Here is a 144,179-nt window from a genome sequence, read left to right on the forward strand (position 1 = left end):
ATTAAAGCACTAGGAGGTTGCGTTGACTGTCGAGGCTGCTGGCGTGTTTTTTGACAAAGCCTGTCTATAGCCTTTTAATCTATTTTTTGAACTTAATTACTGTGGATTCTGTACAAATATCATAATGTGGAAAATTACCAGTTGTTTAACCTTAAAATTAATTATTTGTCTTCTAATAATGGCTGGGATAGAGCCCAATCCTGGTCCTTTCCCCTTTCTCCTCAAGAAGTGTGCCGTTCCGATATGCAAAAGAACGGACGATGCCGACCTCGTAAAGAAAGTGCTAAAGAATTAAACACAGAATACCCAGAGGAAGAAATATTGAGTGAGGAATTTTTACAGCTGGAGGAGGATTCTACTGGATATAACTTAGGATCTTTCAAACCTTCGAAAATCTCTGAATACTTTGAACCTTCATCTGCTGATGAACGCCAGATACAAACAGACTCACAATATTCCTTAAAATCAATTTATGAATTGATACAAAACAATTTCTCTCAGTTAAGCCACGATATCTAAGGCATTAAGAATGAACTACAACACATGAAAGAAGAGAATAAAAGATATCAAGAAGTAATGCAGAAATTATTTCAAGAAATTAAAAAGCTAGATGCACTAGTTAAGCACAATAGTCACCTAAAAGATACGTTAGAGTTTGAATTAGATAAATTAATCAATGAAAAAACAAAAAAACAATATTATTGTTATAAATTATCCTTTCTCTACTACGGATTATACAAGTGAAATTAATCAATTCATTAGAGAGATATTAAAAATAGAAAACTGCCCCTTAGAAAGCCTGGTTAATGTTACCTGTGGTTCCAAAATGGCGGTTCGTCTCTGATTCCAGCAAATAGAAGAAAGGAAACAGTGAGGACGCACGTTCTAACCTAATCTAACCTATTCTAATAATTTTGTTGGTAATAATTATGGTAATTTATAAGAATATGTTGGGTTAGGTTAGAACATGTGTCCCCACTGTTTCCTTTCTTCTATTTGCTGGAATCAAAAACGAGCCGCCATTTTGGAACCATAGGTAACATTAACCGAAAGCCGAATTAGATTAAATGACAAAAGTACTAATTCTATGGTCAAAATAACAGTAGATTCCGAATACAGTAGAAATCTAATTCTAAAAAAATTTTGGAAATCAAGAGCTAATTTTGACAATGAAGGATATAGGAAAGTGATTTTTACTACCGATATATGTAAGATATCTAGAATCAGACGAAAAAAATTACTGCCTAAAATCAAACAGGAAAGAATAAAATGGAATAAAATAGTCATCAGAGACGATTATTACATTTACGATAAGAAAATATTCACCTATGACAATGTTTCCCAAACTTTTGACATCTGTGTACCCTTTGTATAATTTTCTTAATGCTGAGTACCCCTCGTCAAAAAAATTGCATATACAGTAGAGACTCGTAAATCGGAACCCCGGTAATTGGAATCGCCGGTAATCGGCACGATTTTCAGTCGGACTGTGTCGTGCTGAATCGAACGTTTTTGATACTAAATTTACTTCTAAAGTATAATTTTCATGTTTTTATATTCTTCAATATATTTATTTTGTTTGTACAAAATGCAGAAATAATTTTTAACGATACGATAGCCTCGATTATTATTATAAAAATTTTCGTTAGGCTTAAAATCGATGAAAATTCAACAGGAAGCGACACGCAACGGAGAAAAATTTGAACATCGGACAGGTTAATATATTTTTTCGTACATAAACCGTAATCGGAACAAATCCCTAATCTGAACAACCCCAGTCCCCAATTGATTCTGATTTTCGGTTCACTACTGTACTTTAAATCAAAAACCAAAAATAACGAGGATATTCCATTTCTATATGCTACTGCAAATGAAAAATCGAAAAAGCCAAAATAGCAGACTATGTGGAAAATATTGTTCCTAGATATAGCGATATGGACTTTAGGTCTCATTTTCGTCTTTCTAGAAGCACTGTCAAAGTAAGTCTCTGCTAAGAATTGTTAGTTGTAGTAACTAGCTACAGAAAAATTTGTTTATTCGGCATTTTTAGCTTTTTATTAATACTAAAGCACATAACAAACCTTTCCTGTTAGAAAAATCGCACAAAAGCTAAAAATACACACGCGCACATTGTAACAATTCAATGTGTAGATACTGGAGGTTTTTGTGTGACACTGTTGTCTTGGCCATAGAGTGGAGGAATACACAGAATCACAGCACCCGGCGAAACCGCTAAAAAGTAACGAAGTTTTTTATTATTTTTCTATGTTTGTAATCGAAAAAAGGTAAACTGCTTGTTGACCAGGAACAGCCGAAGCACGGTGCAGCGTGTACCCCCACTAAACTCTTCCCGTACCCCTGGGGGTACGCGTACCACACTTTGGGAAACACTGACCTATGATATCAACCTAGATTCAGTTATTCAATTGTACAATTTTTTAGGATAAACTTGAATAAATCCTTGGAATTAAACAAGATAAATACAGAAAAAACTTTATTCAATTCCAATACTGTCAAAATGCCATTTAATAATGAGGTAAATATTAATACAGATACACAGGTTGAGTCTGATAAATCCATTAATTGCTATTCCTATACCAAGGCAAATACTAATGATAATTATAATCTATTATTTGGTTTCTGGAATATTCAAGGATTACACGGAAAACTTCAAAACGCAGATATAAGAAAATATATAAAACATTATTCTATTGTAGGGTGTACAGAAACCTGGATCAATGAGTTGTGTGAAGACGATAAGAAATACCTTGAACAAGACCATACAATATTAGTAAAGCCCCAAGATATAGCAAATTCGGACGTCCTTCTGGCGGCTTCATATTATTGGTAAAGAAAATATTTGGCAAGATATTCACATGTCATATAACCAATGCTTTTATATTTCTGTTAATAGATATTAATCAGAATCTTCAATTATTGTGGGGAGAGTCACGAATTGGCCTAATATCTGTATATTTTTCTCCTTCAGCTGATAAACGATAAACTAACAAGATTTGCAAAAAGCTATCAATCCATGGACTAATATTATAAACTATTGGATATTTGGTGGTGATTTAACATTCGCATTGGAGAAACCATGGATCTAAAATATAAAGGCAATAGTGACACTATTAAAAATATAAGACTATCGAAAGATAAATCCGTAACTACAGATGCTTATATGCTGCTAAACTTTGCACAAGAAAATGATTTAATCTTACTGAATGGTAGAATCAAAGGTGATTATCCGGCTGAATTTACCTTCATTTCTCATATGGGAAAATCTATTATCGATTTTATTATATGTTCTCAATCTATGACAGACCAATGTTTGTCCATGGAAGTTCTAAATATGGATATGTCTGATCACTTTCCTATAAATCTAGTATTAAGAGGGAATAAGGATACAACCAACTTAACAAAACAGTCTGATGTCCCTTCAAAATCTTTGAATAGATCGAGAGCAAAGTTTAATATTCAAAGAATTCTAAGAAAATTGGCTTTCAAATCCGACGAATTGTTATCACAAGAAAAGATTAATAATCCGTATAAGAACTATGAATATCTAATGAAGTTATTACAGTAATTTCTTTTTAAAAATAGTAAGAATGAAACGTTTAACAAATTTAAACAGAGTTGGTTCGATAAAAATTGTTATTACTACAAAATTAAAAGTCTACAGAAATACCGGAAAACTAATTTGACCTATCATTTAACTCAATATCTGTTAAACAAAAAATATATATATAGAAATATAATTAAAGCCAAAAAGAAAAAAATATTTTTCTTTAATAAGCGACTCCTTAATCGGTCAGAAGGACACCAAAATTTTTGGAAACTTATAAACAGTTTTCGTAAATATCTAAAATCAGCTAGCAATCTAACAATTCCTCTGAATAATTGGTACAGTTATTTTAAGAATTCTTCAATATGTTATTTAACTTACAACAGAATGAGTATAACTTATCATGATCAACAAAATATTCAACCATATGAAGAACTATTTAATATAGAAATCTTATATTCCTATATTAACAAATTAAAAAAAAAACTGCCCCGGGATACGATGCAATACTAAATCTGGCAATAAAGAAATTACCGAGGCCAATGTTTGATATTTTAGTCAGGATATTTAATTATTTATATAACAGATGTATAATGCCTAATGAATGGAATAAAATTATTTTATATATGATTTTCCAAAAAGGTGATAGAACACAACCAGCAAACTATAGACCGATCGCTTTATTATCTGGATTTCGAAAGTTATATACATCTATATAAATGACAAAATTTAACGAATGGACTGCAACAAATAACTATAGAAATAATACCCAATATGCTTTCATCAAAGATGGTGACACTCTGATAGCGCTATTTGTACTCCTGGCATTAATACAACGTCAAAGAAAAAGACATAAAGTATTCGCATTTTCTTTTTGGACTTAGAGAAGGCCTGTGATTCAGTTCTGATATCTACAAAATAAAATGTCTAAATGTCGAGCGGATGCTAAAATGATTAGAGCTGTAGGTTTGCTTTTTGGTCAGTACGATATCATTATAAAACAAAATAATAGTGTATGGTCAGCTTTTGAAATAAATCGTGGATTTTTACAGGGTGACTCGTGGTCTCCCTATTTATTCAACTTTTATACATATGACTTGATTGACTGCTTTAAAAAATAAAAACGATGATTTTTCCTTTGAAGATCAAATAATTCATTCCATTTCATATGCTGTTGATATAGTAGTTTTAGTTCCGAGCATATATTGTGAAGAATTAAAATTGAAAATTAATCCAAAAAAATCCTTTATTATGATTTTCCAAAACGGTTCTAGATTGCTAAGAAATACATGTCCTTCTATCTCAACCAAGAAAAGCTTTTAATAGTCCCAGAGATAAAATTCTTGGGTGTGTGCTTACTCCGTCTTTGTTTTTTGAGAAGCATTTCAAGAAAGTTAAGACAAAGTCCACTACTTTGATAAACAATTTAGTTAAATTATTTGCTAAACTAAAAACACGTAATATCAGAGTCCAATTTAGATTGTTTTGCTCCATTATCCTAAATGCTTTGGGTATGCTGCTTTCATTTGGAGCCTATTTGATTTTAATAACCTAGAGATAATTCAAAACAAATTTGTACGCAAAGTTTTTTTCTCTGGATCATAATGTTTCTGGTGCGGCGCTTGAATTGAACAGATTTAGATTGGGTCCGTTTTTTATTAAAGGATACATTAAATTCCTTAGTCGATTGAGAGATAATGAGGTTCCTCCAGCCTTACTGTTGAGAATACTACATAAAAAAATCTTTCGTCGATAAGTCAAGAAAAAATTGGATTTGTCAATTGTCATCTTCGTTTAATATGTTCGGTGTCTCGATAGATCCGTTTATACATAAATCCGATTTATGTGAAATATATAGTACTCAACTCCTTCAAAATATCTCTAACTCATGACATTTATGATGTAAGGAATCGTATTAATTCTGCTTGTTATAATATAATTTTAGATTATCCAAACATTAACGACTATATGGGCACGGATCTATCCTTCAATGTTAAAAAATTCTTTATTCAATTGAGATTGAATAGAGAAATTATTATTAATTAATAATAATATTTACCAATTTTCTAAATTGTTCTGTATAAGTTGTGACGTACCCATGTCTAAAATTCATTTATTTTGTACTTGTAACAAAGCACAAGAGTTACGTAAACGTTATAACCTCGAAGCATTGGGCTCCATGAATAATGAAAATTCCATGTATCTTTTCTTCATTAGAGCTAAAAGTAATACTATATATAATCTATATAACTACGCACAAAAATATTTTGCCTCTAGTCAACCAATTATGATATCTTTGTAATTGTCTCTTTGTTAAATACAAACAAAACTATGTATATATTTATGTTGATGCTTCTTTTACGAAAATTGTAAGAGATAGTCCTTTTGGACGATTTGTCTCAAATTGTTTCTATGTTACCCCTTTTTCAAATAATTTGTTATAATAATACCACCCTCTTGTAACAGGTATAAGCCTATTATAAATAAAGTTTATTTATTTATGATGAACTATTAAAGCACTATTATTTTAGCGGTTATATTTTTTATCTATTTTCCTCTCTAAATTTGAAGCTAAACGAAAAAAAAATTAATTTTTCTTTAAAAAGAAGACACTTGAAAGGCTTAAGAAAGAACATTTTTATGTCAAACTGAATTTTCTTTTATTTCATAATGGAATTTAAGTCTATAGAGTGTTAAATTGTTAATAATCCAGTAAGGATTATTAACAATTTAAGCTTTTTATTTTCTATGGCTTTTCTTTGAGGTGTCCTACAGTAAGTAGGACACTTCAAAGAAAAGCCATAGAAAATAAAAAGCTTAAGTTAACTGTTTTCAGTGTACACTTAAAAGAGGATTTGTCATTTATTATATAAATAAATAGTGTATAATAGTAAACAACATTTTTATCTTTCTGGTGATTTAGTAACTTCGATACCATTTCTTAATTTTAGAAAAAAAAAAAAAAGAAAGATATAATCGAAAATGAATTATTTAATGGCAAAATGTTAAACATAAACAATAAATAAACATTTCGTATGTCACAAAAGTGATTTTTCTCTACAGTTGATAGATATATATATATATATATATATAAGTTTTCCTTCACAGATACGGAGTTTTGTCGCTACTATAAAGATATAGGCTAAATTATTTTATCTGAAAGGAATTTAAAGACGTTTTTGAAATTTTATTTTTTTAATTGTAAAATATATTTAAAATTAATTTTAATACATTTTTATTTTATCTAAATGAGAATTTTATTAGCTGATATGAGAATATCTATGAAAATATATACAGGTATATTTCTATCAGGGTTGTTAAGAGAGAGGAGCTGGGAATTTTCTCTCCAGTCCGAAGAAAACATAAAGCTTAGGTTGTTCCAATTACTTATATATTAATGTTATTTTTTACTAGAAAATAAAATATTTAAGACCGCTTTTTATTAATAAAACATTATGTCATACGAATTTCATTCGTTCAAAAAAAAAAAAAAAGGACAAAATAAACTCGCTCTTTTTCCATAAAAGTTCTCTTGGTTTCTATTATAAATCTCAATAATTATGATTTACTTTTATATAAATTTCATTATAAATTTATATAAAATTGTATAAAGTTTGATTTTCATGTAAATGTTTTACAAATTATAAAGGTATTTAAAAAATTCATCAACGAGTTGCACAACTTTCCCGTCAAAAAAAAAACATTTAAAACTGTGGCGCCATCTGTTATGATATTTTTATTTTAAAAACTTTTTGTATTATTAATTATTATAGAATGACAGAAAGATTAATTTTGAAGGTAAGATGAATTTTATTTTAAAAAATTGTACATGCTAATAACGAGTAAAATCATTAAATACATCCCTTCTCGAGATACGACACACGACCTCTTTTATATCCCCACCCTGTCGACCTTAAACCACCAAAATTTAATAGCATCAATGTCTCTAATATAGCCTACAAACCTGATAGCAAAATTTCGGAAAATTCGACAAAAGATTAAGCTTCAAAGTGGATGAACAAAATCGTGCTTTCTCCACACACACACACACACACACACACACACTAACACACACACACTAACACACACACACTAACACACACACACTAACACTTTTCCTCTTCATATACAACAGCCGGGGAGTAAAAATTCAAATGTAGAATAACAGATTTATAAACTAGAATTATTTATCTCTGTAAATAGGAAAAAAGAATATTCGAAAATCTCGAAAGATAAATCTTATCTTCAGCTAAGAGTATATCATCGAGCCCCAAGTCTTTCTTCAACTATTAGACTCGATGCTTGGAAGGTAAAAATCTATTTTCCACTTTTCCATTTGACTTATTCTTACATCTTTCAATATTTTTGCAATTTCTCAATTCTGGATTAAACTTCTATCGTGTAATTGAAAAATACAGATTTACACACGCAGGATAAGTTGAACGAGAGAAAAATATAACCTTTTAAATAGAAACTTATAAGATAGAGATTTAAGAAGCTTTAGTTTAATAGAAATCGCAAAAAAATGTTTCATATTCTTTGAAAAAAATGAATGGAAACAAAAAAATAAAAGTTCGATTTTATAAAATAATAATAAAATTATTGATGATTTTTAAAATGGGATTTATATGATCAAAATATTTTATTATATTCTAAACATGTTTATACAGTATTTATATAAATGAAATATGTTACGTATTTATAGTGATCATTTTATAAACAATTCTAAATTTTAGCACTTTATTTTGCAATTTATATTAATATATAATATGAACTCTCATTAAATTCAATTTCCAGAAATTGAATTTTTCAATGCTATCCAATTAAAAATCAAATTAATAAGAATTTTCCTCAAATAACAGTTCATTTACGAATATTCAATTGATGAAATCATGATAAAGAATTGTAGTATTACTATATATTGCGAGTAAACTACAATAAATTATGCTGTAATAATTTATGTACTGTGTATTATGATAGTTAAATTACTAGAATAATAAACAAACAAATTACGGTTTCCTCTGTTAAATCGTTGATATAAATTTTATGCTAGATTGGCAGTTTTCATCGAGAAATGCTTCTGTAAATGTTAATAAATTGTCTCGAGAAATAATCATAAATTTATTATATGTAATAATAATCCAATAATTCACTTAGGATGATTTATTCTATACATTTTTTTCGTTTATTGTTTTATAGCAAATGTATCTTAAACATAATTGTTAGCAAGCACTTATAGATACAATCAGATTAAGAAAAAAATCGGTAGTTTACTTGTCAAATTCAATTAAGTGATACATGACGATCTCTTCTTTCATTCTATACAATGATCTATAAATAGAATTATCTTTATCTCTTCCTAATCGATATTTTCACATTCATGTTAACACGATTTGAAAATGAAAAATAAATATATAGGATTTCAATTTTGCTAATTTAAAATATATTTTTAATAAATTATGATAAATTACTTCTTATCTGTATTTTCAAAATAATGTAATCGTAACTGTTCGTAATCTCTCTATATAATCGATATTCATTTTTCTATTAGTAGAAAGAATGTCAGCTTTATATAATTATTGTGATTTAGAAGATGATTAAAAATATATAAATAAAATACGAGTAATTATTTATTGAGACATCGTCATAATGTTCTCAATTTTTTAAGTAATGTCTTGCCCCTGTACATCATACTTTTCCTGTTAGCAATAAGAGTCATGCTGGTCATCTAACTGCTCAGAAAAAATTTTTGAACTGAAATAACATATAATCTGGCTAAGTTTTCCATATTCTCGACTATTTAACTAGATTAAGGAAGGACAGACAACAGACGACAGTGGGAATTTATGTCTACAATTTTTTTCAAATTGCTGCCCAGTGAAAATTAGATACATACAAATGGCCTCGTATCAAAATTGTGAGAAAATTACGTAAAGAATGATTATTTTCAACTTAATTCCTTCAAATTCCGCAAACTTGCGTTAAAATTAATCTTTTAAATGATTGTCTAAATTGATTTAGTAAAATCACATTCATTTGCAGCTTTCATTCAATTTTCTTTTACATTATCCTATAACATCAATTTGATTATCTCTTGTCTGAAACCTAATAAAAATAATGATGTAAAAGTAACATTCAAGATTAGATCTTAATATATAAGCTTTATCTCCATTTATAAAATATGATAACTTGGGAGATTCATGTCCAAAAATATCTTATTCTAATTTACGTTGTATTCCATACGTGACGAATCAATTTTAAATTTATATTTTGCTTCCTCCTTTCTATTCGTATAAATGGAAAACGGTCGTATAATGGCAGAAAAGTTTGATCTTTAGAAATTAGTAGTTTAATCCTTGTAATTTACATATATAAAAAATGTATGATAAATACATTAAAAGGAGTACAAAAACTAAAGACATTATTCTTCTTTAATATAGTTCAATCAAAAATAAATGGATTTTCTTCAACTGTTCTTGATCTCACTATTGGCATTTAAATAATAGTAATTTATATATTATGCAAATATTTGAGCCGAAAATTTATCATTATATTATACTTGTATCTGACATAATTTGTAGTTACAAAGAAAACGATCCTGTGATAATCCCAATCTTTCTTCCTCGTCAATCTTTTTGATACCAGTCGCCGAAGTAAATAAAACCACTGCACATTGGTAATTAGTCGCAAGTTCGGGCCTCACTACTCACGATTCTGTGGAACTAAAGTGTACAATCGCTTTCCTTTATCACGAAAAATTTAACCTTTTAATCGTCTCATAACCTGTTACGTGATTACTGATCGGCAGCGAAAGTCTACCTCAGAAAAATGATGCCAATATTATTTTTAATTATATTTAATATAAAACTATTTCATGTGTTATATTTTAATATTTACACAAAGCATAAAAGTTTATTTATTTTTACAATAGAAATATTTATTTAAAATTTAAATTTATTGTATGCAGAATCTTAAACAGGATAGAAAACTGATTATAATTACATTTAATATATTCAAATTTGACAAAATCATCAGAACAACTGCATAAATTAATTATTTGAACATTAATTTTGAATAAATTTTACATAACTAAACTGATTGGTAATATTAGAAAAAAACAACCGATAGACAAAACTACGGATTTCGAATTAGAGAAACTGAAACCAGGTTTGTTCTGTGAAACAAATCTCATTAGAAGCCATTCTTCCGTATCTACAACACACCTCGCCCTTTACTTTAGATGAAATTCAAGTTTAAATCGATATAAATGGTTTGTAGCCAAGTAATAGGATTTTGTATTATTTTCAAAATGGCGTAATGCGGTTTAATTAATAATCACTTTAATTTCTTTTTTAATCGACCTTTACATTTACTTTCACTTGTATTGAATAAAGTTGATTCATCCAGTGGTCACTAGCATAATTTTAAGAAATTGTCAAACATCTGTAATAAAGGACTGAGGAGGGGGAAGAAGGCCAGGAATGCATTTCCTGGTATAATAAAGTTGGAATTGTCAATTACTGATGTGTTCCTCGTATGATTAGTTCTCTTCCGCAAAATTTATGCTTATCACTAAAGGATCTATCGAGAGAACGAGTAGCAATTGGACAGCAAAAGTAGTTTTGTGTAGCTCTTAATTGCTGGAACTGAAGAACTTATAGGGTAAATATCATCAAGAGAAAATTAAAATTTTGAGCACTTAAAATAGTGTATTTAATTAATACATTTGCCAGTTAAATCTCTAACAAAGAAATAAAACGCAGCTGTTTTTAGGTATTAGTTTAATGCCACAAAGAAAACATACAATGTCAGTGTCAATTGATTTGATAGTGGCAAAATACCATCCAATTATTGTTTGTTTTAATTTATGGCATCATTTATTTCGTCACGTCCAATAAACCACATCTTATTATTAATTAATATTGCATATTATACAGTAATCTTTATAAAATAACTTCTAACAAAACATCAGCAGTTACCTAGACGAATTGGGCTAAGTAAAATTATCACTAATACAATGTAAATCCACTTATTTTTAAGATACAGTCCGAAAGTTGTAAAATGTATTTAAAAGTACGAAAAATGTCAAAAATACGTTTACTTTTATAATATAACTAGCAATTAAGCCCAGCGTTGACCCTAGCAAAAAATAAAAACACACGTTAAGATTATTTTGTACTTCTAACCTTTATTATATTATAGTGTTTGATTTATACTTACAAAAGTTATATTACCTAAGAGTTTATCACATCGAATGCTCACTCTAACACGTTTTAAAAATTCTTAAAATTGTGTACAGTAGAGGAATAAAGAATTATTAAAATGTGTTAGATGGGACAATCGGTGTATAAACCCTTACGTAAGATAACCATTGTAGCAGATACTATGATAGGCTATATCAAACATTAAAACGAAAATCATATAAAGAGTTCGGTTATTCCAGCCTACCAATATTACGTTTATGGATATACTCGGATGGCGCAATTTCATTTGGTCAAGTAGACACCAATTGAAAATATATTTTAAACTTTTCAAGATATCATATTTTTTCGCAGCAATTCAGAGAATATAATATATATGTATATATACATTTATATTATATATATATATATATTTTTCTAAGAATTATATTTATTTAATCATTTTGTTAACTTTTTTGCCAATAGATAGAACTAGGTGTAACTCAGAAAATCGACTGTAAATAAAAATTAATTTCATTTATAAAAATGCCATCGATATTTTGGGGTGGGATGTACGACATGATCTAAGTTAGAAGTATTTGAACCTAACTGTCGAGTTTCGTAGCAATTGATGGAACGGCCTAGGAGTGTATAGAGAACAAACAAACAAACATCCTCATTTATATATATATAGATAATCTAATAATTAAAACTCTGGCTTTTACACCGAAACCGGAATCGAAACCGAAACTAAAACTATAATTAAAATATAATCAATATTAATTAATAAATTAAAATTAAATCAAATCAATTGAAACAATATTTTCGAAAACTACTTGTTCGTTTGATTGATTTGGTTATATTTCATACAGGCAGTCACAGTTGAGTCTTTGTAAAAGGTTTGTTACGGTTTCAGCGGTGACAGAACATTTTGATTTTTAATATATATATATATATATACTGTAGAAAGAGATATATAGATACAGATAAATTAAATATAGTAGTATTAAACTACTTATCAATATATCGACATATACACTGTATTTTGCAAAAACAATAGAGTACCATACTAAAAGGTCTTTTATTATTATTTTTTTTATCCTTAGTTCACTAAAGAGTTTTTAATAAATATTACGTCGAGGACGAATAAATTTAACACTATTTAAATTGAAAATAAATTTATTTTCCACGTTATTTTTTAAATTTTTATTTAAATATTAATAGTGCGCCTTTCGCATACCCATTCTTGGTCCAGATTGGAATGGATTAAGAATTATAATGGCTCGCACTTCTACTTCAATGACTTAAAAAAAATACTCGTCTGAACTTTTCAAAGACTATCATCTTGCTCGGCGACATATTTTCCCAATCGGAAAACTTTGAAAATAAAAGTTTATTCAAATCCATTTTTATGTTTTCAATAAGAAATCTACCAAATTTTGTGACAATCTGGTCATTCCACGTGGTTTCATAAAGCATTCAATCGGCACGTTCAATTCTGGATACTCTGTACATATTCGTAATTGTTATTGGTACAACCGGTTAAACCAAGTAAAACACAAAACCTAAGTAAAATACACCGGTTATTTTACTGTAATATAATGAAGGGAAGACATGATAAAATTGACAAGTAATCTTGAGGTACAGAGATACCAGCATGTACCGTTTATTGAGTGTGGCCTTCAAGCTGTAGCAATTTCATCTTAGTATTTTTTCTTTTTTTGTTTATAATATTTTCAACATTTACACCAGAAGATCCAAGAAATTTTCGAGAAATGTTTAATTTAAAAAAATTTAAACTCAACCAAAGGAAAAAAAACAATCGAATTTAGTCAAGTGAAAAAACCCGAAACATATACCATCAGAGTTATCTCATATTTTATCGTTCTATTCTTCTATTGTTTATATCTACGTATACTTTAAAGCCAAGTATATTTTTATATTGTTTGCAAACATAACCCTTTACATTTTTCTTGTACTTCATGAACTGACGTTGCATATTTCAGCTTATTTACAATAAAACTAAGATATTATAATATTAAATGATATAAAATTTTCGGAAATGTTTATCCAAATTATTAAATTTTTCATATAAATGCAGAGGTATATAGTTGTTATCATGGAGAACACAAGTAAAACAAAACATTTATTTTATGCACAAATTACATCAGAAATAGAAACACCAAACAAATAATAAAAAAATAATAACGAGAAACACCAAATATCCGTATTATACAAATGTACGCCTACTTTTGCACCATATTTAAAATATTTAAAGACTATAATTTCGGACTTGAGTCTGAACTGATCTAAAATAAACATTTAATTATCCGATTTTGTCAGATAAAAAGCGAACCTATTGTTAAAATGCTATCACTTCCAGCATTTAAACGTTGTTTTTCTTTTCACTGTTACGTATTTCTACATGTAATTGTAAGTGAAACAGAATATGAAATAGCATCACAACCTCCTAAACCTCGTGTAATACATTAAGAATTCCATCCGAACGTCAAACTTTTTATAGGACATATCGATATATTACTGATTTCCTTCTACTATTAGTACAGTATATTTTATATTAATTTTAGCTTGTGTCTATTTTGCGATAGAGTCAACACATTTAATGCTGTGTCTTTCTGCGTGATTTTTAAGAAAGTGACAAAACACCGCTTCACAAAACCTGCATGAAAATACTTGTGGAATTTCTGTCGGGTGTTCTTAGTCGGTGGAAAATATTATGTTTAGAACTTCGATAAAATTTTCACACGTTAAGCCACAAAGCCACGTCAAGGCGACACCCATTTTGTGGTAGTTTTTTGTTTTCCAGAAACCGACCCCGATTGTTCGACAGAATAACAATCGGGGAATAAAACTGGACATTCGTTGCTATTCGATTAATTCGGTAACCTAAAATCGATGACAAAACACCCAACTTTTAAATCAAATATTTCTATTAAGTAAAAGGCATTTTCAACTCAGATTTGTCAATTCAAAATAAAAACAGCAACGAATAAAATAATTAAGAATATATTGTATATTAAAATACATAATTGAAAATATATATTAGAAAATTATCATTATTTTAAATAACTAAATATTAATAAATAGAATATGTGTATTATATTAATTAAATGTGAAATAATTTAATTGTAGGCTATATATGAGGTCATTCAAATGAAACCCGACCAATGAGTTTATTTAGTAAGTACAGTATAGTACATTAAAAGTAATCCATCTGATGAGTAAGGCACTAGTCGCACTGTGACTCCAGTCGTTGGATTCCTTGCTGACAGAACTCAGTAGGTTGATGTCTGCACCATTGTCGAACTGCGTCTTTCACCTCAGCGCCCGATTGAAACTTATGTGTCCTTTCAGGTGTTTCTTACGCTCCTCAAAAAACATGGAAATCACAGAGATAAGTATGCAGGATATTGGAGTGTTTCCCACTTGAATTTTACAAGGGATTCCTGCACGATGCGCGCGGTGTGAGGACGGACGTTGTGATGAAGGACGACGACCCTTGAGAAAGCAGACCATGCGGATTGGACTTGATGAAAGTTCGTAGAGAATTTAAAGTTTCACGTACCGAGAAGCATTTATGGTGGTTCCACAGGCGGTAAACTCCATCGGCTCAATTGTTGATGCATCCATGCTTGAAAGTTGGGCGGGGTATCAGTCTGACTTGCTAAACGAATGCAGCTTGTTTGTAGGTTCACGTGACAGCAGCGTCACATGACACTGCAGCGTGAGCCTACAGTGTATTTCCACCCACATTTCAAATAAACACATTCCGCGCTTTGATATATCCATTGGTCGGTTTCATTTGAATGACCTTCATATAATATAATATATAATCATATATATAAAATATTGATATTTAATTCTAATTAATTTCAATTTTTATTTCTAATTCTAATTTAATTAGCAATTATATTTATATTTGATAGTAATACTTTATATTTAAATATTTACATTTACTTAATATATATATTCCTATATACATATTACATACATACGAATAAACTATTAAAAGTCCATTGTTCTTTGTTTGAATGTTCTGTTCTTATACTAAAAACCGTTTCTTTCATCGTTCTGCAAATTCGCGGCTTTTTCTTACGTTATTTCTTCGAAAATTGCCAAGAATATGAAAATGGCGTCTTCAATCAAACAAAGAACAATAGAATTTGAATTGTTGACTCGTTAACAATTACCGATAAAGCTTGTTGTTGCATAATTGTTGTCGAGAATGACGTCACGTTCTCGAGTGACGTTTCGAGGGCAAAAGTGTTAAATGATTAATATAAAGTAATTTGGCAAAGGCAAATAAGGCAAACTATTTTATATTAGTCATTTAACTAGCCATATTGTAGCCCGATATTTAGGCGATCGTTTGGTGATTTATATACTGATCGGGCTTAGGATGTTGTTATTTAAAGAATAATGCCAAAATATTGTGTGAGGTTAGCCGATTGGGTGGAAAAATGTCACGACAGTCGAGCGGTCAACACTGTCGTGTGGGAGTGGATAGACTCACTGAGGAAGGTTTTCTATCTTAAACCGTTTAATAAAATAAAAAGTCCTTACAACTATTCTTATAACAAAGCGTAATGCCTATCCAAAGGTGTGAAACCAGTTTGTACAAAAAGTTCAGATATTCCGACGATCGTTTCTCTTCTGGCGGAGTGATGTGGAGAGCGAGAGCGACGGCCCTTGGGCGCACAACACAACTTGAAGAGATCATTTCCGGCGACGGGGTGTACCTGGGCGAAACTTGCCGGGACGGGATGGCGAAGATAAATCCCGAAACGTCGAACAAGCTTTCGTTGTTGAATGGCAGCAGCAAATATCCAGGAGAAGAGCACTCTGAATCAAGAACGTCACCACCTTGATTCGCGCGTTTTTATAAGTTTTTCCCCTAAAGCCGCCTTTTCATTGTTCTCCACTCATCACCTGGTGACAATTCGAAACCGACCGGAGGGCGCGGGAGAGGTCAGTTTCGCGACTAAATACGACTCCTCTCCAGCCACGTTTTCCTCGACTTTAGTCTTTTCTATCGTTTTAATAAAAACTTTCATTGTTCAATCGGGACATTTAATTCCTCCTATTCGTGTCTGAAAAGGAGATCTTTAATTTCTCGATTGATAGCTCACATTCGGACCTCCAAGTCGACCCCCGTTCGGATCCTCACAATTGTGCAATTACATACAAACTGAAAATTACATTTTTAGCCAGTGATTCGACTTCGGGTCAAGAAAAGGATCAAATGTTGAAGTTTGGCTTATTTTGAATAATTTGTAATGATTTGAATCGTGTATACAAAACTTCCAAATTATTAATTAATTAATAAAATAAACGGTATTAGATAATAAATGTTCATTTTTCTAATGTAGGTTACGTATGAAATCGTCCTAAGAAGATTATTAAAAATAATTATTATCTACTAAGAAGATTATTTAAAAATAATCTTCTTTAGTATTTTAGTTTTATCTTATTTAAATTCTACTAAGAAGATTATTTAAAAATAATTATTATTTACAATGAAAACTCAGAAACAAAACTAGAAACTAAAGATCCTCTTGATCCGATCAACACACTTTTATCTAGAACAACACAAGATCTTGCAAAAATATGTGTTAGAATTAATTATTGAATGATTTTACTTAAGATGTGTTTGTATCTTCAAGTTAATAACACTACATCTTCTACTAGATTTAGTCAGAATAACGAGCATGAGAATATAAGAATTACCTTCATTAATCAAATCAAATGAAATTCAACAACCACTCGAATTATGGCCGCTATGGTTATTCTCAATTGGAAAAGTCGCCTGTTAAATAGGCTGAAGAGAACTGTTATAATTTTAACTGTTAATTGTAATAAATTACTTCCTGTAAAATTAATGTCTGTTATAATAATTCTGTTTTGAGATTAACGGTGGCCGTCTTCGTAACGATTTATTGGTTAATTGTTTTAAAAAACTAAAAAATGGAAAAATCGATTTTGAGTGTGAGAAATTTACAAAAACTGACTAAAATATGGTTTCAACGTAATGTTTTTGAGCGAATTGAGATCTCGAGATCAGGAAGTAGATTTTGTAGATATTTTAAACAAAATAATAATTATAAAATACTATAGATCTATCATATTGAGTTAAACTATCTATTAATAATAGCACTAAAGTGATTTCAATCAATCAAACAAAATATTTGCTAATGTATCTTGTATTATATGTACAATGCGATATGTCCATTATCAATCGAATTGTCTGATAGTGATAGAACGACAAAAAATTCAGCTCACTCATAGGAAGAAGTGGTGACCAGGTCAACATTTTCAGTTTGCTGACGACTTGACTTTTTCCTATTGGTTAAACCACAACTGAAAAGCTAACCAGAAACGAAAAAGTTGAGATATTTTTAACTTTGTTTTCAGGCGAGAGTCTGTTGAACGGAAATTGCGTCATTTCCATTTCAATTGTATTTTCGGGTAATATGCATCATCATCCAGGCATTCGACTTGATTAACAAAAAATTTTACATCTAATATCAAATTTCATCTGCTTTACATATATGTTTTATTCTGTTTTGTTTATTGTATAGGCCTACTTATATTTTTAGAAGTAATTTCTAGTTTTAAACATAGAGTGTAGTTCAAATAATTTGCAAACAAGTTAGATTTTAATACAGTATGTGTTTGTTTTTAATTTTATTTTTGTAATGAAATAGAATTATCTTCTTTTAAAACTTGTATTCAATCATAGTTACCACAATGTTCATAAAAAGAATATTGTACAGTACAGTACATGATAATTCTTAATTTTATTTACTATTTTCCTGAGATTTTGTAGCAAATATTCAATTTATAATCTTCCAGCATTTATATATATTTCCAGTGGCTGCTTGCTGCTGAAACTTATTAATTTTAACATAATAATCTTGAATATGGTTTTAAGCATTTAAGTTATTTGCATACAGTTTGCATTTAAAACAAATTTCAAATGGTTTCATGGCAAAACAATTTTATTAATTTAGGAAAATTATATTTGTATTTATTTAATTGCCTGTATCTAATTACTTATGAATTGTCAATCTATGATTCCAGAATATTGTTGCATTATATTTAATATTAAGAACCTCTCTTTTGTAATTGATTTATATTACTAATACAAAGTTCTTTAATAAGTATTTAATAAGGATTTATTCTTTAATGAGGATGTTTATAAAAAATTCAGTCTTCTAAGAAAAGAAATTATGTCCCAATATATTTATATCATAATTATATTATATTATTTATTTATTATATTATATTATATCTGTAAATATAATATATAATCTTTATTTAAAATAAGTTTGAAATATGTAAAATGTTTTTGTATTAGTAAATAAATAAGTGTTATAGCTTTTGTGAATAGGTTTATAACCAAAACTGTCAAAACAAAAACAAACGATGTTTTTTAGTGCTTTAATAATGCTTTTAAATAATTGCTTGTAAAAAATACACTGATATTCGATTTATGTACTTGTAATATAAGTATTTGTAACTAATATATTTGTAAATGATGTTACAAGTAACAATACATATGACACCTAACTACGTAAGTCTCGCCATCTATCGTTGTAAATTTATACTACTGAGGGGCACTTATTTCAATATCATTTATTTTTAATTTATCAACAAGAATAGTTTTAATAAAAATATATTATAATAAATATCTCACTAATTTTTTTTATTTTAAAATTATATTCCTAATTTATTTTTAATTTTATCCTTCAAACAGTCAAATTCAATACATACGAATAGTATTTTTTCAGGCGAATCGATACTTACTTCATTGTTTTTGCTGTCAGTTTTCAACAAATATTAATTTAATAATAATTTATTAAATTTATATTTTATTTTTCAAAAATAAAATAAATTTCCGGAAAAAATAATAATTCTAGTCATTTAACGTTTTTATTTCATATTCAAAAATATTTCATGCCATTAAAAATAACAATATATGCAGTATATTAATATGATTTATATATTAATATAATGTGAACTTACCAAACAGAATGCATATAAATATTAGTATTTTGAAAACATTATAGCATTTAAAACACTTTAAAGTATTTTAAGTATTCTGGAATATTTAGTAGCTTACTTTATTACATATTTAAAATATCTTAAAAGTATTTAAATATTTTTCAAATATTATACACCAATGTTTAGCATTTTAAATACAAATATTCTGAACTTCCTAGTGAAAGATTTTCAAATAAAATGTCAATTATTTCCATAGTATTTGCAATAAAAATAAAGTAATTTTATTTGATAAATGTTTAAATTGATTTCTAACTTCGTATTGTCTCTGACAATTTGTGCATTTGTGTAATATATTCAGTAAGATGATAATCGTTTCAGTAATTTTAATTAATAAAACTAAAATTTAACTGACATTTCAATGTTACCCACGATGACTTTTTAACGCAACGACAATTCTGCAACATTTTCAAGAAAAATATTAGATACAAATTCATTAGAATAACACACGTTCTGCATTTGAAAATGTTATTGTTTTATAATCATATATATTTTTTAAATCTCTTAATCTTATTCTTCAATGTATTTTTTTCATTACATATTTGTGATTTTAATATTTGCAATCTATTAATCTACTCTATGAACATGGAGCTTTTACTATAAAATGGATGTAATGATTTACAATGTCAAAGCTTAAAACACATCTCGATTGAATGCAATGCATTCGGTGTATCAAAAGAGCTAGATCTGGCAATATTGGCTTAATTAAGACAATATTGCAGAAAATAGTTTCTATTCTTGGCTTCTTGAAAACTGTGAATAAGACATTGTATTAATTTAATTGTTTGCATGACACTTATCTGTTTCTATTGTTTTCACGCTTACAGATATTTTATTGTTTTGTTTTTTGAGTTTATTATTTGTGCATGTTTATAATCTACCTAAGTGGCTATTTTTTGCATTTATTTGCCTGTTACATATTGCATACATGATTTTTATTATTTACAGTTCTTTTTATACAGTATATACTGTATACATTAGGCTCAAGGAGTCAAGAAGACAATTTGCTGTTAATTATTTTGTTTATGAATCTTTGATATCTAAAAATGTATTTTAGATTTAAGCCAAACAAAGAAATTTATTTGTAAGTCACTTTTTTAATTGATTGCAAATTTGCTTTAAATAATGACACTCCCACAAAAAAGACTAACTCCAACCAAATTTTTATATTAATATTCATAAAAAGTAGCGAGCAATTATTTATTGTGATAGCGTCACAATGCCAGGCTACAATTTTTAATAATTTTCTAATTTAAAATATATGCTCTCCACCTCAAATTAGCAGTGTCTTGCCTCCGTACTTTCCTGATACCAACACAATCATGCCGATCATTTATGTAATTTCGTTTGGGAACAATTTTGAATTAGCCTTTTCAGTCTTTCAACCTAACATAATGCGTTACATGCATTGTGTCATATCAACTAGTTTTAATTTATAAATATTAATTTTGATTATTTTTTACCTACACTTGACTCAATATACCCTTTATGACTTCTGTGTCAAAAACTTCGACTTTTTTAAAATCAGGAACTCAAAAATATTTTATCGTACTGTTGTATGTTAGAAAATTGTTTAATAACTCTAAAGTATCTTTCGGTTCCTTTTGTTTGCATATTCTCTAACGGAGAGATATGGGACACAATTTGTAAAAGAATATTAACATCTTTATGGAAAAAAACTGATAATATTAAGAAGAATTTGAAGAAATGTCTTTATCAAATAGTATTTTGTTTATTTTTGTTTAAAAGAACATGGCTGTTGTATTATTTCTAAATTGTTTCATTTTTATTTTATAAAATTTAATTTAGAATTTTTATTTTTGTTTTAAAAGTCAAAAACATGCCAGTAGATGGCAACACAAATGCTAGTTTTAAGGGTAATAATTTTAACATATAGTATTACAGAAGCGCTTAGATAGTCCATAAATTATGTAAGGGCGATTTCGGCAGTTCTAGACCCCCCTGTGTAAGAAACCGTAATATTTTCTTTAATCCCCCCTCCCCTTCCCTTCCCTTTCTTATGTAATATTTAGGCATAATTTTATAGAAAGATTTTAACAAAAAAGTTTTTTTATGAAACCCTAAAAACCTTGGGTCCAAAATGTATAATTATTAATTAGTTAATTAATATGTACTATTATTTATTGAAGACTTTATGTGAACAAATTTAAAAATATAAAAATTTCATGAGATATCATCACGATACCTAATACCTATTATAATACTTCGTGAAATGTGAAATCTGTGAAAATCATAGTAATATTATTTCTTCTTTAACTGACACTTAATTACTATTCAAGTATTGACACAAAAACCTTTCAAAATGGTTGAAAACGTTAGAAATTTGAATTATAAGGTTGTATTAAAAAGTTTTTGTGTCGATACTTGAATCTTTTTATTATCATTATCATTAATCAACGTCATAATATTCATTTTTATGTTAATTTTAATTTTCGCAGGACACAGAAAACTTTGACAGATCGACTAGCTAGCGCATGTATAAACAGAAATGTCATACAATATTTAAAAAAAGAGAATAGAGAGAAACCACATTCGTTACCATATTGATTACATCTTGGCCAAGGCCAAGAAAATAAACTACTTTACATGCTGCTAAAATATACTAGGTGCATCTGGGGACTAAATCATAAAGCTTGTAAAACTCTATATAATGGGGCAATACAGCCTCTAGCTGGGATCATGTAACTAGTAAAAATTCAGTAGCAAGTAAATTACTCTCTCTTCAAAGACAGTTTGCCATCAGAATTTCAAAGTGCTGCAGTACTGTTTGTACTAATGCCTCTCTGATACTAACAGAGCTCCTTCCTTTGCCACTATATTGTAGAAAAGGTTCTAAACTACTACATCAAAACTACAAACATCAAAGGGGCTCTACTCCTATCTGCGGCTATTCATATGCTACCGCATTGCAATTACCTTACTATCTCTGATCATCACCCTGTAAACAAGGTTATCCCCAGGGTACATTTGGTGTCATCTGCTTCCTCCACGGATAACCATGCAGACATTAATATCTTCATAGATGGATCTTCATGTCGGCCCAAGTATTTGTATCTTCCTCCAAACTGACATATTTTGTCCAAAATATGTTAGAAGAATACCCCAAATACTTCCATCTATCAAGCTGAAGAAAATGCTGTCTACCAAGTTCTTCAGTGGGCCACTTAACTACCAAACAAAACTATGTCTATCAACATTTACAGTGATTCTCAGTCTGTCCTAAAAGCTCTATTAAATCCCAATTGCAATAGCAATAAAATTACATATATCCAGCACCATATTATAAATCTTGTTAATAAGATAACCTTTATATTCGTTCCTGGCCATACTGGTATATTAGGAAATGAAAAAGCCGACTTTGAGACTAAGTCAGCTGCAAAGGAAACTGACTTGGACAACACTCACATCCCTCTCTCACGTAGCAGCCTTAAAAATTATATTTATGGCAACGCTATGCAAAAGTGGAATTAACAATAGTTGAGCAGTAAAACTGATAGAATAACAAGACTTTATTTTCCTAGTGTTGATTGCAGGTTCTCATCACCACTTAGAGATTTATCGTTTGCCACTGCTCAACTACTTACTGAGCATGATAATTTTCGAAGCTACGTGGCGATGTATAACCGGGCAAAAACTTCCTCTTGCTTTTGCTCTACAGAAAACCTAGACACCGTCGACCATATAATCCACCATTGTCCAATTTACGATCAAGATAGACTTGTTATGAAATTAGACGCTTGGTTTCATGTAGCCATGTCCACTCAGTAAGCTTGTTCAGAAGCAGCTGTTTGATGCTTTTTACAATTATGTTCAAAAAATATGGAAGAAAAGACTATTTATAATTTCTAATATCTAATTTTAAATTTTAGTTTTCACTAAAAGCCCACTACTAATTTTGTTTACTTTGTATCATTTATTTTGGTTTATGTATTCTTAGTATTATACACCCATAGGAGTTGTGCCCTTATTCTAATAAAAAAGAGAGAGAGAAACCACCACACGGCCTTTCTCCCATGGTAGAGCGTGTCTTCGAGCGTTATTATTCTACACGTCACACGAGATGGCGTTAGTACAACGAGCGTTCTTAATAGAAACCGCCAAATTGAAGCCAAATTCAAAACTCCACCACTCAACGAGATCAAAAAATAAAAATAAGAATATTACGTAAGACGAGATCTATTACCCCCTACCCCTGAGTAAGAAATCGTAAGAAATCCTTGACCCCCACCCACCCCAAAATACCTTACGTAATTTATGGACAACCTCTTTAGAATTGATGATATACACATGTAAAAACATAGTAAAAACGTCCTTTAATGAATTTTAATGAAACAGTATGTCGTTGTAATATGCGATAAGCGAAATAAGAAAAAATACCATTAAATGTTTAATCTGATACGCAAATTATACAATTCACATTCAAAAAACTCACGTAAAAGTTCTGTAGTAACACAACTTTAATAGATCCAGAAAAAAAATGACAAAAGAGACATGACAATAAAAATAATTAATGCATATTGCTGCCTTACAACCAGAAACGGATCTAGGTTTTTCGGGGCCTAGGACTTATTGAAGGCCAATGGGGCCCCATTTTTTTGTTAATACAAATTATACTATAAATTATCATTATTATTATATTATTAATATTAACTACTTTTTACTATACGATAAGTGCTCATTGTTAATTAAAAAGTATTAAAAATTTATGATGATAATTCAATTTTTGTGGGCCCTTGACACTTGGGGGCCCAGGGCTTAAGCCTTATTAGTCCATATGTGGATCCGCCCCTGCTTACACCCATCCAAAAACGTTTAGCCTACATCTCTATATAGCCCACTTACCGATTTTAAAAGCTAATTATTAAAAAATGTATAAAGCCAGGTATTATAAAACAATAGTGAGTATAATGAACCATTAGTGTAACTTACGTTTAATACATCAATCGTTTAATATAGGCTGCTCCTACGACATGCCAATATTAAGTTATAACAAGGGGAACTCTGTATTTGGCTTACTCTAAATCCGTTACTGGAGTGTTTGATCGATTCAGACAACAAATGTTTAAATCCCGCAAATAAGATTGTAAATATGAGATCCGAGTTTGTAGAGATTGCAGAAAGGTGTGCTGGGATTGGCAATTCGTCTTCTAAAATATAACAAACATATTCCATGGGATTTAAGTCAGGTAGGCCTAATCAAAACAGTAAAGTCATTATAATTAGATTATGATTTTACTTTTGAAGTAAGGCTTGTTTCCAGAAATCTCAGCAAGCGAGATCTTCCGGGACAAACATCGTCATCTATTAACGTGTCATTAAGACTCATTTCTGAAAAAAATTGGACTAATATAAAGTTCTAAGATATCATCACGATACCTAATACCTATTATAATACTTCGTGAAATGTGAAATCTGTGAAAATCATAGTAATATTATTTCTTCTTTAACTGACACTTAATTACTATTCAAGTATTGACACAAAAACCTTTCAAAATGGTTGAAAACGTTAGAAATTTGAATTATAAGGTTGTATTAAAAAGTTTTTGTGTCGATACTTGAATCTTTTTATTATCATTATCATTAATCAACGTCATAATATTCATTTTTATGTTAATTTTAATTTTCGCAGGACACAGAAAACTTTGACAGATCGACTAGCTAGCGCATGTATAAACAGAAATGTCATACAATATTTAAAAAAAGAGAATAGAGAGAAACCACATTCGTTACCATATTGATTACATCTTGGCCAAGGCCAAGAAAATAAACTACTTTACATGCTGCTAAAATATACTAGGTGCATCTGGGGACTAAATCATAAAGCTTGTAAAACTCTATATAATGGGGCAATACAGCCTCTAGCTGGGATCATGTAACTAGTAAAAATTCAGTAGCAAGTAAATTACTCTCTCTTCAAAGACAGTTTGCCATCAGAATTTCAAAGTGCTGCAGTACTGTTTGTACTAATGCCTCTCTGATACTAACAGAGCTCCTTCCTTTGCCACTATATTGTAGAAAAGGTTCTAAACTACTACATCAAAACTACAAACATCAAAGGGGCTCTACTCCTATCTGCGGCTATTCATATGCTACCGCATTGCAATTACCTTACTATCTCTGATCATCACCCTGTAAACAAGGTTATCCCCAGGGTACATTTGGTGTCATCTGCTTCCTCCACGGATAACCATGCAGACATTAATATCTTCATAGATGGATCTTCATGTCGGCCCAAGTATTTGTATCTTCCTCCAAACTGACATATTTTGCCCAAAATATGTTAGAAGAATACCCCAAATACCTCCATCTATCAAGCTGAAGAAAATGCTGTCTACCAAGTTCTTCAGTGGGCCACTTAACTACCAAACAAAACTATGTCTATCAACATTTACAGTGATTCTCAGTCTGTCCTAAAAGCTCTATTAAATCCCAATTGCAATAGCAATAAAATTACATATATCCAGCACCATATTATAAATCTTGTTAATAAGATAACCTTTATATTCGTTCCTGGCCATACTGGTATATTAGGAAATGAAAAAGCCGACTTTGAGACTAAGTCAGCTGCAAAGGAAACTGACTTGGACAACACTCACATCCCTCTCTCACGTAGCAGCCTTAAAAATTATATTTATGGCAACGCTATGCAAAAGTGGAATTAACAATAGTTGAGCAGTAAAACTGATAGAATAACAAGACTTTATTTTCCTAGTGTTGATTGCAGGTTCTCATCACCACTTAGAGATTTATCGTTTGCCACTGCTCAACTACTTACTGAGCATGATAATTTTCGAAGCTACGTGGCGATGTATAACCGGGCAAAAACTTCCTCTTGCTTTTGCTCTACAGAAAACCTAGACACCGTCGACCATATAATCCACCATTGTCCAATTTACGATCAAGATAGACTTGTTATGAAATTAGACGCTTGGTTTCATGTAGCCATGTCCACTCAGTAAGCTTGTTCAGAAGCAGCTGTTTGATGCTTTTTACAATTATGTTCAAAAAATATGGAAGAAAAGACTATTTATAATTTCTAATATTTAATTTTAAATTTTAGTTTTCACTAAAAGCCGACTACTAATTTTGTTTACTTTGTATCATTTATTTTGGTTTATGTATTCTTAGTATTATACACCCATAGGAGTTGTGCCCTTATTCTAATAAAAAAGAGAGAGAGAAACCACCACACGGCCTTTCTCCCATGGTAGAGCGTGTCTTCGAGCGTTATTATTCTACACGTCACACGAGATGGCGTTAGTACAACGAGCGTTCTTAATAGAAACCGCCAAATTGAAGCCAAATTCAAAACTCCACCACTCAACGAGATCAAAAAATAAAAATAAGAATATTACGTAAAACGAGATCTATTACCCCCTACCCCTGAGTAAGAAATCGTAAGAAATCCTTGACCCCCACCCACCCCAAAATACCTTACGTAATTTATGGACAACCTCTTTAGAATTGATGATATACACATGTAAAAACATAGTAAAAACGTCCTTTAATGAATTTTAATGAAACAGTATGTCGTTGTAATATGCGATAAGCGAAATAAGAAAAAATACCATTAAATGTTTAATCTGATACGCAAATTATACAATTCACATTCAAAAAACTCACGTAAAAGTTCTGTAGTAACACAACTTTAATAGATCCAGAAAAAAATGACAAAAGAGACATGACAATAAAAATAATTAATGCATATTGCTGCCTTACAACCAGAAACGGATCTAGGTTTTTCGGGGCCTAGGACTTATTGAAGGCCAATGGGGCCCCATTTTTTTGTTAATACAAATTATACTATAAATTATCATTATTATTATATTATTAATATTAACTACTTTTTACTATACGATAAGTGCTCATTGTTAATTAAAAAGTATTAAAAATTTATGATGATAATTCAATTTTTGTGGGCCCTTGACACTTGGGGGCCCAGGGCTTAAGCCTTATTAGTCCATATGTGGATCCGCCCCTGCTTACACCCATCCAAAAACGTTTAGCCTACATCTCTATATAGCCCACTTACCGATTTTAAAAGCTAATTATTAAAAAATGTATAAAGTCAGGTATTATAAAACAATAGTGAGTATAATGAACCATTAGTGTAACTTACGTTTAATACATCAATCGTTTAATATAGGCTGCTCCTACGACATGCCAATATTAAGTTATAACAAGGGGAACTCTGTATTTGGCTTACTCTAAATCCGTTACTGGAGTGTTTGATCGACTCAGACAACAAATGATTAAATCCCGCAAATAAGATTGTAAATATGAGATCCGAGTTTGTAGAGATTGCAGAAAGGTGTGCTGGGATTGGCAATTCGTCTTCTAAAATATAACAAACATATTCCATGGGATTTAAGTCAGGTAGGCCTAATCAGAATAGTAAAGTCATTATAATTAGATTATGATTTTACTTTTGAAGTAAGGCTTGTTTCCAGAAATCTCAGCAAGCGAGATCTTCCGGGACAAACATCGTCATCTATTAACGTGTCATTAAGACTCATTTCTGAAAAAAATTGGACTACCTAATACCTATTATAATACTTCCTGAAATGTGAAATCTGTGAAAATCATAGTAATATCAGTCTATACGTCCATCAATCCATCACTTCTAAAAATCAATCTTTCCAAAATGTTTTCGGAATAATGTCGAGTTTCAAGCTGTCTTCACATCAATACTTGTCGAGTATCGTTTTAATATTAAAATCTTTTAAAATTTATCTTGAAATATACGAACACGTTCTAATCATACAACGGTAATACATAGAATCGTGGAGGTCAGTCTTCGGTTCCTAAAACGCTCAGCACTAATCATATTCTCAAATATTATATTTGAGACAATTACAGAAAGCCATCTGCTCATTTAGCCATTTGGCTATCTCTAACTGATTATCTTGCCTCGACCTTTTTTATTGTTGTCTATGTTGTTTCTTCACCCGACTAAATTCTTGACGAGTCATTGTCTAACTTAATTAAAAACAAGCCATTTCTACATCTCTTTCGTCATCTCTGGGTGTCAATAATAAAAGAAATGTAGAAATAATATCGAAAATATTACTTGAATTTGAAGCCTCTTTCTTTTGGATTCGAATAGAAACGGCTTCTTTTGGATTTTGTATCAGACACTTCAACGAATAAGTCCGTACAATTGAGATGTATTTATAATGAATCGATTTGCATATAGAACTGTTTTATAAAAATTTTATTTGAAAATTTGAACTTAGCACGGGTTTACTAGGTTTTTACATAAAATATCTTCCTTTTGTGCATTCGTTTTACTTATCTATTAATAATATAGTCATTTTTTATGTTTGTTCTTAATTTCTTACTTACAGTTAGAGAAATGAGAAGAATTTCTAGAATTTAATTTTCGGCCATCAGATACAATTGTTATCTAAAATAATTATAGTTTATAAATATTTAACACTTTCTAATTCATATTATACTATATAAATATATAACACAAAGTATCAAAATTAACTTTTACATGGAATATTATACTACAAAAAGAATTGAATTACAGTATATAGTCTACATAGGCCTATAAAGACTTTATTTCTATCATTTATGGATGGGCTGACCTGCATTGCGATTATTATATTATATATACGAAAGGATGCGACTCTTTGATTTGAAAAATACCATAAAAAATTCCAAACAATCGGATCGAATCGAAATTCCAATGATTCACTGAAATACAGTTGTCTTACAGCATATAGTTTTTCCGTTTTGGGGTTAAGTTATATTCCAAAATCATATTAACATTTATTTTATGTAAATTCAATGTGATGTGCCGCCAGAATATGTACGAGCGTTCATCAAAATTTAAGATAATTCAGCTTTGTAGCGCTTTCACGCTCACAGATCAGGCCAATTTTCCTCCAGGACAATGCGTAAACAGGAAAGGACGAACTCTAGACTCATACAATTTTTCATTTTATTAAAGTCAAATTTTATTGTTTATTAAAGCTTACAGTATAATCCTTGTATACTGTAATAGTGTTGATGACAAAATCCAGCACATTAACACAAATTGAATACAATATAATCTGTGCTGTTTACCAAGCAAAAGAAAACATACCTTAATGTATATAGCCATAGCTCTCTTTAGAAATTCTATGTAAAGAAAAGACTGTCTCGAAAGGTTTTATATTTTATAATAGTTTGCATACAATTAATTCAGAATCAGGTGATTATACTCGTCATTGAGCTTTATTATTTTAAAATAATTAATCTGACCCAGATTCAATATTATTCTTATATAATGTATTACAAGAGAATTTCTAATGTGGTCACTATCGATTCCCGAGGAGTCTTTAATTTATATGAGAAAAGATTAATTGCTAGGGATTGTTTGGGAGTCAGTAGAAATTTTGTTTCATATTTTAAAATGTAATAAAAATAATGTATCTTAATAATTGACGTCTTTGGATTTTAATAAAGTAAAAGAACAGTTTTGAATTTCAGTTTCTATTAAATAAATACATTATTAACTCTTATTGTCTTCTTACTTTCATTCTACTTGTAATTTATTCTAATGTTGCATCGGTATAAAAAAAAAAAAGCTGACAAATTAAATCTAATTTTGCAAAAGGGTTGACAAGCAAAAATATTTGAAACCCCTGGAATAGCGCCTGCATTACACCGCTCATATCAAGTTGTAAAGGTGAAATTTGGACATTTCGATTTTTTCTAGAAACGACTGGAAAAAATGTTCTAGAACGTTCGATATAAATATATAAGTAGAGTAAACAAAGGGCATTTTATCATATATTTCATTGGAAATAGACGTATCAACGTCGTTTCAAAAAAATACATTCGCGTGCTGTTACTCTATTATATCAAAAGTGGCCACAACGCAACGAAGATTCGCGATCTCATCTGCAAAGCGTTTGTTAAAGCATTAATGGGTGAACAAAGGTCAACCCCAGCTGTTCCAAATGTCAATGAGCCTATAGTGTTGAAGATAATCTGTGTTCTTTTTATTCCATTATGATGGAACTGCTTCCAATCAACATCACCGTCAAGAAAGAAATACTGTGAACAACTGAATCGTTTGAACACTAAGATAAAAAAAAACTTCGTCCAAAAATTGACAAAGTCCGAAACCGCAACCACAATGCCCCAACACACAGCTTAGAGAATCTGACCAGTCTGGAATGGGAAGTTCTGCCTCATCCACCTTATGGCCTAGACTCGGCGCAACTGACTACCATCTATTTCACGCCCTGCAGAACCATATTGCCGATTTCAGTTCAATGACAATACCCGATGCTCGAGACTTTCTTCAAAGAAAAACCCCACGCATTCTATGCTCACGTAGTAAAGGTGGCAAGACTACCAGGCTAAAATGGAAATGTTTCACAAAATATCTAAATTTCACTCTTACAACTTGATAAACTGTAACCATTCACTGTTAACATATGGATAAATAGATTTTTTTTGTATATATTTTCAAGCATATTTAAATTTAATTGTTGTATTGTGTTCGATTAATTTCAAATACCTTTTCTTTTATTCATAAATATCCACAAGTTTGGTTTTAAATATAAATAATTATTTCAGAGTAAAATAATAAACAATTTTAATGGAAATTATTTATAATATAACTCTGCACGAAACCATTATCAACATAAATAATAATAAAGAAAATGAATTCTAATTACAAATTGTAAAACACAATCATGTCAAGGATTAAATACGTTGAATATTACAAACATAAATGTAAACAATTGAAAAATATTTCAACTATTTTGTAGAATAAAATATGAATCATCGATATTTATCTTCCTTTATGTCGCTAAATTCATATTCGCTATCATCTATAAGTAATTTTTAAAAAATACAGTGCTTAATTATTCCAATTTTTATTCTTAGGATTATTTAATAAAATAATAATTAAATAACTCAAGGGGAAAAAAGAAATCAAGATGTTGTTGATCTAAAAATTAAGGTAATACAATGGATATGGCTAAATGGCTTAAAGGAAAAACCTAGTACTTGTATTTTTTAGAGCAAAACTAATGGAAAAAATTAAATGCCGAATTAAATTAATGGTTAAGAAATAATGATTAATCACGAGGAAAAAATTTGTTTTCATTGTCCTAACTTCGCACATTTTTGTTACGGGATTTTCCAAAAAATACTAAATGATTTGTTTCGTTATTTTGCGTCATCATTTTGTAGAAATCGATTAAGTTAACCAGAATCCGAGAAATGTTATTGTAATAAAATACTATTACCTCTATACATTCAAATAAACACTTTAACAAGTTTTCTAGGAGAAGAATGCGTTCATAAACACGGATACTTAACAACAAATGAAAGAAAATCTGGAAGAATACAATTATCTTCTCCATGACAACATATATTTCAATATGTAACTTTCAAAATAATAAATGCTTTTAAATACTTCAGCACTCTGGAAACATACATTTAACTGATATAAAATATAATTTCTCTTTTATTATTATTATTATTATTATTTAGGAATTAAAATTCTGACAAATTTATAAAAATACAAAATACATAAAAACATCGTTCAATTTGAGTTCTCGTGGTAAAAACAAATCTGTGATATTTTTCCTCTCGTTGAGAACTCAAATAACGTCCTATACTTCAACATCATTGTTTAATGTTTTAGAATTACAGTCGACCCTCCAGTAACGGCCATCTCTAAACAGCGGCCATTTTCCAAAAAAATTTTTAATAGAAATGCATACAGAATAATTCCAAGCAACACCAATTTTTATACGTTTTGACAAAGATTTGACTATATATATAAAATTACTACAATTATACTGTATTTTTCATTTGATTACTTTTAAATTTACGAAATTAATAAACAATTTATAATCCATCTTATAATACTTTTGCTATTTTCATGAGAATTTCTAACCGTTTTTATAGGACAATAACATTTTCGGCTACTATTTTCCTTAATAAATAAATACAAAATTCTCAGAATTGATTGTTTGTATTGTTTATTTTATTCTAAAGCAGCTGTTTCTTCTATTTTAAAAGGATTTTTTTAAATCTAATTATATAAATTATTCATAAATAATTCATTATTTAACATAATTAAACTTAATTTATAATTCGTGTAATTAATTTCAAATATAAATTAAGTAGTTTTTGTTTTATGTACGTAAACTCCAAGGTAGGATAAATAAATATAACCTACTTTTAAAAAGCTATAAAAATTATTTTTCTCATCTTACAAAAGTATAAATATCTAAAATTTAAGTTTTTTAAAGCTTAAATTTTTAAATAAAATAAATTGTTATTAGTCTATACGAGAATTAGACAATGAAATTTAATAAAGAGTCTTCAATTAAAGGTCTAATAACAAATATACAAAGATTATAAAAGTATTTTCAAAGCGATTCTCTGTAATTTCGATATTATACTTAATTATATATATTAAAATAATTATCGTTAACTAATACTATTGTATAGTTTGGAAATTTTCATCAGATTAAAATTCATTCTGAGAATTTTCAAGGGAAATTGAATTATTTTGGGTCAGTGCCCATGAAATGGTTACACTAATCGATTTTTAAGTGTTTGTCTAAAAAAATAAATAAATAAATAAATAAATTACAAAAATAAAGTCGTTTGTCTGTCCGAAAGATCTTTTTCTTATGAATCTATTTGACTGAAAGTTACAAAGTTTTACAATAATCTCTATGTTCTAATAACGTGATATTCGTGGTAACCAGGTCGAGAAGATAGAGCCGGGGATTATTCCCCGAATCCATAGCAATTCCTACCCCTATAAAATTAACGTTATTTTACTAACAAAGAATAAAATTTTTAAGACTGTTTTATTAATAAATAAGCATTCTACGTATTTCATTTGTTCAAAAACAAAACTGACTAAAAGGGCTTGCTCTACTCGGCCCTATACAAGCTCTAGTGAACTAATGAATTGGATGGCAATTAATGAAAAATTTTCTATTTATCATCTTAATCGGAAATGCCACCGACCTTTATAGTTATGTATAAAATTAATTATTTCGTTCCATACATAACTTATCATTAAATCAGTTTCACTACGATAACGTTTTGATATTAAACATTGAATAATTTTACGTAAATCTTAAAGAAATTTCGATGATACACACACTCTACTAACAGTTTATTCCGTTTCATTGAAGAGAGAAATTAATACCCCTTAAAATATTTATTTTTGGAATATCGAAAAGCGATTTAAGACATTCGATTGGCTTGGAATCTAATGCTTTCTCCAGTAGAGTCTGGGTTCGATTCTGCCTGGATGGGTTGTGTAGTTTCTTCGTGTTATAGAGGAAACAAGTTTCTTTTTAAAAAATCCAGATTTCCATTGATACATTAAGTAATATACTTAAAACTAAAAATTGCTAACAAAATTATTAATAATTAAGCCGTAAAATACAGTTGTAGTCAATTAATCATACGTTAAATGAGATGCGCGGTTTACGTAATCACCGCAATAAGAAGCTTCTTCATTAATTTACATCGTGAAGTTCCTGGAATTTTACCAACAGTAACTCTGAGATAATGGAAATTTTGGCATCGTTTAAAATTCTTTGTTGATAATTTATAAAATTTTTATAAGAGTTGAATCGTTACTCATAATAAACGAACTTTTTGCCGCATCAACACCCGGGTTTTTTTCATAATGATTTATATTAAATATATATTATTATTATTATTTCAATGCGATAAAAAACAAATTTTTAAATTAAAAAACTAATTTAATTACGAAAAAATTTAGAGTTTCAATGACTTTTTTATAAATTTAATTTCACATTCTTACTCAATTTTTAATTGAGTAACTGAAGGAAAAAGTACAGAAATTATGTAAATTTTGCAAAAGTTAAATTGATGTTACTTAATTGCGTAAAGACAATAATTGCAAGTTCTAAAATTAAGAACGTGATAATTTAATTTCTATTAACAAAGCTTTTATTTTTCGAAATATAGGCCTAAATGATTCTAAAATTATACTTCTCGTTGCTTAACATAAGCAATGATTAATCGAACAACGTATTTGTACAGTGAAAAGTTCAAATTAGCACATCTGAAAATTAATTAAATATTAAATTTTAAATTCATTTAATATTTCACGTAGAGAAGAAACACAAATTCTTTATTAGTCGAGCCTGGAATGAAATTGTGCCGTGAAAAATGGACGAATTGCGAAGACTTTGTATTTCTTCTCTACGTGACATTGAAGATCTTAAGCTCCAATTAATATGGATATTCTACTTAAGGTGAGCGTTTTTAATATACAACTGTTATTATTTCGGCTCTTTAAGCTCGGGAACCCCACGCTAGCATTTAATTTACTTAAGTAATACAGTGGTGTAACTCGTCTTACATGAATTATACCATATGTGAAAATAATTATGAATTATTTTATCTAAAAATGTTTTATTAATTGCTTAGAAAAGTAAAATTTCTCACAGTACAAGTTACATTTTTACTCATCTAATATACATTTTAAATGAACGTAATAATCATTCGCACGAATTTAAACGAATTAATTGGGTTAAACTTGTGTGAATGAATATTATTTTATTAATGAAGTTGATAATTCTAATTAATCTTGATCAGATTAACTAGACTAATGAAACTCGAATAATACTATAAAATGTAAAGATTAACTTAACATAAAAAGCATTAGATCTATTCAGTTTTAGAGACCTTAAAATTCAATTAATAAAAAGAAAAAATGGTTGTTTCCTAATTAAAGATTTATAGATAATAGCATCAGTTTTCGGTGTTTATTTAATTTGAATTAAGTTCATAGTTTAACTGATTTAAATGTGAATAAATTCTATTTTTATTGATTTTTTTTTTCATGTTAATAAGCTTAAACATGAATAAAATTTGTTATTTTAATATCCTTTGTAGAGATAATTCATTTTAAATACTGATACTAAAAGCGAACAAACTGTCATTTTACACAATGGCAATTATAACCTCCTTCAATTACATATATAAAAATTTAAAAGGAAGTAACTCGATCGTTCTCATTACTCTTCGTTAAACGTATAATTTCTTTATTAAGATCAAATCTTTACGTTAATTGGGCATTATTATAAAAGGTTAATAGATCATTTAATATGAACTTAAACTGATTATTTCTTTTTATGTACAGATCCTTGAACGGTTAATTTAACAGATTTTTACAACTTCCTAACATCAATTACGTATCTTTAATAGTGGTAGTTAAATATTTCTTAATCCTTTATTATCAGGATAATTCCTAGAAACGATTCTGAGCTGGCATTTTTCTATAGAAAAATAAACCGCAAGGACGTTTCTTATAATTATCTTGGGTCTTCTTTTCGCACTTGATTTATGTTTACGAATAAACTGTAGTCAGATTTTGTTATAAATCTGTGAGTAATTATTATTATTTATTATTATTTTTTCTTATAAACATTAAAATAAAATAAAATTTTGAGGAGTTTTGCAGGAAGTTTTCTCAATTTGGGATTTTTATTGATGATTAAAATTTCGATATAAAGCAAAATTTTAATAATATTAGCACAAAAGAAATTGTTTAAATGATCAGTAATTTCTGGAAACTTTTTACATTATAATGATCTATTTTAAACTAAAATTTTCCATAAATACTGATCTATAATATATAAGACATCGTTTTAAATTAAAATTTTACATCAAAATAATACATTTTTCTCATGAAATTCGATTATTCTTCGTATTCTAATCATTTACACTGGGTTATTTTCAAAAGTCTCCTGTTATTCCAGTTTCATTTGAATGAAATATATATATTATATACATATCCATAGACTTTCCTTTATGGGGCTTAAAAGTACTTAATAAATAGCACAAACTTTATAAACACTTGTATTCATTTATAAAAAAGAAATGAATATCCAAACTTGTCTTTTGTATTTTTAAAAGGCGTATGTATCACTTAGAAAAATCAAAATTTATTTTCTTATATGTTAATAGAACTTCCAATCTTTGTGTTAAGGGAGGAACACACACATACTCGTTCTATTTTATTTGATTTTAATATTTACGATGCTACTAAAAGAACAATAGGAGGCCGCTATTTCCTTATTAGCAAGTGACTCTTAAAGTAATATAAATTCGAAGATATTCGAGATTTTAACTACGCTCTGGTTCTCCTTTTTTAATAAGTCACCAAGTTCTCGGATAAATTTCATCTTTGTGAAAAATCATTTTCTAATTACTTTCGTGAATAGTCGAAAATTATAAAGAAATTTCTCTCTTTATCTGCTTTGTAAATTTCCTGTTTTCCGAATAACGAACAACATATTTCCGGTTTTATTTATTAGTAATTGTCTGCAGCCGTTACGCTTTTTTTAAACTAGTTCTTCCGGTAAACGCTTGAACGATTTCCAATTTTACACATGAACTTGATAGTGTTTTGCTTACAAATTACAGATTTTAATAGAAATTAAAATTGCTCAAGTTATTCATACCTTAATATCTTACTACAAAAGGGAGGGGGAAATTAATTAATATTACAAACCAACCGCATTTAAATTAATTTAATCGAATGTTTTAAATAATATAATAATGATTTATGGGTATAAAATATGCTACTATAGGACTAACTTTACTTAATTTCCTAAACACATAAATGGACTCGTTAATGTAATCACTGACTGAAAACTTTAGTTTAAGCTTAATAAATGAAACATTAAGCCGTTTATTATTATAGTAACGTGCTTTCATTAATTAGTAAGCCTGTATAAAAATATAGATTAGTTTGTATAATACATGAAAACAGAATTTTTATAGATTATAATGCTGTAACATAAAAATAAATATTCGTTTATCCGTGCAATTATTATTGGAAATTTTATCACCATAATATTACTTTAAATCGCACTAAAAACAAGTTTAAAGCAAGTTTTTCTTATTTTAAGCAGCTTCGTAGCATGGGAACAAACATAACTTACTACCAATACTGACTTAAACAGGCATTTTAGCCTTTCATTAATATTAAATACGCGTTTAAACACTTGTAAACAATACTGGTATAAGAACAAATATTCCAAAAGTTAACTAGATATAATGAATTATGTACGAATTAATATATGAATACTTACTTTTTAAGTGTTTAAGATATTTTAAAATTCCTAAGCAAGATTTTCATTTTTTACTTAAAAAAAGGGGGGGACCAATTTCATTCAGGGTTTTCCAATGCTGAAACTAAGAAAAATTATGATTATTCTATCTCAGAAGCGAAATGATTCAGTATAACAGTCAAAATTCCCCGTTTTTTGTCTGACCGAACCCGTTTTTGGTATGTAATTAGAGTTCAGAAAAATAAATAAATAAATAAAAGAGAGATAATGATTAACGAATTTAATTATAAAAATAAACTATATTTATCCTTTAAAAAGTTTTAAATGGAATAGGTTTTAATGAAGTTCGGTGACACGAAAATTGCGTAAATGTTTATAAAATTTGTGCTGTTTTTCAAGGATGAACAACACAAACGCTACTATGATAACAAAGTGTTAATTTATCTATAAAATGCATTTTCATGTTTGTTAAGCAACTTTTCAGTTGCTTAACAAACTAATAAAATTTATCTTAAAAAATAGCGTTAAAGTTAACTTATATACAGTAGTAACCTATAACAAAAGCAAGATAATCTAACGCCTAAAATTAATATCATATAAATCTTTAATAGAAAAATAATAATTATAATTTAAAATATATATGTAATTCTAAAAACCTTCAAAAAGGAAGGTGTTTTAAAAAATAAAATCACTTCGTTCTTTTTAACAGTTCTTTTTTTATTATTTATAATAGAAAAGATTTACTTATAGTATAAGTAAATTACATAGAAATTCATTAGATTTCGTTGGATAAGGTGCAAAAGTTTACCTTATCACACGGACACGTATGTTAACTTTGCCTTATACTTTATATTCACAATTAGGTGACAATTAATATCCTATAACGACAGTAATAAATTACGATGATTTGCTGAAGCACAAGGCATTGAAATTTACTTGGAATTTCAAAATACGTCAGTAAAAGTCTAGTACTTTTACAGTACAGTGACGTAATTAATAGACCAATTTTAAGTATATGAATTTATTATACACAAATATTGGCATAATTATATAATAATAATAAGAACAATAATGAAAAAAATTCATTAAAATTCTAGTCTCGAGTGATATTAAGCAATTTACACTACTGCTATAATATTAAAATTGGATATAGTCGACAAGGCTACAATTCTTGTTTAACTTTACAATTTATTTTAATGTAAAGCACGTATTCATAAAACTGGAGATTCATTGCTATAAATTAAGAAAATTATTATATATTTAAATCAATTTTTTTCCATTAATATAGCACGTAGAGGGTAAGAAAAATATAAATTTTCGTCGGGACGAAAGTTATGTTCAGTTTTATTATCCAGCGCTACAACCGATGATGAATCTCATGCAAGAATTGGGTGACAGCATAGATGTGTAATAACATCTTCCTCTTACATTTAATGAGGAAAGAACAATAGATAATCATCTATTATTGTGGTTTATATTTACTAAGTACGCTTACTCATAGTAGATGCTACTACCTTAACAATAAAAATGAAGAAAAAAATAGCGGTATTCTTAAGAGAAATGTTTCCTAGAAGAATTTCTTACCGAAAGGAGAACTGGTATCGTATTTTCCAAGCTACACGAGTACTGCTTAATTAATAAAATTATCATGTTTACAAAGAAAACTGAATGGAACCAGTTTATATAATTATTGGCAATGCAATGCCATTCTTAATTCGCAAAACTAATCATTTTTTGCTTTGTTTTTCTTCAAACCTGGTTAGTTTTAGAGGAAGTGATTCATACCTCGATTTTCTATTCCGCTTTTTTATTTTCTTATACATAACCTTGAGTGTCTATCAATAATATATTTCATGTTTCATTCATATGTTCGCTAACAGGTGGCGCGACTTTTAATAGTAACTATATGTTCTAATTAGTCACCTTTTTTAGAGTAGCGTGACTTGTCCATTGTTATAAGATCTATCGACAAATGCTGATTTAAATTAATAAATATATTCATTTTACATATTTTCACTTTAATTTATTTAATGTTTAAAATCCTGTATTATGTGTATTAAATCTATCTTTGTCTTTCGAAAACTTCGAGGAAAAAAGCAAAGTAAATATAGATATGAAGCATTTTCGTTGATAATACCTTGAACTTTCCTCAAACTTATCTGATCAGAAAAATTCGACATAAACTCTGACTAAAGTCGATTTTCTTACGAATTCCAAACCCAAATTATTAATAAAATATGCATGATCTAAGACGTCTTTCCGCTTATTTCATCTGTTTCATTCGTCTACTGCTACCGAATCACGTGACTGAGCTACCATTGGTCTAAGACAGGATACTTGCAACACGCCCTCGCTCTACGGACGAAGTTTAAACGGATCGTAAATCGCCCGAGCGGCACATCATTTCGAGATGGGTCGAGTTAACCAGTTTAGGACCATCTGTGGCATCGACGAGCTGACCAGCACCAGCACCTTATGGAGGGCTTTGATTGCCGAATTCGTGGGCACAACCATACTGGTTCTCATCGGTTGTGGGTCTTGTATCGGAGGATGGAGCACAGATTACAAAGCCAATATAGTGCAGATAGCGCTAGCCTTTGGTTTGACGGTTGGTACCGTGGTGCAGGGTATAGGACATGTCAGCGGTGGTCATATCAATCCTGCGGTAACTTGCGGTATGTTAGTGACTGGTAAATGCTCCATTTTTAGATCTTTCTTCTATATTTGCTGCCAGTGCTTGGGTGGAATCGCGGGTGCTGCCATACTTAAAGCCGTGACTCCCGAAAGTCAGCAAAGTATATTAGGTGCCACTAAAGTCAATGAGAGTCTTAGCCCCTTTCAAGGGTTCGGAGTAGAGTTCTGCATAACTTTTATTCTGGTTTTCACGGTTTTTGCAGTCTGTGATAATAACCGTCTCGATGTTACTGGATCTGCACCACTCGCAATCGGCTTATCAGTTGCAACCTGCCATTTGTTTGCGGTGAGTATAAATCTTTTAAATCATTTTTTACCATATTAAAATGACTTACGATTTCGATAATCATCATCTAATGTGATTTTCGTAATCCTGTAATATAACTTTCTTGATTTTAAGCTTGGATCAGTGCTTAAGTCATAGTTGTTTTTAACTATGTTACGTAGTTCTGGCCTTCAAAAATTAGTGACGATTCAGAATTAAAACTTTTGTAATTTGGAATCGTTACAGTTTATTATGACATTAACCTAATGTGATAATAAATTTAAAAAATTAAAGATCTAAGAATGCTAAAATTTAAAAGGTATTTTTAAGCATTGCCTTATCACTCTAAAAAAAGAGAACTTCCAGACATTATATTGAAAGCCTATTTAAAAAAAAGCTCGTAGAGATTACAGCACTTCACCTATCACTTAAATTTTAATAAAACGTAACGGATGTTATCGCGGTTGCAGACTTTATGTTTAGGAATAATGCATTTTTAGGTCAATGCCAACCTACCTTGAAGGCATGCGATTCTTTTATGTACTAAATTCATAATTTAAAAAAAAATGGCAAGTTTTATAGAAAGGAGTTATATTATTGACGTACAGTACGTTTAACACATCTATTATGTCACATGTAAAATCAGCAATTGAACACACTGCATAGACATACTGACCCATTTAGCAACACCTTTTATTTACGTCATCGTATGAACTCTGAACCACTATCTAAGAGAGTTAATATTCAAGAATGAATAATAGTAATTTCAAATACAAATATTATTGTTTCTGCGTCTATGCAATTACATATATGTTACAAGCGTTATGTATAGTCATTTTAATACACTTTTATGTAAAGTTTACTTACGAGATAAAACAAGAAATTGGCCATATTTTTAATCGTGAAGGGAAGATAAGCGGTTTAAAGATAAATCTTGATAAATTAGTTAAATTAATGGAGTAGAAAATGCATTTTCTAGCTCATCTGACTTGTTAGAATGCACTCGATCCACTTCCTCTCACGTTTTTGACTGAAAATTAGGCCAGTGTCATGCCTTTTTTTAAAAATATATTTGTTTCTTTTTAATTCTTATATAACAGAAATTATTGCTGAATAATTATTTGATAATTAAAATATATACTTTTAACCTATTTACTTATTATCCTATTTCACAGTTAAACATTATTTTGCAAACATCTCAAAAAATTTTTGCATTTATACATGAAGTACAATATCATTTTATATTGCAGAAATTTTATAGCCTGTTAAATGAACAAAATTACATTTTTATTATTAAATTTATTATTATTACAAAAGTTTTCATGCTTACCATACATTATACTTTAGAGTAAAATTTATAATATAGCAGTAAATAGCTTTACAATTGACCTATATGCAACTATTATATTCTTTGTTACCCATGGTGTCAAAATTAAAAAATGGATTACTCCCATTGCGAATTAAGCTTATAATTTTAAACCTTTATTTAGTACCTTGAGTAAAAAAAATTACTATTTTTTACATCCTCATTTTCAATTATTCTGTTTATATCCTACTTTCAATATTGGGATGTAGTAATATCTGCAAGTAGCCAAGATAAGAAATTGGATAGTTGGTAATAAAGGATATCCTCTAATTAAAATGCATTTTCAATATATGGTAATTTGATATATATATATATATATAAAGTGCTATTATACAGAATAAATAAATGATAAGTAATTAAATAATATAATTAAACAATTGTTTTACATCAGCAGATGTAATCATTTTTGAAAGATTCTAATCTGGAATATCTTCTGATCCAAATTATAAATCAATTGGAGTACTAGAGGTCAATGCTTCTTCATTCTTATGTTTTAATTTAAAAAAAAAAAACAAACTGTTGTTTCAAGTATGATTATAGGTTTGTACCAGGATAACCTCCTTTTCTAAGATATCTAGAAATTTCATTTAAGTTATTTAGGATACTGATAACATCTCTGCCTTTAGCAATGCTATGAATCTAAAAATAGTTAGACAACCTGAAAGATTATATTCTGATTTCTATCTATATCAGAAAAGTTTGAATTTTAAAAACAGCCTTCACATTAAATGTTGGTAATTTTTTATCATTAATAATTTATCAAATATCCAATTAAAGTCTATAAAATTATTACTAGTTTAGATATTCGTTTTTGAATTTTTTAAATAGTCTTAAAACTACTTTCAATAACATATTAATTCTAAATAAATGATTAGTTTAATGGGCTTTAATTATAGTTTCAAACATATTATTATTATCTTAAAACTGCATTTTCTTTCCAGAATCATCTTATATGAGCATAAAAATAATTTTGAATAGATACTGCTATTTTAGTTTCCCTATTGTATTCCAAACAATAACAAGGTTTAATTCAGTCTAATTGTATGATATTTATGAAGAATTGTTTGAAACAAACATGCTACTCACATGCAACCTGAGGGGTAGAAAATTATATGTATAATATTTTTTAAATAATTTGAATTTATTGATAAGGAAAGGTAGTAATAATAATTCAATATGCATTCAATGTCATAATTATGTTGATGTTTGAATGCCTGACTTATTGACATAAATCCGAAAGATCTGGAGCTGAAAGCAAACTAGATGAAATATAATTCCCTTGAAATATATCAAACCATCCTGGTATACAGATTGAGAAAAATTTATTTCTTAAAGTATTAAATTATCCTATGACATAATCAGATTGGTACATACAGTATTATATTTTTGATAGAATATTGCAAAAGTTTAACAGTTTATATAAGAATCCAATTAGTAGGTTCAAGGTTAACTTAATATGTTTAACATTGATCATTTGGAAAGCTACTAGAATTAATTTTTACATTAATTATACAGCAGAAAAAGATTCAAATCAGTTAATGAATTGATACAAGTTTATTTATTTATTTTTGTAGTTTTTTAATAATTTATTACAGAATTTAAAGTAGAACAAAGTTCTATACATACATAAACTTTTAAAACAATGATGTAATTATAAATTCCTCCCTAATGAACTCATTTAGTCAATTCTAAATGTTACGCAATAAAATAATACAGGAAAATATAAACTAGTTTTGTGGTATAAAAATCTGTTAAATTTATAATAGAAATTAGTTAATCACTGTTAATCTGTATTTTAGATTGTGAAATGAAAAATAAATTCTAATTTCATAATTTTTCAAGCTACCACCATTATATTTTGTATAAAATTTTACTTTTGGATGGCCTTTAAAATATAAAAATATCACAAAATATTATATAATCGGTTTTGTTTCATTATTGTAAATCTGAATACTCAGAACTGAATCTTCAGTTAAAGGAAACAAAAAGTTGTTAAAATTTCCTTATATTTTATCTTCTTTTGTATCTATTGTTTCCATCTGTAAACTATAAATTTTATAATTAAAATAAAGACCAAATCTGCCCAAAAGGGTCACCATTTTATTTTTTGTGTTCCAAGACAAAACACTTTTCGGCGACTGACCTTCCTTTTTAAGTTACTTGTCACCGGAAGGTTATTAAAAAGTCCTTTTAAAACACACAAACACTTCCAATTGAAATTAAAAAATTTGTAAAAAGGAACTGGTGACATAAATCAGACGTCTTTACTTATAAATTTTATATAATGATGTATAGTACTTGTAAACATAAATATCAATTTACTATATCCATTTTCTCTTTTAACTTATAAAAAGTCAAGGACATTATATTAAGATCTGTTGACAAGTATTTTAATTAAGAAAAAATATTTTTCTTTAGTAATTATAATCTTAGTAATGCTTTTGAAAATTATTCAGTTTTTTTAATTCTTAACAATAAATAATTTATTTTATTACATAAAGTAGTTAAATCTTGCATTACTTTGCCATTTTCTCAATTTACAATGACTTATATATAATTAGATTTTTCCATTGATAAGGTTAATTAATTCCTATTATCAATTGTTTTGATTTTTTTTTTATTTGCAATTGTGCCAACTTCTGAGGGAAGATAGTATACAGCTTTAACAATAAGATAATTTGTGATTCTCTTCTTGTTCTCTATAAACATTTGTTTCTAATTCATTAGATAAAATTTCAGTTTTTCTCATTCTGTTAAAAATAAGATAAAATTTTTATATTTATAATGCATTTGTTTGCTTATTTGTTTATATATATTATTTTATTTTCTAAAAAGTTTAATTGAAAGCAATATTTGCTCAAATTTTGCTGTTTTTCTCTTTCCTCCATTAAAGCTAATCATTTTATAACACGATACAAAATAAATTAAACAATCTCGGTAAAAAATTTGTAGATGTTTATCAAACCGTTATTTGTGAAATCTCTTCTATTGCAATGACATGCTAAATTATGAATGATGACTTTGCTGCCTACTGACGTACCAAGAACAATTATGTTGCAATATGCTATAAAGTAATTTGAACTACAGAATGAATATGTTTCCATAACAATGCGCTTTTAAAAATACTTTTAAAATATTTCTTTTACTTCATTCTCAATATTTATGTAGATTAAATATTAAAATTAACAAACTGACATATTTTTTTTTACAGATAATGTATACAGGATCCAGTATGAACACAGCCAGATCTTTTGGACCAGCAGTTGTTGCTGGAGTGTGGGAGCATCACTGGGTAGGTAACAAAACTAACAATTTAGTTACTGTATTCCTAATGTTGTACCAAATTAATTGTATATATGATTAACTTGAATTACATAATCAATTGTTTTCTATCAATATTAAACATTGTTTTTATTTCTATTATTCCATAGGTTTATTGGCTAGGACCAATTCTAGGTGGGATAGTGGCTGGATTATTATACCAACACGTATTTGTAGCACCCGTCCCAGAACATGAAGTGGTAGAAAGAGAACGCCTTCGACATTTCCAACGTCTTAGAGAGAAAGAAGTCGTCTCGGACAGGACGACTTCCATTTAAACTTTTATTTTTATATAAAAAAAATTAGTTTATATTCTAATTTTAAAAAAACATTCAATGTATTTTAACACAAATTTTTATATGAATTTAGATGTAGATTCATTTGATATTAACCAGAAATGTCATTTTAAACTATTTGTATTTCATTGTCATTTTTATGTAGGGTTAATTCAGAGAATCACATCTTCCATTATTCTAATTTTGTTTTTTCATCATCACTGAATTTTATTATGATTTACATTTTTATGTTTAACTATATAATAAATTTGAAGGAAATAATAAAAATAATAAGCAACATTTTAACCTAGTTTGGATAAATAGTCAAAATCTAATCAATGATAAAGCACTTAAGAGATAAGAAACTTAAGTAAATGATTTCATGTGTACAATACAAAAAGCAATATAGATTTTCATTTTTAAGTAATGTTTTTTTTTTCTAATTTTCAAAAAAGAATTATTTCTGAATAACTCCTCATTTTTATTACACAAAATTAGAGATTATGCTATTTTATGAGAAATAGATAAAACCAAAGCAAATATATAATTTATCTAATCTTATTATAAATTATAAAATAATAATGATGTACACTACTATGAAGATATGTTGTTCAGTGTTCAGTTTAGTAAATTTAATTCCATTAAACCAAGTTTCTTAATTGATCAGATTATTATAAAATTAAAAAACGGGTATATTTTTAAAATTTGTATAACAAAGTAAATAAACATTTTTAATTATTGAAATAATATTAAAAAAATTTGGATAATAATAGATCAACATTGAATAATGCTTGGAAAAGAATATCTGCTTATAATTTTAAATTGCTTAAATTAGATTTTTGTATTTAAATTTTTTTTTCTTTCACGAAATGCAAATTGATATGTATTTTTATCTTAAATTCAAAGTAAAATTGTTGTCAAATTTACAATATTGATTATAAAATTATTTTCTTGTAAACAAAAACTTATCCTTAAATAACTGTATTATAAGAATAGTAAAGTAATTTATAAAATGATTAAAATAAAATTCTTCAATAAAACAATAATTTGTTATTACTTTATTTCACTGCTGAATTTCAAATGGTTTCATAAAGAAAAGTATTATATTAAACATGACATTTATCAATTACTGTATTTTCATTTGTGTAACCCAAAGGTTATCTGTATTTAAGGCAATTTGAAGGAGGTAATATTATGCAATGGAATTTATATACTGATTTTAAATTGTAATTGCAGACTCAAGTCAATGGCTGCTCATGTAGTGAGGGATGTTACGAAAAGGTTTTATTTTCATTCAACCTGCAGAAAACTGCTCAAAAAATACAGTGAAATAAATTTGAAAGCCTTTTTATTGAATATTATATCATTAAATTTGTACCAAATCTGTTTTATTTGAAATAACATTTTCAATGTTAAAAGTTAAAGCTCTTGCTTATCCTAAAGTATGTGATGCAAAGATGGATAAATTTGTTCATTTCAAAGTAATAGTACTAGGAGACTAGCACTTTTACTCTGAATGAATGATATTTTCCAGCTATCATTATTTTATTGGAATCAACACAAAATATTCATTAAATAAAAGATTAAATGAATCAGAGATAAAATATATATATGAATTCAGAGTATCTATCTCTCTTGAAACATTTGAAATTTTTTAATCATCACTGCCTGTTAAGCTTGCCAATACTCAGAGTTGATCCAGTTTTCCATTCCAGAAGTGAGAAATTTTGGCAGCTTACATTTTTTTACTTTCAGCAATATGAAACTGATGTCCCCTAGTCTTTAGTCTGCTTTAACATATATCCCAGAAATTGATTATTTACTTGAGTAAATACTACTAACAAGAGGAATAGACATCAATTTGGAAGTCAAACAATTTAAAAGTTTTCTATTTTATTTTTATTTTAAGAAGAATTTTTAAAATAAGAAAAATCATTTAAAACAAAGTCATAGTCTACAATTTAAGCTTAAAATGGAATGTTTTAACTATGCTTTTTATAACGATTTTTTATTTTTCGTAGAAGAAAGTATTCCATCCATAAAAGATTGATCTACATCTGTATATTTAAGAGTTCTCTTCACAACCAAAAAGGATTTTTGTACAAAATCTTTATGCAATTATCTACAACGTGTAGCCATTCCTTGACATTTAAGAAAAATTTTTTTATATATTTACAACAAAGTTTATTGACCACATGAAAAGCCAGTAGACAAGCTAACATCTTATTGAAAATTTTTCACCTGTATTGTGCATTATTATTTTTCGGCATGTCATTTTTAAGACAGTGGTCTTTGTTGAAAAGTTAAAAATTTTTTTTTGAATATGTAAGTGTTTTTGTTCAAAAAGAAATATTCCTGAAAAAGTGGACACTATTTATAGGTCACCATTATCGGAAGTTCAAATGTATATACTTTTTTGAATATATTCAATACAATTATTATTTGCCTGATGACAATGATTATAAATCCGTCGAAAGTACTTACGGTAAAAAGCACTTACAATGTCAAACTCAGTGAACTCTCCGTTCTACTATTCAATACATCAAAAGTAAGTAAACTGCAGAATATATAAAAGAAAACGGAAATGCAAGATTTTACAATTTAGAATTAAAAAAGAATGTTTTAATTATGCTTTCTTGCAAGTTGTTGTTTCTTTTTTTTTTTAATAGAAGGAAATATTCCATCCAAGTATATATTAATTTAATAAAATAAAAATTGTACAATATTTCCTCAAATAGCTTTCTTCTACTTCTGCATTTGTTGGATGAAGTTTTTACTTAATAATGAATGGATGTTAAAATAATAAAAAATTTTAACATAGGTTGAACATCAGATTGAAATGAGTTTGGAGTGATAATGTATCATATAGCTGTTGATAAAGGAATGACTGCCTTAGATGTAAAGTAAATAAGCACTAAATAAATACCATTAATATCATTATTGACTGTGACTGTACCAAGAAAAAAAATATAGATCCTACAATATCTACAACACAGATTCAAGAGTCAATTACTTAACTCTCATTCACTGCAGAAAATAACATGGGCTACAAACCTTCAGTTGGCTTCTAAATAATTCTCCAAGATTCACTATATAAAAAGGAATTTCTGAAAATATATCTACTTTCGAGGGTGGTGGATGGTGGTGATGGTGTCTAATATCTATCATCAATCAAAACATACAATGACATACAAAACAGGAGAGAACTAATTACAAAAGAAGAGAACTTCACCTTTACCACAAACTTGAAGAATAAGTATACATATACACTTACTCTTCAAGTTTGTTTTATGCCTGATATATATATATATCTGGCATAAAACAAACTTGATGTGATATTAAAATTTTTTTTAAGTCGGTAGAATTTAAAGATTTTAATATGAGTACAGTTTAAATAATGGGCTTAGCAAAGCATATTTAATGGAAATAGCATTGAAAGTAAAGTAAATCAATATGGATGATAACAGCACAGATAAATATTCCAAATTTACAATAAAAAGCATATGGGAAGACAATGGGAAAACAAACTAGGCCAAGCAATTGGAATCTTATTTCTTGAAAGAATATCCTTCGATTGAAAGGAGCAAAAAGTTCAAAAAGAATCTTGAGAAATGCTTAGTTTCACTACAAAATTTATAAAAAATCTATCAAGCAAAAAAACCAATTATTGATTTCTTAGACTGAGAAGAATTATGCAGGAAATTAAATGCTATAAAAGTTCAAAAAAGTGAAGATACTCTACAGTTTAAGTTTGCTTATCAGTGAAGAGGAAAAAATTAAATGAATGTTCCTTCTTATCAGACATATATATATATATATACATTCTGTAAGATGTTTGTTTGATTAATTTCTTTATTGAAAACAAGTTTCAAGTTATAAAATACATTCCTTTTCCTTTTCATACTAGTTCTTACTCCTGTATAACTGTTTATTATTATATAAACAAAAAGAACAGATGTTAATTGTTGTTTAAAAATATTTAATTATGTAATATAAAAATTTAGTATAAAGTTTAATTTCTATGTATATTTACAAAATTTACAATTTTACCAATATAATCAGTTTAATTCCTTAAGAAATAAAAAGTTGATTAAAAAAGTTAGTTAATAATAATGTTTCTCAAATATTTAGCATCATCCAATATAAAAAGATTTAAAATATATTATTCAACAAGTGTAAAAAGAAATATAGCTGGACAAATAAATTATTTTAAAAAAAAGCTTTAATTTTACATAAAATATGTGTGCATAATCATATATTAAATATTAACAGATTTTAAACATTATAATATTGAGAATAAAGGATAAATTTATAAACTGATACAGAAACTTAATGCTCTAAACTAATTTTTTTTAAATAAAAATATTTCACCAAAAATTATCAGGTATGTTTTTAATAAATTATTCTTAAAAAAGGATTTTATATTATTTCATAATCACAATATACAGTTAAAAAGGAATTTTACATATTATACATATAATGGTTTAGAAAATTCTAGTACTATACAGTAACACACTAGAAAGTTCTAATATATCAGCTTTAACAGTTCTTCCAAGACTATATTTCATTTTTTTTTATTTACAGGATACATTGTATTATTCAGTGCAGAGTACAGCAATATGTATTTTATATATTCAACTTGAATCACAAACATTTGGCATAAGAAAAAAAGGCAAGGCACAGATAGGTACTAGTATGGAAACTGTTTTATGATTGCAGTTATTAAGAAAACAAAAATTTGCCAAATCTCAAAAGGTGATAAACTCTATAGAAATAAATTGTTTTTGGAAGGTTTCACTGAAAGAAACTTTCTTTATAATATATATTCACAGCCTCCAAGTTAATATGGCAGGTAACGTTTTTATGATTTATCTTTCAGATAAGTAATAAACACAAAATTGAAACTAAACATACGTATTGGTTATTCATTTCCAGTGGACAGTAAAGTACTTTAATTTCTTAGAGCAGCCAATCTACAGAAAAAAAAAATTTTCTTAATATTTAAGAAAAAGAAAATCTCCTACAAAATAGAAATAAAATCAAAGAAATATTAAATAATAATAATCATAATAATTCTATACCATTATAAATTTGAAACATAAATAACAACATGTAAATAATAACTTCATAAGAAATTTCATAAAAATATATAAGAAAGAGTTATTAACTAAAGACAATTGTACATCTTGTTTCACGTACAATGCTTGACTACACCAAACAACAAATGACAAATAAATATCACACAAAAACATTGGATAACACTGAAGATTACATAGTCAATCGTGCTAAGTCAATAACAATTGCCAATGAAAATGTGCATGCAATAATCATATCAATGAAATGGTTGGCACACAGGATAATGGCACCATTTAAAGCCATTTTGGAATTTGATATTTTTTATTATGATATGAAGTAACACAAAAGCAAAATTCATATATGAAAATAAAATCTGTTCTGTTCTTGTCATAGGAAAAAAACTTTTATTAGACCTTTGTTTATCTTTTGAAAAAAAAATAATAATTTAATCATGGGCTGTTCATCCAGTAGTCGACCAGCAGGTTGCATGATCATTTATGGCAGTCAACAACTGGGTTTGCATTTATTGAGAGCCTAACAAATGTGGCAACTGTGAAGGGATAAGTGAGCTCAATAATAGGCATTTTGTAGAAAACATGCAGCTGAAACACGAAGCCCTCATTGTCTTCTAAAGACTTGACAATGCCACACTAAGTGGTCAACTACCAGAAAGGGTGCTGTGAAATAATTTTTCCTATCATGAGTGAGGCAATCTGTTATTGTTACTTGTCATTGAGAATGGGGTCATCTTATGATGCTTCCTGTGAAAACAGTTTGCCTAAACCTGCTCCAATAGACTAACCACTCGTGGATTTCGGCTTACACAGCTTGACTACTGGAAGCAGTCAGCAACCCCACCCTACTTATTTTTATTTATAAAAATACTTAACCCAGTAATAAAATAAAACTCAAATTACAAGAGATGTATTCAAAGTCACTCTAAGTGACTATAAATTTCACATAACATAAACAAAATTTTGCCATTTAAGCTAATGAAAAATGCCTTAGTTTCATTATGCACATATAAATTTGACTCTACTAGCAGTATACAGATGAAAGAAGAAACACATCACATCAATAAATAGTTTAAAAACATGTAACTGGATAAAATGAAAATTCTTTGGACATAACAGAATAAGCTAAAATTAAAAACAAAGAGTAAAGGCATCTCTGAAAAAAGATTAATCCTTGGTAAATTTCTTAAAACAAAAAAAGTTACAAAAAAATCAAAGCAAAGTGCTAACTGGAAAGGAAGAATAGTTGAAAATGAACTGATTTGAACAGATGAGATGATCACTAGATTTAATTTAGATCATTTTAATTTAGATTAACTGTTATATGTTTAAAAGTTTTGATTTATAAATAGAAATCTTATTATGAATTCCAAATAAAATTGAAATTATGATTTTCTGGAATTCTAATTGGAATTCTTAGTTTGATTTTCAAACAAATTAGAGTATGAAATCATCATCAAATATAGCAAAACAATACAATATACATTATTACATCTCATACTTTGATAATAAAAAATATATGCATCCACAAAAACAGCTAAATCACCATCTAAACACACACACACACACACACAATGGATGAGAGCAAAATTTCTACGTATATAGGATTCCAACAGGCCATATTCATAAATTCACAGTACATACACAAAAGCAAAAACCTAAGAAAAGAATAGAAAAACTGGTTAAACACAGAACAAATCTTATTGCAAAAAAAAAAAAAAAAAAAAAAAATTAAAACAATAAATATATTTGCCACCCCATAATTTGCACACTCATTTGGAATTACACATTGGACATACAAAAACTCCTGAAGAAAATGTGAATAGCATTAATGAAGCAAAATTATCCAAAATCTAAGCAAAACAATTGCCATTTATAATCGGAGCTATTATTATGTTATATTTAACAATTAGATAAGTAATTTGGCACTAGAGGTAGACGTTATTAATTTAGATAAGAGAATCATCTCTTATCTAAATTGATAATTACAATTTAATAATTTTAATAAATAATTTTGAACCATCTGGAAGAAAAGAACTAGCCCAGAGCAGGGCTTAAACCCATAACCTCTACTTACCATGCAGTGCACTTGCCAGTTACACCATCCAGACCCCAAGCAAGCCTTTGCTTTCAGGAGGTTGCAGGTTTAAAGCCTGCTCCAGCTAGTTCTTTTCTTCCAGATTGTTCAAAATTATTTATTAAAATTATTAAATTATTTATAAATATTAATTTAGGATAAGAGGTGGCACCTGACATCTATCTCTAGTACCAAATTTCTTAGTATCTAATTATTAAATATAGCATAATAGCAGCCCGATTATTAATGGCGATAATTTGGCTTAGTATCAAAACATTGAGCTTCTAGATGTTGTTATTTAATGTATATATATATATATATATACACACATACACATACAAAATCTGCCATAGAAGTCCCTTGTAGAGGAAAGTCAGTCTCATCAACATAAGACTCCTCTACAATGTTTTATATTACCTGATAGTTTTTAAAATAGAATCAAAATAGCCAAAAAATTGCTGACATTCTGATACTATCTAGATATAAAATATATTATGATAAAACTATAATCATAAATAAAACTATTCATCACAACAGACCATATTTGCAGTCACATTTTTTGACAAACAAAAAAAAACATTATAAATTATAAACATTTCCATCCCAAACAATGACAAAATACAAGATATAGATAAAATCTTTACTGATCAAAATCAGTAAATACAGAAAACTTAATCAAGAAAAAGCATCTGAGGAAAAATGATAAGATATTTATTGTACCTGTAATCCATATATACATAAGCAACATAGCCTATATTATCCAAACACAACTTTAAACAGCTTTTCTACTGTTAAAAATTTTGCCAAAAAATTGTGATTTTCTCCACCAGTGTACTGATAGATGGATTATCCAAATCATTGAATTAATGTTTAGCTAACTACAAAATTTTTTCTATTTGAAAATTATAATTATTCTATCACATAAACATGCTTCTATATTAGAAAATCTATGATGAGTATTAAATTTTTTCTCAATAAAAATTTTATTAAAAATATTAACTGATCACATATATTACAAATTAGGAATAAAAATTGGGCATTTTTTTGAAAAGCTGATAATTTCAATTATTAATAAAATTTTTATCAGTTTGAAAAAAAAGCAAAATATGTAATGTGTAGAAGCAGGTTCTTTATTATTATTACTGTTTTTTTAATGTATGAGAAGGAGCATCTCTATCTTGGTTGTGCTTTTATTTCAGAGATGCTTTTATATCTTAAATAAAAATAGTCAAAAAGTAATTTAGAAAAGTTAATTCTACTTCAAAAATTAAAGTAGGTATGCATAATTTCATGATGTGCTTCTAATTTGAGAAATACAATATATGAGGAGGAGTGCTCATATTTCTGGAATACTTTTATTGTGAGCATTATTGTAATTAAAAAGTCATCATTAACTGTTTTTTTAAAAATTATTTTAAATGTAATATAAATAGAATAGTTAAATATCTGAAGACAAAGTCTGCCCAAATAGGGACCACCATTTATTAACTTCACATTCTTGGCAACTGACCTTTCTTTTGGGGCTACTGGCCACCAAAAAGCTAAAAAGTCCTTTAAAAACACACAAAATATATCTAATTAAAAATAAAAAGATTTTCTAAAAGGAACTGGTAATAATAACCATCAGATGAAAATCTACAAAATAAATATAATATGCATTTAAATTAGTCTTATATTATTAGCCACTCCCAAACTTATTTTCTGGATAATTCACTGATGTTTATAATGCTTAACTTATTTCCATTTTTTCCTATCTCTCTCTAACAAAAGAGAGTTAAATTTCAGCTCAAGTATGATAAAATAATCAGTTTTTTTATCCCATGCTTTTATTAATTTAGTTTAATTATCACTAGGAAAAACACAAACACACATTTATATATATAACAGTAGTTTGTGGCTTTAATATTTTTATCTGTTTTTCTGTGTTGAAATTTAAATTAGTCAGAAATTCACAGAAGCTAAGCTTAATTCAGCACAACATAACAAATGACCATGCCAAAATTTTTTCTTTAAATATTACAAAAAAATCCAATATTTATATACTCAACCATAGAAGTACATCATTCATATGCTATTTCTAGAAGCAATCTGATGGCTAGTCAGCAACACTTTGGGGCAAACAAACTTTAGAAGCTAACATCATGTGTAGATAATATAGGTTGCCTTGCCACAGATGTAATACAACATACACTACATAATATGTTGTGATGAGAGTAATTTAGACTTATAAGTCTAGCTCTTAACACAACATTAGATCTTATCACATTTGCATTACACTACAGAAAGCAGAAATACTGAATAGATGTCACAAACTTTTTAAACACAAATGCAACCAATAAAGTATAAAAACATAATAAAACAGTTATTTCTAGAGTGGCAGCAATTGTGATAATTAACAGTTAACTATGTAATAATATTTATAGTTACTACTACTAATAACATTAATAAAACTAATATTCCTAATGTTAAAAAAAAAAGCATTATAATTTTAAAACAACTGAGATATTACAGTTTTTACTAATTATCAATATTAATAAAAGTTAAAAACACTTAATGATGTCATATACATGCTAAAAACATTTCATATATTTCAATCTTATTTCCAAATACACAGTAATACCTGCGACTTAAAGAATCCTCTTCTGTTTTGGATCTCTCCCCAACTGAAACAGTGCCAGCAGGTACACTTCCTGGTTCTGCTAATTTATCCATGATTTCTAGTCCATTTTCTTCAGCTACTTGCTGTATTAAATTATCAACCTGTTCTAAAGGTGTTGAAGTTGTTGTGACACTACCCATGGCATCTTCTAAAACCTATATATCATTAATATATAAAAATATGCATAAAAATTTAATCAATTAGAAAAAAAATTTTTTAACAAGGAATTACTTATCAAAAGATTTTAGTATCAATTATGTGAAATTAATAATTATTAAATAATTCCTAATAACTAACATGTGCAATACACTATAATAGATTAATCATAATTACTGAAAGACCATATTGTAATTTATATGTAATTTGATACATTTTATATTGCCTAAACTTATTTTTGCAACTATAATAAAGAAAGGAGTGATATAGTAAATATAAAATGTATAATTTTTATTTTTATAAGAGAACAGAATTATCAATATAATTAAAGTAAAATCATAAATTATAATAAAAGTAATTTTACTATTAATAAATACTAAAATCATTTAAAATTAAATGATTTTAATATTACAATTTATATTTATACAATTGAAGTTTTAGGTCATAGATTAATTTAGAAATGCAAGCAAATAGGTTTATAAGCATGTGGGTGAGAGATGTAAACATGGGAGTGTCTTATGTATGCAACTCCCACAGAAATTTAATAATAGAATGCAGATGATAATAACTATCAAACATTTTATAGCAAAAAAGTAAACATGTAAAATTAATTGTTCTTTGACAATTAATAAATACATAACACATGATCTAAAACTAAAAATTATATTTTATGTAAAAATGAAATGAAATTATACATACTGAAGTTCTGACATCTAAATCTTCAAATTGTTGTTCAAATTTTTCCATAACAGCCGAAACCTAAATAAAATATGTATATATATTAAAAATTACACAAACATTTATATTAATTTCTCTACCTATTCAACTTTTATATTAATTTAATTGTACTGTTTTAATAGTTTTTATAGCTGAATAAAAAATTGGGAAAAAATTATTGATTTATAGATTGTTTGAGCAAAGAATGATTATACATGCAAAACTTTTTTTAACTCTTCCTACCCTACAGGCAATAAGTAAACCTTTTAATCATATCCACCATAAATTTGGTTAAGCCAAAATTGAGATAAAGCCAAAACAGACAACTCATGGAAAATTCCTGAAGTTCCTGACTGAAAGTCAAACTTGGATCTTCTAGAGGAAAAAAAAAATGTCTTTGATGATATGTGTATCTAAGTACAGTCAAACCTTGGGTTATGAATGCCCCTGTTTACAAACAAAATTTTGAACACCATATTCGCTCCAGTTGCCATATGATAACTCAGTTTCCAAGCAAGCCACTTAACAGAGTTGATCACCAATACTCAACTTCTTATACTTCCTTTATTATAGAAAGTAGATGGTCTGACCAATCAATGACAGGACTATTGATTCAGTAGTGGTGCTGAGATTCACCTTGCATCATTAGACATCACAACATGAACCATCACAATGATGTTATTCAAATTAGATTTCAATGTGCATGTGGATAAGATACTACTTCTGGTTTTCGGTACATGTCACAATTCAATTTAAATCAAATTAACTAGTTAAGTAACGCTGTATCAGCGTGTAGTCGGAACAAAGCTGCTCACACCTTTATTTTCTAGATTATGAGGGAAAAAAGAAACAAAGAATCATTCGTTCTCAACAATATATTTGATTTCTATTGGATCATTTAAAGGTACAAATATAAGGTCAGAATAAGCTATTAATTAATTGCTTTGCCAACATCTCATGAAATTCTGTCTATCACTATGGCCCTTGGACTTACAGATTGACTCGTAGGGATCTTTATTGTAACTCTAAAAATACTGAGTTAGTTATTTTTTTCACTCAACTCAATGTAACATAGGTAAGACCAATAGCTGTCTCTTTTTCCCCTATATCTATTTTGATTTTTGGAAGAGTTAATCCCTGTGATTTATTATAGTCATCGAGTATGCTAAGGTAAGGGAAAACTGTCTACGAGATTGCAATATACTGCCATTGTTCGAAGAGCGTGTTATGGGGATTATTGGAAACAGATTATCATGAATTCCACTAAAATAAACAGAGGAAGAGCTGGAGGGCAAGCATTAGGAACATGTATAATGTAGTGTATAGTTCCTAGTGAACCATTGACAAAACCTCCTTGCACCCATAAGTTGACTCTCAGCATGATTCTGGCATTAACTGAGAGATTCAAATACTTGGTGAAACCAAGAGCTGAGTCATCTTTGGATGAAGGCATGGCAATATCTGGAGTGTTTTCTGATGCTATATAAGCAAGAGGACATCCAGTTGACTGCAAGTAGTCTTCGTTGCTTTAACTTGCTCGTCTGTTGGATATAGCTCTACTGACGTTTAGAACTGATCAAGTTCATCTCTGGATAAATAGGCTTGATTTTTTGTCATCAGAATGTTCAGATCTGTATCAGAGAAATCACCTGAAGCTAGATGTTGTAAGACATCTGCGCTATTTTGTCTATGAGAATTACTAAGTTCAATGAACTTCTCAAAAGAATCAAATGCAAATGTAATGTCCCAACAGGGCCTCTACCTTGTTGGGACATTACATTGTAAAAAGCACTCGAGTAGAGAGGATTATCTTTAACAGGAAGAAGCTGACAAAAATCACCAAAGAAATAGATAAAGAATTCACCAAATGGCTCATCTTTCTTGTGCTTTATCTCCCTCAATCTTCTCTCGATCATGTAAAGCATTCTTGCACCAATCATTGACATTTCATCGATGATGATGAATTTGAGTGACTTCATCTCAATCTGAAATATCTGTGCAGCTTCTCCATTTAGAGATTGAAATTTCATACTAACGATAGGAAGACGAAGGAGAGAATGGATCGTAAAGCCACCAATATTGATCACTGCTGCTCCAAGTTTTAAAAAGAAAACTTTTTTAAACTTATTATTCTACAAAGATTCTTTATATTTGTTGTGTATCTAGTTAACGATAACATTTACCTTTCAAAATTACCGTTTTAATGCTTGTGATATTTTCCGACCACTAGATGATGCTTCTACACGTGCGTGCAGGAAGCAACTAATACTTGATTTCATGCATTCCTTGTCAACATTATAACTCTGGAATGAGTTGTCCGATCTTGATGAAATTTTCTAGGACGACTCATCATCACTCAAGGATGAACTGATTAAAATTTCAACTTTCAAAAATGATCCATACTGAAGAAAAACATGATCTTCATTTTGACCCGTATCTCCAGTTCTACAAAAATGGATCATTTTTGAGAGTTGAAATTTTAATCAGTTCATCCTTGAGTGGTGATGAGTTGTCCTAGAAAATTTCATCAAGATCGGACAACTCATTCTAGAGTTATTTTGTTGACAAGGAATGCATGAAGTCAAGTATTAGTCGTCACTTCGTTCCGACAATTAATAAAAACCATACTAATTGACACTCACATAATATCAATGACATCTACAAATCTATGTTTAAAGGTGCTTAACACAAATTAAATAACAAAATTTTATTAATATAATATTATATATTATAATATTTAATTTAATATTTATTAGTACTAGGTAGCCAGTTAATTAAAACTAAAAATAATAGTTAAAACTCTGGTTTTTACAATGCAACTAAAATTTAAAATAAAATCAAAATTAATTAATTTAAATTAAAATTGAAATCAAAGCAATTGAAACATAATATTTTGGAAAGCGTAGCTAAAGTCCTTGTTATTGGTCTTGATTGATTTGGTTATATTTCATCCAGGCACAGTTGACGCTCTATTTATAGCACTTTTTGCAAAGTTTTGGTTTCACAGTGTAGGCATTGATCAGTTTTCTTTGCAGTGTAGGCATTTGTATGCATGAAATGCTGCTAAAAAGATAAAAAAATAAGGTTTTGTTTTGCAGGTTGAGAACAGATTAATCCATTTTACATTGTTTCTTATGGAAAAATTTGTTTCAGTTTGAAAACAAATTGGTTTCCAAACAACTTTTATGAATAAATTAAGTTTGAAAACCAAGATTTGACTGTACTCAAATACTATTATTGTGACCATCATACCAGCTATGTATGCCACTGCCTGCATTTAAATCATTCTAACTTAAAAATACTAAAATACAATAATTTTTTTTTACTTATATTACTGTCTCTTGAAAATAATCATTCATATTAAGTTAATTTTACATCAGATTTTATTTTATAATTATCTAATACTTTCATTGCATTCAAACTTATGAGTTAAATGTAACTTGAATAAATGCTCTAAGTATGATTTTATAAGCTTAATATGATAATTTATGCTAATTATTTTAATTTATAAAAACATTGAGATTTATAATAACTAGTTAAAATTCTTCTCAGTTCAAGTTTTATTGCTTCCATCATATGGATTTATTTCATAATGCTAAAAATACTATCTCAGAAAGGAAGACAAATAATTTTAGTTTTTTCAGTAAACTAAAATATTCGATAAAATGTAGGTGTTCTATATAATGTTATACAAGAAAATAATACCAAAAATAATAATGAGAGAAATACCAGGTGTACCAATTAATAGTGCAGATTTTGTCCAACAGATGGCATTACAGATATGTTGATATATATCTGATTTGATGTGTATGCTTTGTGTGTCAAACTTTCTGAAGGTGTTATATTTTTATGCTTAAATGTGTCGAATTGTGTCCAAAAAAACAAAAAAAGCATTTGCGGGAAGTTTTAATTCATTACTATATTTTGAAGAAAAGTGCTGCTGAAAATTATTGTATACTTCAGGTAGCTTATGGTAAACACACCCCATCTCAAGATACTTGTGAACATTGGTTTAAACATGATGATTTTGATGTGAAAGACAAAAAACGTCCAGGTCAACTGAAAAAGTTTGAAGACCAACAGTTACAAGCATTATTGGATGAAGATGTATGTCAAACTCAAAAATAACTTGCAGAAAGATTAAACATTGCTCAGCAAACAATTTCTGATCGTTTACAAGAAATGAAAAAGATTTTAAAAGAAGGAAGATGGGTGCCAAACCAACTGAACAAAAGACAGATGGAAAACCAAAAAGTCATCAGTAAAATGTTACTTCAACAGCATGAAAGAAAGTCTTTTTGCATCGAATTGTTACTGGCGATGAGAAGTGGATTTATTTTGAGAATCCTAAACACACAAAATTATGGGTTGATCAATATTGACTGCAAGGACAAATTGCTTCGAAAAGAGGACAATGTTTTGCATTTGGTGGGATCAGGAAAGTGTGGTGTATTATGAGTTTCTAAAACCAGGTGAAACCATTAATTCTGATTGTTACCAATAACAAATAATCAATTTTAACCACATTTTAATCGTAAAATGACCAGAATGGGCCAGAAGACATGGCAAACTAATTTTGCTTCATGAGAATGCACCATCATACACTTCAAAACCAGTTAAAGACACGTTAAAAGATCGTGCCTGAGAAATACTAACCCACCCTCCATACTCATCATACCTTGCTCCTCCTTATTTCCACTTGTTCCAATCAATGGCACACGCACTTTCGGAACAGCACTTCAAAACATAAGTAGAAAATTGGGACTCTGAATGGTTTGCCTCAAAACAAAAAAGTTTTATTGAAATGGTATCCACAAATTACCCGAAAGATGAGGAAAATGTGTAGCTAACGATGGACATTACTTTGAATAAAGCACTTTTGATGTTTCTTTTGAAATTATCATGCTTTCTTTGATTTAAACATTGACATATTAAATGGTACACCTGGTAACAATATCATCACAAAATATTTTATGTAATTTAAAAACCTTAATATTCTAGTCTATTGTCATTCACATTTAAAAAATCAGAGAAGAAAACTGATGATTAATGGTACAATAAACTCCAAATATTCCTTATTTTGGTAGGTTACGAAATGACAAATACAGTCATGCAGATTAGCAATTTATATAACTAGCTACATTATAGCTAGAAAAGTCTAGAATACAAAAAAAATTGATACATAATTGAATAGCATCAAACACTCCTTTATTGCAAAAAACTATAAAATCTCATGGTAAGTGTATTACATAAAAACATTTTAATAAAAAGTATTAAATTGTAAAATGTCACTTATTTCAATTTTTCAAAATTTAAAAGAATTGAAATATGATTAAGTTACAAAAGTTTTTCACTATTCTTAAAATTTAATTTCTCAATTTAATTATTTAAAATCAAAAACATCATTTATTTACCTTTTGTAGATCCATTGAATTAATTGCTTTGTCCAAAGCTTTAACAACACCACTCATATTCTTTGTAACCTATACAATTAATTTCATTAAGTTAGTTTACTAATAAAAAGCAGAAAACAACGAAATTTTTTGTAATGTTCATTCAAAACTTGTTTTCTAGACAATACGAATTTGTTCTTTTTACTTATTTAAGGAAAATACAAATTTACTTGCAGGTAAGATTTTATATAATTTTTATGTTTTTATAATACAATTAAATCTATGCATAAAATAAACAAGAAAAATCTGTAATAAAGTTTATTTAATTTCTTGGTAACAGTTCATACCCTTTCACCAAGACATTTTATAGATAGATAAAAAAGCAGGTATTCAATAATTTGTAATTAACATGTAACTGAATTCTGTATATTTGATTATAAAAAACAGTTAATTATAATAAAATTATAAAAGCAGCTTTATAGAAACCAATTAAAAGGTTTTTAAATGTAAATTAAATTTTTACAACAAACAGACTATTTTATATAAAACAATTCTTGGAAAAAATTTCCTTTTGTAAGAAATTTATTGTAGAGATGTTTGCTACAGAGAATATTGCCGTATTTCCTAATACAGTAGAGCATCGATTATCCAAATCAATTGGGGACTGGGAATTGTTCGAAAAATCGATTTTTGGATATTTCCACACATACGTGTATTTCTCATGGTTATAATGAGGGCCCTTCACAGATATACTGAGCAAATTTTTGGTAGTTATGCAAATGCATAAACATTCTTAATCATTCTAGTAGTAAGAAATGCAATACTGAATTCTTGGACAAAATAAAATTGAAAGGGTTACTTAGTTTTATGGCAACTGGATAATTAGTTTTACAATCTGCATCAATTACAGTCCTATTTATCTTTAATTACAAAATAATAAATTGTTTAATATTAATTATATTGTTTATATAATTATTAATAAAAATATAGTATAATGTAATTACATATATATATTTTTTTAATCAACTTATTTAGAACTAAAAATTAAAAAGTACATTTCACTAATTATCAGTGGCGTAGTCACAAATTTAATACACCTATATATAGTGTCGTATTAGCATGCTTATTCAAGAGTATAAGAGAGAGTTCTCTAATTTTTAGGGTTACTTATTCCATTAAGTCCGTAAGTCCACAATTTACATATGACTTCCATATAAACTATGGAAAATCCAGAAAATATGGTATCTCTGTAAAACTGAACTTTTCATTAATCTGAAGTACCACTGGTCTTAATTAGTTCAGATTAATGCAACCATACTATATAAAAAAATAATTTTTTAAATATACAGTATGAAAATTGAATGAAAATGAAGAGCTTTCAGAGATATTATCAAGAAAACATGAAAATTTAAAGAATACTAATAGATAATAAAGGATTATCTAGATCAGCAATGGCTAAGATGGATCAAAATTAAATTTGAACATTAGCAACTCCACATCATGAGTCAAATACTTACTTTGAGTAATTAAAAAAATTAATAAAAAAGCTTGCAAATTTTATTTTATTCAACTTTAATCTACATCAGTGAAATAACATTAAACTCTATAACAACAAAAATAATAATGTGATTATAACAAACACAATTTTGTTTAATAGGAAATCTGCTATTGTTTGTTTGATAATTTTTCTGAGGTTCATAATTAGTGGGTTTTTACAATAGTGTTAAGACTCTGCTTACACATTGTATATGCAAAATTATGAAATCTATCAAATATTTATAATTTATAAAAGCTAATACTTTTCTAAACTTTCAATGTAGGTATCTTAAAATCATTGCATGGATGATTCACACGGTTCACCATTACTGAACTGAATTTAAATTTTTATAGTATTTTTTAACAACTTTCTATGATAAAATTTTAAGTAGATTAAAGATATGCTTTTATGAAATAAGAAATATATAAACAATGTCATATCTAAGAAATAAGTGAATTTTATAAATATAGCTTATTTATAATAGTTTGAACAGGTGCTGTGATGCTTTTTATTAGTAAATAATGCTTAAAACAATACATTCATTTTTATCATTCCTATAATTTGCAGTAATATTTACATAAAAAGTTATTCTGAATAAATGATCTTTTACTTACTCCTTTCATAGCAACAGCACTTTGTACTTTAGAAGATACAGCATCTATTTTAGAAGCCATTCGTAAATAATTTAAACTCTCATTCTTCTTTCTAATAGCATTTTCTGCATAAATTTTAGCACCTTCCAGGTTTTGTTGCATTAATGCCTGAAAAATTTTAATATTACAAATAAAAATAGAGTAATAATTATAAAGGTAAACTGAACATGAAAACTAAAGTAAAAGCTTTGGATAGTCAAGCAATATCTTTTAATGATAAACTAAAAGCTATGAATAATCAATTAAATGAAGATTGACTGTATAACAGTGGTTTTTAACCTTTTCCATTGCTAGAACCTTTTGAATTTTCAAAATGAGGTTCTTACAACTCTATGAAAAATTTATTAAGTGTATTTAATTTAAGGTATTAGGTCATCTCATTTTCTCATCTATACTCTAGCCAAACTCTAGGTACAGCTCAAATAATTAAGAAAAAAAATTCATTTATACCCATTGATAAATATAAAAACATTTAGGTCTTTCAAATTTCCAACCAATTATATATATATATATATATATATGTGTGTGTGTAATTATGTATGCATGTCAAATGTATGTATATATGTATGTCAAATTTAAATGTATACATATACATTTAAATTTGACATACATAGTACATTTCTATTGAAATTTCAGTTAAAAAACTCAGTTTCCAATGGAAAAAAATAAAAATAATATTTAAACAGTTCAAAAAAATTCTCATATACACATGTCCAGAAAAAGTGTCTAACATCCTGTAGTTAAAAAATCACTTATAGAAATACTGCTAATGAACAACTGATATCACATAATCACGAATTCTTATGATATTCTTCTCTCATATGATTATGATACCAATGTTTGCAATAATTCCTATGACAGATATAAAATGTGGTATAGTTTACTGCAGTCAGTTGTTCTTTATCAAAAGGTGAGAAAAATAGTTCAATCTATGTTACCACTTATAATTATTACCAGAAGACAACATCAAAACACAACAAAGATTAAGATTATTAGATTATTTCATACTTCTAATCCTTCTATTCTAGTAGCCTGGGACGCCTCCTAGTGGGCATTCTAGCAGCAGTGGTGTCATTCCGTAATATAAATAATAAATTTCTATTACAAATAAAAATAATATACAGAATTTTTTATGGCATACCCTACTAAAATGCAGCCAAAAATGCAAAAAACTGTATCAAATAATAATATACTGAATTTATTGTTAATTTAAATAATACCCAGGGGCAACCCTAGTAGCCATTTTTGGCATACCATGACAGAACCTAGTTTTTCAGCTTTATATAGTAGATATTTAGCATATGGAGTGAAAACTTGCCAAAAATAGCTAAGGATTGGAGCAAAAAATGTGTATTTGAATCAGGCCCTAAAAACTGTCTAAAGAATATCAGTCAGAATACTACTAACAAAGTCTTTAACTAAATAAATTATTCTTCATTATCTTTCATATGTAAATTATATATTTAGTTAAAATTCAAAATATCAGAATCTTGATTTTATTACCAACAAGTAAAATGGCAAAGCCATATTTGGGACAAGACTATATCTCAGAGACTACCTACTAAGCAGGATCACTTTCACAAGGATCACAAGGCGGGTCTGTGACGTTCTCATTCTCCAATCTTTTTTGGTAACGCTGGTTTTGAATGCAATCTTTCAAACTTTGTCAGCCATGGCCACAGCATCGTCCACGATGCATTTTTGGAGAAATTAACCTATCCAATTTCGAAATTTCTCTCTGTTGTGTGTCACCCCGGGTTGAATTTTTGTTGATGCCTAACAAAAATTTCCTATTTTTGAAAAAAATAATCCTGGTTATCGTATCATCTGAAATTATTTTTTATTTTGCACAAACAATATAAATATATATATAAATGTAAAAAGAAAACAAATTATATTTCGGAAGTTAATTTTAATATAAAATTATAACGACTAGCACCATATACTTTGAAAAATGTTCCAATGCTGAAACGAGATATCTTGGGTCAACCAGTCAAGGTCAGCACGGGGTGACCAGAGATATGTCGGGAATAACACGGGACAGGTAAGTGGGATTTTTTCAAAGATTCATTCATCAAAATCTATTTCACAACGTTTGCATTTCCAACTTCCCAACAAGCAACGCATGCACAAATCTCTCACTATTGCCTGTTTGTAGAGAGTGTTGCCATTTTGAATTTTATTTTGACTCAGTTCTCAGTCCCTGAGTACCTACAAGTCTGGTTTTTTTTATGTGTGCATGATTTGGGCATTTAATACTCTGTGCCAAATTGCAACTCCTGACATGTACTACTTCATACCTCTAACCTGGTTACCTAGCAGGTAGCAGGCAGTATGATTTTATAAACAAGACATAGTCTTGTCAAAAACAGAAATAATTTACATTACAAATACAAAAATGTTTAGAAAAATTCTTAAATTTTCATCAAGTTGCTTCAGAGTATGATTAAAAAGAACGCAATGCAAAACAAAAAAAATTACTTCCTAATAATATGTACAAATTATCATAATAATTTAAAATACTGACTTTCTAAAATTTAAATTAAATATTCTCTGCTACTAAAAAATACTAATCAAACTAAGCTAATCTTGCATCTTAATGAAAATGAGTTAATGTTTTAGTGGTAGATTTTGAATAGTATGTCCTGATTTTATTATTATTATTCTTGTTTTAATTTACTCATTAGCTTTCTTAATATCTTAGTTAATTTAGTTTCTATAAACCATTTCAGAGGGCAGGAGTAATTTTCTTGGTTATATTTTCATTACTTTCTCACTGAAAACTAATATGATTTTTGGAAGCAGACTAAACATCACAGATATCACTAGAAGTTGTAAAAAATGTAAGCATGTTTTCTAATTTTTGCACATTCCAAAATAATCATGATTTGTTTACTTTCACAAAAACACTGAATATTTTTAAATCCTAGCAATCAAGACATAATATGTTGTTTAAAAAAAAAATTGACAGAGTGAAAAAGTTTAATAGCACTAGGTTTAATTTGTTATTATTAATAAGTAGTATTTTAATTTAATAGATTTAGTAGTAGTAAATTTTAATAATGAACTTATATTCAAGGTAAACATTAATTCCTCTTAACAGAAAATATCAAATCTGAAAAGTAGTATTGTATTAGTCATAATACAAGACTGTATTATGGACTAATACAATTATTTAACAGAAATAATTTCACTTCTGCATAATACAATCTGCATTCACTATACTTTCATCTTTTTTCAAGTAATTTAAAATAGCATATGCAAACGTGCTATTTTAAATTTATATGTACTCTCTGTAGTTCATTGAAATTGCAAATATGTATAGAAATATACATGGTAAATGCCAAAAGTTTTCAGCCTAATTATGTTTTAGAAGTTATAGGTATAAAATAAGGATGTCATTTTTCAGTATAGTCTCCGTGTAGTTCAACACACTTATTACATCTTGGAATTAGCACTTCAATACCCTTGAAAAAATGTGCCACAGTTTTGTCAGCAAAATGCTCATAAACTACCGCTGCAACTCTTCATCACTCTTTAAAAGGTCTTTTTTTGAGTTTTGGAAACAGATGATAATCACTAGGAGTCAGGTCCAGTTGTAAGGTGAATGGTCAAATTCTCAAATCCAAATTTGCAGCAGCTGTGTGCAGTGGCACATTGTCCTGCAAGAGGTGAATATGATGCAAAGTAATTCTACAAGTCTAACTAAAATGAATGTTCCCAAGTGACTTATGCAAATTGGTAGGAGAAACTGCTTTATTAATCCATGAACAGACAGTGCTATCTGATGCTATCATTATTTTATTCCTATCACGTCTAAAATATAGACAGGCCAGAAACTTTTGGAGCCTACCTTGTACATGTAATTACCTTTTTCAATTTATTTCTTTGAATTTTTTCATCTTTTTCAGCTCTTTTTGATAATCTTTCTAGTTGTTTGGCGCTGAACTAAAAAAAAAAAATCTTAACAACAATTATAAAATTATACATATTAATTTTGTTATAACTTCAATAATTAACTTATATAAATGAAAATAACTGATTTTCTAATAGGAGGGTCGTTCAATAAGTCCTTAGAAAAAGATAGAAAAACAAATTATTTTAAGTAGATTTTTTATTTATTTTTTAACATAATCTCCTTTAAGCTCTATACACTTTTCCAAGCATTTCTCCAACTTTTTTAAGCCATCTAAAAAGTAAGATTTTGGAAGGTTCTCAAAATAGGCATCTGTTTGAGCAATGACCTCTTCGTTCGACATGAATCGTTGTACGCCAAGCCATTTTTTTAAGTTTGGAAACAAAAAAAGTCACTGGGGGCCAAATCTGGTGAATACGGTGGATGTTGTAATAATTCGAACTTTAATTCCGTGATTTTGGTCATCGAAACTGCACAGGTGTGCACCCGTGATTTGTCTTGATGAAAGAGGATCTTTTTCTTTTTCAAATGAGGACGTTTTTCCTTGATTTCTTTGCTCAACCGGTGCAATAGTGACGCATAATATTCTCCAGTTATTGTTTTTCCTTTTTCCAAGTAATCAGTGTAGATGATTCCGCGTGCATCCCAAAAAACCGTGGCCATCACCTTCCCGGCCGATTTCGCTGTCTTTGCCTTCTTCAGAGCCCTTTCGCCTTCAAAAACCCACTGTTTTGACTGTTCTTTTGTCTCTGGAGAGTAGTAATGTATCCGTGTTTTGTCCACAGTTATGTATCGACGCAGAAACTCATCAGGATTGCGACGAAAAAGTGCCAAAATAGCCTCAGAGTCAACCACACGATTACGTTTATTCTCCACTGAGAGCAAACGCGGCACCCATCTTGCTGAGATTTTTTTCACACCCAATTTTTCGTGCAAAATAGAAAAAACCGTACCTTGTGATATGCCTGTGGCCTCAACTATTTCACGCACTTTGATTCGTCGATCACTCAAAATCATATCGTGGATTTTGTCAATCCTTTCGGAAGTAAGTCACTTGCACTGGACGTCCCGAACGATGTTCATCTTTTGTGGATGTACGGCCACGTTTGAACTCATTTATCCAATTGTAAACAGTTGCAAACACAGGAGCAGATGTGCCATGAACTTCATCCAACTCAGCTTTGATCTCTTTCGGTGTTAAGCCTTTTAAATATAAGTGTTTAATCACCGCTCAAAACTCACTTTTTTCCATTTTTCTAAATAAACAAAAGTTTCTTGCTTCAATCGACAATAAAAATTAAACCATGCGATGAATATGACTGAGATTTTCACAATTGTCCAGTGAGCCACAATGCTTACTAAAAACGCGCCAATTTTGATGCTACGAGCGCCATCTATTGGATTTTCTAAGGACTTATTGAACGACCCTCGTACTTTAGATATTTGAATTTTATGATTAGTAATCTAGATGCAAAATTTAATTAACATTTGTGGATCTTTCTTTTTCATACTGTAAATGCTTTAAAGCTGTGCTGAAAAAATTGTTAAATATCAGTTTATTTAAAAATCAATCTAGAATAAAAACTAGTATATAGTCAATAAAAATGTTATGAGTATAATGCTTCTACATAAATGTGTTGTAAATGAAGCCGTTTAAGAACTAATAAAAGACAACACACTGCTTTACTCAAACTTAAAATAACTAAGATTTATAGTATTTTTGGGTGAAAACCAAGTGCTATGCCTGACTAAAGTCAAGGCATAGCAACACCCAAACAAGTGTAACATTAAAGTGTGTTAATGGCTTATGTGTCAATGTCTGGAAACTTTCTAACGATATGACATGTTAAATATTCTCTCTTTCTGTAGTGCCATGTATATATTTTTATTAAGGTTTAATGTTTCTAGACTTTTGTGTAGTGTATGTGATATGACACCAGTGGAGAGAGCAAATATTTTATCATCTATAATTAGTCTATTATATCGTAGTTTGACATTCTTAGCTCCTTTTAAATGCATTTCTTCCATACAGTCTTAGTTTGTTTCTGACAGTTCTGGTACTCATTGAATAGTCATCATTAATGAATAAATTCAGGCCTTTTAAATTATTAACATTTTTATAAACTTTTAATTTATCTTCAAAATCAAACAGTTCACAAATAATCTGTCTTTTTATATTAGATTTAAATTTTCAGATTCTAAAAGCACATTTAATAATGATATCTGTAACCTTTAATTTATCATTGAAAAGTATTCAAACCTTAACTGAACAATCATCCAATTTATTGTCATCCTCTATGCTCTAGATTACAAGATTATTATTCCTTTCTTTCTTTATCTTCTAATTTCATTAACTTTTCACACAGATTACAGATTACATTAATTTCTGTGTTTGATTTGTCACTTTTAAGGTAGCCTTTTTCTCTATCGGTTTCAAGGACAGATAGCCTAGATTTGACGTCTACTAATGCTGCATCTGTATTCTCAATCCATTCTTGCATTCTGTTTAAATGATTCAAAAGTGTTTCTAATTTACTATTTGAAAAAGCTTGCAGTTTCAACAAAAGTCAAATTCCTTCTTGAACATTGATCCCCTTTTCAGAACTTATATAAGACAAGATCAACTGTTCCGTTGACTCACTGAAACTTTTTTTTTCTTCACTTCTGATTCGTTTTCTTACATTTCATGGTGATCTAACTTGAGATAGTAATGAAAAAGTTTTCCTTTTCTGAAACAGAAACTCTGACATTTTTCCAGAAGAAAGCAAAAGTGAATCAAATCAAAGAGCAAAAAAACTCACACTAACAATCACAACAGCCAAACAGCAAACCCCCATTTAAAATAAAAATATATTTACATGTATCTTGTGATGACAAAGGCTTTGCAATATCTCTTAGAAATTTCTGAATTAAAATTTGAATGCTACTGATAATTCATTGAAATGTAAAACCTTTTCCTTTTTTTATTCTTGAAAAGATGATATTGTTAAATTTTTGTGTTTTTACTAACATGTAACTTTAATTTACAGTTACAATAGTTTTTCTTATTTACTAAAAATTCTTGAGAAAAGTAACATTTTATTTTTGTGATAGATTCTGAATAAAATCAATATTTTTTTGAAATAATCAGATAGTAATTGAAATAACTTACCCTCAGCTGAAACATCAATTCTGAAAAATAAAATTAGTCAATTAATAGAAAATTCTAAGTATATGACAATTTGCATTATTATTGTAATTGTAAACTTTAAAATATGAAATTAAAAATTTGTAAAATACATATATGTGTACTCCAATAACCTTAAATAGTTTTGCAAAGTATAGTTATTTAAGGTTTAGTATAGTTATTTTATAGCTATTTAAGGTTATTGGAGTAGACATATTTGTTTTTGCTTCATTTCTTGTGATGGATTTTATTGTAAAATACACTTTCAATTTATTAAAATTTACAATCTAAGATATAATTTTATATAAATAGTTCAAACTTTAAAAAAATGCAAATTGAATATTTTATTTTTCTCATATATAAAATATGAAAAAACTAACATATTCAATACAACTTAACATTATTGATGTAAAAATAAACTATATCTATTAATATATAAATATATATATTTAATTAAATATTTCAGGATAATTTTTTCTTGTTGTTTTTCAGTTGTTTAACTCCATTTAACAAATCCAATTATTTTTTCTAGTCTTTTATTTAAACTAGATTTCTCATTGATATCTGCAATTTTTGTATTGACTTATGAACAATATACAGTAAAACCTGTCTATGGCAACCACCTGTGGTTCCTTCAAAAAGTGGTCTTTTAGACAGGTGGTTGTCCAATACAGGTGGTGCTGTATTGTAATACTATATTTCCGTATTTTGGGCACTTTTTAGCCATTTCTACTAAGCAAAACTGAAGGTGAGCAAAAATAAGCAAATTTTTTCAACAATAAAGCTATATTGGTATTTTATTCTTATCGGATAACTCAATTTACAGGAGTTGTCGTGATTTTATAAGACAGATTTAATACCAATATTTTAAAGATTAATACAATACTCGCATTTTCTCGATTATAATGCACACTTTCTTTTTTCAGATTTAACTAATTCAACTTTGCTCTTTTCATTCGCTCCTCAGTTACATGTATTACATCATCAATATACAAGTGCATTGTATCTCTTCATCACTTTGATTGGTTTTCATTAGTTTAATCTTATTTTAGCTTTAAAAATACTGTACTTGTTTTTTAAATATTTAATATTTTCTTAAGTACAATAAAAAAAATTATTAACCAATAAAAAACAACACCTTAAAAACTTAATTAATTTAATAATAACATTTTCAGCTATCTTAAATAGCCACCAAAAACGTTATTATTAAATTAATTTATTGCTGGAAGTTTTTAAGATGTTGTTTTTTATTGGTTTATTGTTCCAGTAAGTTGTTTGTTTGTTAGAAAAATTATTAATTAATAATAAAATGATTGATTTCATTACATTCCACGATTGTCATTGGACAATCGTGGAATCAAAAAAGGAAGATTGCCTGTAAAACTGATTTTTACATTAATGCGTTTATTGTTTTTTAAATATTTTGTGTGCGAAAATTACTTGGATATTATTTTTCTAAAAATGTCATGGAAATAAGGTAGGTTGATACAGAAACTATTTATTGAACATGTACTGTATATGAGCTTCAAAAAAATAAATAAATAAAATAAATTTTATCAAACGATGAGATCAGCTGATTAATAGTATCGTGTACAATAATTTATACTCCATAAGGAAAATACTGTAGGTCTACGGTGAAATAAATTTCGTTTTCCCACAGTTCTCTAATTGCCATTCTGATAAACCACTTTTACTTTCTCTGATAACTTTAACACAATCTTCTAACAACAGTACTTTGAATTTCTTTCATTTTTCAGACAATTTCAAACAAACTGAAATGAATTTCCTTTGTTGCTAGACTAATTCATTAACACTTACACCTAATTTCAAGGGTGGGAGAAGTGCCCGAGGTGGGTTCGAACAAGAGTTTAGACCAGATATATTTGCGGAAGTGGTAGCTTATTACAGTTGTTTTATGTGGTTTCAGACCAAAAATCGATGCCTGTGGTCACGTTACACAGGTGGTCGTTTAATACAGGTAACTTATATGAAGACTACGTATAAACTATTCTGTGCCAGAAATTTTTGCCTGTCAAATGCAGGTGGTCCTCCTAAGCAGTTTTCACTGTAGTTAATATACAGTAAAAATGAAAATTAGTATGAGTTTCCTTAAAACCTTTAAAAAACTAAATCTTTCTACAGCTAAAGCTATAAAAGAAGAGTTTACACTTGAAGCCAGTGTTTCAACTATTAAGAGAAGAATAAATAAAAAAGTTTCCATGGAAGAGTGGTTTGTAGAAAACCAATGATTTCAGCAGTGAATCAGAAGAAAAGATTTTGCCAAAAAATTTGTGGACAAGCCCCTAGAGTTTAGGAAGCGTGTTACTTGGAGTGATAAGTTAAAACAAGAGTTACAGGATTCTAAAAGATGGAAATTTGTTTGGAGAAAGAAAAATCAAGCATTCAATAAAAATAAAACTGTGGGAACAATAAAACACTCACCTTACAAAATGGTTTGGTGGTGTTCTTCGGGGTTTCAAAATGGGCAATATTGTTTAAATTCATTATTGCATGAGAGCACAAACAGATACTTGAAGACAATTTAATGGCATCAGCAAAGAAAATGGGGAGTGAAAATAAATTTATCTTTCAACAAGACAATGATTCCAAACATACAGCATTGCTTCTCAGAAAATATTTCAATAAAAATGATATCAAAGTTTTTGAATGGCCACCTCAGTCACCAGACTTAAATTTAATAGAACATCTGTGAGATAAATTAGACCGCTGTATTTCTCTTAGCCATAGAAAATCTTTATTATTGTACAAAGAAGAGAATTATTTAAGGTTTGGTCAGAAATTGGACAATATATCATTGACAAATTAATTAACAGTATGAAAAGTCGACTTCTTCATGTAATTCAGGCCAAACGTGGTCCAACAAAATTCTGATTTGACACTTTCTCCATGTTTTATTTCGTGTCAACTTTGAAATGGTTTTGCCATACAACACAAATTTACAATTTGTAAAACATACATATTTTCTTCAAAATTTTTTGATGGATTTAATAAAAAATTAAGTCTTATTAAAATTAACATTAATTTAATTTTTATGTATTGATAAGATGATGATAAACTGAAAAGTTCAAAAAACAGGCTATGTCAACTTTGAAATGATCTTGACTGTACATAAAAATTAAAATTTGACCAGCATTTATACTTTAGTTTATATAAAACTTTTCATTAATTCATTTATGATTTTACATATCATCATTTCTTTGCAATTTTCACTATCTAATATAATTCGAAGTACAAATTACAATTCTAACATTACAATATAAATCTCCTTAAAAATTCAATAGAATTTAATTTGTATTTCATCTTGTATTGTATCCTATTGTATAATAAAACACAGTGAAAATAATAGAGCAGAAGCTTAAAATAAATCAACTGTAAGTGCCCAAAATTCAAATATATAATTTCTTAACTCTGTTTCAAGGTAAATAAAAGAAATGCTGTACAAAATATTAAAACGTCACTAATAACCAATTAGCTAAAATGTTACAAACTTCATAATAAGATTAATTTTTTATAAATGATTCGTTTTAAAATTTATTTACATTATTTTTAATAAATAAGAAACTCAATTATTATTTTCAATACTATTTAAATTTTAGCATTTCATATTATTTTACAAATTAATTCCTAATTTATAAATATAATTCCAACTTGACTTCATCTTTTATTAGACAAAACAACCAAAAGGAAAATCAGAAAATAGTAAGTGGGGATGTAACAAATTAGAGAACACAAAACACTCCAAATTCAAGAACAAATAAATATTTCTCTTTTACTACATCACATAAAGTAGGTACAGTACAAATTTAGTAAACAACTTTTAAATATGTTTATTTTATTAAATTTAATTAGCTAAATATATAAATGTATCTAATTTTTAATAACAAAAATATCTCTTATATTTTGTAGAAATTATTTAAACACACAACCAATATAATTTATTAATGCACTTTTCAAAATATTTTAATGTACGCTAGTATATTCTCCTGTCACTTGTTATAGTTATGCTTGAGATGATGTGAATACTTAACTGTTCTAAATAAAATAATTTCCATCAGATGAATAAACAAAATTCACCTGTAATTTAAAAATTTCACTATTAATCCTGAACAAGCACAACCTAAATTTCTATTTATCCAAATACACTCTAGATAGAATAATGTGTTATAATTTAACAAATACTGTAATTCTTTCCAAAAATTTAGAAAAAATGAAAAAGTTCAGTTATGTTTCACACACAATAAGTTTATTAGTTTAATGTACTACTACACAGATTTTTACAGAACACCCCAAAACATGAAGTCAGCAAGTATTCTGTGGCTTGCATATTATTCACATTAGTGCATTGTAAGCATAAGTGTGAAACGTATTAACAGGGCTTGGCTGTATGAATATATTTTCTTAAAATTAAATCAAATAGAGATTTTCAAAACGGGAACTTTATTGAAAGTGTTACATCAAACTAAATCATGTAAAAGGAGAATTGAATTTCTTTTCTAGATGGCATTAAACAAAAATCATGTAGAAAAAACTCTGTGAAAACAGCTGGGTTTAATTAACTTTAGAATTTAAAAATATCATCAATAATATTACTGATGTAACTAAAAACAAAATTCCAAGATTACACTATCATGAAAGTACTTTATAATATTCCAAGAAAAAATAGCAAGCAAAAAGCCTTAAAGTCACAATGTTTTCAATAAAATAATAGAATAAAATTGAAAAACAAGATAAAATATAGAAATACAAAACTATTTCAGATATATTTTATATCTTATTTCTAAACTAAAAGCTTTATGGTTAAAAAAATAAAATTGAGAGGACAATGACGACTATCCCATAATACAAATACCAAGATATCTTCAAAGTACTCAGACAGTTATTTTGAGGCCATAAAATACCTTTATATGAGATGTCTGTTATTTATTTTTATTTATTTTCTGATAGGACTTCAGTATGATAAATATCAAAGACTACAGTTTTTTTTAACTCTTTCCACCTTGTGGACTGTAAAATAGCCTTTTTCCATATCCTCATTAGTTTAACCATCTCTGAATGGGGGGATTGCAGGATAGTGAGGGACAGGGCCCAACATATCCACGAATACCAGTGAAAAATTTCTGGAGAGTTGCTTGCCCAGATTCAATTCAGATCCCCTACACAGAAGTACAGTCCCTGGCCAAATTATTAGACGTGCTATAGTTTTTATGCAAATTTTAATTATCAGTTACTACAATTTGGTCTTTGAATATTTATTACCAATTAATTTAACCTGTAATATACAGTTTACTTTATTACATAGGTGCTAACACAAATAAAACATTATATTTATTGAAAATTTTTGTTTTTATTAACATAGTAAAAAAATACAAAATTGCCATTTAAATTTTAGTTCTTTGTTGAGCCACCTTTTGCAGCTATGAGAGCCTCAATCTGGCACGGCATGCTGTCGATGCAAGACTGGACCGTATCTTGCATTTGTGGATGATAATTCCACACATGGATGATTTTTTCCAAAAGCTGCATTTTGGTTGTGATGACCTCTTTGGCCACTTCCCTCTTCATGAGCTCCCACACATTTTCTATGGGGTTCATGTCAGGACTATTACCCAGCCAATCAAACAGAGGGATATTTTGCTCTTGTAGATATGTTTTTACAGACCTGGCTGTGTGGCAGGGAGCGCCATCTTGCATAAAAATAAATGGTTCCCCATTTGGGAATCATTCTCTAATCCATGGCAGCAACCGATTTTGCAAGACATCTTTATATTGGTCTTGCCTCATGGTGCCTTTTACTACATACAGGCGCCCAGTGCCCTTGCCACTGATGACAGACCAAATCATTACTTTCGTGGGGTGCTTAACAGTCTGAATGACGCAGTCAGAATGAAATTTTTTGTTTCTATGACGACGGACAAAATGAGCTTTGTTGGCTAAATTTCAAATGTGCTTTCATCGCTGAAACAGATCTGAGAAAACAAAAAAAAATATATCTTATAAATCAAGTACCTACTGTTAATTTGTCTATTTTATAGTAAATAATCTATTTAATGTTAAATTACCGATCTCCAGAAGTCTACATCCTTATCACCCCACTGTTTGGCCCACTTCAAATGCTTTGCTTTCATTGCAACTGTTAATTTGGGTTTCCTTGCTGGTCGGTAAGCCTTAAAATCCAGATCTTTCAATTTTCTGCGAACAGTGTGCTCAGAAGCATTCACGTTTGCATCTTCCAATTGAGATTTTATTGATTTAGTGGTAGCAAATCTGTTTTTTTAAGCAAATTTTCTTAAAACATCTTTCTGACCTTGGGTTGAAAATTGGCTTTCTGCCGCATTTATTTTTCTTTTTGAACTCAGATCTTGATTTGATTCAACTTTTTCTTTATACATCGTATGCTAGCTTCAGACACCTTCAACCTTCATGAAATTTTACGGTTGGAATACATTTTTGTATTAACAAGGGTTTTGACTTCAGCTTTTTTACGTTTTTTACATGGGCAAAAGATCCCCTTTTTGCCCATGTCAAAAGATCACAATTTATTATATCTGGTTGGTAAAAATACTACTATCGAAGAAAACAAACACTTGCGTAATTTTATACCACGACATAAATACAAGAGGTGAACAGAAACACATCCACACCAGTAGCAAGTGAGAACGCGACTGAAACACGTTCGTACTTGTATGCTGCACTTCAATGTCTAGGCTCTGATACCTACCAATAAATAAACACTGTAATGAAATATAACATACAACGGTATACAATAGGTATACAACGACATTAAAAAATAAGTTTCGTTTATCAAAATTATGATTTATAAGATAGATCTACACCAGACCGGGTATAAAACATGAAAAGTCTGTAGTGTGTCTAATAATTTGGCCAGGGACTGTATGTTAATGATTTAACTCCTCAGCCCTCCAAGAGTATGTTATGATTAAGAATGGGATTTGTATGCACATCCATATTTTTCCTTAAATGCTATGATGTTGAAATCTCAATATAAACATGCTTTGAGTCCAAGTAGATTAAAGTTTCCTGATAATGCAAATTTTGGACATTTTCCATTTTTGAGACTAAATAAATGCTCTATAAAATTTATAGCTTGTTTGCATGACTTATGGCTGTACATCATAATTTATAGAAGTTGGTATTAATTTATCTTTTCCCTTATCTTTTTTCCCATTTCCTTCTATTATCTTGGTGCTGTCTTTCTTCTTTGCCAATGAGGGTTCACTCCAATTCTGGGAAAGAGCCTTCCTTTTTCCAATTAAGAACCATCAACTGGTTTCATGGTTGGAATATAAAGGAATGGAGGAACCTCAAAGGGGCACTTTTTGGACAGGAGAAGAAGACAGATGATGTTTAGCCCAGTGTAGCAGGAAGGGGTGATTGTATGGCAACAGATCTTTGTAGTCTGAGAAGCCAAGATCAAACACTTGGTAGGACATTGTGGATTTTTGGAAGTTCTTTGCAGAGAAGACAACATCCCCATTCAGGTTTTTGATATAAGAATAAGGTGGAACATGTGCCCATTTTTGTTTGAAAAGGACTTGATCAAACAAAACACTTGGGTACACCCTTTGTTCTCTTTCACTTGTCTTTCTATCCCTAACTTTTGCCCTCTATTAGTAAAAATCCTATTACACATTAGAATTAAAATTAGTATTAATAGTTAGTTTTAATTATTTAGTCCACTGTTCTTGTCCTCACTATAGATTAAGTCTTCTCTTTTACTTAAAATATTTTGTATATGATTTTTGGTTAATTTTATTGTATTGCACTTTAGTGTTTATCGGGAATATGCTCCTTGGCTGACATCATGGGTTGTGTTAGTTGCTTGTAAATATTTCATTGTCATTGTTAATAAAATTCTGTTTGTACAGATCTTATTGTGTCACAACTCATTACTTAAAATCATACATCTCAGACTACATGTGCTAATTTTTTCAAATGATCTATAGTCCATTTCTGCTATCTATGCAGTGAATCTTTTCTGCGCACATACATTCTCATGAGAAATATCATTCCTCCATCCAAATATAGAGGAGCACACAAAATTCAAATTTTTAAATTTGAATCATCTAACTTGCATTGTTTTAAAGTCTCACAAACAAACAAACATATTTTGCATTGCTGTGAAAAATCTCTTATTTTCCAAATTCTCAAAAACCTTTGAATTAATTGGTTTGAAATTATTGTAAATGTTATATTTATTAATTTAACAATGGTAAATTAAAACTTTCAAAAAATTGTCTAAATATAATGTTTTAATAATATAACACAAAAGGGAGATAATTTCTTGTGAGTAAAGTCAAATTTTCATGCACAGAATTGATTCGGTTATAGCAGATTTGGTTCAACCAACAATATGGGTAAAACTTCAAAAACTAATGTCAAAAAAGAATGTACAGAAGTTTGGATTCTAGACATTTAAAACAAATGGAAAAATTCTTTATTGTAATGTATGCCCTGCTAAAACACAATTTCAAATGTCTGATCATTTTGAAACATCCTTACTTCAATGCAACATGAAGCAACAAAACAAGCAAAAACAGTAATTGATCACAGGTAAGTTGCAGTTGCACTGAAACTAACAACAGTTCATGTTACCAGTTGAGTACAAAACATTACTATTAACTTTGGCACAAAATCTATAATAATTAGTTACTAAATTGATAAGAACATTTATTCATTTCTCATCATTTGTACAAGCCTATAAACAAAACTACACTACTACTTTAGACCAGTGACATAACTATAGAATAAGGAAAAGCAGGGTAACCCAGTCATCCTTAAACATCTTGATAACAATTGTATATATAAAAACAAACTCAAAAATGACTGATTAGACAGAATACATGGAGTTATAAAATTTTATTGAGCATGTCATTTTATTTGTGATTAATTTGATTGTGCAGTTCCTATAAAAACATTACTCTAAAGCAAAATACAAATGCATTTCAACCTACAAATTTTAGTAAATTTTACTGGTACTTTTAACATGCAAAATGTGTATTAACATACCTATATCTGGCATTTCTTATGTGCATATATATGCATACATATTTCAATTTAATTGCACATAAATACAGCCCTTAATCATGATCAATTGTGAAACAAGCAATATTAACTTATATCTTTTTTCACAAAACTTGTCCAGGTTGTAAAAATGCACAGTAGAGGTACCAGTCTCTTTACTTACAATGACAACACTGACTCGCTTGTCAGTGCTGATCTCAACATTCGTTAAAACATTCGTTCCTTTTTTCAACATTGAAGTGGTGCTGTTGTCAATGTTGACTCAACACACTCAACACTCAACAATATGTTCACTGCTACTTTCCAATGAACTGTGGGTAATTGGTGAGATGTTTGAATAAAATCCATCTTGCCGAGAATGGGAACTAAGCACTTCGTACTCAAGTTGGAACGTCGTATGTAAAAAAAATTTGCTTTGAGCCATAGTAAAAAAACGTTTCTCAATTCTAAACAATTGAAGACTTTAGAACAGTTATCAAAGACTAAGTATTATAATTATTTCTAATCATTAATATAATGTCTAAAACTGCATGGGAAAAATTAAAATTTCTTTAGCAAATGAGGAAGAGCATAGAGATAATCTCTAATCAGCAGACATAGGGACTTTATGATCACTTAATACAATAATGAATGCTGGAAACAAATGAATGTAACAACAGCAGATATCTGATAACAAATATCTGTATATAATATCAGCTGGAATGGAGATCAATTGGCTGGAAACCAAAATGACAAGTCTGTTTGCCAAATTTATATCAAGAATCGATATTCTAGGATATTATATAAGAATCAATATAAATTCGTATTTTAAATCCAATACTATTTAAATAAATCATCATACTATACATATGAAGATTAAAATATAGGGTGTACTATAGATTACTACCTATGAAATTTTGGGACTTTGAGTATATATTTGAACTCAGAGGACCGAGACGAGTTCAACGGTACCCTACTTTTGGGCCGGAGGCAAAAAGTAAGAAAGTTATCATACTTTTTTCAGTGATCGTGTGATGATCGGAAGTCGCGTCACTCTCTCCGCTAAGCCTATTGCGTGTTTAATTAACAGGCAGTCCAGCAAGTTGGCCATATATACCTTCAACAAAGGCAGATGTTGATCCACAAGCACACTGATCATCTACAGTTCGAGTTAAGTCCTTTTTGCACACTCTTGCGCTCATTGACCTTGGGGGCTATGGCTCCTCAGTCTCGCTAATATATTGCAATCAGGAATCGCGATGCTTGAACAAAGGAAAAAAGGAACTGGCGCTCGACTGTTCGTGTTCCCTACGGACTCCCCCCGGCAGGCCGCCGATTGTTTAACGTCACTAGTTATTGATTCAAGGTAGTTCTTGAACAAAAGAAAAAAAGGAAGTGGCATTCAACTGTTCATGCAATTTATTGCCTTTCAGAGTGCTTTTTTTTAATTTGCAGACTTTACCACAAGATGGCAGCACTAGCAACTACAGTGCCGTCTGCATGAAAGCATTAAAAAAGTATAACTTAAAAACTATGATAACTCTCTTATTTTTTGTCTCCGGTCCAAAAGTAGGGTACCGTTGAATTCGTCTCAGTCTCCTCAGTTCAGATATATACTCAAAGTCCCGAAATTCCATAGATAGTAATCTATAGTATCCCCAAAATATATTTTAAAAATTTAGAGAAATTTTATACAGCCTTATTAAAGTTAAATAATTAGGTATAATTGTATAATTACATCAACAAATGAGACAGTCGGGATACTCAGAGTACTCTACATTATATGGTTTTAGGAAATATAGGGACTCACTTCACGTGGGTACAGAGATGTAACATCAAGCTTTGGTCAAAGCTCACTATCATTTGCCTCAACAGATGTGGAGCACGTAGAATAGGTAAGAACCAATCTTTGGAGGAAAACATCTCATGAGAGACAAATATACAGGTATGGTTCCATTGATTTTTTTTGGGGTCTAACTCTAAAGGTTGGTAAACCCCTCATTCAGAGTTCACATCTTACCAATAATTAATTACAATTATAAATGATAAACTTAGTAAAATAAATTTTAAATATACTAAGTTTACATTAGGCTAATAACAATTTGTTATATTTACAATTTATTTCGAATTTTTTAATAAACTTTGAAGTTTTCGAAAATATAAAAATGGATCCTAAAAGTATTTCATAATGTCTATTTTGATAATCCCATTTTTAGAAATATCTAAAAAATTCCAAGCTTATGATAACATTTACCTTGCATATCGGGCATATTTCACAGTTAAGATATTTTTATCTTAACGAAATTCCTGAAATTAAAAAATGTAATGCTTTGAAAAATGACAAATTTCCACTTTTAAATATTCAATATAAGTATAAATATCATCAAGAAATAATTTAAAAGTTTCTATTCTATCTTTTATTTTCATGTTACTATTAATTCAGGCCTCACCTTAAAAATCTGATTAAAAGTTTCAAAAACAAAGTCAAAATGTACTGTACTTTCCACCATCGAAGATGACGCAATGTCTGCCCTCTACTGTCAATAACGACACTTTAAAAACAATGTAAATTTTTCTCCGATTTTTAGAAATTTTAACATCATTTTAAAAAGTTATGTTTAATATTAATTGTTTTAAATTAAATATTTATTTTATTAATACACAAAAATAATTTGTGTTTTTTTTTCTTTCATTTTAACTCTTCTCCGATTAGGATCCGTTTTCCCGAATCTTATCCGAGTCACTCTTTATTCAATTGTAGGAAATAAATTATAGCTAGAAAGTTTTTATTCTTTCTTCCCTAGAGACCCTAAGAGGATGGCGGGTGATGAAGGCCCGACACATTCGTCTCCAAAAAATTCCTATGGGATTTTCGATCGGGTCCCGCCCCTCACCATGTAGCCGACGCAATCCAGCGATTAAAAAATTGCAACCGGTCCTATTTTTGCTGCGACGTGACTGTCGCTCTACCCAATAAATCATACAGACAGGCATGAACCAGCACATACTTGCAATAATATAGTCTCAGTTTTGAAGCAGTCTGAAATTACGCCTTGTTCTGGTCTCTGTTTAAAGCATTGCTAATACTTGTTAAAATGTTTGACAAGGAATCTACCGGAGGGGATGATGGACGAATATTAACAATGTATAATACTGGAAAAACTTTGCAGGGTGCTCACATAAATCTTCAAATAACTTGTAAAACTACCCTTTCAATAATCTGACTTGTTATTGGATGCACAGTACCCAATGACGATGCTTTCGCCGTTCACTTTTCGCCCGAAGCAACAGAGCGATCACACAAGTAGTTTCAATGACTTCCATTGGAAAACTGTTCTAATTCAACGATTTATCTATCGCAGTGTGTGCACCTTGTAGATTTTCTACAGGAGGGGAGAACTGTTGCAGCGATTTATTGGTCGTCGCGACTAGAAATCGCAAGTGGAGGCCTAGCCTTTATGTCAGCGACGGATCGAGTCAAGTGGGTGGGGGCCCCCAAGTGGTAATTTCGGGCCCTCAAACTCAAGTTAGAAAAAAAACAGTTTCAAGAAAACTCTCATTTTAGAAAGAATATTCTAGAAGGAATAGACAATGAAACAAAGAGTAAAGAAAGGAAATTAAACTAAATTAATATTAACAAATATACAAAATATGGCGTACGGCCACACAAACAGCTAAGCGGGACAATCCATTTTTCAACGCTGACTAAGGGTTGATCTCAACGTTCGGTAAAAGTCTTTCCTTTTTCAACGTTGAAGTGGCGCTGTTGTCAACGCTGACTCAACACACTCAGCACTCAACAGATATGTTGACTGTTACTTTCCAATAAATTGTGGGTAATTGGTGCGACATTTGAATGGAATCCATCTTGCTGAGAATGGAATTATGGGAACTATGCACTTCGTACTCGAATTGGAACGTTGTCGATGACGTCAAATTGTTGGTTTCAACATTCAACACTCGTGTTGAAAATAGGAATGTCCCGAAGACCTCGGGAGACCTTTCGGGGCCCTAAGCGGTTGCTTAGTCCGCTTACCGCTTAAGCCACCACTGGTTAATGTGTCAGGTTGCCGATAGCTGGCGTTAGAACCACACTAGGGTGAGAAGTTGGGCTGTCTATTTGGTTGGAGTTAGTTTTACCGTTTTCAAGCATTTCTGTGACTTTTTCTACTGTTCTGTCAAAAAAATGTTATTTGTAATTAAATTTTTAATTTTATATAATGTATAAAGTAACAAAAAGTATATTTGGTTTATTAAAAAAATTAATAACATGATAATTTTAAATTACAGGTGAAGATGTGGATTATCGAAAATAATAAAACTATTTTCGATTTAATTTATTCAGATTTTAAATGGAGATCTGTTTATAACTGTTATATTGCTATATATTGTGAATGAAAGTTTTGTACATAATGTTCTGAGTATATCATATCTGTTTAATACATAGGTAATGGTGAAATAAGGAAATAAATTTGCATTTTACTGTTTTGTTTTATTACATATGTATGACAGTATAATTAGGAAAACCATAGCTTATCCTCTAATACATTTAAATAGCCATAGAAATTTAATCCAGATAAAGACAAACTATTTTTTAAATAATATATTAACATTGACACTAGATAAAGTGTGCTATACAATTTTACTTGATTCAGTATAGTGGGAAATAGTATTCGGGATAAAATAGCTTTGTATTTTTGACATGAGAAATTACATTTCTTATGACACTCACATTGGCTCTACGTATTTTGGTAATTTATATAATATTCTGCACTATCAAAACTAGAATATGAATGAGGATTTATTGATGGCCTACTACACCTGTCCTTTGTTTATATAGATTTAAAACAATACTAACATGTCTTTCTTTTAGACTCCGTGTCATCACTAATCACTATCACTGTCAATAGATGGCCGGATGGCCGAGCGGTAAAGGTGGCAGCCTACCGTTCTGGGGGACCCGGGATCGAATCCGAACGGGTCGAATAATCCCCAGGAATTTTTCGGGGGGTGGTCCGTTCGGAAATGTCGGGCCCCGTCCCTCACCACCCAGTCGCCCCATTGTGGGCCTGGCCGAACCCATAATGGGCCTACTAAAAGAGGCCCTCTTAGTGGCAGCCTACCGCTCTGGGGGACCCGGGATCGAATCCGAACGGGTCGAATAATCCCCAGGAATTTTTCGGGGGTGGTCCGTTCGGATATGTCGGGCCCCGTCCCTCACCACCCGGTCGCCCCATTGTGGGCCTGGCCGAACCCATAATGGGCCTTCTAAATGAGGCCCTCTTAGTGCCCACAGGGCGGAAAGAGTTAAAAAAAAAATCACTGTCAATATCTAATAATAATGTCTAAACTTTTGCCATCCTATATTTGCATATTTTATTTGCCAACCTCTGACTCATCATTCTCTAAACATATCTAAGTTATTATGTGCCTGTAAATATGTTAAATATGTTGTCTAAATAGTTGGAATATCCTCTTTTTCCTCTAACAGCCTATATTTGAAATCCAAGAACTAAATCCACTAACTTAATCCCCTTCTCTAACCTGGTCCTGACTTTTTTGGCTCAACTTTAATCTCTTTCTATCTCATTAACGAACACAATATAAATTGTGAATAACATATATCATAACTCCTTTCTCACTGCAAACTACAATAATTCACCTAATATTAATAAATAAAAAGAGATATGGGCTTAACCTTGATAAACTCCAAAGCCACTCTAAATCCTAAATCTCTTTATTTGTATCATTTTAAATGTATCCTATCCTAACACATGATTTAACATTTCTATACATTTCTATAATTAAATGTACATAATTCTCATGGACCCCTTTTCTTTCTGATTCGGAGTTCTCGGGAATCCCGAAGGCATCTCATATTAATAATGTATACACAAGCTTAACTATAATTTTTTTGCTACGTTTGGAGTTTTCTTTAAGGGCAAGACCCTTAAAGAAAACTCCAAAAAATATTTTAAAATGAACACAAATTGTAAGCAAAGAACAAACAGTTTAATCAATTTAAAGCCTAAAATCGTAAAAGTGACAGTTATTAGAAATATAAATATTAACGACATTTACGAATAACTAATGTTCAAAACCGAATTAAAATAGTATTTATAAGAGGTCTTATTAAAAAGATAAAAGAAATATCTGAGTTAAAAACGAGAAAATTTCATATATTAAAAGAATTTCGAATGTTTACAGCTGATTCTCCTTATGCTACAGCCAAACTTACGCCTTTGAGGCGATTGAAGATCTCGAAGTGGCAGAAATATTTATTACGCCAGTATCGTAGCATTGGAGCTATTGGCAGCGCCAGGACCAGTATATCTATCGACTCTGGTCATACGGACAGCTGCCGCCATGTCTTTTCCAAACTGCTTATTTAGACGCAGCCACGTAATATACTTAGTTGGGAAAACGGAAATAATCTAGCACGTATTTAAATGGAAATTCGGGCAGAAGAAAATAAATATCGTTTTGGATTTTTAGAATTAATTTTTATTATTATTATTTGTTTATTTAAGAATCGTATACACCAAATGGAAATAGAACTAAAATAAAACAAGTTTCGTTAAAAGCGCATAACAGATTACCGAGTTATAGTTGTATTTTCTGTCTTCTGTAGCGCCTCCCGTTATAGAAAGTCCGCCATGTTGTTAATCACTAATAGCGACGCCATTCTTTAACATTGCTATAATTACTGTCTTACAACGTCAGCTCTCCCCTTATTCCTCCGGGCCAAGGTTCAAGTCAGAGATGATTTAAGTTTTTTGAGGGAAAATCAACCCAGATATGTTAGGCTCCATTCCTCACGGACAATGCATTCCCCATTCCCCGCAGTGGAGTCGGCTGAACAGCCGACTCCACTGCGGGCCATTTTGAACTTGCAATGAGTAAAAAATAGGCCTTCTTAGTCATTGGTGCACCCAGGATTTCGTCTTGGAAGAGCCGAGTTGAACAGATAAAAAATTTTTTAATCAGAATTCAATACAATTTCTACCTTCGCTGATTCATTAGTAGGATAGAAATAGAAGACACGACACAATATAAATAAAAAACAAATTTCAAGTAAGAAAAGATATTTGAAAAATTTTTAAGTGTTTGTTTTTCTTTTTTCTTTGAAGGGGGCCAGGCCCAATTGCCTTCCTTCTGAACGCACTATTGGGACGAAGTGGGTTTGCGCGTGATAAAGGTCATAGCTGGAGTAGGGCCAGGGGGAAACTAAAGTTGAACCTTTCCCTGAAAAACAAATCATACAGCCGCATGAAACTAATTTTGAGCTACCCCGTTCATTGTTCCAAATGATAAAATTCTGCTTGATTATTTATATTTTTTTAGATAATCAAATATGCAATTATTTAATAGTATTATATTACAGTAATTTACTATTTATTAACATTAATCATTGTTTGTTTTGAGTATTTCCGAGAAGCTCAAGACGGTAATTGCTTAAGACAACCAAACATATAAAAATGATTGGTTGTCGTAAGCGATAATGTGTCGTTATAGTAGTATGAACGGTATAAACGCGTATGAAATGGAACGAAAGCTGCCATTGCCGTGCTGTCAAATATAGCTTTGTTCTTTATATACAGAATGATTAGTGAATGACACAACATGCAAATGCGACTGAAACCTGTAAAATTCTTATGTGCATTAATATAATTGCAGTCATTTTAATTTATTTATTGTACAATAATTGATTAATCAACTGCCATCAACAGCAACACTGCATACAGTAATACTATTGCACAGATGCCGGTTCAGATGTAGATATTTACATTAATAATATTACTCTTTTTGCCATGTGAACATTAAAAGGGATTACATTAGTTGTATATAGCAACGCGACACGTGAAAAGGAGTGCCTCTCGGGAGAACGTTCAATGGGAAACTGACCCCTATTTTGATGTTACAAACGTGAAGAAAACCCGGAAAATTCTACGTTGTCAGCCCGTCGGTGAGGCCCAAACTCATGAAAAACTACAAATGTTCAGTGGTTTTTCCACTCGGACACTGGTAGGCAGGGCCGGCCTTCTCGATAAAGGGGCCCGGGTGCAAGAAACTATTTGGGCCCAAATGTTTTTCTAAAATAAAAAAATTTACAAACACGAACATATATTAATGCATGTTTATTTAAAGCGTGATTTTGTTCTTGCTAATACATTAATTACTTCAGAAAAATTACTAAAATTACTGCATTCTTGATAATGTTGGGGCCCCCTCAATCGCGGGGCCCCGGTGCGTAGCATCCGCCGCACCCCCCCGATGGCCGGCCCTGCTGGTAGGCGACTCTAAAAGACCTTCAATCCTGTTCATTGTGGTTTGGACCATACCCACAATGGTAGGTACGGTCTAACCCAAAATGGTGAGGGACGGGCTCAACGTATCTGAGATAGAGCTTTCATGAAAAATTCTTAGAGAGTCGCTAGCCCGAATTCGATCCCAACTTCTCCAAAGAGGTAGGCCAAGACCTTTACTGCCATGACCATCACCCTTTAATCATAACTACATAGGGACAGATTCAAAAATTAAAAAAATCAAAAATAAAATCAAAAATTAATCATTAAAATTTCTGTCTACTTCAATTAACGCATAACAAAGAAACTCAACAATTGACCTTTGATTGTTTTGGCTCTATTATTGCAAGGAGTGCGCTTTTTGATAAATTGGAAAATGTTTTCTCATTCTGTCAATTATCAACCGTTGCCTCAACCTTTGGAGTAAGAGATTTCTTACATTTTATTGTTATTTATGCAAATAAGAAATTCATTCGAAAAATTAATGGCTTTATAATGAAATTTCTCGGTGCAAATGATAATTGGTTTAATTTGATTTAAAGGTTTTGACTCCTCGATATTTCTAAATGTAGTTTTTAAGCAAACATTTCTGTGTTTTGCTGTATTCATAATCACTTTTGTGTTCACGAGAAAGGGTTGGATTTGCATGTGAGTTCAACAGCTTAGAGTTTAAGGTCTCGTGCTAAGTAAATACATCTTAGGGCTTTTACATTTACTGTTACTTAGAAAAGTAAATAGATTACGTTTTTAACTCTACGAACCTAATTTAAATGAATTATTTGCCATTTGTAGCCTTTTCGGTTCACTACACATAATAGATGAATTTATTGATCTATTGTCATAAATTAATAAATTAGTAGTTAATAGATATATTAAAATTTAACAACTTATAAATCATATTTTGTTTTATAATAAGATGATTCACTCTTATTTAAGATTTAAGTTTCGTTTATAAAAACCTTTTTCCCTCACCCAAATTAATGTAATTTCACGAGGCTCTTAAGCAATGCTTTGTTTCGTTTACAGTTTGATAGGAAATTTTGTTAGACATTAAATGAAAAGTTTTTTTACAGTGTAATAATTTCTCTAAAAGTTAATAAAAATATTCATTGGCAAATTTTTGTATATTCGATTTTAAAATTAGAAGAAAGGTTTCGGAATTTAAGATTTATTGTGTTATATGAATTTTCTCTTTCTATATTCAGGGCGAGATCGAATGGTGCGGGATTCGTGAATCCAACCAATTTGGATTATTTTAAATTTCGAGGCAAGAAAAAAGGCCTCTTGGAGCAGGATGAAACCGCACGAAGTGGATTCGGAAAATCCATCTTGGAAAATCATATAAACCCTGCCTGTAAACAGATTTCGAACGAGATTCGGCCATTATATCAGATTTCGTGCGATCGCTTTAACAGGTAAGTTATATTACTGTTTATATGTAATACAGTTATATCATGTTGATCTTAATTACTTATATTATACTTTTTGTCCACTTTGGACTTGTTATAATGAGGAAAAAGAAACACATAATTTCCAATTAAAATGTATTTACTGTAACTTAATCTTATATGCTACTACAATCGAGCATTTCGGGTCAATGTTTCTTCTCGGCAGACGTTACCTTTTTATGTTTATATTTTAATATACTCATACAGCTGTAGAGTGAGTGGTGTGAGCTGGATAATTACTCCTGGGATGATGGGTTGGTAATTCGTTTAATGAGTTAGTGATGTTTAAGTGAATGAAACTGTGTTGTAATAAACTGTGTTGTAATATTTAGAAAAAGTTTTGCTGGAAAAATTTAAAAAATGGCATTTTAAAGGTATATTCCGAAAATGTTTAAAGAAACATATGGGTATATTAAACTATAAACATAAAAAAGATAACGTTTGCTAAGGAGGAACGTTGACCCGAAATGCTCGATGGTAGTGGCATATAAAATCCTATATGTACAGAACGTACAGTAAATATATTTTAATTCGAAATTGTGTTTTTCTTCCCTCATTATAACAAATCCTAGTACACAAGAACGTCCAAGGTGGAAAAATATATTGTAATATAGTACGGAACGAGCCACTGAACGACGGGGACGTACTCTGAGCATATGGTACATTTATATTATAGTACAATATAGTAAGGAATCGTCCATATGACCATTCCTTACTATACCGTGATTTCAGATGTATATATTTATATAGTATATTCTACCATTCGTATTAGTTATATGTACAGGATGAACACGTCACAATTTTCTCTTGTCTTTAGACCTCAAAAATATAAATAGGATCCCTTAATATGACTTGCAATTCAATGTGACAAATTTATAGTTACTACATTATTTTTACTTTCTCGGCTGTTTTATATATAATAGAGGGAAAGTATGGTGATCGGTCAAAAATGATCCCCAAGAGTTTTACATATCGTACATTTTATAAGACGCAGGGGACCTTGAAACGTCCAGAAATGCAACAAAAATCGGGGCTTTTTATGTATTTATAGATGGATATATATGTGTGTATGTAAATATTATGTTATGATTTCATGAAACCTGGCTCAACGATCATAGCAGAAATATACTGCAACGAACTAGACGAAATGATGCAAAAACTTAAAGAAAAACTGCCTAGATTGGTCAAAAGATCTATTTCTATCTAACGCATGATAACGCTGTACCAGACACTGCACAAATGACTGTGGCAAAACTACAGGAATTGGAGTTGGAACTTCTTCATCACCTCCATACTCACCAGACCTAGCCCTCAGTGACTTCCACGTCTTTTGCAATTTGGACAACTTTTTAATAGGAAAACAATTTAATCCCGACAGTGCTGTAAAACTCGCCTTCCAGAAATTCATTGACCCTCGTCCGCCAGGGTTTTATACCACCCGCCTGAACAACCTGCCGCTTAAATGGCAAAGGTGTATAGACAATATGGGTGTATACTTTAATGAATAAAATAATTTCTTATATTTGTAAATTATCAACCAACTTTGCCTTTTTTTCCACAAATTTCATCCTTGACGACCTAATATATATATATATTATGTGTGTGTGTGTGTGCGTGTGCGTGTGTTTGGAGGGCACGATTTTGTTCATCTTTGAAGCTTAATAACTCTTTGAAGCTTAATAACTGTGCTTTTTGCTGAAAATTTCAGAAATTTTTCAAAGAGATTTGTGTATTAGAAGGATCGATGCTATTAAATTTTGGTGGTTAAAAATCGAGGGGTGGGGAGATAAAAGAAGTCTCGAGTAGGGTCGGATCTAACGACGATTTTACTCTTTGTAAGCATTTACAAATCATTTATCGAACCCATCCCCACCCTCAAAATTAAGTTTTTATTATTTTATAATAGTTAAAAATATAAAAAGTTTTTTAAATAAAATATCATAGCGGATGGAACCACCAAAGGTTACCGGGAAAGTTAAGCAACTCGTTACTGGATTTATAAAATTAAGTTTAGTCATTTTTAGACATATTTTTCTCTCATTCTTGAAAACTCGCTTTGTTTAGGGGATGAATATATGGAAACTCCATATATGTAACGCAATGATGATAATTATTTATATATCTATCTATACCTATGTATACGTAGAAAAGGTACAGGCGGCAATGTATTCTTCGGCTCCATTAAAAACTATGGACCTCTGTTGTGATATTATTGAGTACATCGCTAAGCGACACATACATCCTCTATATATATTCAAAGTTCGATAGAGTGCCTCTATCCACCTCTGAGATCGACACTAAACCGAAAAATCTCAGAGATAACGAGTAACGAGTTCTGCACATAACTTTGAATTTGAATTGAAGGAAGCCCTACACGTCTACAAAATAGTAATAACTTTAATAACGTGAATCAGAAGGTATCTCCCCTGGGCAGATCGCCCAAGTGTTGCGTTGCCATAACAGACATTTAAGCGATAATTTGTTTATTTCATAGAAAATTTTGGGAAAGAAGTAAAATCTATATATGTATTAATAATGTATTATAATTTAAATAATGTATTATAATTTCTCTATAAGTTTTATAAATATTTATTGCATTGTAAATTCTTTTTTTCCACTTTCAGTGAACGATTGGTTGAAGATAAGGAAGACTATGGATTGAATAATGACATCAGGGGTCTTCCAACAAACATCAAAACGAATAAAGAATTCAGAAAGCACGAGGATTGCACTGAAAATACGAACACCATTAGTTATAATATTGGATACACTATTGGCTATGCTATTGGATGTACCATTAGAGATAAAAAAGGATTGAAAAAAGCCGGATCTTTCTTTAAGGCAGTGTGGAAACCAGTCAAGAGGTACGTTTTTATATATACAAAGTTCGATTTAGCTCCGTCATTCGTTCTCCTCTACAATTCTCACTAAATCCAGTGTGATGCTAAACCAAAGTATTTCAAACAGCAACAGTTATACATAGTATTAAGATGTACATAGATATTTGAGTTTAAAAACTTCGTAATTTTATGAGAACGGCATAACTTTTCTATATTTTTGGCGCTATATTGTGATTTACCAAATTAGTTTCATTTCTAATCCAATGAAAAGATAAGCTACAAATGAAAATAATAACGAGCAATTATTTATTATGACATTGTCACAATGCTGGGTTGCAATTTTTAATCAAATTGCAGCCCTTTCCATCTCAAATTAGTAATGGCTTGCCCCTGTACATCCTGCTTTTCCAGTAACAATAGAGTCGTGCTCGTCATCTATCTAACACTTTTCAGGAAAAAAGTTTTAAATTGAAATAACTTATGGTTTGCATCGGAAATTCGTATATAATTAATTGGGCCTCCTTCCCCTAAGGTTTTTATATCTGGTCTTGTCATTCATCTATCTAACTCCACTCCCGATATTAAGTAAAAATAGACAGACAGACGACAGTAAGAATTTATAAGTTTACAATTTTATCAAATTGTAGCCCAATAATTATAGAGCTTCTAGAATAGTAGTATAATTGAATTTAAATATCGATGAAAGAATATCATTCACGATGAATAAACAATTTTTTTAATTTTCAATTTGATACAATGTAATATTTGCAGTCAATCGATATAAATCTATATTGAGAGCTAACCTCGATATTCTCTCTCAATATGGTTTGATAAAATTCAAATTCAGATATCAATAAATAATTATATTTGTTTTTTCATATTTCAGATCAGTGCATAAAGTATGGAATAGCATGAAAAATGGAGAAACTGAATACGTTCAGTTTGAGTAAGGAGCTCTTTTCTTCCATCATTGCATCAAGTATCCATCTGCTTGATTTGGTCCGAGTTCGTCTCGGGTAAGTGTTTAATCAGAATATTTTTGTATTTTACACTTAACATTTAGAAGATTTTCTACTTTTAACTTATAAATTAAACACCATTTCTATCTCCGATATACCACCAACACGCAATGGCCAGGTAACAGGAGAACAGGAAATGTGTATCAACGTGGAGCTACATCATGTTCTTTATAAGATTGAGATTTTACATATAGACAGACTAGAGTAGGCTTTTAGGGCATTGGGATTATATATATATATTTTCTTGTCCAAGTATCGACAAGAATATATTCTGAAAGTGTCTTAGTCTCATAACACAGGGAAAGCAGCAGGGTAAATGGGAGTAGAGATTAAAATATTCAGCAACTTTATGTGAATACGAGTACACGAAGATTCTAAACTAATCAAATTAATAAATAATATATTTTGAAACATAATAAATGACACAACAGTAGCAAATTAACAATTATGCACTGAATAATTTTCGTTTGATTTGTAAATAATGGTGTTTGGAAAAAAAATAAACTTACTGATTTAAAAATTATTAAATAATTGAATATTTTAGATAAATTTATTGATTATTTTCATTTTTATTTTCAGAGATTTAAGAAGTTTTCTTTTAAAAAATCCAAAAAAAATACAAAGAGAAATCTTTATAAATACCAAAAGAAAGAATTTCAATTTCAATTTTCTTAAATTGATTTGAATTTAATTGAATTTCTTCTAATTTTTATTGTTTTTCGTTTGTATTTCTTTGTTGTTTATTTGTTCTTTATTTTAAAAAATCCAAAAAAATACAAAGAGAAATCTTTATAAATACCAAAAGAAAGAATTTCAATTTCAATTTTCTTAAATTGATTTGAATTTAATTGAATTTCTTCTAATTTTTATTGTTTTTCGTTTGTATTTCTTTGTTGTTTATTTGTTCTTTATTTTAAAAAATCCAAAAAAATACAAAGAGAAATCTTTATAAATACCAAAAGAAAGAATTTCAATTTCAATTTTCTTAAATTGATTTGAATTTAATTGAATTTCTTCTAATTTTTATTGTTTTTCGTTTGTATTTCTTTGTTGTTTATTTGTTCTTTATTTTAAAAAATCCAAAAAAATACAAAGAGAAATCTTTATAAATACCAAAAGAAAGAATTTCAATTTCAATTTTCTTAAATTGATTTGAATTTAATTGTATGTATTGTAATCTTCATCGTTTTTATTATATATTTCTTCGTTGTTTATTTTTTCTACATTTTAAATAGTTCAGAAAAATTTTAAAGAGAAATTGTTATATGTAAAATAAGGATCATGTTCAACTGAAATTTTCTTTTTGTTTATTTGAATTTAATTGTATGTATTGTAATCTTCATCGTTTTTATTATATATTTCTTCGTTGTTTATTTTTTCTACATTTTAAATAGTTCAGAAAAATTTTAAAGAGAAATTGTTATATGTAAAATAAGGATCATGTTCAACTGAAATTTTCTTTTTGTTTATTTGAATTTAATTGTATGTATTGTAATCTTCATCGTTTTTATTATATATTTCTTCGTTGTTTATTTTTTCTACATTTTAAATAGTTCAGAAAAATTTTAAAGAGAAATTGTTATATGTAAAATAAGGATCATGTTCAACTGAAATTTTCTTTTTGTTTATTTGAATTTAATTGTATGTATTGTAATCTTCATCGTTTTTATTATATATTTCTTCGTTGTTTATTTTTTCTACATTTTAAATAGTTCAGAAAAATTTTAAAGAGAAATTGTTATATGTAAAATAAGGATCATGTTCAACTGAAATTTTCTTTTTGTTTATTTGAATTTAATTGTATGTATTGTAATCTTCATCGTTTTTATTATATATTTCTTCGTTGTTTATTTTTTCTACATTTTAAATAGTTCAGAAAAATTTTAAAGAGAAATTGTTATATGTAAAATAAGGATCATGTTCAACTGAAATTTTCTTTTTGTTTATTTGAATTTAATTGTATGTATTGTAATCTTCATCGTTTTTATTATATATTTCTTCGTTGTTTATTTTTTCTACATTTTAAATAGTTCAGAAAAATTTTAAAGAAAAATTCCTATAAGTAACAGAAGAATCATGTTCAATATCAATTTTATTTTATGTATTTGAATTTCATTGCATATATTGAAAATTTCATTGTTTTTATTTTATACTTTTTTGTTATTTATTTGTTGTTTATTTTAAAATATCCAAAAAATATGAGGAGAAATTTCTATAAGTAACAGAAGAATCATGTTCAATATCAATTTTATTTTATGTATTTGAATTTTATTGCATATATTGAAAATTTCATTGTTTTTATTTTATACCTTTTTGTTATTTATTTGTTGTTTATTTTAAAATATTCAAAAAAATTGTAATGTTCAAAAATAAAAATAAAAATAAAAACTCAATAAAATTTTTAAAAAACGAATTGTCTTTGTAAACACTTTTCGTTCTCTTTAAGGTATTAAAATCTAACAATAAATTTAACCGGTGAATACTTTATATGAAAACGTAATAAATATTAACGTTGGTACAAAAATAAAGAATTAAAGAAACGAAGTAAATATATTAATTTTAAAAATCTCATATCTCTAAACTCAAAAATAAAGTAAAGCTAGCTGTTGATAATCTCTTATTTCTATGCTCTTATCTGACAACGTCTGATCTAAAAATACATATGAAATTATATAACTCTATTATCAATCCTATTATTTATTATGCCAGCCCCATTTGGAGCCTGGACTATCTTTATAAACTGGAATTTTTTTTCATATTTATTACTTGCGTAAACTTTTCCACTTAGGAAGAACAATACCTGGCTATGCAATATGACATGAATCTAACCGTATCTGGTCCTTCCCGTTTCTGCTAAAACGAATCATTAAATTTTATTATAGACTTAAATTTAAAAGCGACAATAACATAGTCTTTTTATATCACGAAAATAGTAAGCAGAGTAAACACCAAAAAGGTAAACAGCTATGGCACTACGAAATATGTAAAATTTTTAATCCTTTTGGTGTATCAGAATTACTTTTTAAAGACAATATTCAAGATTGGAAATATGGTTATTCTCTCCTTATGAACTCTGCAATATCCCAATCAATAATCAAAGATCAACTCTCCTTAACCCATAGTTACTATCATTCTTGGTACATTGACCTACTTAGAATTCAACCATACATGTCATTATCCGTTAATTGGAATGTTAAATGATTAATAATCCAACTTCGCTTAAATAAATATTCACTCTACATTAATAATATTTATATAAAATTCAATAATAATAAACGTTTTCTATGTAACTCTGACAACTTTTTACCTTTTCACTTATTAAAATGTTTAAAACTTAATAGTATACGTGATCAATACGAAATTGTTCGTATATGCAATAGCAACTCATATCTTGATCTTTTAACAAATTTAAACAATATTAATAAAAAAAGATTTATATAAAATTTATAATTATTTTGTTAAAATAATGGATATATATAAAAACTTAAGATAATATCTTAAATATGTTTAAAAATAACTCTTTAAAATTGTAACGGAATAAAAATAATTACTTTAATGTATTTATACAAAGCTCTGGTATAATATAAATGTTTACCGCAAAATAATGTATAAATTGGAAAATAATAAATGACTTGTAATTATCTAAACACTACTGTAAAACATAAATATAAAACTTTTCAACTTATTTGATTGCATTCTCCCTGTAACAAGGAAATTATTCCCATTTGCTAATAAAGATTATATATTCAACTTATTTAAACTAGAGTATTAACACATTTCATATGAAATCGTAAAGTTTCATTTTGTTATTAAGTTTTTAAATGTACTATTATAAAATATTTATTTATTTTCTTTCTACTGTATAATAACGTTATAGACGTATTTACCTTAAGATATTTTATTGATTAATACAATACAACATACGCTGAACATTACAACATACATCTGCTGTTTTTGATTTATTATTCTAATAATTAAAATAATAAATCAAGTATATATATTATATATATATATATATATATATATATACTTGATTTATTTTAATTAATATATATATTTTAATTATTTGTTTCTAACAGTGACAATTTTACAATATCATATCGAATTAAAATATCGATAATATCTCTCATTGACAATCAGATTGGATTTTTTTCTCGTTGCATCAGCATATATAGACCAAATGGCCATCATCAATTTTGCCAATATGTGAAATTCCAGCATATGAGCGGGCTTGAGTTCAACATGAATGAAAAAAAGAAGAATGATGCTCTGAAAAAGAATTATCTCCATCATTAAAAATAACCTTTTTAAATCTTTCCATCCTGTGAATACTAAGAGGACGTTTTATCTTAAGTAGATCCACAATTGGATAGCCGGATAGTGAGGGACGGGAGCGACATACCAGGACGGACCACTCTCAAAAAATTTCTGGGATTTTACAAACGACCGATTCGTTTCCGGATTTTCAGAGCGGTAGCCTGACACTTTAATCGCTTGGCCATCTTTTTTTTGGCTGTCCTTACAAAATGGTACATTGTTAAAAATTATATATTTTTCGTTCTGTATTGTTACTGAAAAAATTTAAGTTAGCTCCTAAAATTGGAAAATGTATTATTGTTTAAATTAACCAATCAGAACTCATGAACTTAAAGTAAAATGAATGCTAATTGATTGACTTCGACTCTAAACTCTGTTGGAGAATACAGTCGTAAGAGAACCTTCAACACATATTGAACTTAGAATGGTTAAAGTTGGACCATTTTAATAAAATCAGTAGTTTGACAGTTATAACATATTGATATAGCATTTCAAACTGTAATAAATACATTGAAAAACCAACTATAATGATGGAAAATTGTTTGTTCGTTCATTATATTTGGTTTTGATTGTTCAGATGAATTATTCGATAACGATTAAAACGCTTACATTTCTTGATCAAACATAATTTAAAAGATTTTTTATTATAAGACGGACCGATTCATAGGACGAAAACATCAAATTTATATTCAGGCATCCCTTACCAATAGCAGGTGTTACGTTCTAAAAACATAGCGCAATTGATAAAACGGCGGTTGTCCATTTTATGATGTAAATAATTTTTTCAATAATAAATTATATTTAATACGAATTCTTTTAAAGTAGCCGAAAATTGATTTATAAGTAGATTTAACAAAAAATTCGTATGAATTTTTCCTAAGCAGAATTTTTTATTTTTAAAATTATTTTGACTAAAGATGTGTTTCTAATTAACGAATGCATTTATTCTCTAATCAAACTTATACTGAACTTTATTATAATCGAGAACAACTTCTAAATAAATAATTCGCATTTTTCATTTATTTAACTGCTGAAATGATTTTTAAAGAAATATTTATTACAAAAAAAAAAAATCACAATTATAACATATCGTTATGCAGATTATATTTGATCGCAAATGTGTGCGCATTAACATCGTGAAAGAACAAATCGCGATCTTTTGGATTTTAGAATTTTTTCTTTTTCTTTTTTTTTTTAATTTTTAGGTATTATTTGTAGATTGAGTATGTGTACAATTGAACAAATTGAACAATTTAGATTATCGAGAGGTACGAAATAGTTTTCTAATTACTCATACTTTCATATTTATTTAAAGTGAATAATAAATATTTAATGCCTTAAAGTCATTTATATCGTTTTCTAAACTTTCATTTAAACATATAATAATAGTTTTTTAATAAATTATTTATTATTTTTTTTAGTAATTCATTCTTCGTGTGTCGTGTGTGGGCACGAGGCATATTCGGATTATTATGGAAATTTTGCTTGTAAAAAGTGCATAAAGTTTTTCTTAAGAAGCATACATTTTAGGAAAATATATAAATGTAAAACCAATTCAGGAAAATGCCGAAATATTTATGATAAATCGCCATCATGTAAATTTTGCTTTTTAGAAGAAATGTACAAGTTAGGATTTAATCCAATAAGATTCGGTAGACACGATAAAGGATGGTACATGAAAGATAAAATTCCAAACTTACGTAGAGTACCTGTGATTGGAGAACTTGAAGTAAGTTACTTTTAATTAATATAAAATATATATGAAACAATTCCAAATTAAATTTAAAAAAAAATTAATACGTAACTATGCATATGTAGTAATAGTAATTTTATTTACAATTTTGTGTATTGTAACATGTCATTATTAATAAAGTAGCTTATCACACGCGGTATGTTGAGAATGTAAAGACCGGATTGTTCAAATAATCGGTGGATAATTGTTTTTTACTTCCGCCTGTTTTAAAATGGTGGTAGTAAAAGCTTTTAAGTATGAATTTTACAGATTTTTAAGTATCAAAAACTTCAATATATAATTTTATAAGAAATGTTTATCAAATCATTTCCATTAATTCAGAGTTAATAAATATAACACCATTTAAAATAAGTTTTAATCGTAATTTCAAAATTTTTATTGTGTGTAATATTTATTATATAAATATATATAAATAGAATATGAAATTTTTTTCTATTCTAAATCATTATTTTTTTTCCAAAAATCATATTTTAAGAAGATTAAAATTTAACTATAAACATAAAAATAATATAAAAGTAGTAGTCGTTTGGGCCACTTTGATCACAAAAATTGTCAAGTAAATAATTTTTCAGATTATAATTTAGTAATACTCACCTTTTATAATTATATAAGAATTGCAATTGGTTGGGTTTTGATATAAATTAAATTTAGAATTGTTAGAATTTATTTTAACGCCAGGATCAGTCATGGAAGCATACGGTTTTGTTATTACCTACGACGGCGACAGAAATTATTCTGTTTCTTCTCGTTTGTACAAGTCACCCGATAGCTGCATTGCTGCGGTAAATAATTTTTCTTTCGATATTCCTGATAATTTTCCTATTGTTTTGTGTTATTTTAAAGTTAACGGAGAAATATGAAAAGGAGATGGAAAATTTGGTTTTGTAATTGTTGATGACGACGGAAGAATTAACGAAGTTAGTAATAACTTATATTATTCGTTTGAGGAATGTCCGGATGTTATGAAGGAAGTTTATGTTAAAAAGAATAAAAAGAATATATTAATATTTAGAGAGATAAATTGTGGATCGAGACATTATAAATTTACTAAAGTTCATAAAATCGATTGATATGTATTTTAAACATCCAAGTAACTGTATAATTGCGAGACCGGCGCAATGTGGAAAGACTACACCAGTAAAAAAAATTATTCGTTGTAAAATTTATGATAAATCATTAAAGAAAATTTTATGGTGGTATTCTGTATATTTACCGTTTTTTCGAGATGAAAAACATAATACATTTATGTATGGCTTACCTGTAGCAATCGCAAAAATTTATTCCTGTACTTAATGTCAGAATTATGTCTTACTGTTAGTTTAGAAAGACTGCGGGAAAGATACACTTAATAGAACTTTCAATGTTTTATTATATTCAATATCTCTGTAATGTAAAGTAAAAATAAAAAATCTTTCAAAATAATTTCAGTGTTATATTATTTCAAATCACTTCGTGATAATAAAACTTAAAATACATGAAAAATTACTTGAAAAATATAACTAATTTAATTTACTTGACAATTTTTGTGATCAAAGTGGCCCAAACGACTACTACTTATAAATAACATTAAACTTGATGTTGAAAATAAGTAAATATAATTTTACTTGAAAATATGTTGTAAATTATAGCATTCATTTATAAACAAATAAATAATCTGTTTAACATTGTTTCTATTGATATAGTTTTTACATTTTTATTCAAACAAAGAAAAATTATTAAATAAAATTTAATCTCTTGTACTAATATTCTGAATTTTGTTCATATTTTTTAAGTTCTTATAAAGTTTTGTAATAATTCAAAACATTAGTTTCATTATTAAAAATCTAGCAACGTATTGCTCAACTTTCTCGGTAACATTTAAAACTGCATGTGTCTCCATCTGTTATATTAGTTTTATATAATTATTATAAAGTGGCAAAAATATAAATTTTGAGGGGAGAGATGAGTTTAAATATAATGCTAATTAAACTCTTTATTAGCATTGTAAATGCTAATAAAGAGTTAAATCTTTAAGTCCGACCCAACTCCCACCCCTCATTCCTCATCACGACCCCTTAAATCCCTCATCCCTCGAGCTTTAACCACCAAAATTTGATAGCATCAATTCCCCTAATGTATAAACCTCCGTGCAAAATTTCAGAAATTTTCGACAAAAAGCATAGGCGTTATTAGGCTTCAAACAGGGTGAGCAAAATTGTGCTCCGACACACGCACTAAGATATTACACATACATAAGAAAAAAAAAAACCAAATTTGTTTGCATTTCTCGACGATTCAAGATTCCCTAAGTGCAAAAATGTAAAAATCTTGAGGCAATCATTTTTGACCGATTGCTATACTTTCCCTCTGTTATATAATAACACAGCCAGGAAAGTAAAATTTATTAAATTGGTTTAATATTATTGCACATAAAGCATTCTTATACTATTATTTTAACGAATGTTTTTTTAATTGGTAGTGGAATACAAAAGCATGGAGAGATTTTTACAGATTAATATCTTATATGCATAAGAAAATTTTAAATTTTGTTCGATGGACAAATGAAAATCCGCCGATTTCTGGGCCATTGGAAATTGATCTGCAGGTAGTTAATAGTCGTTATTAAAAAACTGTGCATACTTATTAATATTGATAATAGGTAAAAAGAAAAATAAAAATTTTGCAATTTCTTTTTCTTTCAGGATTTACAATATCTTCAGTATGTGAGGAGAGGAATTTTAGTAGGAATGATAAGTGATTCTTTACATCGGCACGATGTACTGAAAGTCGGAAATCTCTATTGTGATCCGTATAAATGTGAACATATATACGTGCAAAGATTTACAAGCGATATTTTAAATATTAAAAGAGAATTTGACCAAATTTTTCAGAAGAATACTCTCTCTGTTGAAGAAAAAAAGATGATTATTTATGTGAGTCATTTTCAATTTCTTGTAAGTGAAGAAAAATAGAAATCAAATTGATTCTTTTAATTTGACTAAAATAATTCTTTTTCTTTTTTAAGGGTGAAGTTGAACAATTAATTATTCAACAATAGATAAATTTGCCGAATTTGTTTATATGCAAACGGACAATATTTATAAATTGTATTTTAAGGATATGTAAACGAAAAACTAATGTTTTATAAATTCGATTTAAAAAACAAAAAAATCTATTTTAATAAATTTACTTTTACGAGGTGATTATAATGTCATACAGAATAAAAGATGTCAGATTTAACTTAAATATTGTTTTATCTTTTGGCTTTGAATTAACCTACGAAAGAGTATGTAGACATGAATGTGGTACGTGGTAACAGAAGGACGTTGTCCTGTAGGTCCTCTGTTCCCACAGAACGGAAAAAGTAAAATATAAATACTGTAAATCACAGCCAAACGTAAGCCTAAACTGGAGGATTAATTTTTAGGGTAGTTTTCACACTATCCATCTAAACTTTCACCTTTTTCCGCTCAGAGCGCACTGACACATTATCCCAAACCTTCCTTAAACTAAAACAACTATCCACCTAGAGTGGATGTTGGAAGTCCGTTCCGATCTTTTCTTCCTCAATCTTCTAAATTATTTAAATTCGAAATTCATTTTTAATTACTATTTATACGTAGGGTATATGCAAATTAACAGCATTTACTTGAAATAAATTCGGACATTTAATCAATCTAAAATTATCTTTAATACGGCGTAAAAAATAATTTTTTAAACAAATTTGGTTCAAAGACAAGTAAACAAATTGTAAGCTCAATGAAATGGAAGAGGCAGAAGTAGAATCGAGAGATGGGGTTGATTAGGTTTGAATTAAATAATGAATCCGTTTTACTTTCCCGGCTGTTATGTATACACAAGGGAAAGTATTGATATCGTTAAATTTGAACCTCTAGGATTTTTGCAAATCTCCACGTTTTGAGACGTCTTGAAACCAAAAAATTAAAATTAAAAAAGGCATTTTGTTTTGTTTAATATCTCGGGAAGGGACGGAATTCTTAAGAAACGAAATTTGGTATGGTGACTTGTGTATGAGGAGCATTGATGCTTTTTAAATTATGGTGGTTAAAGGTAGAAGGGGTGAGGAGATGGTGGTCACGTGTCATATCTCAAGAGGGGTCGGACTTAAAGTAGATTTTATTCGTTATTAACGTTTGCAATTTTTTTTTAAATGAAAGTCATCACTACTCTCAAATTCTGCTTTAAGCCATTTTATAGTAATTAAAAATATAAGAACTTTCTATAACAAAATCTCATAAAAGATGATGTCACATAGGCCTACAATTTTATTTTTCGAGATATATAAACATAAGGTCGGGACACCAATGTTCCCTATGGAGCCGCCATTTTGGATCCACAGTTCTAAGGTCACGCTATAGATTTCATGCTATTTACGTGCAGTTTACTGCACGTTCCTTCGAGTTCGAGCTACAGAATTCCTTTCATAATTTCAAATAGAGTATTTTTTCATTTAGAAGCTACTCTTGACACATAAAGGCTTTGCTAAGTAAGTACTAAAACTAAGTAAGTAGGTTTCAAAATTAAAAGTTATGTCAATGGTATCTGTAATAAAGTACGAGGATAAATTTATTTAGTTTTGAAATGCAAAATTAGAGAAGAAATTTGGAGATATTTGTTAAAACAAGAATCTATTTAGTTTTCTATATTCACATGCACTTTTACATTACACAAACTGCAAACAGGAGCTCAGATTAAACATTTTTATTAATTACAATTACATGAAAAGAAAAATATTCTCACAAACTTTACATATCATGTAAAGTAACCTTCAAAACTGTTTGCAAGAGATGATAATTTTCTTCATTTAGGAATTTTCTTACGCATATAAACTAAATTTATTTTCATAGAAAATTAAATAAGTATATTTATAAAAATTTATTAAACAGTAGACAATACCAACAAATAGAAACATCAAGTATTGATACGAGAACCACGTTTTAATGTAATTTAAATACGGTTAATTAAAACCACTTTAATGATGCATACTGTAAACATTTTAAAATAAGTGTAAAATATTGAAGCAGTTTATATACTGGATTTTTGTTTTCATCTAACAACATAAAATATTTAAAAGAAATCTCTATTAGTAACCTGATATTGTATTTTCCAATAATACTGTTACTTCAGAAAAAGCAGCACGTTCACACTGAATGACAGTATATGCAGCAAATAGCATTATTTGTATCAAACTATGAATTCATAAAATCAATAATAATTATAAAATATGCACTAAATTTCAGTTGAAGTTTTCTTATTGAATAAATTGAGGCAATCTTGTATGGCTGTTGTTCCTGATAAAAGAAAACATCAACTAGAATATAGAAATAATTTTCAGTAGTTTTCTGAGCAAGTAACCTTTTAATATATTACAAATCTCACACAGCAGAAATCTTCACAATAATTAATAAATATTAACCAATCAGATGATGTCAGGAAGTTTTAATTTGATTTATGTCGATAGATGGCGTCTAAAATTTCATATTAAATATGAAATTACAATAAAAGAGAGAAAATTAAAATAAATTTTATTTTAATTTTCTCTCTTTTATTCTCTCTTTTATTGTAATTTCTCGAGAATTGAAGAATATTCCAAAAAATAGTTGCAGAATCTAACTACTCGTGAAAATTCTACGACTTCGTGAAATGCTCCAGCTTTTTCCAATAATTTTTTCAACGGATATACCCGTCATTCGCCAGTGCCACGTGATGGCCCAAGACAAATATTTCCATCCTTCACGTTCTACAAATCTGGTCCGGCACAGGTGTCAACTGAGTATAACCCACTAAACCCAACACAATAATAATAAAAGAGAATAAAGAGTAATAATAAATTAGTACATGTACAATAAACATAAAATTTAAATTAAAGATATGCTATAAAAATTTATTTAAATATTAATAATAATTTAATAAATCATTATTACACAGGGACAGATTCAAAAATTTAAAAAAAAAACCAAAAATTAATCATTAAAATTTTTTATCTTCTTGAATTAACGCGTAACAAAGAAACTCAACAATTGACCCGTTGATTGTTTTGCTCTTTTATTGCGAAGAGTGCGATTTCGAGTGCGATTGAAAAATGTTTTTTGATTCTGGCGATTGTCGACCCTTGCCTTCACCCTTGGGGTAAGAGATTTTTCACATTTTGTTGTTATTTATGGAAATAAGAAATTCATTCGGAAAATTAATGGCTTTAAAAAGAAATTGCTCGGTGCAAATGATAATTAATTTAATTTAATTTAAATTGTGTATTAGGAAAATCGATGCTATTAAATTTTGGTTGTTAAAGGTCGAGGGGTGGGGAGATAAAAGAGGTCATGTGTCTTATCTGGAGTAGGGTCGGACCTAATGACAATAATACTCTTTGTTAGCATTTACAAATCTTTTGTAAAACCCATCCCTACCCTCAAAATTAAGCTTTTTACCATTTCACAATAGTTAAAAATATAAAAAGTTTTTAATAAAATATAACAAAGTGACTTAAAATTAAATTTAGTCATTTTTATACACATTTTTGAAAACTCTCCTTGTTTAGACGCTGAATATATGGTCACTCCATATGTGTAACATAGTGATGATAATTATTTATATATCTATCTATACCTATCTACACGTAGAAAAGGTACAGGCGGAAACGTATTCTTCGGCTTCATTAAAAACTATAGACCTTTGTCGTGATGTTATTGGGGCCATCGTTAGGCCGCGACTCCACTAGTCGTAAAAGGGCCGTAAAACCCCTCGCCGTAGAAGCTTTTAATCACGTGACCATGATATTTTACGCCTGAGCAGGTCGTAAAACCAACGTAAAAGCGAGTTGAGCAGTGTTCAACTTCCGAAGTGAATACGACCGTAAACCGGTACCATCCACCAATCAGAAGTCAGTTGAATCTAGGTCATCGTGACACGGTGCGAAAATGGCGGAAAACGTTCTCTCGTGGCTACTCTAGAAGATCTGGAAAGATTTATCGAAAACATCCGAAAGTATTCATGTATCTACGACAAGAGGTATCCCGATTATAATAATGGATGCCTAAAACACGCGATATGAACGGTCAAAGGAAAATCCTTCAATTTAGAGGAGTATATAATAAAAAAGCTAAGCTTATAAATGCTGTATATTATCTTAATAATGTAATAATAAAAGTCAAAATATGAAAGTAAAGATATTACTTTTACTATATTTGTAATTATAGTATATTTATAGTGTAATTATAGTATAGTATTATAGTATAATTATAGTGTAATTATAGTATAGAGAAAACTCGTAGAATATGATTATTGTCTTTATATCGATATATCACGTATACACCGTAATAGTACTGTCGCCGTAAAAAGCTTCGCTAGCCGGACCTCCACCGCAATCCGAGCGCAAACGCAAATAGGTCACGTGATTAAAAGCTTTTACGGCGAGAGGTTTTACGGCTGTTTTACGGCTAGTGGAGTCGCGGCCTTAAGCGACACATACCTCCTATTATACGTAATCAAAGTTCAATAGAGCACCACTGTTCTCCTCTAAGATTGGCACTAAACCGAAAAATCTCAGAGATAAGAATTACATAAAGTAATGAATTCTGAATTCGAATTAGGAGAGGCCCAACACGTCCACAGAATAGTAATAACATTAATAACTACGCGATAATTTGCTTATTTCATAGAAAATTTTGCGAAAGGTTAGATAAAATGTTTTCCAATATAAATGTATTATAATTTTTCTATTAATTTTACAAATATTTATTGCATTGTAAATTCTTTCTTTCCACTTTTAGTGAGCGATTGGTTGAAGATAAGAAGGATTGTGGATTAAATAATAACGTTAGGGTTTCTGCAAGAAAGATCGAAAGGAACAAAGACTTCAGAAAGCAAGAGGATAGCACGGAAAATAGTTTTGGATATAATATTGGATATGCTATTGGATATACTATTGGATGTACTATTAGAGATAGAAAGGCATTGAAAAAAACCGGATCTTTCTTCAAGGCAGTATGGAAACCAGTCAAGAGGTGAGTTTCTGTATATGTCAGTACAAACAAAGTTCGATTTAGCTCGGCCATTCGTTCGCCTTTACAGTTCTCACTGAATCCGGTGTGATGCTGAACCGAAGTACCTCAAACAGCAACACAATTATTGACAGTATTAAGATATGAGCTTGAAAACTTCGTAATTTTTATGAGAACGGCATAACTTTCCTATATTTTTGGCGCTACATGGAGATTTACGAAACTAGTTTCATTTCTAATCCAATGAAAAGATAAGCTACAAATGAAAATAATAATAACGAGCAATTATTTATTGCGACATCGTCACAATGTCGGCCTGCAATTTTTAATAGTGGAAATTTATAGTACAAATTTTTCAAATCGCAGCCCAATAATTACAAAGCTTTTACAAAAGTAAAATTGAATTTAAAATATCGCTGAAAGAATATCATTCAGAATGAATAAATATAACACTTTTTTATTCTAAATTTGATATAATGTAATATTTGCAATCAATCAATATAAATACAGCCGAACCTCCATGTTGCGCTCTCTATATGCTTTGATAATTTAATTCAAATTCAGATATAGGTTTTCAATAAATAATTATACTTGTTTTTCACATTCCAGATCAGCGCAGAAAGTATGGGAAAGCATGAAAAGTGGAGAAACCGAATACGTTCGGTTTGAATAAGGATCTCTTTTTCTCCATCATGGAATCAAGTATAAGATTTATCTGCTTGATTTTGTCCGAGTTCGTCTCGGGTAAGTGTTTAATCGGAATGTTTTTGTATTCTATACTCAGAACTTAGGAGATTTTCCACTCTCAACTTATAAATTAAACACCATTTCTGTTCCCGATGTACAGTACCACCAACACACAATGGCCAGGTAACAGGAGAACGGGAAACGTGTATTAACGTGGAGATACATTATGTTCTTCATAACTAAGCTAGGCTTTCAAAGCATTACAATTATATATACAGTATATACAGTATATGTATATTCTTGTCCAAGTATCGACAAAAATATATTCTGGGGGTGTACTAGTCTCGTAACGTAGGAAACCAACAGCATAAATAAGAGTAGAGATTAAAATATTCAGCATGTTTATGTGAATATGAGTACATGAAGATTCTAAAGTAACCAAATTAATAATAGTATATTTGAATCATAATAAATGACAAAATAGTAGCGAATTAACAATTATGCACCGAATAATTTTCGTTTGATTCGTATATAATTGTTTTTAGAAAAAAATTAACCTACTGATTTAAAACTTATTTAAATAATTGAATATTTCAGATTAAAATATTAATTATTTTCGTTTTATTTTCACAGATTTTAGAAGAAATTTAGAGATTTCATCTCTATGCAGTGTACATACACTATTTCAAAGTTTCAAAAATTTCAAAATTTATTTATACTTCAATGAAATTGCATTCTCATTATTTGGACTTTCCGAATGTGACTTCCCGAAATTTGTCTTTATTTCGATTATGACACTTTAACTCAATTTTGACGTAATCCCGATTTTGACTCCAATTTGAATTATATCCCGATTGTGACGTCTCGAATATTGATCTTAACTCGATTGTGATTCATCAATTTTGACTCCCAATTGCGTCTCCTCGAACTTTGACTTTATTTTGATTGTGACTTTCCGAATTTCGACTTACCATAATTGTGTCATTGTTTATCTCGTTGTCTAAATTCGTCGACCATCTGATGAAGGAAGGCGAATAACACGAAATGAGAATGAAGACTTAATATAGAAAACAGAAGACAAAAGATTTCTGAAATATTAAAGGATACGCATTATGAAATGGTAAGTGGAATTATTCTTAGGAATATACAAATTTTAAATAAATGTTGTTAAGCATTGTTTGTCGTTTCCAGATTACGGATCCTGATCCTGAACTTCTATGATTAAGAAGCGTTCGGAGATTTCGAGAGAATGGAGTTGTAAAGGAGTGCTTTTAACAGAGTAGGGACAAAAGTGACACGACCTTCTGAATTGGTCCCACCCGGTGTTGTATTTGTAAACAGGTGGGGAAACAAAAGGAGCACCGTCTTTGTTTATTGGACTTGCGAGAGGTGGGGCAATGTGTCTGCCACATGTTAGCTTGCTAGAAAAAAGTGTAAACAAGTGACGGACGTTATGGTGGGCTTGTTTCGTCGGGAGAACAGCCAACGTTTTGGAAAGCTTCCGATGAAAGGAAGAATCCTGATTTGTCGGAAGTTGTCGTCCAAAAACTCTTTAAATAGTAAGACGAGCGGGAGAAAAGGGGAGAAGGGCAAGAGACTGGTACACGGTAGTCTCAGGCACTTGGGAAGCCCGCTGAGCGAAGACTGTTCTTTTCTGGTAAACATCTCAGGGACGGGTTAGTGCGGAGACTGGACTGACCGTGCAGTCGAGCCAAACGGATTGAGGCCTCTCCAGAGTTTAATAGTTCCCGAAGGCCACGCTGATACGTGAGACACTACACTTTGTTGTCCTGTATATGTTACGTTGTCAAACTTGTATATTCTACGTATTTTGTTTGTAAATAAACTGTAAATATTCTATGAATTGAATGTGGAGGTGTACTTTCCGTCGAACCTGAATCAACTATTGCATCGTGATGCACACGGAACCCATCTCAACGAGACAGAGTTTCGGAAACAACATCGCTAGATCTTCACGAGATCTTTACTGGAGTTAAAAAGTTTTTAACAAACAACATGGATTCACCCGAATTACATTGAATTAACGAGTACATGATGCAGCATAGATAAGAAAAATCCAGAATATTGTGCGAATCTTTGTAATTTCTATGTATAAAGTTGAATTTGAATGCGTTTTTATACTTTGTAAATGAAATCGATTTTATGTATTTTATGATACGATAATAATAAAAATTACAAAACAAAATAACTTTAGTAATTTCTACGTGGGCGATTTATATATAAGTAAATTAGTTTGTATCGTAAAACCACTTTTTTCTTAAAACGACTGAAAAATAAAATGTCTTCTACTGTTTTCACATTGTATCGGATGTCAATCATTCGAAGCATCCCTAGCGGCAAATGCAGTTATTTCCAATACTTTTCTGCTTGCAGTCCGTGACCAGATGTTCCATTGACTCTGCTCTGCCTATTCTTACCCTCCGTTACCCTATACTCTACAATAAGAAAAGAAAATGAAAAAAAAAAATATTCAGATCAATTTTGTAAGGTCAAACTTTGATGATATAAATAAGATTTTGTGTACCATAAATTTGCAAAATTTCTCATAACAGCAAATTATAAAAGAAGAAAACAATTATTATTTTACTACCAAAGCACTGTTAACATCTGAAGTTGTTTCTCCAATGTCGATAGCGCCATCAGTTGGAAGCGAATGTTTCTAGAAGCTGTTTCTGGAAGCGGTTGATACACGATGCATTCGGGTGCGTTCGTTAATAGCAATCGCTCTGAGTCTCCGCTACTACGGGAGTGCGTTGTTTGTAGGCATTTAAGAACGAAGGTGAAAGAAAGATGGCGGCGCCTTTACTATAGATAGTATCCTGATGGAAGGATCTATAATTTTAAAATATGATATTTTAGAGACAAAAGAAAGATCCCAATTGTAAAATTTAACCATAAAATGAATTATATTGCCGACAGAGCACACAGAGTAGCCGCGAAAAAAATTCGAGAAGACATTTACATCACTGCGTGCACTAGCTTGCGCTTTCACAACTAAATTTTCATTCATAGAACAACATAATGGACACCAAAACGAAACTATCTCAGCCTTGGAGGACGCCATGTTGCTTTCCACCGTAAATACAAGCTCCGTTTTTGCCGTCTAACGGCACGCACTCCGGCGGAATATAGGAACGCGTTGCCGGGACGATATAGTCTCTTAACGGACTCACCACAGACGTCAATCACCCATGAATTCTCCAGTTCCGAAAAATGTAAGTACGGTGCGAAATAGCCATTTCATTTAACGCCCAACAATCTTGCCAGAGGGCTGGCAAGGTAGCAGAAAACTAAAGAGCCTATAATGAGAGATTGTTCATATAGGGATAGATAGCTGCCGCCATGTTTTTTCCAAACTGCTTATTTAGCCGCAATCACATACTATACTTAGTTGAGGAAACGGAAACAATCTAGCACTTATTTAAATGAAAAATCGGCAGAAGAAAATAAATGTCGTTTTTGTCTTTTAGAATTACTTTTTACTATTATTATTTGTTTATTTAAGAATCGTACAATAGAAGTAAAATAAAACAGCTTTCGTTAAAAGCGCATAACAGATTACCGAGCTATAGGCGTATTTCTGTCTTCTGTGACGCCTTCCGTTCTAGAAAGTTAGCCACGTTGTTACTTAATGATAGCGACGCAACTCTTTAACGTTGCTATGATTACTGCAGTGGCGTGCCGTCATTGGAAGCGATGGAAGCGCCGATTCCACCTTCCAATGACCTTCCCTTGTATTTTATAAAATATAAATTTTCATATTTTAACGTACTTTGAATTAATTAAAATTAATATTCTATTATAACTGCATTATGTATCTTTTACAAATTTCTATACTACATGTGAAAAAAAACGATAAGATTGCTATTGTATATTCGAATAATTCGGTGGCGGAAGGAATGTCGAAACCGGGTCAGTTTCTAATCAGCCAGATTATATAGGCATTAGCACACGCGGTTTACAGAGCACCAACCTCACCCGGTTTAGCTGGTAGAAGCGACACACGCGTACGGAGTCCAACTTTATAACCCGGACCGGTTCTGAGCTGTTAGCCGCCTGCCTGTCAACTTCCAAGCAGCCAGATTATAGGCATTGGCGCATGCGCTTTACAGAGCACCAACGTCACGGTTTAGCTGGTAGAAGCGACACACGCGTAAAGAGTACGCGACTTTATATCCCGGAGCGGTTGTGGGCTGTTAGCCGCCTGCTAGATATTCGGCCACCCTCGCCCGATTATGTGAATAACGAGGAGACTAGATCAACGGCGGGCAACCCGCGGGCCAGCTACGGCTGGCGAAAAGTTTCTATCCGGCCCGCGAGATCTTTAATAGATTATTAAATTGGAAAAAAACTAATTAATAGTTATTTTTCCAATTCTTTGTAATTTTCGAAAACGATAAGAGAAATAAATGTAGTAATTAACTTTTTATTTATTTATTTCATATTTGCAGACTAAAAAAATTACGAGTCACAAGAAGGCGTCAATTAACTACTACGGCGCGGAAAAAAACGTAAAATTTATTCTGGCCCATGTTATAAAAAGGGTTGCCCACCCTAGACTAGATTTATAACAGCCCAACCGATAGGAGTTTACTGGCACGTTTTTATGATAGTTCTGTATAGTTGACAGGAGTTTAAAAAAACTCCATTAAAATATTTGATATATTTATTCTGCGTTTATTCCGCTCTCCCATCTTATATTACTTAAGGATTTCAATGTTAAACCGGTGATATTACGATTTAGTATGTCCCATCTGTAAGGGGATGCAGAAAAAACGTGTACAATTCTAGTACAGTGTTAAAAATTAACTGTTACTTTGGCAGCATCATTTACAACCAAATTTAATGAATGAGACGTACAGTACATACAATGGTACAAAAAAAAGCTCTAGAATTTATTTTCCTTAAATTTACGATTTATATATCCGTTGTCATAAAAATTTGTCTTTCCACTGTTTTCCCAAGACTACAGATATCCAGGTACAAAGTAACTGGTTTCGACTTATTTCTACTTAAGAAGTGACTAAATAATTAAGAGATTAGGGAATGGGGACATAAATAAAATCCTGTTGAAAGAACCAGAATTTTACTTCAACAAAAGCTTAACAGAACCAATCACTCGCTCAGTACAGTGGGAAATTGATTTCCGTGTACACCTGGTATTAAAACGAATTAGTTAGAAAACGAATGACTATTAAGTTTAACATAGTTAGATGTTTACAGCTACGGTGAGAAACGTTTAAAATTTACAACAGCCCTGTGGCGTCCTTTGAGATATACTAGTGATGCGACAAAAGAGGCATTTGACTTTGACCGGTATCGGCACCCTCGGGATTTGGCACGCACACACTCACTACACACCTACCTGGACCGTCACTAGTTCCATCCATTAGCTACTCGTATCAAGATATTTGACTAAGTGGATTGTTTTAAGATTTAAAAAGTAAAGAATATTTTATGTTATTTTTATGTACGTTTCTTTACAAAGCTATATTTTAATTATAATTTTCTTTAAAAGTATATTAATACAATCGAACAATACATTGTACCAGGTATGTATATCCACCGCACATTTTATTTCACCGAGTAAGTTTTTATAATTTATTTTTAATTTTAGCCCTTATATCGTGGCTAGCGATTCAGAATGTAATTGTGATATTAAAAATACATTTAGAGAAGTCTACAGTTTTTACTGGCTTATCGAACAAATGAATACGAATGGACCCTAGACCAGTGATTCTTAACGGGGGCCGCGGCCCCTGGGGGTCCATAAGAAGTTTGCCGGGGGCCGCCAAATTATGCAAAATTTCCTTCAGAATATAATAAAAAGAAAATTGATATGTAATCCGAATATCGTATTGAAAAGTGAAATAAGAAAGATAAAGTTTTCCTATTTAGTTTTTATTTATTTATTTTGTATTTCTTCCTACATACAACTTTGTTTTTTTTTTTTAACTCTTTCCGCCCTGTGGGCACTAAGAGGGCCTCATTTAGAAGGCCCATTATGGGTTCGGCCAGGCCCACAATGGGGCGACCGGGTGGTGAGGGACGGGGCCCGACATATCCGAACGGACCACCCCCCGAAAAATTCCTGGGGATTATTCGACCCGCTCGGATTCGATCCCGGGTCCCCCAGAGCGGTAGGCTGCCACCTTCATACAACTTTGTTAGTACAGAAGAAATAAATGTAAATATGCTACTTACACCGCAGTATTTACTTCTTTTATTCCAAAGCAATTTTAAGAAACTATTAATGCTTGGAATTTTAAAAATAATTAGGAAAAATAGTAGGCTTTGAAAATTTAAATATTTTTGCAAAAGTTATGCAAAATCCTTACCACAAGTGGGCGTTTTAGTTTTAGTTTAGTTTTAGCATCGACATTGGATCGATTTATCGACATGTTTCTTATTTTATTTTCTGTTAAAAATTAATGAGTTTTCATGTTTAATTGTGAAGTTTGAATGTTATTTAAATAGATAATGAAATAATAAAATTATGATTTACATTTATTATATAAAAAATAAAGCAATAATAAAAAAATCAATTTATTATAGATAAATTATCAAATTATCAAATATAAATTATTATTAAAAAATGGGGGTCACAAAAAAATTATGAAATATTTGGTGGGCGGCGAGTATAAAAAGGTTAAGAACCACTGCCCTAGACCATCACTGACGCGCAATTAACTGATTGCCCCTGGAAGTCGGCTTCTTACAGAAACACAGCTTCCCTGTCATCAAATGTCACGGCACGCCACTGGATTACTGTCTTATAACGTCAGTTCTCACTTTAATCCGCCGGACCAAGGTTCAAGCCAAAGTTGATTCGAGTTTTTCGAGGGGAAATCAACCCAGATATGTTAGGCTCTATTCCTCACCGTTCAGTCGACTCTATTGTGGGTCTTTTTAAACTTGCGACGGGCAAAAAATAGGCCGAGCCGAGTTGAACAGATAAAAGAATTTTAATGAGAATTCAATAAAATTCCCTCCTTCGCTGATTCACTTATAGGATAGAAATAGAAGACACGACACAATATAAATTAAAAAAAAAAAAAACGAATTTCAATTAAGAAAAGATATTTGGCATTAATATAATTGAACTATTTTGCAGTAATTTTAATTATTTAATGTAGAAAAATTGATTAATAAACTGCCATCAATAGCAACACTGCATACAGTAATACTATTGCACAGATGCCGGTTCAGATGTAGCTATGATCGTTAATAATATTTCTCTTTTTGCCATGTAAACATTAAAACGGAATACATTAGTTGAATATGGCAACACGACACGTGAAAAGGAGTGCCTCTCGGGAGAACGTTCAATGGGAAACTGACCCCTATTTTGATGTTACAAACGTGAAGAAAACACGGAAAATTCTACGTTGTCAGCCCGTTAGCAAAGCGCGAACTCGCGAAAAACTACAAATGTTCAGTGGTTTTTTTTACTCGGCCACTCTAAAAGGCCTTCAATCCTGTTCATTGTGGGTTAGACTATATCCACAATTAAGAGAGACAGACGGCCGGATGGCCGAGCGGTCAAGGTGGCAGCCTACCGCTCTGGGGGACCCGGGATCGAATCCGAACGAGTCGAATAATCCCCAGGAATTTTTCGGGGGGTGGTCCGTTCGGATATGTCGGGCCCCGTCCCTCACCACCCGGTCGCCCCATTGTGGGCCTGGCCGAACCCATAATGGGCCTTCTGAAAGAGGCCCTCTTAGTGCCCACAGGGCGGAAAGAGTTAAAAAAAAAAAAAAAAATTAAGAGAGACGGGGCTCAATGTATCTGGGACAGAGCTTTCATAAAAAATTCTTGGAGACTTGCTCGTCCGGATTTGATCCCGACTCCTTCAGAGAGGTGAGCCGAGACATTTACTGCCACGATTATCACTCTTTAATATAAATAAGATGTTTTTGAAAAATAAATGATTAGTGAATATTTATTACGACAATATCATGCGGTTCTTGTGATAAATATATTTTTTAAAACTGAAAAAGCCATGTTTAACGTCCTAAAAACATTTGTTAAATCAAAGCTGCTATTATTTGGAGATAATTCTCTTTCTCTTGGTGTATTTCTTCTTAACTGCAGACGAGGTGGAGGATTTGAAACATCAAAAAGGGTCGGAATTGCATTCCATTTTAATAATTTTTTTCCATCCGCTCTTGTAAGTTCAAATTGTGACTCCTCAAAATGTATCTAAAAAATTTAGTTACATTACATTACAAAAGTTATTTTAAACACTTCTTAAATTCATATTTTCAACATTATTTTATCTATTAACCTCGTACAGCCTCGAATTCTCAGTTGGTTTCCATTTATCTCTTCTGCAATATTGAAGCCATTTAACTCTCCTGAATTTGTTAACGAGAAAACGAAACAATTTTACATCTTTGGCTGTCGAATTTTTATAATTCGGTGCTGAACACCAATCCATCTTAAAATATATATACATAACAAGAAATCCAATTAATCAAGATCGAAAGAAACAGTCAGCTTTGCTGTAGAAACACCGTACACATAACCTCAAAAGGATCTAACACGGCGACTGCCACGATACATCATGGCATTGTGTCTAGACTACAAGTATTTTTGGTCATAGCTTTTATTTTTGGTTGCATAATACCAAAACTACTGTGAAAGCTGAAGAAAATTATGAATTCGGCCAGGTCCACAATAGGGCGGCCGGGTGGTGAGAGACGGGGCCCGACATATCCGGGCAGACCACCCCCGAAAAATTCCTGGGGATTTATCGACCCGTTCGCATTCGAACCCGGGTCCCCCAGAGCGGTAGACTGCCACCTTGATCGCTCGGCCTTCCGGCCGACTATGAGTGTTTTTTTTTTTTTTTAACTCTTTCCGCCCTGTGGGCACTAAGAGGGCCTTTTTTAGTAGGCCCATTATGGGTTCGGCCAGGCCCACAATGGGGCGACCGGGTGGTGAGGGACGGGGCCCGACATATCCGAACGTACCACCCCCCGAAAAATCGACTATGAGTGTAGGTCAGTTACCTATATGCATACACAATTACTTTAACGTTTTAAATGTTTTAATATAAATATTATTATATGAATTATTATTATAAAAATAAAACAGTAGTCAATTTTATTGTAAATATTAGAGAAATAATTTCGGTTTAATGTCGATAATGCCATACTTAATTGCTACAGAAAAATGTTTCTCAAGTAAATAATTCATGTTATAATTTCTAACATATAGATTATTCGTTCCCTTCTTTCTTTTTCCCCGTAATTTGTTCGCTGAACTCCAATGATGATTTTAATTTTGCTGAACTTTCTCTCATTGTCTTGTTTTTACTCGATACAATCGAAGGTTTTTTCCTTTTTCTGGAAGCATGTTTTTCTCGTAATTTATTGCTAGTTCTGCTTTTTAATTTATTTGAATGTCTAGGTCGTTTCTTCGCTTCTTTTGCTATTAACAACTTAAAACTAAGACATTTATTTAAACGATCGTCTTCTATATCCGAAAATAGATTTAATGTAGGAACATCATCCACCAAAGAATAATTAGTTAATGCCATATTTTCGAATTTTTGAATAAATTTAGTTTTTATAGGAACCGAGTTATTAATAAGAGTGATTACTACATAATATTCTTCGCCGAGATGTCTTATCAGTTCCAATATAATTGGAGGAGAAACCGTAGGAAAGAGAGTAGTCAAGCGAAAAAACGTATTCTTGAATTGTCTTTTTATGAACAATTGATCGTTAAATTCAGTTTCTTTCGTTCTACATTCACGATAAAATTGATTTACAAAATATTTTCTATTGAAAATTGTCCAAAAGATTGCTGCTATAATGCAAGTAATTACTAATACCAGGCAGAATAAAACAAAAAAAATTTCTGCATTAGATTTATAAGGAAAATATCCGTCGTGAAAAATCATTTCGCAATTTCCTACACTGTAATTCAAAAATATATATATTTATTTACCTATAGAACTAGATATTACAATACGTATGGCTCAGTGGCGTGCCGTCATTGGAAGCGGTGGAAGCGGCGCTTCCACCTTCCAATGACCTTCCGTTGTAGTTTCTAAAATATAAATTTTCATATTTTAACGTACTTTGAATTAATTAAAATTAATATTTTATTATAACTCCATTATGTATCTTATTACAAATTTCTATATCTACATGTGAAAAAAACGATAAGATTGCTATTGTATATTCGAATATCAGTGGCAGAATGGAAGCGCTTACGAGACAGCTTCCACGGCGAGAATAACTGAATGGTGTAAATCAGCCAGAGGGCATTGGCGCATGCGCTTTACAGAGCACCAACCTCACCTGGTTTAGCCGGTGGAAGCTACACATGTGTAATGCTTTCCAACGATTCCCTTAGCCACTGGGTAGGGAGTTATCTGACTAGATGAATTGTTAAGATTTAAAAAGTAAAGAGTATTCAATGTTATTTTTATGTACGTTTTTTGCAAAGTTACATTTAATTATAATTTTCTTTTGATTATACTGCAATTATATTGACAGATTTTCAGACAAAATCTTTAGAATTTTTATCACTTTTAGATGTTAATAATTTTAATGTTATGAAAAACAATTTTTCCAAGCGTGTTTTAATTCTTTAAATTAAGTAAATTTTATGGGAAATTTTTTGATTTATCTAAATTACGTAGCGAATCGCAACATTTATATTCGTGTCCGGACTATATTGACAAGTAACTCTTAAACATAAAACATATTATAATTAATGTCGATCCGAACAAAGACGTACTAAAAGAATTATATGATTTAATATCATTAATATTTACGGTACCTCTATCAGTGGGTCTGTTGAGCGCAGTTTTTCGACCACGAAGCAAATTCGTACATTAGCCAGGAAAACTCGGTCAGAGGAAAAATTGTCGTCGCTAGCGTTGCTTTCGATAGAAAAAGAGCTCTCTAATACGTTGATGGAGTCGACGACCAGCGACTTTTATGATAAAGTAATTTACGACTTTGCGGAAAAACTGGCCGAATAGAGTTAGTTTATAAAAAATTAAAAAAACAAGTTTTTCTATCATTGTTTGTATCATATCAATTTGTATTATGTATGTATTATTTGTATTTTAGAACTAAAATATATGAATTGTTTATTTTTGTCATTTCCAGTATTTGTTTAAAACTTTTATGGAAATGTCATGCACCGGACAGGTCTGACCCGTCCCGAAAGACGCGAAAAAACGGTTAATTTAGACAAAAATTTGTTAGTTTAAAAAAACATAGGTAAAAGTCGTTTGTAGCTGGACACCCATTGTTTATATCAAACTGCCAGGCAGAAACCATAAATCGCGGAAGGAAGTCGTCCTATGATCGATGGAAGATCGAATTCATCTTCGATTTTGACTTTTCTCCCGCTCCAGGTAAGAGTCTCGTTACGTTTAGTAACCAGGGACCGACCACTCGGAAAGCGTGATTGAGGGAGAATGACCAATCAAATGGACGAAAGAAAGAACGGAGATTGATATAATCCGCGACAATCGAGAACACCTGGCACTCGGGACGCCAACAGAGGAAGTCTCCCCGTGCGCTACAGACTTGTCATCGTCATTGTCCCGGGGACACCTTCGATCGACCATCGAAGAACCACATCGACGCCCAGGATGTCCGAACGGCTGATTGTCCTAAAGCAAACTATTTTGTACATAGTATATGTTTATTTTACGTTTCTTTTTTGTCGGTTTTTGTCAGGTACGTCTCTTCCGCCACCACGCATGTACGAATGGACTCTAGGCCATCACTGACGCGCAATTAACTGATTGCCCCTAGAAGTCGGCTTCTTGCAGAAACACAGCTTCCCCATCATCAAATGTCACGGCACGCCACTGGTATGGCTAAACTAATCAGAATCGAGAAAAGATTGTGCCCTGTACTTACTTATTGCAAAATCCTTTATTTGAAAGACAAGCTTCGAACCAAATTCTTTTAATTTCATACTTTCGTGGTAAACTAATATTCGAAAAGAAAGAAATTGGTTTACATTTCTTACGTTTTTCACAACATACATGACAAGCGTATTTCTCTTCCTTGCATAAACAGTCCTGAGAAATAACAATATGTTATTAATTAATAAAATTAATAATAAATAACGTAAAATTGTGAGGACCCGAAAACGCCCCGGAACTGCGCAAAATTATAAAAGAATTTTATGTTTTAATTATGTAAGACAGTGATACAATTACATGGAAATATCATGACCATATAAGGAAATGTTCGATCTAACGAAAAAAAGAGGTACAGCACATAGGTTTGCCATCCCTGCACTAGAATGATTCATCACGGTGTTAAGACACGAAGATACTCAACAAGTCTGGATCTGTCTTTAAGTGGTATTAGATTTAAACATTTCGTTTGAATGGCAAATATATTTGCAAAATAACATCATAATTTTACGTTAATTTTCAGCCATTCATTTTTACATATTGACTTACAAGTATTGTTTCTATTTTAAAAAATTGCCGGGACGAATTTACTTTTACAAAATATATATATATATATATATATATATATATATATTGAGACTATACATACAGGATGAGTCAATTCATTTTGGTCCCTTCACACGCTGTTGAGGTAATAACAATTCCACAGCGGAGTCGTCTTTTCGTTGTAGGCTATTTTAACTTTTTTGCATTTTTTGTACGGCGGACGAGTAGCCTACAATAAAAAGTTGACTCCGCCGTGGAATTGTTATTACCTCAACAGCGTGTGAAGGAACCGAAATGAATTGACTCATCCTGTATGTATAGTCTCAAGAAATATATATATTGTTTCTATATCCTATTGATATAATTAAATCAGCATTTTTATCATTTAAAAATTCATCCAATAATAATAATTCATAAAATACTCACTGCTAACTTATTGTAAACACATACAGAATTCAGGCAAGTTCCCTCTAAACAAACACGAGTGTGATAAGCGCAACCATTCCCATCTTCTTCATCTCTAGCCTCCCCACATTCGTCAGTTTGTCCGTTACAGATTAATCCTTTTCTGCAGTCTTCGATTGTGTAACTGCAAAGTTTTCTTTCTGAACGCGGAACAATTTTTCCATCATCTGTGCAACAAGGAGATGATTGAGGACTGCATAATTTGCCCTTACTTCTTCGAATAGTACAAGGTCTGTCGTCCGTATCTCCGGGAGGTGCACAATTGGGGTCATTTAATTCGCACTCCTCTTTTGTTCCACAATCACAGTCTTCATTCTGCTCCAGAATTCCATTTCCGCATGAAGGAGAAATCGTCTTGTTTATAAAACACAATTTACCTAAATTTTAATTTTGTTCATTTACAATATGTGCCAATATACTGGGTAATACAATTTTTAAATGTTTTAAAGAAAATTTATTTCAGATAATAATTATAGTTTATAGTTTTTATATCGAATTAGATTAAATATTAAATTACAAAATATCTACATACTTCATACCTTTTCGATGCACGCCTCCAGAAATAGAGTCCCAAAAGCAATCCAGTTTGTATTCTAGTACTTGCTTCCGAATATACTGAAATTCCCGAAATCGCATTAGAACTGAGGATTGAAAACGAACAGAAGTTTTGCAATCTTCTATTAAATCAAAATGATATGGCACACCAAAACCTCTGTAGAGTTCTCTTGAAAAATAAAACATAAAATGAGCAGTAGACAGCCGATAAGGACCAATCCATGTAGATGTAATTCCAATGTTTTTGGGCACATCTTGCCTTTCAGAATTCATACATATACCTTCGTCCGGATGAACACCAAAATATGATATTCCTTGTTGTGTTCCTTGTAAAGATACTCCGCTTATAAAATGCACCCAACAAACATTATTTTTGTAATTTGAAGCATCTTTCAAAAAAGCTTTTGCATTCGATTCGTTTTGAATTGAATAACCCACCGAATTTTCATTTTTAAATATTTTAATTTCTTTAAGTTGAAACCTAAAATCTTGCATAATTTGTCTATGGTCTCTAGTAACAGGGAAAAATCCTTTTATAAAATTTATTCCATGATTCAACATCTCAGTTATAAAAACCAACCAGTTAATTAAATCAGCTTCATTACCGTTATATTCTCTGAACAATGAAGGTGTAGCTATCAATGACATTGTACAAATTTCGCTATCTTCCATTATTACTCGTTGTGCGAGTTTATTGTGATTTAATACATTGTATTTATTTTGAATATTTATTCTAGATATGATAGTATGAACACCATCGTAATCTGGACTCAAACCGTAATACGCATCAGTAGCGAATATCATTCCTTTAAAATTATAATTGTTTAAAACACAAAACATTTTTGAGTTTTTAACTCCGACAAGAAATCCACTGAAAACATTCGCATCGAATTCTGATAATTTCGTGATGTTGATTGTTTTATAGTCATAAATTTCAATTGTGACATCATCATGAATAGTTTTCATTCTTTCTGCTTTAATGTGGAAATTAATATTAAACGCCTGAAAATTCATCATTAATTTTTCTGGTTTTTCTTTTAATTTCTCGTATCCTTGGTAAATCGAATCATTATGTGAAAAAGCAAACTGAATTTTGATTCGTTGTTTATCAGTCGACGGTTCTGACTTTTTCATATTCATAAAAGAAAAGATGATACATAACATAAAACTATTCCTAAGATTCCACATTTCCGTATTTATTTCGGCACAGTTTCTAATAATTAATTTAAATATATACGAATTTTTCATAGGTTAGAATTCTTATAATGTAAAAATAATGAAAGATTTATGCTTTTTACAATTACTTACCTAGCGTATTATATTAATAAATGTTCATTGTTGTAATTATTAATCAATATATTATTACCGATATGAATTTTTATGGTTCATATTTTTCATTATCTTGATTAATTTTACAAACTTATTTATTACCACGATTATTCATTTCAGACTCGAATCGATAACATAAATGTATATTCACATATATGTAAATTTTCTTACATACCATGTCACAGTATATGGTATGTAAGAAAAGCCAGCCGGATGGCCGAACGGTCAAGGTGGCAGCTACCGCTTTGGGGGACCCGGGTTCGAATCCCAACTGGGTCGAAAAATCCCCATAAATTTTTCACCACCCGGCCGCTCCATTGTGGGCTTGGCCGAACCCATAATGGGCTTGCTTAAAGAGGCCCTCTTAGTGCCCATAGGGCGGAAAGAGTTTTTAAAAAGTATATCTAATCTCTGTTTACATTTAATTTTTTCATTGTAATTCGAAATTTTCAGAAATTTGTTATATGTAAGTCAATATATAGTTGATTCTCGATAAGTCGAGAGAAAAATTTTTCAGTTACGGAAATTACTACAGTGGACCCCCGATATAACGCGCATGTCGGGCGGGAAACCACACCCGCGTTATAAGGTGAACCGCGTTATACCGAGCGGCGCGGTGGCGACAATAAATTTACTCAGAACGATTTGAGCTATATACTGAAACACACCATCAACTACATACATATGTATTTTAAAATGCTTTTTGGACCTTCATAATTTGTCATAAGGTGATTCCTTATTTATTCCTCATCCTTTTTGACTGATCCTATTTCTGGTCGAATCAAGCGATTGGAAAATTTGAAATTAGCCTGTCAATTACGCCAATTTTCAAGCATTACAAAATGAAATCGTAAACTAATTCTGATCTGAGACGTAATTAAATTTTTCAGGCCGAAGGTGAAGTGTGTGGAGGACCTTGGCATACTTCAGGAAAACGCGGAGCCGGATTAAAATGTCAAACTAACGACGGAAACGAAATAACTGACGAAGATTACCCGGGTACTTTGGAGACAAATACTTGTGTTAAAGAATATGACATCGACCTCGATTAAATTTTTGTATTATAATTGGAGAATATCTAATCTTACGATGAATAAAATACGAAAATTGTGTACTTAAAAATAAAATAAAATTGAAAACTATAATCATTTTAATTGTTTTAAATATAATTTTGTAAATTTACAGAAGACCGGGCCTTGCTGATCGCGTGTTCGATGATCGGGCGATTGACGTTACTCTAAAATTTAGGGGTCGAAGTCTTAAATACTTTCGATAATACAGAAGTATCGATATCTAACAGCAATAGAATGCTTACGTCGCATATTCGATATCATACCGTGCGTAAATGTTATTAGATGTTAACTTCGTAAGCACTTACGTGCGGTTTGCTGTTCTTAAAGTTCTTATTGGATACCAAACCATATTATGGAAAGTAACAAAGGAGCTCGAGTCTCGGGAGCGAACTGGGTGAACGAAGTTACGAGACGAATTAGTAAAAGGACAGTTTTATTTACAAAAGAGAAGGAAAAATCATTAATACGACTATTAAACTTTTACAAATAAAACGCGGACCAAATCTCGTCTATCGCTACGCGACAATACGATGAAGAAGTGGTATAGCGAGCAGCGCTATAACGAGGGTCCACTGTATTTACAAAATAACATAGTTAATTAGAACTAATGAACCAGGCTTATTATACTCCTAACGTATTTAATTAACTTTTTCCAAAGTGCATTTCGGCCTTACTCATCCTTTTCAATTGGATAACATTCCCACCAGTGGCCAAGCGGTCTTCGTTCCCTGAACACTGTGAATTCGGTCGTGGATTCGCGCTTCGCTCGGACGGGCTGGCCACGTGGAATTTTCTGGGTTTTCTCCACGTCTGTAACGCCTAAATAGGGACCAGTTTCCCTTTAAAAAAATCTCCCGAAAGGCACCCCCCCAGGCAGATCGCCCAAGTGTTGCGCTGCCATAACTAAACAAACAAACAATTGGATAACATAATAAACAGAGTCTATGGTAACTATCGCTAACTTACATAAACTTTAGAAGTACAATGACTATAAATTATTATTAGAAATATAAGTTATATCTAGGTCTGTAATAATACAATACTATATAAGTGTCGCATAATCCTTGGGAATAGTCCTTTTGTCTTCTTTATGGTTGTGGTTATTTTCTTCTATCGTACAGATGTGATGGAGACAGAAGAAAGTAACCATAAAGATAAAAGGACTATTCCCACGATTTTTTTACTGAACTTGTATAGTATTGTATTGTTACAGACGTAGATATAACGTATATTTCTAATAATTTGTAATTATTGTATTTCTAAAATATATTGTAATGTTGTATGTAAGCTACAGTATTTAGAATTATTTTCAAATAACTCTTAACTTGTCAAAATTGCTATCAGGTATAATAGAAAATCTTGTAATACTTGCGACCAGAAAACTAAAAAAGCTATTTTAATTATTATATAGGATATTTATTCATTTTTAAACGACGAATTTTCAGTATATTCTAAGTGATTAATAACCGTCTGATATCCCATGCTCAATAAATATTGTAAAATACAAACGTAAAATATTATATTGTAAAAAGTTTTGCAATATTTTACATTTGTATAATATTTTTCCTACAATTAATTTATAAACTCATTTTTAAAATGTTTAACTACATAACACTGTCGATGATCCGAACTAATTTTTGGCCGGATGACCGAGCTGTCAAGGTGGCATCCTACCGTTTTGGGCGACCCGGAATCGCATCCGCAATCCCCAGGAATTTTTCGGGGGGTGGTCCGACCAGATATGTCGGCCCCGTCCCTCATCACCCGGCCGCCCATTGTGTGCCTGACCAAACCCATAATAGGCTTTCTAAAAGAGGCTCTCGTAGCGCCAACAGGGTGGAAAGAGTAAAAGAAAAAAAAAACAAAAAGATGTGAACTAATTTTGGATTGAAAATTTATGTACCGTACTAATTAAGTAACAATAAAGAGGAAAATAATATAAAGTTACACAAAAAAATCGTACAAATTTTTTTTCAAAACGTGCTGTAAATATGAGACATTTTCTCCTTCGTACGAGAGTAGCGACAGAAGTCTGGCAACACTGAGACTATGAAACTGATTATTATTTAAGACCTGTAATATTCCGTTGTGAGTTTCACGTTTATTTTTTTGATTAATTGAATTATTTATCAGTTACGTATAAGAACTGTTTGAATCGTAAATTATTGAAAAGAAGTGCTTATTTGATTAAAATATTGAAATTGAATATTTTCAAATAATAATACATCAAATATATAAATAAATTATATTTGATGTAGCAGTTTTAGTAGAATCACATTCACTAAAATCTGATAGAGGTATAATTAAAGGATATTTAATAATAATAATAATAATACAATTATTTTGTCGGTTAGGTTTTGAAAAGTACTCGAGTATATTTATTCCATAATCTGTTTCTACAAATTTCTCTCTTCATTATTAGATTCATTATTATTTTGTTCTGTTAAATAACATCAAACCTGTCATGTTTTTTGCCAAAAATGCTTGCATTTTGAAAGCTGTGCGTGCACAAGCATTGTCGAGGCGAAGGAGCTGGGTTCGGTTGTGTTACGGTTCTGGTCTTTTGTGACCGGCATCCACTGTAATTGACTCAAAATGTTGCAGGAAACTTCTGACTAGGGGGAAACAAATTCTGGTAGATGTTCACCTAGGTAGCCCACTTGACTGTTGGTGGAGTACTCGATGTTATATAGTTTTAGGAGGATGAGGTGCGAGCGACGGCTTGCATCGAGGCGCACGTCTACATACAAAGCGTGTAGGATAGTGGGTAGACTGATATGTGTTAAAAACTGATCTTTGGAGAAGAATATCATGCCAAGGGTTGACAATTGTGGGGTGGTGTAATTTATGTAAAAAATATGAAATAAAATGTCGATTTTGCTAAAAAAAATAGTGAAAACGACTGGCGCCCCAATAACGGAGGTGCTGCCGTTGGAGCTACCTAGGTGAACATTTACCCAAATTCTTAGATCCCGTTATGTTTGAAAAAACAATTGACGTGCTCTTTTTGTGCTTCCCACTTTTCTTGCTTTATGAGTCTCGAAGATTATGATCTTACCCAAGGCTTAGTTAATGGCCTTCCAAAGCATTGTAAGGGTGTTTGAAATTGGTAACATTGTTCTTTTGTGTTAATGACATCCAAAAAGTCCAAAAGTATACACCAGTAGTTTTAGTAGCAATGAATGTGTTTAAAATTTACATGGCTTATATTCATATTTTCTATATATATATGTATTTTTGAAAGATTATTATTTAACATATATAACAAAAATCAATAAATTTAATAGTAATTTCAGTTATTTTCAGTGTGTATTTATAACTAAATATTGATTATATAAAATAAAACTTTTTTTTTTAGGAAATTCATCTTTATGATTTACCGAATTCACTATCACCACAACTTCAAGATTACTAGAAAGAAGAATTTAAAAATTAAAAATATATTAAACAATTTTGTTAGTTATGATTTTAAAACATGTAAACAGTGGTGATGAATTTTATTTTTTGAATATGACTCTGTTTCTTATCTGAATGAAGAAAAGTCTTTTTTTAGTGAGTAGAAATTTATATATTTATTATTAAATATAAGATTATTACTGTAATTTCATGTGGATAAACTGCAGATTAAATTTGTTAAAAGGTGTGTACAAAAAGTATATCATTGTATGCAATAGGGAAGGAAGGGATCAAGGCATTGTTTACATGAATTTTTTAGTGGTATTAGGGGCATACAGGTTTGTTTTTATAAACCTAGTCAAATGAATAAACTATCAGTTAGAAACTGTTAGCATTATTTCTTCAATATTGGGAGTCCATAAACTTTTGTACATGTAATTAAAGGAAATGAAGTTTGCCAAAGTACACCATTATATCCAACAGGGAGGAGTTGTCAAAAGTGGCTCAAAAGCAAGTTATAAGCTCACTGCTATAAAGTGAATTTTGATAACTAAAACTAATTATGATAGCCCTTGCTTGACTGTATAGTGTTTTCTTTTATTTACACACAACAGTATTACTTTTTTATTTTTCTAATGAAATCAAAACTAACAATGATATCATTGCAATTTTTGTTTACTTACTTTATTTTTTAAGCTCTACTGTGTAGAAATTCATTAATTAAAATGACATTCATATAAAATTGAAATTATTATTAAATAACTTTTGCTTTAGAAGACAAAGTAAAATAAATTTTTATGTGACATTTTCTAAACAGTAATTGGATGAATAAAACAGAATTTCAGCATTCTGTCAAATGGCCTAACAATTACAGTTTATAAAGTCTTTATCGCTTATGGAAATAGTGGTGCCTCATACTTCATATTTAATTAATTCCAGGAGATTGTTCTAAGTTCAAATCAATTTTTCCCATTATAAATAATGGAAAGTGAATTAATCCATTCCCAGACCCTGAACAATTCCCATTTTGATAAATTTAAAACATCAAATACACATAATTTAAAGTAAAATAACACAGTTAAATGTCCTGATAATAAATTAAAACATGAAAACTGTAAATAAAATACATAAATACTGTATAATAAAATGAAAATTTCATTTACTGGTTGCACACTGTTGGCTTTGGCATCTTAATACTGATGTGTGATTTAATTATAACAGTTGTAAAATTTAACATATTATAGATAATGTGAGACTGTATTGTTTGTTTAGAAGCTTAGTTTAAACTCTACTTTACTTGATTTTATTCAAACAAAATGTGATATCTTTAGATAAAAAGCATATTGGGCATATTATGCTTTAAGTTTCAGAAAGAATGTGATGCCATATAAACAGTAAAAAAAAATTGTAATGTGTATGGCAAAGACGTTTCTAAACTTCAAACATGTCAAACATAATTTAAAAAGTTCAGTTTAGGAGATTTTGAACTAAAGGATACAAAACATATGGAGTGCCCAAAAGCTATTGATGAAGAAAAATTGCAGGAAGAAATTGTTAAAATCAAAAATAACACAATACAGTATATATAACCAAATACACCAAAAATAAAGTAAAAAAAGCATTGAAAACTAATAAGTATAATGCAGGAGCAAAAGCAAGAGACAACTTGGATGCACAACAGATTGCATTTAGATTTCAAGTGAAATTTTTTAGTAAGCATGCAATTAGAACTCCAAGGTGAATTTTTGTGGAATTTTGCATTCAAACTCTGAAGTGCTTAAAGTAAGAGTTGTTTGAAGTACAAGATACCACTACATATCTATTATTTGAACAAGTTTTTTTTACCATATAGCTTTATTTCTTTTTATTTATCAAATAATACTAATAAAATATATAATAATAAATGTTAAGAGATAAACCAAAAACAAATTAAGTAGAAAATAATTTTAATTTTAAGCTTAGTTTATACAGAGAGCAGAAAGTGGGATATTTCATTGGCAATCATATCTCCTCTAGTTAATTTTTCTGTTTTGTGAATTGCAATTGCATTTTAACATGAAATCTGCTGCTACAGAATAATATTACCACTAAGCAGAACAACAGATTTCTGGAGTTAAGAAAGAAAGAGATTTAAATATGGCAGCTATAAGGAATGGACTTTCTAATTATATTCTTACAATTATTATAATTAATTACAAACACTTTTTTGTTAAACAAGGGGTGGTAACTAAGAGATGTCACAACATTAGTAAAGTAATAACACACGAGTGGGCTCACTTGTAGTGGTACAACACCTGGTGGTGAAAGAGCAATGCATGTTCTATCTTGCTAAAGCTTGCCATGACCCAACTGGGTGTGTCAGGACAGTTGCAATAAAATGAAGCCAGAGACTAACCCAGTGTGTATATAACTATTGTGAAAAACACAAAGAGCAGTTCAAGAAATCAATTGTGCAGCATTTTTATGATGAAAATATCAGTTACAGGCAGATAGATAAGACATCACTCAATAAGTCTTCAGTCTAACTAAGAAAAACAATTGCTTTTTTTTAGAAATTCAACTTTATTCATCAACATACTCTCCTTCAAGAGTGATACATTCATTCCAACGCTCCTTTAACTTTTCAATGCCTTTTTTGTAGAACGATTGTGCTCTCAAAATAGGCCTCAGTTTCAGCAATCACTTCATTTGAGCCAAATTTCTTTCCCTGAAGCATCTTTTTGATGTCTGCAAAAAGCCAGTAGATCTGGAGAGTACAGTGGGTGAGGAAGCAGTTCGAAGCATAATTCATACAATTTAACCATTGTTTTCATCGACTTGTGACACGGGACATTGTCTTGATGGAACAGCACTTTTTTCTTTTGCATGTGAGGGCATTTTTTCTTGATTTCTACACTCAATCGATCCAATAGTGCCATGTAATATTTGCTATTGATAGTTTTACTTTTCTCAAGATAAGTCGATGAACAAAATACCATGTGTGTCCCAAAATATGGATGCCATAACCTTGCCAGCTGACTTTTGAGTTTTTGGTTGCTTTGGACAACTTTCACCAGCTGCTGTTCGCTCAGCTGACAATGTTTTTGATTCAGGTGTGTAGTAATGGATCCATGTTTCATCCATTGTCACATACTGATGCAAGAAATCCTTTTTATCTTGCTTGAACAGCTCCAAACGTTGACGTGTTGTTGTTTTTGGTTCGGTGTGAGCAAACACAGCACCCAGTTCAAAAGCAACTTACTCATGCTCAAATTTTCGTGTAAAATTGTAAATACACTACCTTCTGATAACTTTAAGGTGTCAGCTATCTCATGCAACTTCACTTTACAGTCTTTTAAAACTATTTTGTGAACTTTTTTTGTTTTCATAAACAACTGCCGATTTTCAGCAACCAGAGCGTTCAGCATCATTGGTGTTTGTACAACTGCATTTAAATTCAACATACCAGTCAATAATAGTTGATTTTCCTGGTGCAGAGTTTCCATAACACTTATCAAGCCATTGTTTGGTTTCAACAGTATTCTTCCCCATCAAAAAACAATGTTTAATCAACACACGAAATTCTTTTTTATCCATTGTTTTGAAAATTACAAAACTGGGGTCACTAAAACCACTGTAACCTGTAAACTAATTGTCAGAATGTCATGAAATTTTGACATGTATCGTTTGAAGGTTGGTACTATCCAGAAATCATATGGGTCTGTCAACAGTGTTGCCATATATGTGCCAGACCAGAGACTTATTGAGCAATGTGTTATACAGGATCATCAAGAAATTGGAGTAAGGTCACCAATGAGAGGTCCTGGTTCAGGTAGGAAGGCCAAAATTATGACCAAATGCAACATTAAGCGACTGGAACTCTATGTTGATGCTGTCAAAAACAAAACTGATATTGAAAGAAAGTTACAATTTCTACTCGTTCAGATATGTATTCGCTTCAGCGATACATATACTTGTTCAGATATGCAAAGAGAGCAGATCCAAAGAAAGTGTGGACATCTGTGGAGAAAATTCAAAGATTATACATTCATCTTGGATGATGAATACTCCATACAAAGACATTCTGATAAAAATGCTAATGTTGGATTTTAGTCAAAGAATGTTTTGGAAGTACCCAATGATGTTAGATTCAAACAGAAGCAGAGATTTGAACAGAACATTCCTGTTTGATTGGCAGTTTTTCCTGAGGGAATCTCGGACCCATTCATCACTCTTTAAGAGCTTGTTGTTAACCAAGATGTGTACTTGAATCAATGCATTGTTAAAGGGCCCTTTCATCAAGAAGAATTATTTTGACAACAGTTCTGTGTTTTAGTCAGACCTGGCATCGTCACATTATATGAAAAAAGTCATTGATTACTTAAAGGAGAAGAAAGTGAATTTTGTTGAGAAGTCAGATAATTCAGCTGCCATCCCAGAACTTCGACCAATTGAACTGTTCTGGTCAATTCTGAAGGGCCTGATGTATCTCAAAAATTGGACTTCCCAAAATGTTCAGCAACTACAAAACAGAATAAAGTAGTGCTTGAAGAAAATTGATATGAATGTTGTATGACACATGGTTAGTAAGGTACCCAAAAAACTAGAGGGTGCTTTCTGCTCAGTTATAAAAGCATTGTTACCTGTTAATTAATGTTCGAAAAGCTGTTTTTTAAACATGTATTGTTAAAAAAAATAATTTATTGATTTTTTTTGTAAATATCACTGACCAAAATTTGTGACATTTTTCAGTTATCACCCCTTAAATGGATGAAGTAAACATTTAAAAGTTTGTTGTTATGAGCCACCATCTTGTTTTAATGATGATTGCCATGGTTTGCATAATTGCTTGTTTCTTTGTTCTTATTTTGTGAAAAGGAAGTGAGAATCAAATTTTTGCAAAAAGAAAATTTTCTTGCATTCTGTTTTCACTTTCACTGGTAAATATCTTTCTGAATTAAGTTTAGAGTTTTGTATAGTAAATGAGAGACAAGCAGTCAACTCTGGAATTCATGTCAGTGGATACTATCAACATTAAAATTATTTTGTATTGAATTTTATTATTATTTGATAATAAAATAAATGAAGCAATATGATGATAAAATATTTTGATAGGCATAATTACATCTACATTGAAGTGAAATAGAAAAACAATGCTTTAATGTTTGAGATGGTGTCTTCTAAACTGCAAACCACTAACCAATAAGTATCATGCTTTCAGCAGTTGCTGCAGAGGCACAAAGTATATACAGTGGGAGAGTTAAGTAAAGGTTTATCTCTGTTTTAGTAATATTCTATAAGATATATGCTGTCACAGATTATCCACACAAAATTACAGTACTTACTTATTTATCTTACTTTTTCATATTTTTCATACTTGTCTTACTTTTTCATATTTTTATTTTCTACCAGAATATATAGATTATATTTATTATAAAAATGAGTGAAGCTGTTAAGGATGGTGAAACTGAAAAGCCCAGTAATGTTATGACAGAACAAGTGCCTCTGATTCCAACAATTTCTGATCAAGAAAAAGAATTAGCCAGTTTATCTTACCAAGCCTTTGAAAAGGGAAAATATGAAGATTGTCTTTTATCTCTCAATCAGTTAATTGCTACTAGATCAAATGACCTTAAAGTTTATCATAACAAAGCAGTAGCTGAGTATTATTCTTCTGATTTTATAAACACGAATGACTTCCAAAAAATACTTGTCGATATTTGTAACCAGGTATGAAAAAATTTTCTTTGATTACACGTTGCTTAAAATTATATTTCAACTTTAATAATGTTGCTATGTATGCGTATATATATATATATAAGATATAAGATCTTTATATATCAAATATATTATATATTTTTTTAAACTGATTATTACACTATTTCATATTCACTCGTCTGAACTATTAAGAGTGAATCAATAGCTTTATAATCTTAAATAACTTATATTGTAACATTGCATATTCATTTATTTATTAATATAAGTAGTACAGTATGATCTTGTTTTACATGGTACTTTGCATGTCAGTAAGTGCTAAGTAAAACAAAATTCTGCATAAATTTAGGCTTTATCCCTTAAGATTACCTAGATATTTATGCAACCATTTAAAATTAATAGAAAAATGTTCAAATGTGTTCAATGCCGGTTTTCCTTTGCTATTTAGGTTTTGTTGCATAATGCTAAAAGTTTTAGTTTTACTTTCGCACAACTTACTGTAAATACTGTACAGTATGAAGAAACCATATATGAAAAAGTTTTCATTATTGTACACAAAAAAAATTTCTGCTTTCTTCATGTCTGCATTATAACCTTTTATTTTTCATTTGGTTTGATAATTTTGTCTCAAATGTAGGCTATAGAAAATTTTTTTAAATTTCTATACTATTACTTTTGCTCCACAATGAATTTTATAATAAAAATAGTCAGCATTTGCAGTCAGAATTACTCTTGTGCATTCAAGGGTTAATCTAACCATTTGCTATCTGTGAAATTACAAATCCACTTAAAATAAGATTCTGCTATATAGTCATTTAGGTATAGGTGAAATATTAAAAACTTACCAATTAATAAATATTATAACTATCTTGACTGAGTGTTCATAGCTCATAGGACTGCAAATGGGTTACTTTTTCAATTATTTGTTACTTTTTGATTTTGTTATTCTTAGTATTACGTTGCTTTTTGTTACTGTTTCTCTTTCAACAATTAATTCTCGCACACTCAGTATGATAATGTAGATTAAAATAGGCAATGTTGTTGAAATAGAAGAAAACACAACAGACATTCAGAAAAAACATCATTTATAGTGGTGTTATGCTTGAAAGCATTTGCATTTGTGCTGTAGAGTGTATTGAATCCACAGCACAGTCTTGTATGAGAACCTCATACTTGAACTTTCTAATTGCAGATTGCTATGAATATATATAAATTACTCTTAGTGCTAAACTGAGATACCGTGGGAATGGGCAGCTTATATGAGTTGCAGACTACTTAAGTGTATGTCGTCTGATCCAGTAATACTAAAGGAAATACATTGAAGTTTGTTTTGGATTATGGTCTGAATGAATTGGGCAAAATTATCTTTGTGTCATTCATTCAGAAAATTGTGTTGTATTTTCATTGTCTTGTCTTTTCAGAGTATTATGTACACTATATAATTTTTACAGTGAGTTACCAACTTTGTGATCTCAATCTAACAATTATAAAAATTTCAGCTATAATTTCTAAATGAAAATATTATATTAAAGAAAGATTTTAATGTAGAGTAGTTTCCTACTGCCATTCTCTATTTTTACTTGTTCTAAAATCCTCCAAACTTTGTTCAAAGACATTACCAAATCTAACAATAAACATCCAGACCTTCAGATGTAACTTAATTTTATACTCTGTTGTGCAACATAGTATCTATTCATAAATACAAAATAAAGACAAGAAGTATACATCAATCTGTGAAGAGTGAAACATTGACACAGCATATATAAATTTTACTTTTAGATCTTTCAGCCATAGTTATTCATATATTGATAATGTAATACTTCTCTTAGTAACATCATCAAGTGACAGCAATGTTACCAACTTTTGCTAGCTTTCATGGTCCATAGTAAATTGGCCCTCAGTCAGATTAATCATATATTTTATCTATCTCATGCCAGTATTCTAAAAAAAGCAAATTCTTTAAATATTTTATTTGCTACAATTTGATCAACAATTTTGGTTATCATTACCAAACTTTTACTAAGGTAATCTGTTGAGAAATTCTTTGGGTTCTTTGTTTTCAGAACCACTGTTTTCCAGTTCTATGTGAATTCCTTGTTCTGCCAGTTCTTGAAGGTCATCATTGGTAAGGCTCTCACCAGTAACCTGCAGTAACTCTTCAATATCCTGCTTGTCTACATCTCTTAGTCCTGTTGTATCAATTAGGTTGACAATTTGGTCAACTTAACGATACAGTGATAGGTTCTTCTCAGTGGTGTAGCGTAGTGGGGGCGGCAGGGGCGGCATTTTTTCACAATAAATAACTACAAAAATTGTAAAAATTTGAACCATTTCATTTCATATTTTTTGTCGCACCTGCGATTCGGACCGATTGAAATGAGCACGGAATTTTTCATTACTTATTCTGTGACGAAACTGGGGAATCCCCTTTCTTTAAATGAATGTATAATAATGACATCTTGCTCATCGTAGCGACTGACAACACCGTCTGTACTGAGTTGTAGGGATTCTCCGTATTTTATTTAAGGGAGTGAAATTTTCCTCCGCCCCGGGCGGCTGACACCCACGCTATGCCACTGGTTCTTCTCATTGAGAATTCTTGGATACCTTCAGCCATAACATCTTCCACACTCCATTCATGCATTTATCAGTTAATTCTTGTCAAGCAAAGTCGATATTGCCTATGACATCTGTGATGTTATATTTTTTCAAAATTGCGCAAAACAAACATAGATTTAAGGAAAGTACAGCACTATGACGAATTACCACCTTTTGCTGATTGGTTCGTGTTCGTAAATAATCATATTATATGAGAATCATTGAAATGCCGCATTAATTTGAATTGGCATAAATTTTGAGTTTTTTTAGGCTTTGAGCAGGCAGCTTCTTGCTGGGGTCTAAGTGAGGTCTTACTGTATTTTTTTTTTTTTTTTTTTTCAAATTTATTTAATTTAGCTGTTAATATATATTTAAAGAATACATATCATAAAGCAATATAATAAAATTTTCTATGATCTATTTACAAGAAATGTTAGGGAGGGAAAAACATACAGTTTAAAGAAAATGAAAATAATTCTTTTATATTAAATTAAATGTATTCTTAATATCTTTTAAATTCATTGTCAATAAAAAAAAAATATTTTTTTCTTAATTATTTACTTGAAAATTAATTTTTCTTAAATTTCTTACAGGCTCGAATTAACATTGATAATGTTGAAACTTTGGAGGATGTTGATCATTGTATATTATTTTTCAATCAAGCCATTATTTTATTTCATCTTCATCAATATCATGCAACTATTACAATTTTAGATAAATTGTTTCAGTTTATTGAACCTTTAGGTAAGTAATACAGAAGTTTTCAAATAAGAAATTAAAACTTAAATATTAATGATGCTGTTAAAGAGTGCTAAGTTTTACATTGGAAAATCTTGAAGTTCCACTGAACACAGTTCAGTAAACTAAATTATTATATTAGGATTAATGTAATAAAATATTAATTCTAATAAAATAGCATTAATATCTTATATATAAATATATATTAATTTTATAATAGGATAATAATACTTGCTTTGATTTGCCAAACCTGCAATCAATCTTGTTTATGTAAGCTGTAATGTTGCCTTGACATTTCCTGTTGATTTTATTTGAATAGAGTTGAGCAATATCAAATATATTTTACGTATAGATTTTAAAAATTATAAGAGTATTTGTAAAAAAAGAATGTATAATTTTAATACATGCTTCTTGTCCTTAATTATGTATATTATGCTTGTGTCCACTTTGCACATTCTTGTGAACTAGGACTTGTTATACTGAGGAAAGAAGGAAGAGAAACACACCATTTCCATTAAAATATATTTATTGTAACATAATCTTGTATGCCACTACAATTGAGCATTTCGGACAACTACCTCCTCAGCAGACATTACCATTTTCTTTATATTTACAAATTTATATTTTAATATATCCATATATTTTTTTCAATATTTTCAGAATAGACTTTTAAACCTCAATTTATTAAATTCTTTCAGTAAAATTCCTTGAAATCTAGTAAATGGGTAAGTGATGTTTAAGTGAATAGACACATTTTCAAGGAATTTTACTGGAAGAATTTAATAAATTGAGATTTAAAAGTCTGTTCTGAAAATGTTGAAAGAAGTACAGTAAGACCCACTTAATGCTGATTCAATATAACACGGTCTGCTTGAAGCCTAAAAAACACTCAAAATTTACGCTGATTCAAATTAATGCAACATTTCATTGATTCGTATACAATATGATTATTTACAAACAGGAACCAATCAGCAAAAGGTGGCAATTTGTCATAGTGCTGTACTTTCCTTAAATCTATGTTTGTTTTGTGCAATTTTGAAAAAATATAACATCACAGATGTCATAGGCAATATCAACTTCGCTTGGCAAGAATTAACTGATAAATGCATGAATGGAGTGTGGAAGATGTTATGGCTGAAGGTATCCAAGAATTCTCAATGAGAAGAGCCTATTGCTGTATTGTTAGGTTGACCAAATTGTCAACCTAATTGATACAGCAGGACTAGGAGATGTAAATGAGAGCAGGATATTGAGGAGTTACTGCGGGTTACTGGTGAGAGTCTTACCAATGTATTTATGTAACCTTCAGGAACTGGCAGAACAAGGAATTCGTGTAGAACTGGAAAATAGAGATTCTGAAAACAAAAAACCCAAAGGATTTCTCTAGTTTTCCTAGAGAAATGATAACTGGAAATGATTTGGTAATGATAAGTGAAATCGTTAATCAAATTGTAGCGAGTGATCCAGATTTTGAAAGGAGTGCAAAGCAAAACGATGCATTCGGATGTGATCTTCTGCTACTGACATTTGCTTAAAGAAAGAAAGAAAAAGCGAAAAATGAAACTGCATGACTTTATTGCAAAAAACAAGAATTTTGGAAAGGCCTGGACCTTCATCACAAAATATGAACTTTACATTTCTGTGTGCATATGTTATAAGTTTATGTGTTGTTTAACATATATTATTATGCAAATTAATATAAAAATAATTTAAAATTAAAGTAAAATTATTTATTTTTGGTCGCATGTTTCCCTTTCCCTATTTACTTTGTGTTAATATGACCTTGTTTAATGCTGTTTTGCTTAGCACTTTGTTGTTTAGGAATGCATCCCCTGCATTAAGTGGGATCTTACTGTATATGAGTATATTAAAATATAAACTTGTTAATATAAAGAAAATGGTAACGTCTGCTGAGGAGGTAGTTGCCCGAAATGCTCAATTCTGATTGTATAAACACACAACTTGTGCATTATGTGTTTATACAATCCCAGTTTTGGAGAGATAATGCTCAATTGTAATGGCATACAAGATTAAGTTACAATAAATATATCTTAATTGGAAATGGTGTGTTTCTCTTCCCTCAATATAACACAGTATAACAAGTCCTAGTTCACAAGAACATCCAAAGTGGACACAAGCATAATATAATGTATAATTTGATATGATGTAAGACTTTTCATTTATATTTTTTTGGGCTTTTTATTATGTGCAATTTACATTTTAAATCATATTTAAAACCATATATTTTTAGATTATTGTTTATTTCTATATATAGTAATCTTGTAAATTTACTTTGTATTTTATTTTGTCCTTTGTGTATTCATTGTGTTGCAGTAAGACCTATTTTTTTATATGTTCTAACATATAATATTTTTATTATTTGTGTTTTTATGTAATTTAAATAGATGTTATATTGTTAATTGAGAAAGATACTTCTTGCCATAAGCAAGAAGTATCTTCCCCAATTAACAATAGATTAATAGATATCTTGGAGAAGATACTTCTTGCTTATGGCAAGAAGTATCTTCTCCAAGGTATCTATATCTACTGATTAACAATGTAACATCCCTTTGAAATCAATAATCAATTAATGTTCTTTATAATTAATAAAGGAAAAAATATATATTGCTTGCATTTTTCCCATCACATTACAGTAAAGATTATAAGAATTTAGTTTTTAAGAAATTCTACATTATTCAGCATTGTTTAAAATTGAAATTAATATAATAAATTAATAAAATTTTCAGGGAAATAAATATATACTTAAAAATTCATAAAAAAAATTCTTTAAAAAGACAATATAGGCATACCCTAGGTATAATCTCACAATAAAACAATCTGCTGATATGATTGTCATATATTTCTATTCCTATCATGATCTAACTTAGCTATCACCACCCATACAATGCTTCATTTGTTCTAATTGTTGCCTGTTAAGTTTTTGAGTCATGTGTCTGGGTGAATACCAAAAATGTCTGAGTTTTAAGAAAATTTCGCAAATCATCAGTAATTAATTATTTTTTAACGATATAGCTGATTTTATAACCGATGAACAAAAACTCTGATAATTTAATTAGCAAGTCATATGTAATAACATTTCAGAGGGGTCCGGATACAGTCATGAGGATAGCCTTTATTTAGGGAGCCGGTTTTTTTTAAACAAAGCCCAATTTAAGCTCATCACTCAAGAAATTATTGAGCAAAGTAGAAAATATTTTGTGGTTCTTTGATATCTAGAATTATTAACAGAAACATCAATCTCTTCATCTTTCCTTGCTGTAAAGTATCAAACGATTCAACAACGTCATCCTCTGCATAATGCTGAGGTGTGAAACCATATCGGTCATTGCTCAAAATCTTTCCTGAGGTGAAATCTTCTTTTAAATACATAGAAAAATATATGGGAAATGGCAATCCATGATACAACTATTCATAATGCAAATATTATTTAATGGAATGCATTATGTATGTAACCTGGGCTACACTTTTATATTATCCTCACATTTCATCTCTTTTTTCTTACCTCAGAAACATAACAGTCTTATAGTGGAGTCAATCTTTATTTGGAGGCTCTCATCTACCTCAATGTGCAAAAAATTAAAAATTTTCTCTGGCAATGGCACAATTAGAAAAAGTATTAATAAAATTGTCAGGATAATAAGTATATATTTAAACATTCAGAAAATCTTTTAAAAAAAAGACATCCTTCAAATAAAGGTCTCTACTGTAAGACTGTTGTGTTCCTAAAGTGTGAAAAAGGGATGAAATATACAGGCATTTTTAATATGTCTTTTTTAAAAAACTTTTTTGTGAATTTTTAAATATAATATAATAGATCATTTGTGATTAGATTAGTTTAGATTTATTTATTTAATTGACAAAATTAGAATAGAATTATATAAGTAAACAGTACAATTTTATTGATTTTAAATTTTTAATATATTATTATATTTTTCTTATATAATAATTACATTAATTACTTTATACATATATTTTTTAGATGAAAGTTTAGCAAGAAAAATTTGCTTTCTTTTATTAGAAGTATATCTTTGCACTCATCAGGTAACAATTTTATGTGGTGTTTGATATTAATTATATGAAAATTTTATCTTAACTTTATCTATAAAGTTAAGATCATTCACCGTATTCAAAATCATTGTGTGTATGTATGTGTGTATATATACAGTAGTGAACCGAAAATCGGAATCAATTGGGGACTGGGGTTGTTCAGATTAGGGATTTGTTCCGATTACGGATTATGTACGAAAAAATATATTAACCTGTCTGATGTTCAAATTTTTCTCCGTTGCGTGTCGCTTCGTGTTGAATTTTTCTCCGTTGCGTGTCGCTTCGTGTTGAATTTTCGTCGATTTTAAGCCTAACGAAAATTTTTATAATAATAATCGAGGCTATTGTATCGTTAAAAATTATTTCTGCATTTTGTACAAACAAAATAAATATATTGAAGAATATAAAAACATGAAAATTATACTTTAGAAGTAAATTTAGTATCAAAAAACGTTCGATTCAGCGCTACACAGTCCGACTGAAAATCGTGCCGATTACCGGCGATTCCGATTACCGGGGTTCCGATTTACGAGTCTTTACTGTATATATATATATATATATATACATATACACAATAGTTAATTGATTAATGATTTTAATGAGACATTTTTATTAAAGAAAACAGATTGTTATTATTTAAATGAGTTCAAACTTATATGTGTGATAAAATGTTAAGTGTAAAATACTTTTTACATTAACTGACCAGAAAATATTTAAAAAATGCAAAATACTATGGAAATTCTTTAATTTAGCATCCAGTAATTCAGTATTTATTGTCTGATGAGTATCCAGTATGCTTGTATTCTGTGAATTTAAATTTATTTCAACACATGGTGTGTTAAAGTCCCTAGGCTGAAATTAAGGTGGAGATGATGGTACAAACCATGCATATTTCTTCATGTCAAGAGGTTGAGCTATGGGATCAAAAACAATGTGATTGAGAAGAATAACTCATTTTGTTTGTATCATTGAAATTATTTCACAGGTGCCTTCTTGTGCCTAATACATGCATGATTGATGTATTTTCTTTCTCATAGGTCAATGCTATAATTATGACTGTAAAAATAGGTTTCTCATACTTGGAACATATGTAGTTTTTGTGAATTGTATGTATATGGTACATATTGAACAGAAATAGTACCACCCAAAGATTCTATCTTCATAAAAATTGAAAATGAAGTTGTGAACTTCATGTCTGATTAGTATCTTTTATCCTTACTGTCCAGTATCTAGTGTGAAAAACATTTTGTGATTATTTCAGAACATTTTTTATGCAAAATAATTTAATTGCTCCAATAATCTTTGTTATGTTTGCAAAGATGAATGAGGTCTAACATTGTTATGATGGAAAATGATGCCCTTCCAGTTTACCAATTTCAGACACTTCTCATGGATCACTGCATTCAATTTGTCCAGTTTGTCACAGTCTATACCTCTGAATTGATTGTTCTGTTTCTCTGAAACAACTCATAGATTACAACTCCCTTCCAGTCCTAACAAATTGAGAGCATGATCTTGTTTGGGTGAAGTTTCATCTATGAAGTGGTTTGTGATGGCCTGTTTCACTCAACGGTGTTGTATGTGATCCATTTTTTATTGCCAGTTATCATCCATTTCAGAAATGGGTCTCTTTCCTCATGTTTTCTTAGTGAATCACTGATGGAAATGCATTCTACATTTGTTTTAGTCAATTTATGCAGAACCCAAACGTCAAGCTTGCTACCATAGCCAAGTTGATACAGACTTGATTTTAATATTTGGAGAATGCTCTAATCTCCTGTGGTTATGTAGTGTGAACTGCTGTTGATTACATCTTTCTGTTGTCGATCTCTTGTGACTGGCTTGAGTGTGGTATGTCTTGGACAGAAAAATCTCTAGTAAGAACTCTCACAAACTACCACTGGAACATGTGTTCTTTCAAAGCATCCTTGCCATACACCACACATATTTTATAGGTTTGCACTATGTTTTGCCTTTTTTAAAACAAAAAGCATAATTTGCTGAAAATGCTTATTTTGATTATCCATCTTTCAACTGACATTTAATACACAAAATACAACCAGTCTTACTGCTATTTCCTAAAAAATGAATATTAAAATGTCAATTTCAAATGGTTACAAATTTTCAAAATTTAAACTGAAGTTTGTTGCTTTTTGTAATGTTTACTGTTAGCTATCAAAAAAACCACATGGACTTATTGGTCAATCCTATAAATAATAACATTAAAAATACACTCAAACCTGTTTTTGTGCAATTTTTTATTTGTCTGAGAGCGGAAAACACAACCGACGTGGCGTTGATGTTGACGTCATTTCTGGCAAACTTTTTCGTTTAGCTGATGATGCCGACATTCCAACACATCAAACTTTCCCCCAGCCGGGGGAAAGTTTATCTGTCTCTGACTAAAACGACGAATTTCTCGAGACCAGAAAGAGCAAGTTTTAAACTCGTAAAGCTTTCTACTGCAATATTTATAACTGTCAGATTCGTCGGAACTACAAAACAATCATGATGAAACTAAGGGAAGTTATTATTAACCGCACAGATAAAAAATTGCACAAAAACAGGTTTGAGTGTAGTCCATAAAATCTGATAAACTATTGAATTACTTTTATAGTAACTTTTACTATACTAGCATATTATAGTATTATTATAATAGTATAATTATACTATTATACTATATAATAGTATTATATAGTACAATTATAGTATATTATACTAACATTTTATAGTAATGTTATTATACTACTATACTAACTATTACTTTTTTAGTAAAAATCTAATAAAACTATATGTATAGTTTCATTGTACAGTATTTTCTTCTTACTTTATCATACACTGATGAATTTAGTTAATAATTATTACATTATAAAGTTATATGTTAATTAAAATTTATAAATTGAATTTTTTAAATTTTAGCCTGAAAAAGCTTTAAGCTTGATAAGTTACATTGAAACAATGTTGTTTGGAAACAACAAGATTAATGAGAGCAAAACACAGGCATCAGAGAAAGATAAAGAACAAGAAAAAGACAAAGAAAAGGAAAATAATAAAGAATCAGAAACAAAAGAAAAGGACACTGTTGAGATTAATCAAAATGAAATATACAGGCCAAAACTACAACATGTAAGTTGTTAAATCTATTATATTGTTA

The 144,179-nt window shown here is 29.9% G+C and overlaps 6 protein-coding genes across 8 annotated transcripts in view; 4 read left to right on the forward strand and 2 right to left on the reverse strand.

Moving 5' to 3' along the window:
- Positions 1-40,193: 40,193 nt before the first annotated feature.
- On the forward strand, positions 40,194-46,092 carry LOC136976224 (aquaporin AQPAe.a-like). The gene is made up of 3 exons (XM_067271445.1): positions 40,194-40,923; positions 45,480-45,560; positions 45,700-46,092. Exons 1-3 carry the CDS (start codon positions 40,354-40,356, stop codon positions 45,865-45,867), a joined length of 819 nt encoding a protein of 272 aa, XP_067127546.1. The 5' UTR covers positions 40,194-40,353; the 3' UTR covers positions 45,868-46,092.
- A 3,976-nt stretch (positions 46,093-50,068) lies between these two features.
- LOC136976226 (charged multivesicular body protein 1a-like) lies at positions 50,069-82,781 on the reverse strand. The gene is made up of 9 exons (XM_067271446.1): positions 82,721-82,781; positions 82,525-82,577; positions 71,214-71,233; positions 68,017-68,094; positions 64,108-64,254; positions 61,978-62,046; positions 56,546-56,605; positions 55,652-55,845; positions 50,069-50,837 (listed from the first exon to the last, which is right to left on the reverse strand). Exons 2-9 carry the CDS (start codon positions 82,538-82,540, stop codon positions 50,816-50,818), a joined length of 606 nt encoding a protein of 201 aa, XP_067127547.1. The 5' UTR covers positions 82,541-82,577; positions 82,721-82,781; the 3' UTR covers positions 50,069-50,815.
- A 16,537-nt stretch (positions 82,782-99,318) lies between these two features.
- LOC136976316 (hepatocyte nuclear factor 4-beta-like) lies at positions 99,319-103,158 on the forward strand. 2 transcript variants are annotated; one of them, XM_067271568.1, is made up of 5 exons: positions 99,319-99,468; positions 99,622-99,929; positions 102,412-102,537; positions 102,635-102,886; positions 102,958-103,158. In XM_067271568.1, exons 1-5 carry the CDS (start codon positions 99,426-99,428, stop codon positions 102,988-102,990), a joined length of 762 nt encoding a protein of 253 aa, XP_067127669.1. In that variant the 5' UTR covers positions 99,319-99,425; the 3' UTR covers positions 102,991-103,158. The 2 variants fall into 2 exon arrangements, with proteins under 2 accessions (XP_067127669.1, XP_067127670.1); XM_067271569.1 differs by having other exon boundaries at positions 102,635-102,865.
- Positions 103,159-106,035: 2,877 nt separating this feature from the next.
- LOC136976348 (uncharacterized) lies at positions 106,036-108,815 on the forward strand. The gene is made up of 3 exons (XM_067271594.1): positions 106,036-106,082; positions 107,723-107,956; positions 108,563-108,815. The coding sequence occupies exons 1-3, from the start codon at positions 106,036-106,038 to the stop codon at positions 108,624-108,626; spliced, it is 345 nt and encodes a 114-aa protein (XP_067127695.1). The 3' UTR covers positions 108,627-108,815.
- Positions 108,816-117,806: 8,991 nt separating this feature from the next.
- LOC136976317 (disintegrin and metalloproteinase domain-containing protein 17 homolog) lies at positions 117,807-123,474 on the reverse strand. Of its 2 annotated transcripts, none has more exons than XM_067271570.1 (5): positions 123,438-123,474; positions 122,114-123,342; positions 121,536-121,951; positions 120,559-120,722; positions 117,807-118,587 (listed from the first exon to the last, which is right to left on the reverse strand). In XM_067271570.1, exons 2-5 carry the CDS (start codon positions 123,315-123,317, stop codon positions 117,885-117,887), a joined length of 2,487 nt encoding a protein of 828 aa, XP_067127671.1. In that variant the 5' UTR covers positions 123,318-123,342; positions 123,438-123,474; the 3' UTR covers positions 117,807-117,884. The 2 variants fall into 2 exon arrangements, with proteins under 2 accessions (XP_067127671.1, XP_067127672.1); XM_067271571.1 differs by lacking the exon at positions 123,438-123,474 and having other exon boundaries at positions 122,114-122,640; positions 122,735-122,813.
- A 9,846-nt stretch (positions 123,475-133,320) lies between these two features.
- The window catches only part of Not10 (CCR4-NOT transcription complex subunit 10), a 19,762-nt gene continuing 8,903 nt past the window's right edge, over positions 133,321-144,179 (forward strand). The window contains exons 1-4 of the mRNA XM_067271447.1: positions 133,321-133,636; positions 136,813-136,963; positions 140,958-141,019; positions 143,945-144,151. Coding sequence (XP_067127548.1) covers positions 133,346-133,636; positions 136,813-136,963; positions 140,958-141,019; positions 143,945-144,151 — 711 coding nt within the window. The 5' untranslated portion in view covers positions 133,321-133,345. The remainder of the gene's footprint in view (positions 133,637-136,812; positions 136,964-140,957; positions 141,020-143,944; positions 144,152-144,179) is intronic.

This window comes from Centruroides vittatus, unplaced genomic scaffold, assembly GCF_030686945.1.
Source record: "Centruroides vittatus isolate TY-2023 unplaced genomic scaffold, ASM3068694v2 contig_4, whole genome shotgun sequence".
NCBI classification, from domain to species: Eukaryota; Metazoa; Arthropoda; class Arachnida; order Scorpiones; family Buthidae; genus Centruroides; species Centruroides vittatus.

Bases quoted from the DNA above. Each gene is read 5' to 3' on its own strand.
- LOC136976224 (XM_067271445.1), top strand. From the start codon at position 40,354: ATGGGTCGAGTTAACCAGTTTAGGACCATCTGTGGCATCGACGAGCTG. The intron at 40,924-45,479 runs GTGAGTATAAAT...TTTTTTTTACAG, and splicing joins CAACCTGCCATTTGTTTGCG to ATAATGTATACAGGATCCAG. The intron at 45,561-45,699 runs GTAGGTAACAAA...ATTATTCCATAG, and splicing joins GAGTGTGGGAGCATCACTGG to GTTTATTGGCTAGGACCAAT.
- LOC136976226 (XM_067271446.1), bottom strand. The intron at 64,255-68,016 runs GTAATTACATGT...AAAATTTTTCAG, and splicing joins AAAGAAATAAATTGAAAAAG to GCATTAATGCAACAAAACCT. The intron at 50,838-55,651 runs GTATTACTGTGT...TTTTTTCTGTAG, and splicing joins GAGGATTCTTTAAGTCGCAG to ATTGGCTGCTCTAAGAAATT.
- LOC136976316 (XM_067271568.1), top strand. From the start codon at position 99,426: ATGTGTACAATTGAACAAATTGAACAATTTAGATTATCGAGAG. The intron at 102,538-102,634 runs GTAGTTAATAGT...TTTTTCTTTCAG, and splicing joins CATTGGAAATTGATCTGCAG to GATTTACAATATCTTCAGTA. The intron at 102,887-102,957 runs GTAAGTGAAGAA...TTCTTTTTTAAG, and splicing joins TGAGTCATTTTCAATTTCTT to GGTGAAGTTGAACAATTAAT.
- LOC136976348 (XM_067271594.1), top strand. From the start codon at position 106,036: ATGTTTTTTGATTCTGGCGATTGTCGACCCTTGCCTTCACCCTTGGG. The intron at 106,083-107,722 runs GTAAGAGATTTT...TTCCACTTTTAG, and splicing joins CCCTTGCCTTCACCCTTGGG to TGAGCGATTGGTTGAAGATA. The intron at 107,957-108,562 runs GTGAGTTTCTGT...TTCACATTCCAG, and splicing joins GTATGGAAACCAGTCAAGAG to ATCAGCGCAGAAAGTATGGG.
- LOC136976317 (XM_067271570.1), bottom strand. From the start codon at position 123,317: ATGTGGAATCTTAGGAATAGTTTTATGTTATGTATCATCTTTTCTTTT. The intron at 120,723-121,535 runs GTGAGTATTTTA...GTTATTTCTCAG, and splicing joins GTGTTTACAATAAGTTAGCA to GACTGTTTATGCAAGGAAGA. The intron at 118,588-120,558 runs GTAAGTACAGGG...TTTGAATTACAG, and splicing joins AATAAAGGATTTTGCAATAA to TGTAGGAAATTGCGAAATGA.